The 144,179-nt window shown below is 38.9% G+C and overlaps 1 protein-coding gene across 2 annotated transcripts; it reads right to left on the reverse strand.

Annotated features, from left to right (window-relative positions):
* Window positions 1-368: 368 nt before the first annotated feature.
* On the reverse strand, window positions 369-57,246 carry UNC13B (unc-13 homolog B). 2 transcript variants are annotated; one of them, XM_051965361.1, is made up of 32 exons: window positions 54,604-57,246; window positions 48,713-48,735; window positions 44,600-44,646; window positions 40,572-40,650; window positions 37,964-38,038; window positions 37,494-37,713; window positions 32,957-33,184; window positions 31,997-32,138; window positions 30,686-30,855; window positions 29,600-29,715; window positions 27,793-27,956; window positions 26,936-27,086; window positions 25,448-25,516; window positions 23,875-23,964; window positions 23,342-23,473; window positions 19,591-19,718; window positions 18,842-18,927; window positions 13,364-13,490; window positions 13,091-13,187; window positions 12,703-12,846; window positions 12,189-12,266; window positions 11,583-11,660; window positions 11,199-11,287; window positions 10,843-10,995; window positions 10,590-10,713; window positions 10,328-10,384; window positions 9,919-9,999; window positions 8,051-8,198; window positions 6,108-6,164; window positions 2,541-2,633; window positions 2,018-2,177; window positions 369-1,877 (listed from the first exon to the last, which is right to left on the reverse strand). In XM_051965361.1, the coding sequence occupies exons 1-32, from the start codon at window positions 57,044-57,046 to the stop codon at window positions 1,592-1,594; spliced, it is 6,135 nt and encodes a 2,044-aa protein (XP_051821321.1). In that variant the 5' UTR covers window positions 57,047-57,246; the 3' UTR covers window positions 369-1,591. The 2 variants fall into 2 exon arrangements, with proteins under 2 accessions (XP_051821321.1, XP_051821328.1); XM_051965368.1 differs by lacking the exon at window positions 6,108-6,164.
* Window positions 57,247-144,179: the final 86,933 nt, after the last annotated feature.

Here is a 144,179-nt window from a genome sequence, read left to right on the forward strand (position 1 = left end):
CCTTGGCGTTCCTCTCAAACTGAGTAGAGGTGTAACAACAAATGTCTGTGAGGAGGTTATATGTTGTAGTCAGCATTGGACTTGGAGGCAGAAAGTTCTCAATTTAAAAGATGCTTCTGATGCTATTTTGACCCTGAGTAAGTCATTTAATTTCTCAGTGTCTCAGTTTAATAATCTGTAAAATAAGGATGATAATAATGGCATCCATTTAACAGGGTTGTTGTAATAATAATCAAATAAAACTTATAAAAATACTTTGTAAACTTTAAATCATTACATTGAGCTATTAATGGTAATTTTAAAATGAATAGTCCACTGGATTTCTGATTTTTTACACATTTTATAAAAAAGAAAAACACAACACAAAATGCTGCTAAAAGATAATTTATTAAAGACTATCCTATAATCTTCTGCAACAATGGCACGTACAATGATTAACAACAGCAAAAATGCCTTGATTTCTTTTTTAGTGTTTTGGACAGTATCTGTGGACATCAAGTTCCCAAGAATCCTAGAAGCATGCCAGGTAAATCCAAATCCCACTTCAAATAGCTGTACAAGTCTTTAAAGAAAGTCCATACCAAAAAAAATAATAATAATAATAAAATAATCCAGAGAGTCCTACCTGTTGACCAAGAGGGATAACAGGGACTGATTAGTCCTACTTTTCAGTGGGACATCACCCTCTACAGAAGGTGATTGGGGCAGGAAAATTCTTCCCAAATCCAACTCCTGTAGTCACGGATTTATCTCAGGATCTAACCCAGAAAGAAAAAGAACCTTCCCCTTCTGCTTATGTTTGTTCACATTCATAGCAGCAACCCAGGCTGGGCCAACCCAAAGACACTGTCCCAGACTCCTAAGCACCATGTGAATCTGTTCTGATTGTGAGACTTTTAGAAGCTTCTGGAAACTCTTTCTTCAGGGCCAGGAATAAGGGACTTGCTCTTAGGCCAAGGCCCAGAAATGGGGAATAATTTATCCCTGGCAAATCCTAGTTCTACTTTTTGTCCTTGGGGCTTGAAGCAGCAAGATGAAAGCAGCCTCTGCTCAGGCACTTCAGCTCTTGGTGATACTCTCAGGATTACCAATGAGGTTTCCCTGGACTAAAGGTTATCAGGCACATCTGTGGGTTAGCCAACTCTGCTGTTCATCAGACATTCACTACCAACCATTCTAGATCCCCCTACTTCTTCATATGAGGAACGTGGATACATTTAAATTGGGGGGGGGGGATTTTTAGGAGTGGGGAGAGAAGAGATGAGAAAGAGGGTAAGTGTAGAGAAGTTGAAATATTAATAGAGGGAATCCTTCAGGAAAGGTTCTTGAGACCAACAGTCAGAGATTTTGGTTTGGTTCTTAAGGAAAAACTCTCCTGGCTATCCTTGCAGCCTAGTGCCGTGTCTCTCCCTGTGAAATAACTTTCCCTCCCAGAATTTCTCCTAAAAATCAGACATCAACCTCTTGGCTACAGATGATCAAAGGCTACTCCATAGCTAACTTCCATGAGCCTGGCAGGGAGGAGGATGGGAATTCAATGATATGAAGGAAGGCAGGCACAGTTGCCCAGCTTGGCACATGGATGGGAGACTCAACTCCCTTCCTCTGAGGAGCGAGACTCTGATTTGAGCTTCACAAACTCTCGAGCCACTTCATCATTGCTTCTCTGGGACAGAATCCGAAGAATAGTGAGGCCTGTTTCATCCATGTGGACCTTACGGCCTAGGGGGCACCAGCAGGCACAGCTACCTTTGGCTGCCATCTCCCTCAATGGCATCACTGCTAGCCCCAGCACCCGGTCCTCACGTGCAAAACAGTAGTCCTTCACACACACCTGAAGTTCGTAGGCATCGGGCCCTTCCTCATTCCCCAAAAGGCTGTGAACACAAGAGAGTGGGGCTGTGTTAGTTGGGACTGCTGAACTTCCCCACACAAACAACATTTCCCCTAATATCCTCATTACCATTCTTCCCCTCACCCCTAAGATCTTCCCCCATGAAAAATGCTCCCCACTCACAAGTGAAATGTCTCATTGTACTTGGGAGCCCAGTTGTTGCTCTTGGACTTGGTTGTAAATTTCCTTTTTCGGTCGCTCTGGTGTGGGCCAACCATGGTCACCTCCACAAAAGGCCTGAACATGCCTGCTGTCTGCCATTTGAGATCATTGGCAGCCACCACTATCCAAACCAAGAGGGCCCAGTTAGAATCTTAGGAGGGCCTCCCCATGTCCATGTAACCACTTTCCTCCCCCTTTCCCACCCTTGCTAGGCCCCACATAGCATTGCTCCTAGAGAAACTAGGGAAGACGCTCCAGGCATTGTGGATGCTTTCTACTTGGCCTGTGTCTGGGAATCAGGAAAGGAAAGTTTAGTCTGAAAGAAACACAGGAAATTTAGCAGTTCATTGAAAACTCAATGGGTGAGAAAGAGGAGGGATGCCCTTCACCATACCCTCCTTCTTTCCTCACCCTTCCTGGACAGAATTCCTAGCCTTTGCCATTCCCCTTCCCTCCCCATGCATATACCATCTGCTTTTCTCACCTTTCACTGTGACCTTGTGTTCCCCAGTGCCAGGATGTGTAAACAGATCCACTTGGATGGAGACTTCTCCCACAGGATCATCCACACCTGACCCTGTAAAGCAGGCACATAAAGCCATCAACTAGGAGCCCTGGGGCTGGGGGAGCTCCGAACAAGACCATGAAGCTGGGGTCCACCCAGCCCCAAAGCCAAGCAGCAATCATCCTGCAGCAGCCACTAGGGAGTATGGAATGCAGGAAAGGAAGGGAAAGGTGGAGGTAAGGCTGATAATGCCAGTTCCTGGGTCCTCCTCCTTCCCCTCTAAGAGGATCATTTCATGTGAATATGGCTGGGTTGCCAGGTCAGCTCTCTCAGATCACCAGGGGTTCCCTAGAATCTCAACTATTCTTGGCTCCTGGCCACAGTATTCTCCTGAAGACACCAAAAGAACCTGTAGATTACTACCTACTTCTGACAGCAACGCAGGTTTGCAAGACGCTGGCTAGACTGCAGGGACAGCTAGATGGGGATTTTCCATGGGACTGAAACAAGATATTTAGAAAGCATCACTCAGAAATACTGAGCAAGACACTAAGAACCTTGGAAGGACTGAGAGGATTTTTATCACAACTGACAACTAAAGGCAAAGGTAAATTTGGAAAAGATTTTAAGAAGGTGATATTTAAGAACCAAATTTGGATTTCTAAATCCTAGCTTAAAACACAGGAAGAACAGGTCAGAGAAATCAGTCTTTAAGAACTATTTAAAAACACATTTGCCTGAAGTATTGGCAAATCTAACCAAAAGGACCTTCAGTTAGAAAGGTGAGGAATAGAAGTCTATATTCATCTACCAAGTTTCATGGACAGTAGTTAGGCTGTGGAAATATGACCATTAATAGAGATGACTAGAGGAGGGAAAGCAGAAATTCATAGTAGTCAGCAAAAAATTGCATAGTTTCAGATGTTTTTATATAAAAACATAAAGTGTGGGAATAAGTAAGATAAACTACATACTTAACACAAAAAAGCAAATCTTCAAGACAAAGCTTCAGTCAGACTTGGTGGGATAGGAACCTTGAATAGGATTTGGTCTTGGAAGGGTCTATTTTATTCAAAAAGAGTATGGTAGAGCTAAGGCCGAGATGGAGTAGCACTATATATTAAGAAGAGAAGCCCATGTAAAGAAATTCAAGAACCAGAAAGGGGAAACAAGGTGAGAAGCATTTGAATGACGATCAATAAAGACAAAAATCGAATTAATAGTCATAAAAATATATACTACATATGAACTGGGTGGAAAGAAAAAATAAATGAAAAGTTTGGGAAAGAGAGTATAAATTTTACATGAAAAGATGATAAAAACTTCAAATATCTGCTGGATCTCTCTTCCAAAAATATGTAAATTTGCCCTAATAGTAATTTCAAGCTCTCAAAAGATGGAGAAATACATTTTGAGAACAGTTAATCTAGTGTCAGGAAATAGTTGCTTAAATAAAAATGATGGGAGCCTTATGGACAAGTGACCAATAGTTTCTTGGAGTTACTTGGGCATAATTTGACATGTACCCTCAATTTTTAGAGAACAAATTTTGAAGCTTTCAAAGAAAAGGTGGGTAAAGTAGCTTAAAATTCTCCAGAGGCAACCATCCCCAAAAGGACAGGAAACTTCAAGAATGAAATTCTGAAGACACAAAGAGAAACCATTCTGAAGACATAAAGAAAAACAATTCCCAGAGGGAAATTATCTAGAGACAGTGATACAAATTCATAAAGAATTCATTAAGAATTCCATCTTAGATGGAAGCAAAAGCATGTAGTAAAGGATGAATACAAAAGTAAATACAGTTCTGTATAAATAGCACTAGAAGTACTAAATCTCAGAATGATTAATAACCACCAAAGAAGCTAAGAAGAAAAAAAAAAGAGTTTTAAATTATATCTTAGGGGAAGGGTTGAGCTAGAGAAGGAAAAGGAGTATCAAATGCTCAGAACTGTTGCTGTTTATGATGGATAGAATGGTAACTAATAGTGGAAAGAAAGCAGAGCCATTTACTTCTTATTGTACTATTGTCTTTTCTATAAGGAGGGTGAATGCTCTTTTGAGTGACAAAGTAAAATCTACTAGGGAACTGGAACCCAAAAGAAACAGGGAAATAGTAAGATATGACTTAGCTGTCCTAAATGAGGGCTAATTGTGAGGTCCAAACGAACTATATGTCAGGATTCTGAAAGACCTGATGATTGTACATAAGGAACATGGCTTCTGAAAGATGCTGAAGAATAGGAGAGGTCCCACAAGAATGTAAAAGAAACACATCATCCAGTTTCAAAGATAAAACTATCAGAGTGGAAGTCAGCACTTGATAGGCCACAGAACTTGAATTAGATTCCTACCCGCCCTCCCCATTTTTTTTTTTTTTAAGGAAGGTATTACCAAAAAGTGAACATTGAGAAAAAAGAATTAGTAATCATCAAGATCCAGCAGGGAATCATCAAGAACAGGTTAGTTCCATTAAACTTATTTCCTCTGTAGATCAAGTTGATAGGTGAAAGAAAGGCTACAGACACAGTTTATCTAGAATTTAGTAAAGCTTTAGCATCTTTGTAGAAAGAACAGCAATAAACATTAGAGAACAGTATGATTGGTTGGATTCAGAAATAACTGAATGACCAAAGTTAGTTATTAATGGGTTCAGTTTCAAGTTGTAAGGAATTCTAAAACACAGAGTGTAAGAAAATATACTTAGCACTATGCTATTTAATAACTTCTATCAGTGACTAGAAGACAAAGAAGGAATACTTATCTCACATTTTTAGATGGCATTTGTGATTTGTTAATACAAAAAACCAAAGCTCTCATTCTGCTTGGACATGGTGGGGCTGGGCTAGGAGTAACCGGTAGAAACTGCAGAGAGGTATCTTTAGGCTTGATATAATGAAGAAATTCCTAACAAAGCTATCCCAAAGAGAGACAGTTAACCTTTAGAGGTAACAGGTTACCCCTTCTGGGAATTCAAGAAAAGACCTGCCAGGTATATTTCAGAAGGGATGACTTAGGTAATGGCTGGAGAAGTTTTCTGTCTTTTAAAGTGGAAATTCCAAAATGTTTTAATTTAGTCCGTGTGCCACCATGTGGCCAGACCTAAGAACTGTAGCCACCCTGGGATCTATGAGTACAGTGGGTATATTTGGCCCCATCTCCAACACAGGCAGAAATCCTGCTTTCCTCAACAGCTTGCTTCACAACTCCTGCTCCTAAAGACCCAGAAGGCCAAAAAGGAAACATTAAAAAGCTTGCTCTAGGCTTTCTTCTCCAATTCGGAGCACAAACAGGCCAGGTTCCCTCATAGAGCGCAGCCACCGTCCTTCCTTACTCTGTCTAAAACTCCAAGGCAGAGCCACCATTAGGCCGATCCCCGGCTGTCAGAGCATGTTACTGTATTGCCACAGTTCTGAATCACTGCCCCTCCCCGACACTAGGGCCCATCCCCGGCATAAGCAGCACATACCAGACCACTGGGGAGAGGGAGAGGGGAAAGGAGAGGCCTGCACGGCGTTCTTGGCTCCATGTCAGAGAATAACATACCCTTCTCCGGCTGAATGTCCTCATTTGCAGTAAACCTAATACCCTTCCCATCATGCACTGGGTTAGCAAAGAAAAATCAAGCGGTGGCGGCAGCAGCGGCAGAACAGAGAGAGAAGAGAAATTAGAAAGCAGTCAGGTACACCAGTCAGAGTAACTGTTCACAGGGAAAAACAGTCCTGGAAGTTGCGGGGTCAGACTGGATATCACACAACAGAGCTCAGATGAGGGGCCACATTGCAAGCAGCAGAGGATACAGAATAAAGGGGTAACATGTTTTAAAATGTAAGTTTAGTTTCTTCAAATTTAAGATGCGGGGTGGCAGCCTGAACTGGCTAACCTCTAAGAACCCCTAGAAACCTTCTTAAGGGTTGGAGGTAGAGACAGAAGCCACCATTCCCCAATGGTCTTTGGGCAGGGCAGACATCAGAAGGATCTCTAACCCACCCAGGGAAGAGGAGCTAATTCAGGGATCCACCTGGGAGGAGAGCCTCACAGCTTAAAGGTGGACAAGGCAACAGACCTGGCACTGTGGGACCCTTCTCTTTCCCCTGCCAAGTTCTATAAAGGGGACAGTGGAACAAGAGAAAACTTTAAAACAGGGCAAAGAGGAAGAGGTATTGTTGCCTTCACTTAGTCAAGCAGCAGAGGGTCATAGAATACAAAGGTGACTTCTTGGGGAATTGAGAGAAGGGAACATGTGCTCTCTTGCCTCCTCAGTCAGTTCCTCCAAGCTTCTCGTACCAATCCCCAACTCTTTCCATTCTAGCTATCCCCAGATGGCCCTGGCTAGTCACCAAAGTTACTGTGCCGATCATTCCACATCCCCCCTTGCCATGGTTAGAATAATACAGGCTTCTCTCCATCATTGTTTTGTTTTATTCAGACCATCTTCCAGTTCAAAAACCTATCTTCCATCCCATCAAATCTCAACTCTTTGGCCAGACTTTCAAAGCTCTCCAAAATTCAAAGTTTTATTCTATACGTACACATACAAAAGTATCAACACTCAATACAAGCCCTCTGGCTCTATATAACTCCATTAGTTTATTATCTCTCTCTCTTCAATTTATTCAATTATACTTTTGGGCATCTTTAGTCTTAAAATGTCTTTCTCCTTATTGCTCCATTTATGACTCTTCCACCCTCTAAAACCAGCTAAAAATCTTCTCCTTCCTTTCCCCCACTTCCCATGCTTTTCTAGATTCATAAAAGTCCATTTCTTACCTTTCTTTACCCACTGAGGGCTCTGAGTACATTTGTTTTTACTATTTTACAGAAGTTTTCCTCCATTCCCTACTCTCCCCAGCCAGGCTTTAAATACCGCAAGGGCTTCTTTCCCTTCAGTGTCCCCCTGAGGCTTTTGGGGAAGAGGAAAACTGGACACTGAAGTGAAAACGTTCAAAACAACTTGAAAGTACTAAAAGATTCTGGTGACATTATTGCAAAGTCTGCATCTTGGCTGAGGAATGGATAGGAGATGGGAAAAGACTTATGAAGTGAATGAAAAATGTAATGAGAAGCCCTAAGTATTAAAGGCCTTAAGCAAAGGATAAAAAAAAAAATACAGCTGAAATTATGGAGAGTATGGATTGAGCTTTGAGTCCATGATTCTATAGGCTGGCTGTAAAGAAAGGACTAATTCCTTAGGGAATGAGGGATTCTGGAGAGACTGTGCCCTTCAAGGCAGAGGGGATACTGAACCTTCGGAGCAAAAGATAAGTATCAATGGGCTTGAGGTTAGGAATAAGAACCTTGGAAATCAAGAAAAAAGGTATGGAACCGTAAGCCTCCGGAAGGATAGGGAGTGGGATGAGTCCCTAGGTACCACTGATATCTGGTGAGAGTAAGTAGAAATACTAAATCCTTGGGCAAATAGATGTGTTGACGGAGGCTGAGGTGACACATAAAACAGATGAGAGGGACACTTCTCTCAGAGGCCTCACCCTGGGCAGTCTGTGACCGCACAAAGGTCTTGATAAGTGTGTCTGTGGTCTGTGTGTAGAGGGACAGGGCGTAGCGAAGGGATTGCAGATCTGGGCTCTTCTCAAGAAACGTTTTCTTCAGTCCATTGCCACCGGCATGAAAGTATTGCTGGAAGGGAACCAGTTATTATTATAGCTTCAGAAACACTAGATGTAGGATTGATAGAAAAGAGCTAAAAATGAAATTAAAACTAGGGAGAGGAGAAACACAAGACAAAGGCAGCACTTATTCCAGTAAGCACACATCCAGGATAAGGCCAGATAGTAATACCAGGATGATCTCAGAATCTTAAGGGGTGGAAGAGAACTTAGAGTACACTCTGTGCAATGGGGATCCTCTCTGCTTTATCTGATCTAAACCACTTATTTAGATGTCTTATTAAGCCCTTATTATGAACACTTTCATATATATATCTATGCACATATATGTTTACCTATAAGCATAAAAAATGTGAGGGACAGAATATTAACAACCAGAAGAATCAGAAACATTTCATCCCACAGCACCTAGGCTCAGCCTTAAGGGGAAGTAGAAAGCAGAGATGAAGGAGTACATTCCAATCATTAGAACAAACAAAAAAAGCCTGGATATAGAAAGCTATAGAGTACAGTACGGTCAGTTTGATTGGTGTGTGAAGTAATGTGAAATAAGTTTAGAAAGTTCAGATGAAGGTAGAAATGAAAGCCTTTAAATTCAAAGACAGAAATACATGTTTTATAATAGAAGCAACAGGGAGCCACTGAAGCTTCTTGACCAGCATAATGGCATGACTTAAAATTATAAACCCATACACAGAAAGAGATTGAGGCAATCAGGAGGCAGTTGGTAGCACAGTGGATTGAGCAGTGGGCCTAGAGTCAGGAAGGCCATCTTTGTGATCCTGAGCAAGTCACTTGCTTTGCCTCAGTTTCCTCATCTAGCACTTAATTCTGGGTTGTTGTGAAGGTGAAATATGATAATACTTGTAAAGGGTTTAGTAAAATGTCTAGTACATAGTAGGTACTTTATGACTATCAGCTATTGCTAACATTATTTTATATATTTATATACAAATATATTATATTTTTATAATTATTGTTGTTACAAGAGTAACTTCAGTACTCAGATAACTGGGGGTCCTGAATTAATAAGAAAAATTGTATGCTCACCTCATTTTTTTGGTTAGGGAATTCTGGATTTGGGGAGAAAAAGAACTTTACCTACTAAAGCTAGAGATAAAAACACGATAAAAATTCTGACTAAAAGCTTAAACTCACTTTATAGAGACCTGAGGCAATATAAAAGTTAGAATGGTAATGGAAGTCATCCCTTTGCCCCAAATTGTGGGGCAGGGCCGAGTTATTGCTCAAGTGTACCTTCCATGACTTGTACCATGTGTGTATAAGAAAGGAGAGGGCATTCCTGATGTTTGCTAATTCCTCACCTAATTTCTCATTCTTCTGTGGGCTCACTCAGGAAGTCTGGGCCCCCAAAAAGCAAGGAAAAAACACCAACTACCTGCCATCTCTCTCGTTGAGGCAAGATCACAGGGTACCTTGGGTCTTTTAGAAAACATTTTCTGAATGGAGCAAGTTCTAAAAGTTCCCAGATGAGCTATTCTTCATGCTACCATTAGGAGAGTGGAAGGAATAAGTTTCTCCAAAAATCAGTCACCACTATCGTAAACTTTTACTGTTTCAGTGAGATCTGGCTTAACATTCATTATTGGTGTTACTGTGAAACTAAACTGCAAAGCTGGGATAAAGGGATATGGGAAGCTCTTGACTCAGTGGAATCTAAACTGTGTGGGGCCAAGTGGAGAGAAATCAGCAAGAGTCTTTCATCCCACCTTGATGGTATCTAGTGCAAGGTCAAGGACAGCACACTGCTTTGGGGTGAGGTTCCGTGTCTCCTCCCGTACCATGTGGTCCTACAATGAGATCAGAAGTTTAAAGAAGGGCTGCTCCCCACCTTCTGCCACCAGATAACTTCATGAGAACATCTTCTTTCATCCTCTTCAGGTTAGACAGCTGAAAGTTCCCTCCCCTACCACCCTCAACTTCAGCCTGCCTGCTGGGGCAGCCTTGCACCTTGTCTCTAGAAAGGGCCAACTGCCCAGGTAATGAACCACCCCCCTGAGCACCACAATTGGTTAGAGAAGGTGCCACACTTAACACCCAGGATGCCCTTCCCCATCCTGTCCTGCTGCCCTGCCTGGAACATTCATCCTCTGCAAGCCCTGAGTGGGAGCACTATACCTTGAGTTTGGAGAGATGGCTTAGCTCTTTGGCAGCTGTAAAGATCAACTGGGGCCCCTAAGCAGGGAAGGGAGGACAACAAAGATTAGTTTAAAAACATGCAGACTCCGATCACAGAAAGTGGGGTCTCCGGGCCCTCTGAATGAATGCTACCCGACTGGTGAGCACTGCGTCTCTGGCTGGAGAGCTAGAGTGCAAGAACGAGGGGCATGCATGCCGGGGGTGCTTTCGCCTGGCGGTCTCTGAGGAGGGGCAGGCTCACCGTCTGGTCCGTAAGTGGGGGCAGCACAATCGTTTTCTCCATGGTGTTCATCACCACCCGCCACAGCTCCTTCAGCACCCGTTTCAGCACCGTCTTCTCGCACACCGTGGCAAAGAGCGTGAGGCTGGAGAGAGCCAGAGCCCCAGGGTCAGGGTGGCGAGGGCACCTCCGAGCCCCCTGGGTTTCCCACATGGCCTCATCCCTGATTTGCCCCCCCGCCCACTCTCCAGAGATGCCTCCTCTCTGCACCCACTTGCTGTCCAGGAAGTCCATGAGGGGTCGGAGCACACCGTCTGCCTCCTGAGCCACTGAGCCTCTGGTGTTGGGGGTCACATTCCCTGGGCCGCGCACCTGACTCAGGATGTCGGCCATCTGTCGAACGCACTCGTCAATCCTTGTCTGAAAACTAAACACCCGATGTATCAAGCTCAGCTTGTTGCTCTTAGCTGCCTCTTGAAGATTCTAAGAGGAAGTTCTACCCAGTTCCTATTCTTCAAACTGCCCCAGGAACTCTCCTTGCTCCCACAGTGGGGGTACAAAGTTCTTAATGCCTCCAACCACTGAGACAGGGCTAGAAAACGCCCGGGGCAGGTGGCCTGGACCACTCACCTGTTCCCAAACACTGTGCTCAGCTCATCGAGAACGGTGTTCAGTTTCACCTGAAGCTCCTTCAGGTTGTCTCCTGCTTCAGGATCCAGCTACAAACATAGGAGAGTGGCCCATTTACTTTTTTACCTCCTCCTTATGCAGGATGCTCCTCCATTTCCCCAATTCAACCTTTCCAGGTCTTCTTCTAGCTCCTCTACTGCCTCAGTCCTTCCTCCCTGTCCCCACCAACTTCCCAAATCCACCCAGCCCTTTACCTTTGTTGTGGGTCAGGCATTTCCGCCAGGTCAGGAAACACCCCTCCCCTCCGTGGCCCCTCCCCAGCAGTATCATATTTTGGCCTTTTGAGAAGAAATGGAAGGAAGTGGTCGGTCCTTCGTGCCCTACCTCCTTGGCCCCCATAGCCTCGAACATCTTCTCCAGTTGCACTCTCAACTGTTGCACGTTGTTCATTAGGATGCAAGGCTAAAGAAACAGGGCAGAGCTGCTGAGACCCTTCCCAGTCCCAGATATTGCAGGATAAATGACCAGATCTGCAGTTACTAGATTATGGGTCACTAGAAATGGGTTATTAGATCCTCTCTTCTAGCATCCCCTAAGTTCATAGGGGCTTAATGAGTGGTTAATGTAGAGTGGTCTGGGTGCTTATCTTAGTCTCAACCTTTCCAGGAGAGCCAGACCTCTCACTGCTCACCACCTTCTCTGGATGGGAAGGTAGAAGAGAAACAAAGAATTCTCTTACACTTGTTGTTTGTAAACATCAGACAGAAATTCAGGGCAGGGTGAATTTGTAATGAAAAGTAGTGAAGACTCAGCTTGACAGAGGGGCCCCAGGACTGGGATCTGGCACAAGGGAGTCAGTGGCAGGAGTCAAGAGAGTGGAGGGAGGATCCCTCCTAGAAGGTCAGTAGCTGATCTAGCAACACACTTCCTCAGGACTCTTGCTCTTCCCTTTGGGAACAGCCCTCCCCTTTGGGGGAGACCATCTCTTACCAGTTTCTCCTTGTCACAATAGGAAGGGAAATTCTTGGCTAAAATATCTGCATATTGCATCAGCACCTTTCCAATGGTCTGTGGAAAAAGAGAACACGGAGGAAGGGCAGGGAGAACAGGAGTTGTCAGCTTTGCTGTCATCCAAGTTGGGAACAAGAGCCACAGGGCACACCCACAGAACTATGGCCAAGTGCCGCTTTTACCCAAAGGGCACAACAGCCATCGAGCCCCCAACCACAAAGACCAATTGCAAGAAATGGGAGAAAAAAATCTGTCCAGCCCTTAGTTGGTAGCCCTATCACAGTGTCCCCTTATCTGAGTCTCTCAGAGCCTGTTAACCTCAGCACTGAGCATGGGCAAAAGGGCACAGCCTCGGGCTCACATCACATGATCACACCCTCGTGGGCCCCTGCCCAGCCTAGGGGACCCCAAGACAGAGCCTAGACCTAACAAACAGGAAGCAGAAGGGCCAGTGTAAGACACTGACTGGGGAAGGGTCAGGGATGACGGTCACCTTGGCAAATCTCCGCATATAGTGGGCAAGGATGCCGGGGTCTGGACATTCCAGTTTCCGAATGATTTCAAAACTCTGGTTGAGTTGTGTGAAGACATCCACCACGGAGCAGGAGAAGAGCGCGTGCTCCGATGTCTGCTGGAACTGGAGAAAGCCCCAGGCAGGGTCATCCTCTGTTGTATCTTGGCCCCTTGGCCTCCCAATCTCCCAAGGAAAAGTCATTTTTCCGGCTAACCACCCCAGAATGGGGTTTCAGGGACTTCCATTCTTGGGATGACATAGCCCCTGTGCCTACTGCCGCCACACCCAAGTAGCAGTCAGGCCCTGGACAGAGCTACCTGGCTCATCACCCCAGAAGAGAGAGGCCCCGTCCCCTACCGACACCTACCCCATCTTTCTTGTCTCTCTCGAGGGCACCATGCAGGAACTCCAGGGACACGTCCTCATTCTCATCCAGCCACTGCATCACAAATTGCTCAAACCACCTGGGGTAGGGGCATGAAGACCAATGAGAGAAGCCGCTCTTACTTCCCTGGCTCCTTTGCTGGCCCACCGCCATCCAAGCCTGCAGATGCTCTCCTCCTTCTCCCCTTGCAGGCTGGGTGCCTAAATCCTCCTCCCTGCCACCTCCCCCCCCGCCAACTCCGACAGCCCAACTCACGCTGGGTATTCAGGCACCTTCCCCTGGAGGACAGGCAGGTCACGAACATACTCGTTATGAAGCCACTTCACCTTGAAGTGCAGGTTCATGTAGTCAGCACTTTTACAGAGTCGGTTCTTCTCATGCTCTGAGGGAGAAAAAGTCGAGGTCAGTTGGTATGTCTATGGCTACCATGCTGACCCCGCTAAAGGCAATGAGTCCAGCTGGAGCTCTTCAAAGAAGGTTCCCAGGGTCAGGGGAGCCCCAGCCCTTTTCTGACAATCTGCACACGCAGACACACGCATGCACACAGACACCGAGCAGCCTCAGCAGATGCTCCCTTTCAATCACACAGCCAAGACGGGTTGGGAAGATACTTTCTTAGAGAGTCTTGATTTGGCTTTGGCATCCAAGGCAGGAGAGGGAATGGTGGTAGTGTATGGAGAAGAATCACCGGGCAACACAGTGATCACAAACCAATGCAGCTTTCCTACTTCTAGAAAGACTTGCCTGTTCTAGAATATGAGAGTTAGCAATACACCATGAATGAACTAAAAACAATTTCACAAATACACAGTTACACTGAGAACCATGTGGAAAAAGAGCTGAGAATTCAAGAGTGCCAGCATCTTAAGATAAGATGGAATGCCCAGAAAATAAACAGAACTTCAAGGTAGGTATGAGGATAAGAAAGTACAGAATGGAGAATCATTAACATCTGATCGTATGTGAACACCACAGAAAGCTATTCGACACTGTAAAAAATGGGAATTAAGTAGCTGGACGTCTGCTATCTATGTGGAGAAGGAAAGCATCTCCTGTATCATCAGAGATCTCTTCTGTGCATACCAAAACAAAGACTCACCACCTCCATATGCCCGTATCTGACAAGAGAAGCAGGGGCAGTGACCATTCACAATGCCTTCATTACTAAATCAAAAAGTATGCATGTTTTGTTTGTGTGGCTGCATATTAATATCTAATAAGTAATGTTTACATGGTGCTTTAAGATTTGCAAATGATTTATTATCTATGGAGACAGCCATTACAATTTATCTTCTGTTTTGGCAATAAGTCAAATCTCTTTACAAAACAAACATGACTTGTAAAAAGATTGCCATTTTATGTGAAGTGTAAAAAGAAAATCTGAGAATTGGAAGAAAGTATCAGTGAATAAAGTGAAAGTCAGCCAAATTACTCTCACAAATCAATATTAATTATTCAGCCTTATTTATACCTCATTTTCTACAAAATTATAGCTTACATTGTATTCTATGAATGTGCATCCTGATCAAAGTAGGCAAAGAAGGATGATTTTTCAATCCTGACAGCCCTTCCTCTGTATTATCATAAACACTGCCTTTTGTTCATTTTTTTTTTAGACCCTTGTTTATTTCTGAAGGTCTCTCAGTCTCGCTTTGAGACACTGGCCTATTTTAGAATGTCAGCATATTTCATCCTGTTTTCTTTTAAGAAAATGCTCAAAATATTTATTCTATGGCCTTCAGTACTGCTAGGAAATATGTATTTAGGGAAGAGAGGAAGAAAATGGAACCACAAGGTTTTGCAAAAGTGAATGTTGAAAACTATCTTGATGTACTTGGAAAATAAAAAGCTATTATTAAAAAAAAAGAAATGTGTATTCTATTCAGGCACTATATACCATCTCTCTCTTTCTTCTCTTCCCCCATTTCCCCTCTTACATACACACACACACACACACCCACACACACACACCCACCCCTCTACATCCCTTATCTTCTAACACCAGGCTCTGCCTAGTAAAGCAATAGCAAGCTTGGAACAGACTCTTGTAGGCACAAGAGGCACAAGACAGAAAGGCCTGAAGAACTTCAGTTCCAAGGCCCTAAAACTTCAGGAGTTTGGGACTCCAGAACTCTCAGACTTATTGCTGAGAAAAGTTCTCACTGAGATGAAATGCTTCCAGCCATTTGTAGTGCCCTCCTCTCCTTTTGGAAAACATGCCTCGTGTGCCCAGAAGGAGAGCCCCAGTAGCCACTCCCCACTCCGGCTCTCCTCACTGGGCACACGGCTGGTTAGGATAGTGGGGAAAGGGTAGCGGGGTACTGGAAACGGGATAAGGGGAACTTTGGTGCTTGTGAGGAAGCGAAGGCAACACTGGACTGAGGTAACCCTGACCCTAGTTCTAGCCCAAGGCCTGCCCTCATAGCCCAGGAGCAGCAGTCAAGGTGACCTCTGGCGGGAGGGCTACATTCTAGTACAATGCCAGGCAGTGTTACTAAGCTCCTAGAGCCAAAGTGGGAACTGTCACTAGGCAGTGGTAGGAAGGAAAGGGAAGGAGATAAAATGAAAGGCTGCAAGTCTAAAGGTAAAGGGGCAGCAACCAAAAGCTCTTACCACCCAGAAAGAGGACTTTGCGGATGCGAAAGACAGTAGTAGGTCCTTTTGGCAGAGCAGAGACAACAGTGAATAATGCAAATGGCAGACAACAGAGCAGCCTTTTCAGGGTCCAGCCACACCCACCTAAGATGTGCCCTGTTCCCCAACCCCTTCTCTTTTGCCTTTATCCAAGAGATGTAAGGACTAGGTGACCTTTGGAAGGACCTCTTCCTTGTGGGAATTGCTTCTTAGGCTAAGAGAATACAGACCATAGGGTTCTGAAACAGTGGGGTGCCAGAGTCTGTCTGAGGAACCAATCTCTGTATCCCATCTAGAACCATGTTGGGGGTAGGGAGCAGTCCTTCCCCACCATACAGAGCTCCTAAGTTTCCTATCTTTGTCTTCTCCAAGGTATCAAAGTCTTATAGTTATGCATTTATTTGTACATTTCCTGCCTTTAAAAAGTTCTTGGCTTGATCCTGTGCCTCTCATATCTAGTGGCTTCTATTGCTGAGTAGCTTTGTTTAAAAAGATTAATGAGGGGTAAGTACTAAACTTTGTTTATGCCTCTGCAAATGTTCTGACAGGCCCCAGAAGAATCGTGCTACTATTTCTAAGATTTGGGGATCATTCAGGTCTACAATAGTTAAGAACTTATTCCCATTTTTCTTCCCATACCCTTCTGATCTCTTTCTACACTATAATTAGCTACATGGCTTTGGGCAAGTAATTTCACCTCTGAGTCTGTTTTCCCACATTTTAAATGAAGTAGTTGATTAGATAATGTCCCTAAGGTCTCTTCTTCCTTTAACATTTCAGGCAAGGCAGCTTGGTATGGTAGAAAGCACATCAGAACAGGGTGTCAGAAGCCTTGAGTTTGCCTTTAATCTCTGAACATGGGGAACTCATTTGTTTGTCTGAGCCAGAGTACTATAGTTTTGTTTTGTTTTGTTTTTCAAAAATGCTAGGTAAATATAAAATATTCTTACAATGCTGATTAGGATGCTATGATCCTCTCTCCCTATTCATGGACTCCCCAACCCCTCATATCTAGGCTAGACCACATCTCCGTCCTTAATCTTGGGGTGGAGCTTAAAGCTCAGGTTCAGTTAGTTGCTGTTCATTTCTTCCTAATTAAACAAATGAGATCAACTGAAATGATTCATTTTCATTTCCAACTTTCCTTTTTGGCTACCAGGAGCACCATTACTCTTCCAATCCCCAGACTCAAATGCTCATCCTCTTGGATGCCTCCCTTTCTTCTTAGCTTCTACATCCAATTACTCACTAAGCTTATGGTCATACTTCTGGGTAAGTAGTACAGTTCATATTCAACCCCCAAGCTCCTTTCTAAGGGCTCTTTTGATCTTGCTGTGCTGTCTCTGCCCTCAAATCTTTGTCCCTATTATTTCCTGCCCAAAAATGCCCTCTCATTTCTCTAGTATCTATTCCAATCTTACAAAACTCAAAAATTCTGTCTCCAAAAAAACTTTTGTACCCACACTGATCTCCTCTTTCTTTAGATTTCAATAGTATTGCTAAGTAAGAACATGCTATGCAAACCTAAGTTCATAAAATCACAAATTTAGAACTGGAAGAAACCTCAGGATCCATTCTAATCCAATCCCCCTGGAAGAAGCTTGCCAAAGGTCATGAAGCTGGTAAAGTAGTATATCCCAGGTCCAGTGACTCCAATTCCAATGCTCCCATCACTACCTGTGAGTCTCTCTCAGCACCACCATTCATGTTGGATTTCAAGCAAATGTAGCCTCCCATTCTCTGCTTCACCTGTCTGTGTTCTGTTTGTCTGTGTAATCTAAAATCAAAATCATATATTCCCCAGAGGAACTTGTTGAAGGGAAAGATTATTTAAGTTTGGCTTTATATCCCTAAGCACACTACTTGCACACATTAGGTGTTTAATATATGTCCATTGTTTTCTGAATGTTCTTTTCTCTTTCATAACACTGAGCTTGGGATGAAGACATGTGTCTAAAGTAATGAGCCAATTTTCAGTGTGTGACTTGCACAATCAGCCTCACTACTTTATAGCTGGATCATGTACATGTTTGGAGTGAATCCTAAGAGATGGAGTAATAAAGATGCTCAACAAAGGGACAGTCAGCACCTTGTCGCTAATGGCACTGCCACTGAAGCCTCCATCAAAATGGTTTTAGGGGCCTCCTGGCCTAAAGGTGGGGGTTTCTGCCTCCAAACCTTTGCCCACACAATTCTTGCATCTCCTGTAATATTCTTCTCTTTCCACCCTATTTATCTATAAACGACCTATCCTTCAAAAATGAGGTCAAGTCCCACCTTTTCTATGAAGTCTTAGTCTTATCTGCTCATACCAGCCTCAAGTATTTTTTCTCTTATTTATCTAGACTAAAAGTACTCATTGTTCATACAATTCATTTGCACTGTCTTATGATATTTCCTCAATGTTTGTATTGAATTATAATTAACTTCTTACATTGAATTTAACTTTCCATATGCCTGTATCTTATCTCTCTCATGAAAGTGATTGCAGGCTCTTTGAAGGCAAGGATCGTGTAAGCCATGTGGCACCATGGAAAGTACTGGATTTGTAGTTCAAGAAGTTCAACTACTTATTCGACTACTTATTGGATGTGTGACTTTGGGCACTTCATCCCTTTAGGCTCAAGATTTTTCACCTGTCCAATTAGAGGGTTTGAATTAAATAACCATTGAGGTCCCTTATAGTCCTATAGCTACATTCCTGTTCACTATGGCCACGATATGATATGGAAATGATGCTACTTCCCTGCTTACAACAATATTGCCCCCTCCTAAGACTAACACTCAAACACATCCTTCCTTTAGCCCTCAACGTTGTCCAAATTCTACGTCATCCTTACTCTACCCTGAGAATTGGGAAGAAAGGTATTTTCCTCTAAGTTGTCTCCTCCCAATAAATCAGACTAGGGATACAAAGATACACAAATGTTCGACAACAAAAGGACAGGTGGAGATAGGTGAGAATAACTGGAAAAGTGTAGTGAGAGTCCTGCTCCTGGGAATGGGAGAGGGAACATCTCTGAAGGAGGACCGTCTTGGTTTAGGATTCTGCCATGCCAGGTGGAGGGTTAAAGGAAGAATTTGACTTTAACTATTTACCTTCCAAGGCATACTTCATGTCCTGGGCAAATAGGTGCCACATCACCTCTGCACTGACCTTGCCCACATTCAGCTCCTGGGGGAACCTGGAGAATGGAAGGGGTTTCAAAGTTAGGGCACAAGACAAGGCCTGCTTAGCTCTGTCACTGAGGGCCTGACCCAAGGGACTTCTGAACTAGAAAGGTCCAGGACAGGGAATATATAACTCCAGTGGGGGAAATTGGAGATAGAAACTGAGGAAGGCAGGAGGAGAGAAAGGAAAGAACCAAAGGAGGAAGGTGGCAAGGCCCAATTTGAAGAGAAGTAATCTGGGAAGAGAAGAGAAGCCTAGGCTTATGGGAAAGGAGACCAAAGGAAAAGGAGAGAGAGGGCCACAAGAAGGGGTCTGATACCCCAAGAGAAAGACAGGAAGTGAGATCCTAAAGAGAGGATGGAACATGCCATACTACTGAACACAGGGTCACTGAGCCTCCACGGAGCATATCCAGAACATATCTAACCCAAAAGGCCTCTCACCCAGGGGAGCTGGCTCAGCCAAAGGGGAAGGAGCATCCTGGACAGCTCTGCACCCACCTCAAGCCCTAGTCAAGGCAGTTAACCAGAAAGACACAAGGGATAGACGGACAGACACATGGACGGGAAGAGGAGGCAGCACTGTAAACATATAGGGACAGAAAAGAAAGAGGCCATTAGACAGACAGAGTGGGGTTGAGTGCAGCTGGGGTCTGGGGAGAGGAGTGCTTGCTCACTGGTTCAGGACAGGTGTGTAGGCATTTTTATCTTCCTCGATGATGGACACAATGAGAGTAATGAGCTTGGGCCAGAAATCCAGATTCCGGATACTGGGGCCTTGATCCTCTGGAGGCAGTTCCTGTTTCTTGTTCCAAAAATCATATCAATATTAAAACATACACAACATACACATCCCCTAGATCCTCTCTTCCTTCTAAGGGAAAGGATGTTGTTTTCTCCCGGAGACTCTATCCCCATAATCCACATCCCTCCCTCTTTTAGGCCAGCCTCCTCCCCAAGAATAGGGAATTCTCCACTCCGATTGGTCCACAACAGCTGCATCCTCAGGAGCTTCCTTCTGACTGCAGTACTGACCCACTCACTTCCATCTAAACCCTGTACAAAAGTATTGACACCAGTGTGCACAAAGAAAAATTAGAAATTCAGAGAATAAGTTGTGATTATTTAGACTGATTTAGGGGATCCTAGAATTTACAGGGTAGAAACCTCACCATTCCTACAGATAAATGAAGTGTGTAAGGGACTAAGTCCAGCCCCAGAACCATATAAGACCCAGAACAAAGGAGAGATAAATGTCCTTAAAGTAATACTGGATTTTGTGCTCCAATCCACTATAAGTAATGACTGATCTCTTCCCGCTCTCTCCTATCTGCCAATCTCTGAATCACAACTGCCCTATGGTTCATTTTGTCTCATGACATTCTGTGTATAGTTGGAGAGAAATTTTGCTGCCCATAAGACAATTAGAGGACCCTTGGATTTAAGAAGTCTGTGGGAAAGGTTATATCTGGCCAACCTCAAGGGCAGATTTATAGAAAATGAGGTCAAGTCACCAATCAGATTAGATTGGTGAAAGAAGTATGTGGACAAGTCAGTGATGACAAAAATAATATATACAAACCCATCAGAGGGAACTAGAGAATGCTGAACAATATAGTTGGACAACAATGGGGTCCATTTGGCATCTCCAGTTTTGAGGGAAAGAAACATAATAGGGTGAAAGATCTAGGATTGGAAGGGACTTAAGAAGTGATCTAGTCCAACTCTGTCATTTGATATATGAGGAAATGAAGACCCAAGAAATTTAAATGATTTGCGCAAGTTCATATACTCTTTCCATGTACCATGAGGGAAAGAAAAGGAATGAAGTCAAGGTCACCAAGAAATGCAGAAAATGTTCAGGGTGGGAAGAATTGACTATTTCCTAGAAACAGTGAAAATGTTTCCTGGAAACATTTTTTAATCCCAGTAAGAGAAGCAAAGTACAGGTTTTGGCTCTGGAGTACTGCACCTAGCTCTATAAGAGAAGAATCTTCACGGGAACCATATTTAAGTCCAAACAATCCTTTTCCAATTATAATCATTCATCTAGCAGAAGAGGGACAGTCACGAAACCTACCATGGACTTAATTCTATTTTAGGAAACATTAATTATGAAAATTAAGTAGGAAAAGGAAAAAAGGCATTACTACCCAAGTGTAAAAGGCCAAATATTTTATAAGTGATACTCTGGGAACAGAGGTTCACTATAGGCTAAGAGCTCAGAAATTAGACTCTCAAATAAATACCTTCCTGGCTGACAGGTAAAGAGTCTAACCAGAGGCAAAAACATCTCTCCAAAAGAAACTGCCCAAGGAAAGAGACGGGGGAGCCTACAAAGCACGTTGACTCAGGTATAATCAAAAAATTAATTAAGTCTTCAAAGAAATCTCTGATAAAGGCTAGCATCAGTGAAGGAATCTTCAATAACATCAAAGAGATCAATAACATTAGATTCCTTAATGATCACAATTCAAAGGGCATATTCAATGAAATGAATGAAAAGAAAGAACAGAGAATCTGGGTGAATTCCTATAAGATTTCCAAACCACAAATTTCTTTTAAAAATATATTAGCTACTATGGCAGAATCTAGGCACTGATCCACACTTAATACCATACATCAAGATAAGGTCAAAATGGGTTCATGACCTACACATAAAAAATGAGATTATAAATAAATTAGAAGAACATAGGATAGTTTACCTCTCAGACCTGTGGAGGAGGAAGGAATTTGTGACCAAAGAAGAACTAGAGATCATTATTGATCACAAAATAGAAAAATTCTAATTATATCAAATTAAAAAGTTTTTGTACAAACAAAACTAATGCAGCAAGATTAGAAGGGAAGCAATAAACTGGGAAAACATTTTTATAATCAAAGGTTCTGATAAAGGCCTCATTTCCAAAATATATAGAGAATTGAGTCTAATTTATAAGAAATCAAGCCATTCTCCAATTGATCAATGGTCAAAGGATATGAACAGACAACTTTTGGATGAAGCAATGGAAATTATTTCTAGCCATATGAAAAGATGCTCCAAATCATTATTGATCAGAGAAATGCAAATTAAGACAACTCTGAGATACCACTACATATCTCTCAGATTGGCTAGGATAACAAGAAAAGATAATGATGAATATTGGAGGGGATGTGGGAAAACTGGGACAATGATGCATTGTTGGTGGAATTGTGAACATATCCAGCCATTCTGGAGAGCATTTTGGAGTTATGCTCAAAAAGTTATCAAACTGTGCATACCCTTTGATCCAGCAGTGTTACTACTGGGCTTATATCCCAAAGAGATCTTAAAGAAGGGAAAGGGACCTGTATGTGCAAAAATGTTTGTGGCAGCCCTTTTTGTAGCGGCTAGAAACTTGAAATTAAGTGGATGCCCATCAATTGGAGAATGGCTGAATAAATTGTGGTATATGAATGTTATGGAATATTATTGTTCTGTAAGGAATGACCAGCAGGATGATTTCAAGAAAGTCCTGGAGAGACTTACATGAACTGATGCTGAGTGAGATGAGCAGGACCAGGAAATCATTATATACTTCAACAACAATACTTTTTTTCTGATGGACATGGCTCTCTTCAATAATGAGATGAACCAAATCAGTTCCATTTATTCAATAATGAAGAGAACCAGCTACACCCAGTGAAAGAACTCTGGGAAATGAGTGTGAACCACAACATAGCATTTCCACTCCTTCTGTTATTGTCCACTTGCATTTTGTTTTCCTTCTCAGATTATTTTTTACCTTATTTCTAAGTCCGATTTTTCTTGTGCAGTGAAGTAACAATATAAATATGTATACATATATTGTGTTTAACATATATTTTAATATATTTAACATGTATTGGTTTACTTGCCATCTGGGGGAGGGGATAGGGGGAAGGAGGGGAAAAGTTGGAACACAAGGTTTTGCAAGGGTCAATGCTGAAAAATTATCCATGCATGTATCTCGTAAATAAAAAGCCACAATAAAAAAAAAAGGTAAGAAAGAAAATGTATTAGCTCCGCGGCAGCTAGGTGGTACAGTGAAGAAGAATATTGAGTTCAAATTTGATCTAAGACACTTAGCACTTCCTAGCTATGTGACCCTGGGCAAGTCACTTGACCCCAATTGCCTCAGGGGGAAAACAAAGAAAAAAGAAAAGAAGAAAATGTATTAGCTCAAATGGCAGTAACTGTTCAAGATGGTCTCAATCTAACTATAAATAAACCATAGATTTTACATAGTATCTATCTGGGAGTTTGGAAGAGACTGGAGAGATTGAAATTGCAAAAATTATTAGCCCAAATGTTCAGCTTATCATTACAAATGGCCACAGCATCAAGAAAAAGACAGATGAATCACCAATAAGGACAGGGAGTAGGAATTAAAGGGGGAAGAGAAGGAGGTAGTACATAGGACATCTCACTTCAGTCTGGTACTGGTGGCTGTACAGCTCGTGACAGTTGTTGAAGATGTATTCATAAGTGGAATTCAAACAGGCCTTCACACAATCCTTCACTACCTGGCTGGCACGTGGTGGACTCTGCAGTTCTTGTACCTAAAATGAATCCAGAAGAATATGGTAGGTTCTAAATCATACCCAACCCAGTTAAACTGGGAGTGCTCCTTTCTTTCCTTCCTGGTCAGCCTTGGAGCTTTCTTTCTGCTACTCCTTGCCTGGCCACCCTTTTCCCTCACATGCTAGATTATGCCTTTGGATGGAGCTGTCAGACCAGTCTATGAAGGATTATTCAACATAAGCTCTCATCTCCTTTAGCCCACAGAGTGCAGTGTTGCCACACAACACAAGTATGGAAGGAAAAATTACTTTTCCTGAATCCGGGGCTCTCCAAATATCAGGCATGCCATTCAGTTCAGGACAGAGACTTAGAATTTCAAACTTGACCCAGAGTCCTTCCCTTCCTTGATCAATTTCCCAACCTATCCTTAAACACTCACCTTCATTCTAAAGAAGGTAATGCTGGTGAGAAGATCCACAGTGGATTTCAGATCCTGCAGCCTTTCAGGACTCCCAGCAGGGAAATTGTTCTACAAACCAAATGTAGACAAAAGTGAAAAAAAAAATTTAGCAAATAAGAAGCATCAACCCAATAACTCCTGTTAGCTTAGCTGATTGAACCTTCCCTAGATCCCATCTCATATATGTTTCTCTCTACCTGTTCCCTCCCTACTTAAGGGGTTCCTGGATCCAACACTTTGCTCAGGGAAAAGGGCTGTGACATAAACATTTAGAGCAATATAAGTGTATTTTATTTATACACACACAAATACTTCTAGCATTAGAAAAATTTTTAACAGGAGGAGTTTAACAGGAAGCTGATCCTAGTTGCTGGTAATTACGTTAGAAGACACTTCATTGAAGTTTGCTCTCATAAGGAAATTAACTTCCATTTTTGGGAAAAAATGTTTTTAACTACAAAAGACCAATCTACATGGCACAATATACTATATACTGTTAGTATACTATATACCAATTATCCATGCAAATGGAAAGGGAATGGGTGGGCAGATCATTCAAACCTTAATTCTCTTTGATTTTATAGGGAGCTTTTGCACTTACATTTAAATGTGGGTGGGAATTCACTATATTTTAAGGCAAATAGTGAAGTTCATATTGTTCAAATCAAGAGGATCTCGGGAAATTGCCTGGGTTCATCATTCTTCTTCCTACTCTAGCCCTAATTCACTATGGGGACAAACATCATGCATGCAAAGCTCTGGCCTGAGTCAAGTTTCCCCTTCCTTCTTTAAAGCTATTTCTCTAAATATAGGGATTCTGTATTTATTTTCATCTTATTTTTCAGTGGATGAGAAGGAGAAAAAAGCCAGATGCCAACTGGAAAAAAAAACCCACTATGATTTAAAAAACAAATGGACTTTCTGGCTTAGACTTTACTTAGAAAGGGATATAGAGAGGGAAAAGGGAAGGAAAAGGTGGAGTACTTTAAATTAAGGTCTCAAAATCTGATAGCCAAGCCTTAGGGATGATCTGGTCCTACAGTTAACCAAAGTATAGAGAAAGCAATGTCAGAGTCAGGGCAAGAACCTTGAGGCAGCAGAACTATAGCATGGCTTAACTAAGTCTCCATTTGACTTAGACACACTGTTGTACTCATGGCTATCAGTGGCACTGGACATGCAGCTGGATGTGGGCTCTGTAGGAAGGGTGAACAGTCAGCACATTTACAGACTTTCTAAAGTTTGCAAAATGCTTTAACATAGTTATCTTTTTTAATCTTCATAACAAATAACAATTATTGTTATCTTCATTCTGCAGATGAAAAAAATTAAGGCTTGGAAAGGATAAGCTTACTCACAATGCCTCAGATAGTAAATATATGGATGGGATTTGAACTCAGGTTTAGGGACTCCAAATCTCCTTGCACCACTGAGCAGCTCCCTGTGGAGCCCCCTCCAGGGATGGCCTATCACCATTCAGGCCCATTAGTCCTATTCCCTCTCCCCTTTCCTAAGTACTACCCCACCGGCCAGGCTGGGGTTTTCGACTCACCCGGTATGTGGAGAGGTCGATTCGCAATGAGTTATGTAGTTGGTCCAGCAGTTTCACAAATCTCTCTTTCTGTGGAAAGAGTAGAGACAGTGGCAATAGTAACTCCCTAGTCTTGAGCCTTCAGGAGCACAGTGGTACGTACAAAGAAAGAGAAGGGAGTTCGATGCCCTTTTCTGGCCCTGCCTTCTGAGAAGGGACAGGCCCTTACGATCTCTAGGTTTTCTTTTAGGCACTAAAGCAGCCTATCTGTGGTAACTCATCCTGGGGAAACAGAGGTGCAGGGAGTGAACGTGGCTTTTTGTACATGACACAGGTTTGGGAACAGCCAAGTGATGCAGACAGGCCAACACCCATGGCATCCCTACCCTTTCAGGGGCAACTCATTTCACTTCCTCAATTACTGAGAAAGGAGACTCAAAATTCTATGTTGAAGTCAATTTCTAATCAGCTGGGCCTCTGAGATCTACTAAGAGAACGACAGGTTTCTCATCCTGGCTTCTGCTGTTCCCTACCCCAAATACTCTAGCATCCAACACCAGGTGTTTCACTCACTGTCCTCCAAACTTGGAATTCTGCCCTTCCTCCCTCATCCCTTTAACTTTCCTTGGCTCCCTTCAAAATCAGCCCAGAAACAACCTCCTGCAAGAGTCTTCTTCTTCCCCCTTAATGCAGTGCCTTCTCTCTGTGATGATCACCAGCTTGTCCCATCTACATCTTATCTGTAAATGTTTGCTTGCATGTGGCCTCTATCATTATACTGGGAATTCTTTGAAAGCAAGGCCTGGTTTTTGCCTTAGCTCATAGTGCTTACTTAGCAAAGTGGCTAACAAACAGGAAAGATATTTAGCAAATGTGTGTTGACTTGACTTAGAGCTAGACAGCACTACAAGGGTTACTATGATACTGCTACAATGAGTTTCACGGGGGGACTCATGCAACCAAGAGGCTATTGCTTGATGAGTAATGAGTTGGTGACGGAGCTGCAGCTCTGAAACCATGTCTGGAAGAAATCAAAAAATCCTTGCATTAGCAGCCATCAATACCTGACCAAAAGTCTACTCTACAACATTCTCAACAAGTGGTCATCTAGCCTTTCTTTAAAGACTTTGCATGAGGACACTATTATTGATGATGTTTTAAGAAGATAAGCTGATACATTTAACTTATTTATGTTTTTTGCCTTGCTTACTATGTATGCTTATTTTAAAAGTTTTTTTGATGAAAAAAGTAAGCCAAAAGTAGAAGCATTCCTTTTTCTTCTTTTTTTTTTTTTTTGTTGCAAATACCTACATCTAAGATGAGCCCTAATTTACATGATTTTTAGAGTTAGAAGCAGACAGTGCCACTCAAAAGGTGAAAGTGAGCTGAATTCCAGATATAGCACTTTAAGAGAAAATAAATTAACTTCTAATGGAATTGTCTTTGCAAAGACAAACTTAATAAATGATGAGAATCATTACATCTGTGCTTGTGTATACATACACTCACCCCAAAGTTAGAGGCTGCAAAACGGTCACAGGCAGAGACGTTGGTGGAGGCTGTGGTATGGGCATAGTAGGCATTAATGTTGGCAAGCAGAGTGCTCATCACTGCTGGTACACCAGGACACATGTACTTGGAGGACAGGCATGCAAAGTGCCTGAGGAAAAACAGCCCTCCTAGTTATATCAGTACCATGATTCTTGCAGCAAATTACAGGATATTCTAACAAGGTCCCCCACAATCAAGTCAAGGTTACCTCCCTCACTTAGGCCAATGGCTTCCCATGATATTGTCTGTTGGCTCCTCTCAGCAAAAGTGAATCAGCTGCTTGACAAGACTTCTATTACTATTACAAGAAGTAATCCTCTCAATCAGTAGATGCTTTCTCCTTTTCTACAGATCAATTCCCTAACCATTTATTTAGGGGCAAGAAGGTGGGGTGTGTACACTCACACACCCTTTCCTAGATTCCCAGAACTTCACATATACACACATCCTTCCTTTTTCTCTTTGGGTCCTGGAGCAGCAGCATACACATATACCCATTTTTTACCCTCCTTGAATCATGAGGACAGTGACATGTACCACATTCTCCATCTCTCCTCTCCCAGGAGAGCAGTGATATGTCTGTACCATATATTCAGGTCCTGGGAATAGCCACAAATATGCCCTCTTTTCTTTCCCCCTAAGTAAAATGGACAATATGACAGTGAGAGGAAGACTGTACCAGAAGTTGGTAGTACTGGATGGTTTCAGCTTTGATTTGCTCCCACTTACTAAGGGCCAATCTATTTTTTCAATATGATTTCAATAGCATTTAAGTGATCAGCACCCCTTCCCCTAGAATTCCTACTGAACCTCACGTCATGGCCTGGTATATTGACTCAATGCCATAGCGCATGGCAAATTCATCCACAATTTCTTGGGCTGTCTCATCAAAATAAACCTTCCATGCATCATCCCCTTTGGCCTCAGGGATTCGGACTCCTCCACTGCCCTGGATGTCTGTAAGATGATGGAACAGATTCTGCAAGAGACAAAAGGAAGTTAAGAATCCCATATTCTTGACCTCCCTGTTTCTTGTGACACTGTTGACCAGTCTTTCTTCCTGAACATCCTCAACACCATACCACTTTTAGTTCTTCTCTTACCTGTATAACTGATTCTTCTTGGTTTTCTTTGTTGGATCATTACCCTCCTCCTACCTACAAAATATGGGTACTCTCCAGGCTCCTGTTTTGGCCAAACGGGTCTTCTCTCTCTCTATAATCTCTCTCTCGGGGATTTCACTAGCTCCCATGAGTCCAATCATATTCTCTCTGCAGATGACTTCATCATCATATCTAGCCCTCTTCTCTCTTTTGAATGCCAATTCTGAATTACCAACTGCCTGCTAGATATCACCATTTATATGCTCTGTACACATCTCAAACTTAATTTGTCCCAAATAAAACTTCTTATTCCCCTTCAAAACTTAATCCATACTCCAAACCTCTCTAATTCTGTCAAAGGTAGCACCATCCTTCTAACTACCCAGGTTTCCCCAAAGTCATGCCTGATTCTTCCCTTCTCTTTCCATTTCCTGTAATTTGCAAAGTCTTGTTGATTCTCTTTCCACACAATATCTCACATTCATCCCTTCTATCCACTTAGAAAACTTCTAGTTTATATTCTTACTATCTCTTCATTTATACCATTGCAATAGCATCTTAAATTATATTGCTGCCTCCAATCTCTCTTTTTTCCAATCCATCTAGCTGCTAAACTGATAGCTCTAAACTACAAATCTGAGCACACACTATGCTCTCTCAGTGGTTTTGTCAACTGCCATGGATTCAATAAGTATTTCTAAATAAATGATTCCCTTGTGTCATCTCTACACCATACGGTGGTGTACTGCATTAATACCACTAAAAAGTTTACTGCCCTCTTTCCTTAATTCCAGACAACCACACAAAATCCAAACTACTTCAGAGGTTCAGCACTTGGAGGAGGGATGAAGGGAGTGGGGGAGAAATTGCCCTGCAAAGAGCCTAACACATTCTAACACTATCCAAGCAATAGTGCTGTCCTTGTAAGTGGAGTCAGTGTCTTGCAGATCTAGCTCTGGATCTAGTTCAAGGCCTTTGATAGATGAGAACATGGCTTTGTTGAAGCCAGGAGCTCTGGTGGCCACTGATGTGGATGAAGATGAAAGTAATGAAGGCCCTGATGTTGTCCCAAGGCACAGGAGCTACAGCATCCTTGATACCAGAAAAGAAAACATCTGGGCATGGTTGGACTGCTTTTCTTATGAGCTGATGCAGTTAGGTAAAAGTGATTTGACAAACATGAATGTGGGAGAACAGAGAAGAAAACTATCTTGCCAGTAGGGAGTATGAAAGATGTAGATGGCCCAGGATGTGAGAATTAAAGGATCAGAAACTTCATAAAAATTTTCTCATTCTTACCCAATTTTACCATAGAGGGCTCAGGAGGCAAGGTTTAACATAAGGTTACTTAATGTGTCTAAGGCTATATAATAAGCCACCAACACAACAAAGAACATCATTCAGGTCTAGCTGTCTGGTTCCTAATCTTCCAAGGATATCATGCTATTCACTTTTGGGGATTTCTTTCTAGGGAGGTGTAGGTGGACAAGAAAGGTACTCCTGCTTAGAGCTGACTTACCTCATGGAGACAGGTATATTGCACATGATATGGTGCTACCTTCTCTTCCCCCTTTATTTCCACGCTGATATGCAGCCGGATTGCCCCTGAGACAGCAGACTTATCTGTCCTCTTTTCTAGAAGGGAAAGGAAATAGGAAATTTATATCCAAACCAAGCAAGATATGCCCGTTTAGGTGTAGAGGAGCTCTTCTTGGAGGAGGGCCAGGGTTACAATCTAAAGGGGGCAATTATCCTTACAAAGACATGTATCCCAATAAGTATAACTGACTGGGTTGATGCAGGGAGGGCTGGAAATTTCTAGTTTAGATGTCAAGAGTCCATGGGAGAGTCTAGAACTTAGGATAGACCTAATCAGAGCTGGCCCAACCCTTTCCCCACTTAGGTTATGATCATCATGATTCAGTGAAGCTGGGTGTGGATGCACAGGACATGTGGAAAGATGGTCAATAGCATTCTACTGACTTCAGGATTCTCAGTGTTGGCACCCAAAGCATAACAGGGGGAAGGAGAGTATGAAATGGTAACAGGGAAAATGAGGTGGCAACGGATGATAAGAACAGTTGCTAGTTACCTACAAAAATTAATTCTCTCAGTCAGAGATGGCTTGCATATAGAAGAAAGTTCTTTACACCCATCATTTCAGAACCCTAGAGTCCCTTTTTAAGAAGTTCTGTGCCAGTGAAGAGATATTCCCAAATTTCCCTTCTTTCCTCAGCTCAATAACAATGAGTTGCTTAGGAGACTGAGGATAATAATGATGAACACAGATCTCTGGTCACTAGAAAGATAATGGTTCCAGAGCAGGACAAGTCAGGAAGAGAGTAGGCACAGTCCTGGAAACATGAGGCCCAATTTAGCTAGCTTAGATGGTGATGACGGATAAACTAGAGTCAGTATTCACAGCAAAAGTGGTCTATGATGAGAACAATTTTCCTGCCAAGTTCACCAACATCTGCTTCAATGATAGTAGAAGGGTCCCAATTAGTTTTCTGTTAAGTCCCTCCCTTTGTGTCCATGTCCTTTAGGTTTATTACCAAACAATTTCCCAAGGAAATATCCATGTCTTCTGTTCCCAGCTCCTCACCCAAGTTGTACCAGACATCCATCTCGCCACTCAGGGTTCGTACTTCAATGATCGTCTGGCCAAGAAAGTCATCTGACTCCCGCTTCAGCCGCTGCTTCACTCTTGATTTGATGTCATCATCTTCATCCCATACTCGTACTTTGATTCGATCTGAAGAGTTATGGCACTCACTGTAGAAGTATAGTAAGAAAGTCACAAAGGAAAATTACCTAACATTCAGGTGCCTCTGAACTGAAATATGGCCATTAGCTTCTCTATTCTGCTACCCAACCACCAAGTTACACAGAGGATTCTGGATGAAGCACACAAGAGGAAAAGTCAGAGAACAATCTATATTTCCTGATGAATACATCATATTTATATGTCAATCTGTTTTTCTTTACTTCTGTTAGAAAAATGAATCTTTCCAATACAGTAGAACAATCCAATTTTACTTTAAGAGGACATATTTCCTAACTACAAGGAATGCAGAAGACAAGTGTGTTTTCTGTGGCTTGGGCAGGGATCTCAATAAGCTACTTACTAGCCTAATCCTTTCATTGCCTTGTAAGGGAAGGTAGAAGATAGGCCCTGGGGAGATCCAGAAAAAAAAGTTGTCCAGGGTCAAGAAAATCACTTAGTCAGTGGCTTTGGACTGTAGTTAAGTGTTCTAGGAACAAACAAGAGTGATCAAGTACCCAGGGCTTATTGACTACCAACATAATTTGCAATGATGAGAAAATAAATTGGAAGGAAGAAATAAAAGCGGAGCAACTGAAAAGATATGAACCTCCATCTGTGCTTCTATATACAAACCAGAAGTAATATGATTCAGAAGGAGAGGTTTTTCAGTTTTCTTTTCTTTGAAATACTCCCCAAATCATTCTCAGACTTGAAAGGGACTGTCAGAGGCCATTTAATCTAAACAATACTTGAACAGGAGTCCCCTTAATAGCAAATCCAACAAATGGTCATTCCTATCTGGATTACTATTGCTGCAGCCCCATGCCTGTCAACAAGCAACACAATAAAAGCTTTCTTGGCCATACTAAAGTGAAGACACAGTAGTTATTAGAAGCTGGAGGTGATACATCTAGGGGAAGGAACTAAGAAAGAATATAATAGCAGCAGCCACAGCAATAATTAAGTATGAAACAATCAACTTAATTTCCTTGCATTTTCCTTTTTCTCCTCAATCCTGTTCAAGTTCTAGGGAACAGAAAGAGCTCTTGACTTTATAGCAAAATAGAGCTTTCCCCATTCTTAGGAGCCCTGCACACCAAAGCTCTCAGCCCCACCAGCCAATCTAAGCCTTCTCCCTTAGCCACTTACAAATGGAACTTCTCCTCCCAAACAGGATTCAGGTTGCCAAAGATAGTCTTTGTTCGTTTCTTCGTTTTTCCAACTTGCACAGTAACATAGGGGTCACTGGAGCCAGTCTTATCCTTGGCCTGCAGACCCTGAGCACACACCACTACAAGGCATGCATGGAACAAAAGTGAATCATGATCCCCATTCTAACATCAAGCTAGTTTTGACATGAAGAGCAGTGTCTGCTGAGAAGTTCAGTCACAATAGACAGTCCAAGGCAAGGAGCTAGAGACATTCTCACTCAATATACTGTGTCTTCTTGTCTAGTTATCTCCTTTCCTAGGATATGGCCCTTCAATAAGGGGAGGCTGATTCTATGTATTTTTCTTACTTTTCTAGGAGGATGAGGGATTGTTCCCTCCCTATAAGACAACCATTTACTATAGTCTCATTCAGCAAACATGAGACCAATTCGAGACCCAGCTCAGGTCACATTCCTCTTCTGCAGGGTTTTTCTTGAATAATAAAGCCCACACATTATCTTATTTCCTGAACTCAACAGACTCCACTTTTGTGCCATTTACTTAATAATTAATCACATTCTGTCTCATGACATCTTTTGCACTGTAATTTAATTTTGGCAGTGTCATTTAATTTTTCACCCATAGGAGTTTCCCTCAGGAAGGGGTGACCTCCTTGAGAGCAATAACTTTGCCAGCCATGTCTCCTAGTCTAGCGCTGGGCTAAACACACAGCACATAATCTGTGAAATTGATATTTTTCTTGTCATCACTCCCTGTACCTACTTTCTCCCCAGTCTCCATAATCGCCTCTCATCTGCCAACCCTCCCACTCCTGCGTACCCTTTCTTTCCCTATTTTTGTCAGCTTTGTGCAACTTACCCACCCCAGCTCCGTCCCTTCCCTCCCCTCAAGGCCCTCTCACTGGTTCCTTCTCCACCCTGACTGCCTCCGCCCTCACCAGTGATGGTGATCTTGGCTGACCACTTGGAGGTACCATCTAGCACACTCTGTTTCACTGTCTTCATCTGCTGGGCATGGACGACTTTGCTCACAGTAAAGACATCTCGAATAACATCAAAAATCTCTGGCTTATTCCGCTCACGTATTTTCATGCGATCCTTCATAGCCATGATGATATTTTGAGTCCTATCCTCGGCGCCATGTTTGCAGCTTTTTTCTGCTGCCCCTGTGTGAGAGCCAGAAACAGTCACGTATCACAATCAAGCTTCTGGCACAAAGAATGGATGGGCCTGGGATTACCTGAGGAATAAGAGTGGGGATCTAGACTGGAAGAAACTGTTCTTCTTCAGTTGAGACCATAACGCTACTCCAAGGTGGGTTTATGACACAAAAGAAAATTTGTCTCAAAGTTAAAGGTTAATGCCTCTACAACTCTATAGATATTCCCCAGGCCACTCAGCCAAGGAAATCAGAGAATAGGAGCCTCACTCTACTAGCTTTACTCAATATAGAAAGTAACAGAAGCAGCAGCCACTCTTTAGCGCCAGTAGCTACTGAGTCTCCAGTGAGTGACTCCCATACAGGTGAGTTAAAGAGAAGGAATCCAACTGTTTGGTGGGCAGATCTTAGGAATAAAGTTTGGGGGTGGGCTTGAGGTATCACAACAGTGAATAATAAGATTAATATAAATAAATACAGTCATTCTAAGTAGCCCTTCTGAACTAGGAAAGGGAAGGTAAAGGGAAGTGATGGAATTGTTTCATGCATGTGAGCTTTTTGTCTCCAACTAAACCATGAACTTTATAAAGGTGAGATTAATATATTTTTCTTCTTTTATCTCCTTCATACCATAGATCAAAACAGCTCGGCTCCTAGCAGGCAGAGAGTACAAATTTGTACATTCTCAGTTCCTGTTCTAATGACCAAACCAACAAGAAGAATTAGCTTTGAGATAAGTATGACCTCCCACCCAAATTGAATAAGCTTTTCTTTGTAATGAAGAAAATTAAGTAAAACCATCTGACACATCAATAATGGGTGGTACTGTGTGAAACATTCCACATTCATAGTGCCCTATATCTTCAACAAAATCTGGGAAGTAAATTTCCAAGACTTAGTCTGTTTGTAGCTTCATATGTGCCTTGTCTTACCAGTAGACTATAAGCCTCTTAAAGGGATGTTTATTTCCCATATTTCTTATATATCCCCTACAGTGCCTAGCAGGGCTAACATGGACCAATTGCTCTATAAATACTTATTGGTTGATTCAGACATCTTATCTGCCTTAAAAAATAGTGTCTCACTTTGGTCATACTTTATGGTCCTTTAAAGCAAGTGCTCTAATTTTGTTTTTTCCTCTTTCCTATAAATACCAGCTCTATAAGTGGCCAACTTGGTATCTGATTCAGAGCCAGGTAAATGAAGGCATGGTGACAGATGGCTACTATGCATGCACACAGCCTCCTCAGAATTTTCTAGAACTTGGCACTATAAGACCAATTCTTTATGAGTCAAACTCCTCTCTCTCCTTGTGATTAGGATTCTGGCGATTCCAAAGTAAGCTTTCTAGAAATCAAAGCTTCTTCCTGTCATCACTCTGGTTTTCAGGAGCTCAGTTGCCCAATACTACTGGGCAGAACAGTCTATAGCCACTGTCTGGACATCCTCCTGCAGCAAGCACCAGGGTACCTATGATTGGATTCCCTGCTCTTCCACATCCTCAGCCCAACCTTGTTTGTGGGTTAGGCTTTCACCTGAAGGCTTCCTTTAGCTGTAAAGACACAGTATAAACAAAGAATGGGAGACAGCTTGGGGTCATCTTCCGTAGAAATAGTCCCAGCTGTGGTATCTCACATGTATTTGATTTCAAACATTCTCTGGTCAAAGAGAGGCTGCCAAGGTTTCCCCAAGATGCTCTGAGAACTAAAATGGAGCCACGGTTCTTCCACGATATGAAACTGGGATTAGGTTTCCCATAGGAGGGACTAACATGCCTGCCTTCTTCCAACAGCTCTACCTAGTTCTCTTCCAGATGAGATATTGTGATCTCTTATCCTAATAGCCCACAGCAACTCAGAACTCCTTCTACATCTAATCTCTCAGGAGGCCAGCTGTCCCCCAGGGCTGTTTCACTGGAAACCAGGAGGTCAGGTTCCTCCAAGGAGGAATGCAAAAGAAGCCAGGGTCCCATCTAAGATTTTGCTTCCTCAGACTGAAGCTGAGGAAAAGATGTCAAGTGGAAAGAAAAACATCAATTGCCCTATCGGTGGAGAATAATTGCCCTGAGGCTAGAAGAATAGGGATGGTGTCAGGTAGTTAGCTAGATAGTAAATGGTATCCTCAGACAAATGGTCTAATTTTGCAAAGGTGTCTGGCCTGAGGTTTAGCTCATGTTTGTCCTTCTGGACAAGTCATCTTGCCCTCACCCCGACACAATGGGTTCACTCTATCAATCTGTTCTTCAATACATTCCCCCAAAGAATCTTCCATCCTGTCCTGGGGTTTTCCCTACTTTTGGACTCTAACTTCAGGAGCATGTTCATTCCTTAAACAACAATGGCAACAAACTACATAAGTTTATAACATGCCTTAAAGTTTTCAAAATATATTTCCAATAACAATCCAGCCAAGCAAGTTGCATATGCATTATTATTCTCATTTACAGATAGGGATCTACAAAAGTAAGAAGCAAACCATACAACTAATAAGGAAAGGTGCTGGGACTGGATCCCAGGTGTTCTGACTTTAGGCCCAGCATTGGCCCCTTTCAATGGTCCTCCACGATACCTATTATTCTTCTATGTGCTGAAGGAGATGATTCTTCACCTAAAGAAACATACTATCAAGCACCTACATATTTCTTTGTTTCTAGAGAGACTGCATAGGAAAGAAAAATGGAGAGTCTATGACAGAAACTTCCTTACTTGATGGGAAAGGGGCTTAGGATTTGGTTTTAAAAATAAAAAATAGAGGGGTGGGTGAGACTTGCTTGCTCTTAAGACAAGAATAAGGAAGGTGGGCTAGTGACAAGGCTAAAAGAGGAGTTAAGATCAGTCCTATCTTTACTTACATTCCAGTGAATACTAATGATAAATTTTGCTGTGAGACACTGAAGAGTTCTTATAATTTCCACACTTGCTATTCTTATCACCTACCTGTTTTAAGTGTTACTAGCAATAAAAAACCTTAGAAATTCACAAAGGACTTGATGTTTGCAGAAGAGACAAGAAAGCAAGCAAGAAGCTGAAAAAAAGATGCCATTCTGCCATGGGCCATGGAGGAAAGAAATAGGATTAGAGCTGTAATGGAACTCAATTTATTCCAGATACCTCATACCTCTTTTCAGAAAGAGAGGCAAACAGATGGACAGAGAGGTCCCACAGATACTTAAGTGATTTATCCAGAGTCACATTAGAGAGTAGAGCTGAGCTAGGTGGCACAGTGGACGGAGCACCAACTCTGAAGTCAGGAGGACCCAAGTTCAAATATGACCTCAGACACTTAACAATTCCTAGCTGTGTGACCCTGGCCGAGTCACTTAACCCCAATTGCCTCAGCAAAAAAAAAAAAACAAAACAAAACAAAAAGACCTCCAAGAGGCACCATGCCCAGTCTTTCAGAGATTATCTCAACCTAACCCCATTACATTTATCTGTTCCAGTACTATAGAATATGCCTGGTGCTTTACAGTGTCAAAAGAACTCTCTGTACCTTATTTATCATTGTCAGGCATCTTCATTATGAAAAAGGAAAATGACCTCATGTTGGCCCTGAAAGTGAGAAGGGAAGCATCCCAAACTACCCAGACCTTGTTCTTGCTCATACCCAGTAAGTATGGAATAAAAAAGGAAACACCAACACCTTCAACATTTCTTTCTACATGAATTCTCTGCTTTTCCTTTTTTCAGCTCTAGCACTTTTCTAGAATACACATCTAACAAAACTACATTTCCAGTCATTGATTTACAAAGTCTAGAGCACAAAAGAACACATTTTCTCCTGACCTTGGTCTTTTCAAAATTTCTACTCCTGTCTTTCCTGTCTGGAAGATCCCACTGAGGAATTAGAGTAACTACCACTTTTCCTGGCTCCTTGGTGATAGTCATTCTTCTTCCTCCTTGGTGATTATGCTAGGTTGGGCTTAGAGAAGCAATTTGGGAAGTGATGGCAGTTAAGTATGAACATGTCTCACAGGTCCGTATTCCTCTGCTCATCCTCTCCCCACCACAAATGGCACCCCCAAAATCCAAGCAAGCCAAGGTAAATGTTTCCAAGGGTCTCCTAGGAGAGCATTTAAAGCAGCCATTAGATAACACTGCCTCAAATTTGCCTACAGAGCTCCTGATGCAAGGACTTCAGAGCGAATGGGCCTAGAAAAACCATCCCAGAGTACCCTCTTGGCCATAGTACCAAAAGAAATCACATTGCTAAAAGAGCAGCTATGGAGGATGCTGATCGCCCAGACCTGTCAGTCCTTTTTCTCCATCACCTTCAGCCCGCCCCCCATCCGAGTGGGCCCAGGCAGCAGCACTCACTTTGCAGGCAGTCAGCATTGAGCAGATCCTGGCACTTTTCATGGCACTTCACACCACACTCAGTGCAGCGCATGCCCTGCCGCGCAATGCCCCACAGAAGACCTTCACATTCATAGCAGTAGGTGGGTGTAGTGGCTGTCCACACTTCAAAGTTGTGAGGAGTGGTGCAGGAGATAGGGTAGATCAAGGCTTGCAAAGTTTTCTTGTACACGTGAGATTTCTGAAAAACACATATCAGACCATACCCCATCACAGTTGACTTTAAGTCTAGGTAGGGAAATCCTATAGCAAAGATTTTTTTTTAATTTTTGTAACTAACCAAATCTCAGGAGAAATTGTCCTTCCCTTCAAACTCAGCAAAGGAGTTACTAGTGATTATGTCATTGGTCTAAGCTTGGCCTGGCTAGTCTAGTACAGACCCAGAACCCAGAACAGAAATGTAGTTCAACATGAAGTCATCTAATACTTACCAGTTCTTCATCTTTGAGGGAGGTCCGCGTAGCTAATGCAGATGTGATTCCTGCCTTCCTGGACTGGACCAGTGACTGTAAAGAGAAGACCATCGACCTTGCCAAAGGCTGACAAAGTTGGAGTGGATATAGGGAACCACACTACCAGCTTGGACCCTTCAAACTGTTCCCAACACAGGCTTTCCCTGTCACTCACTACATCTACATCCCAGTGAATAGGGCCCCAAACCAAGGCTCCTGCTAACTGCCCCTTGTCTCAGCTTCTTAGGGAGACTATACCCTAACAAATCACAAGCGACTGAGAAGCACATCGTCCAAAGGGCTTCATTTCCCCTCTCAGCTCTAATATGTTTCCCCCTTCGTGGCTACCAAGAGTTAAAGCTGCACATGGAAAGTCTGAGGAGGAGGGGAAAGGGAGGGCATAGCAGCAGTAGTAAGTACTTCAGAACAGAGATAAGGTTCAGAGAGGTGGGGCAGAAGCTTGCATCTAAGAAACACACAGTGACCATAACTGAAAACAGTGACATCCATATCCCCTCAGAAGCTTTACTTACTCTTCTCAGCTTTGGTGCCAATCCCTAGGACCTCAAATCCCCCAAAACATGACAAGGTTTATAAGTTCAATGGGTGAAAAAAAGGTGGATGACACCTGCCCTGCAAAGGGCTGGCTTATATCAATGAAATGGCGGCTACAGGCACACTTAACAATATCAAACCAAAACAAGAGGAAAGGTTGGGAAAGGATACACAATGGTATAGTCTATGGAGTCTAAGGAAGAAAAGAACTCTGAATACACTCACCATGGCCTGTTGAGAGGAGAGCAGAGAAAGAAATAATAGGATATTAATTCCCCAGCTGTGATGAATGTATTTAAAGGGATAACCCAAGTGGGGTTTGCCATTGACCTGCTGTCCAAAAATCCCTTCTGCCTTTAGACAAGCCTGTCTCAAACCTAGACTTGTATCATCTGTGCTAAGACAGACTCCTGCAGAATAAAGAACTTGAGGTACTGATCTCACAGTGTCTAAGGTTCTTGGCTAAGAAAGGAAAAGGACCCAATTCTGTACCCAGAAAACCAGGGTCAGAAGGGAGGAAAGGAAAGCCCATGTATGTAGAATAAGGGACAGAAGAACCAAGGACAATTGTGCAGGCTAAAAGTAGTGGCCAGAGCACTTCCTGCAGGTCTCGTAGAAGCTTTCCACTCAATCCCTGGGACAGACACAATAGGGGCAAAGACTCTTAATCCCTGAGAAGGGCAAAAAGTACCCTTCATGGAGGGAAGGGTAAACCCTATCCAGAGATAGCTGGTGACTGAGCAGTAGGAGAACCAGGCTTGTAGGCATAACTGAAAGAAAGAAGAAAGGAAGTCATCTGGACAAGGAGCTTAGTGGTTTCACAATAGACACATGGTTGGTTCTGTTTACCATCTTATAAAAGCAGACAAGGTCTCAACCCCCTCAGTCCAATAGGAAATACACTGCTGGTCTGGGCAGTCATAGGGACCAGAGATCGCCACCCCACGTCACCTAGGATTAACACCCAAGAAGAAAGTACAGGGAGAGGAAAAGAAAAAAAAATTAAAGAGGAGTTAATTGATTATTAGCAGAAGGCAGGAAAGAACCTGCTGTGAGATGTTGGGAGAGTAGTAACAGGGTCTTTATGGCATATCTCTCTAGAGGAAGCAGAGTGTAGTGGAAGGAAATCTGGATGTGTCCTTACTGTGTGATCTTAAAAGCAAGGTACCCAATCATCAAAGCCTAGATGGCAAGGGAATTCTAGACCCAGAAGCTCGCCTGAAAGGCATGTCAGAGATATATGGTAGGAAGTGGGGAAGAAAAAAGGGGTCATAGCGGGAAGGATCTAATCATCCTGAAGACCGTGGGAAGAGGGTTGACCTTGGGAGAGACTGGCAGGGATCTCTGAACTTTCAGTTTCAGGATCAATTCCCTCAAAAACCTATGTTTTAGAGGAAATCTAATAGTGTGAGAGATTTTACTACTCCAAGAAAGAAACTAACCCATCAACTGCACAAATCTTCAAGATCTGTGTCTAGGTAGACAGTTGAGAGATAAACGTCATTCGGTAGAATCAAGGAGTCTTAACAGAAGGCCTAGAAAGCACAGAGGCTAATCCCTTAGTATCCAGCCCAAATGTATTCCAAAGGTAGATCCTGAGCAAGGAAGACAGTTGAGAATATAACTCCTGAGAATGCACAGAGGCCACAGGCTCCTTTGAGGTCAGCTACTGGTCCCTTCTTAGATGTGCTTCCAGAAAAAAATAGGGGTGTCACTGAGACCACACTGAGGATCCAACCTTGATGGATCCCATTTTACATGTGTCCCAGAAAGACATGGAAGCCATGTACTGAGGTTCCTTCTCAAAATATCTTTTTGGGAAAGGTCAAGGTCCAATTAGGCCAGTATTTTCCAGAAAGACTATTTACCATCTGCTCAAGAAAGAATCATTAGAAAATTGTCAACAAATCATTGCTGCGAAGTCAGTCATCATAAAAAGTGAGTCCAAGTGACCAGCACATGTCAGATTCTGCAACAAGATATCCCTTATACCATGGTCATCTTTCTGAGAGCAGGCCTAAACAACTCTTACCAAGTCACTGACAAGGGGAAGTGGTTTCTTTTTGCGTAGGTCTGGCATGCTGTCAATGCCATAGAGTCCACCAGCTGACCTAGGAGAAGAAAGAGAGAAATTCAGAACCAACATTCCCCTGACACAAGGAAGTTCCACTCTATTTACTTTCTATTTCTTCCCCTATTGCCCAATGGCCTTCAGTAGAGCTGGTAAATGAGATAAAAGCACAGATCCTCAGAGGTAGAAGGAGCATAGAGGTCCTCCAGCTCAACTTCCCAGCTCATGGAGGAGGAGGTATACTTGACAGCGGTCATTCAGCTTCAAGCTCTACATCCACAATAGGAAGATCATTATCTCCCAAGGCAGACCATCCTAGATGTGCAATGGAAAGGACAGATGACATTAGAAATTTGATTCTAAATATTGTGCTGAATAGTTTCCTCTCTTGTAGACCACATTTACTATGTGTCTCTTTCAACTTGACCGTGAGAGCCATACAGCAAAGACTGTACTTTTCTCCTTTTTTTTGAAATTCTCCATCAAGCCTAATGGGATTAGACACATGAGTCCACTCAGTAGTGGGACTCAGTGTATATTTGTTAACTTATTCATCAAGAGAGTAGTTCTTGGATCTATAGCTTCTGGCTAGTGATAGACTCACAACAGAAAAGCTCCTGTGTGGCCATCTCCAGCAATGAGATGAACCAAATCAGTTCCAATAGAGCAGTAATGAATTGAACCAGCTACACCCAGTGAAAGAACTCTGGGAGATGATTATGAACTATTCATTACATAGAATTCTCAATCCCTCTATTTTTGTCCACCTGCATTTTTGATTTCCTTCACAGGCAATTGTATACTATTTCAAAGTCCGACTCTTTTTGTGCAGCAAAATAACTGTTAGGACATGTATACTTATTTTGTATTTAATTTATACTTTAACATATTTAACATGTATTGGTCAACCTGCTATGAGGAAGAAGGGATGAGGAGGAGGGGAAAAATTGGAACAAAAGGTTTGGCAATTGTCAATGCTGTGAAATTACCCATGCATATAACTTGTAAATAAAAAGCTATAATTAAAAAAAAAAGAAAAAGAAAAAAGAAATAAGTTCCTGACAGCCACAATTTCAAACCATGAGACTCCATAGTCCATTCTTAGGGATGGATCATAGGCACTGACCTCTAACTCAACACCTGCTTAAGAAAAGATATGGTTTGGACCTTTTTAGGAAATGAGTCTTCAGAAATTTTATAATATGATTTAACTCTCTTTATTTACAAAAATGTATAAAATGATTTAATATTCCTGACATTCCTGGAAGAAAAAAAGCAATCCAGTCATGTCTGTCTTTCTGAGAAACACTTCCAAATCAAGACAGCCACAGGACAAGGCAGCCACTATGGTAGGAGCCAGAACCTAAGTATGTGCAGTCTAAACATTGCTGATCAGCACTTCTAATACCCTCACTCCTTGCATATAGCCTTTCATGGTACTCGTGATGCAGTTTTACTTCAGCTTTGGAGGTTCATGATTCCCGAAGTGTCACCACTCACATAAGGCTCATAGGCACTGGGAACCGTCCTAGGGAGTAGATTGGCAACAAGCCTTGGGAACAGAGAGACAACTGAAAAACAAGTTCTTCAAGGAGCAATACAAGATAATTCATCTAGGACATAGATCTACTCATAAAGGACAATCCACAGTAGTGTTTCAATATTTCAAGGAATTGTAATTCTGATGAAGTAGGAACATGATATATGACTTGGCAGACAGTCTTTTTGAATTGCCATTGCCAAAAATTCACTATCAGGTAGCTAAGCTAAAGTTTAGAGTGTTAAGACACCTTAAACTTAGCAAGGCTGATCCTAAGATAACAGACACAGGCCAACAATCAAAGCATTTCCAGATTAATGAGATGTACCAAAGTTTGTGGTTCCACTGGCACAGACAATTTTATTAAAAGGCTCACCTTTATTCCCCCTGTTAGACTATGAGGCAGCATCAAAGTCAGATTTTAGTGGAGGGAAACTGTGAGGAGGGGGAAAAGAAAAGGAGAGAAGGAAGGTAGAGAAGGAAGGACAAGAAGGAAGAGAGAAGGAAGAAATGAAGAAAGGAAGGTAGAAGGAATAAGAGAAGGAAGGAGAGTTTTTGAAAAGGAAGGAGGAAGGGAACTAAAAGGCCATCAATTCCAACTTTTTCATTTTATAGATAATGGTTAAATGACTTGCCCAAGGACATCAAGATAGTGATTAGGTGAGGCAGATTTTGGTCTTCTTTATTCCAAGTCCAAAGTTCTACCCACTAAACCATGCTGCCTCTGAATTATGTTGCTATTTGTTCTTGGTAGTTAAAACCTACAATAATCACTATTACCATATATACTCGAGTATAAGCCGAGTTTTTTTGGGCAGGAAATCCCCTCCTCGGCTTATACTCGAGTCACTAGATAAAACATGTGTAAATATCCCTTAGAATGCCCCCCTGCTGTGTAGTATGCAGCTCGAGTGCTGACTGGGATACTACGGGCGGGCTGTTACTACGGTGATGCGGCTCTTCCTGTAGTATCACAGTCAGTAACCAGACTGTATACTAATGCTGGCAACTGCTCTACATACGTATATAGGCACCCGCTCTCCTCCTCTGCGGGCACCGGTGCGCTACCTAAACCTACTGATATAAGCTTTCCCAGATTTTTGGGTTAAAATTAGGGGCCTCGGCTTATATTCGGGTCGGCTTATACTCGAGTATATACGGTAAATCAGGACTAGTCCCTTGACATCAAGATGCTGGGACCCTGGGAGGAGAAGTACTATATAGATCAAAGTCAGAAGGAATTTTAAAGTGCCATCCTGCCCAACTTCCTCTTTTTCACAGTTGAAAATCCTGAGTTCAGGGAGGCTGTGATATAGGTAGTAAGGATCAAAGATAGGGAAAAGATGGGGAATATAATATTAAAGTAAGGAATTTTAGAGTGTCTAATTTAGAGAAGAGGAATTTAGTATCCTTTTTTTTTTAGGGATATTGAGAGTTTGGATAAGAGGAAACTTAATCACTTACTTGGTTGTAAGTAAGAGAAAATTGTATGAAAGGAAAAAAAGAAAGATTCTTTGGGAAATAAGGAAAAACTTACTACAATGCAGAGACATTACAGAAATAGGATACAAAATGAGACATGTTTGTCTGTATACACAAATAAAGCTATTGATTGATCTGTTATGCTTGATTATGCATATTTGTTACAAGAAATTTTTCTTTTTTTTTCTAATGAGGTGAGGATGAAGAGAAAAATAGATTGTTATTTAATTTTTAAAAGCCAGAGGAGGGGATACTCTAGATATGCGATGCTGCCTGTAGTTTCATATGAGGTCACCATATTATTAATTTTATTTGTTTTATCTTGTTACAAGAGATTTCTCCTGAAGTAAAAGCAATCCATAAATGTTTATAATAAAGCAAAACAAAATAAGTATCAATAAGAGCTTTTATTAAAAAAAAAATTATCAAAAGCTATAAGGAAAGTAAAATACAAGCAGATGGACAGCCACTAAAGGGAATCTGCCTAGTGATGTTCCAGAAAAGAGGAGATGATCCTAGTGGTGATCCAAGTGGCTTAATCATCTAATTGTTTCAAAGATCAAGGTATGATCAGATTTTCCATGAGTTCTTTCAGTTTAAGGATCTAATGACTGTTTTTAGCAAAGAATACACCACATGAAGCTAAGGTCTTTTTTCTCCCTGGGATTCCCATGGCCTTGGCCCCAAGACTGAAATATCTTGACTTTGTGGTAAGTAACACTGATTTGGAAGCTATCTTTTTGGTTGACAGTAATCAAAAAGAAAGAGCTTCTAAATGAAACTTTTTTCTGACTCCATTCTTCTACCTTCTGTATTACTTACTGCTATGATATCAGGGGTCAGAAATAAAGAAAAGTCATGGGAATCAATCTATGAGGCTCTCTTTTCTGCATCCTAAAAAAATAGACCAAAAAAAAAAAATCTTAGGAAAGGACTGTAGGAAAATGCTGTCCCAGGAAGCACTTACCCACTGGGGAGCCACAGCTGCCTAGAGGGGTCATCATCATCAGGAGCCTTCAGAAAAGAAAAGGAAAATTAAGTTAGATTCTAAGGAAAGTCAAAGCCTTAGTTATAACTTAGGCTGGGAGTATGACAGGTGGAGGGAGACTCGGGAATCTGTTCTTATGGAATATAGTTCATGCAACTTGCAATGCACAAACATATGGACAACAGAGACACATAGGCATAGCCACTGGCAATTGTGTGCCTGGTTTTAACAACTCTATCCCAAAAATATCTCTCTCTGATGCCAGAAAAGACAGGTTGTAATAACATGGACCATGGATAGCTACCCATTGGATTCCTCAGCAGAGATTTTTAAGAGTCTGCTCAGTGCATCTGTTCTTTAGGGAAAAAAATGTTTTCACTCTTCCCTCCTATACCCCACATTTGCAAAAGATTCTTGCTTTATTTAGGATAAGAACATCCCTAAATGGTTCTCATGCAAAGACAGGGAAGACGTTTACAGATGAAGGCTCATCTCAGCCTGAAGACAAAGACCCACCATAATTTTGAGGCCTAAGATAAGTAAAGTGATTCTAGTTTCAATTAATAACTACCTAAGGCTCCTCCCTTTGAGCAAAGGTTGGTCAGGAGCTGTCCTGATATACCTCCCAGGGAAAGCCCAAGTGGCTCTGCTGAATACCAATCATAGTGGTGATGCTGGCAAGGGGAATGCGGGAGAATCAGGTCTTGAACACAGACACAAACAGCCACTCAGCCACAGATATTCAAGTCATCAAATCTGCTCTCAGCAGAATAAAAGCATGTGCATAGTTGGCTTTCCGAGGAAGATAAATGCCTATGAACCTTCCCAGGAACAAGACAGGAAACAGGAGAGCCAAACAATTTTATAAACAGTTTTATAGCTTGAGACTTAAAATCATTCAAATTTAGTAGAAAAGAGAATATAGTTAAGGGAGCCCACCAGGAACAAATAAGGGATCGGGAGGGTATCAAATCCAGGATTACCTCTTGAAGACATGTTAAAACAATGATGTTTGGGAGAGAGGGGATTGTTGGCTCCAACAAAGCTATAGTAAGAGCCTAGAATGAAGACTGGAATCAGGGTCAGCAGTACCACTGGCATCAGCAGAGGGGAACAAGCAGAAGCAGCCCTCTCTCTGCTATGTGCAAAGTGAAACCAAAAGCTGAGAGCCTCAATGTATCTCCTCAGAAACCTTCCCTCACAATTCTGGAGGGAGGGTCTCATGTATGCTTCTACAACTGGGAAGTTTTGTATCTCTCCCTTATCCCCTGAAAAGAAGTTACCATAAATAGGCCACCCCTAAAGCAATGACTGATGGGAATATCCAGGCATCCCAGAGCTCAGAAACATTCTCTGTCCTTTCTCAAGGGAAATGAGGACTTTCTCCTTATCTCCTCCCTCAGTCCTGGTCTTGCTCAGCAAACACAGCTACCTTTCTCCACTCCTAGAGGTGGACAGGATCACCACTTGGGGAGGATTGGTCATTCTGCTAGCCAGCTTGTTTCTAATCTATCTGCTTCCCTGGGCTAAGCTGGGGCTCAGAGGCATGAGTACATCATATACACACATGTATACACCTCCCACCATGCCAGATGACTTTATTCTTCACTAAAGGGATCTGTTACCAGAGATTCCCAAATAGACATGAAATCTCTTTGGGAAAGTCAAGTCCTAGAGAAAAACAGGTTGGTGGGGACAAAAGGCAAGCATTTATTTGTCAATGCCAGATTGATGTCTTCTCTACCCACCCAATAATTCTATCTTTTATCAGGAACTGGGGTTACTGAGGAAGTCAATGGGGGAAAATGACCTGAAAAACCAAACTTCCTGACTCACAAACAGAATTTATATATATATATATAGCTGAAGTGGATGGGGTTGACCCTGGGACTACTTAGGGATGGGAGGGACATATAGCTAAAAGCTCAGCAGGGGTCTAGGACCACCTCACATATGGGATGGGGATGAAGAAGATGAAAATGGAGGATGCAACATAACTGAAGAGTTCAGCAGAGGGTCCTATGTCCACCTCTCCAAGATCCAAGATTTGCGAACTGTACTGTACCAAAGAATCTGAATTTAATTCAGGTAAAAGGCTTCCATCTCCCTTAAGAGTGGATCCTAGAAATCAAGATCGGGATCAGCTACTTCTAAAGCAAAAGGGTCTCAAAGAATGTGACTAACCAATGTCAAAATGCTACAACTCCTTTTCTTCCCTAGATTGGAGTGAGCAGCTGCCTTCCTTGCATCCTACTCCCAGCCTTCCAAAGGATGAATCCCTTTGAGGCCACAAGAAAATCTATCAATAATTTCAGAACAGAACAGGGAAGCTAGAGCCCCAAAGGCAGGGCAATCAGGGAGAATTAATTAAAGCATCAGTTCCAATCAGGGGGCTAAAATTTAAGGCCCAAATATTCATTGAACTGATTTAGGTTCCCCTTAAGCTCCTACCAAGGAATAGCTTGTCTTAACTTAAATGTATTCCACCTTCAGCACACAAGCACATTTATTGCCTTCTCAAAGCCACTGATTAGCACCCAGCCTTGGGCAATAAACTCTGAAAACCAACCTCCCCTTCAAGGTTTCTAAGCCCAGGCCAAGACTCAGACTAGGACTTAAGAACAACCTGATACTATCATACACATTTCAAGTTTTGCATTAAAGCTTCTAAGGAGAATCAGCAGCAGTTGATCAGCACCAGTCTCTAAACCAGAATTGTTTTCCTTGATGATTCTACTAAATCTTGCAATGAGATGCTGAGAGTAGAAGCTTCAAAGAAAACAAGAAAGGAACAGCTAAAAAAGCACTTGGAAAAAGTTAACACGTGAAGAATCAAAACAAACACTTCAAACTGTTAAGAGTCTGCTAGTCTGGGTGAAAAATATGTTCCAGAATCTCCAAGTCTCTTGAGCAAATCAAAGGCAAACACTACTATGGGAGCCAATATCAGAACTAAGTACCAGGACCTACAGTTCCTACCCTTTCTCTCATAGCCACAGCCTGCCCCAAAGGAGTCTAGTTTCAAAATCAACGCAGGCTTTTGGATTCCCCCAGGCTCAAATTCTGGCAATTAAAATATATGTGAAATAGCACTCCAATGGACAAGATGAGCAGAGAACAGAGGCAGAGCTGCATAGCTTTGATTATGAGTACACTCAAAGTGAGTGAAGGATTCGAGGCTTTTTTCAAAAGTCAGGAAAGGCAGAATGATGGGCAAAGTGTGAAAATGGGTGCTTTGTTTTTGATAATTATGTCCCATTTATGTTATGGTCCACCTAATTCTTTGAGAAATAATTAAAGCATATTGACTTTTGACAAAATAAATCACACTAAGAGTAGAATTTTCTGGCATTGCAAATCTGTGCATTTATAAAAATAAATATTCAAAATCAAGAATCTTTGTAGTATACCCAAGAAAGTTGTTCACCTTATCTACCTTTAATCCTGGTTCTGGTTAGGATACACACCCTAGATAAAAACTTTCCAAAAAAAGTAATAGAAAACTTGTGTTTCTTTGGAAGGAGGAGAAATTTAAACTAAGTTTAAAAAAAGATATCAATTTTTTTTTATTAAAAGAAGCAATAGAAGAAGTAGTTCCAGCAATTCCTAAAGGTTCTCAAGCCTGTATTACTGGTAGACTGATCTTAAATTCAAATCCATCTTCAGACATTTACTAGATGTACTCTGAGCAAGTCACTTAACCTCTACCTCAGTTTCCTCAAATGCAAAATAGGGATAATAACAGTACCTACCTCAAAATGTTGCGAGGATCAAATGAGATATTTGTAAATACCTATCACACATAAATAGGCACTATGGAAATGTGTATTCCCTTCCTTTACCCCAGATAAGATAGACAGCTCAAAGGAAACTTAAGCCCCTGCACTAAATAGATTTTTATTTTCTACCCAGATCCCTCACCTCCCCCATCCCAGAAACTAAACATGCTGAATGCAAGAAGGACACACGGCATCTGAAGGCACAGAACATGCACACACACCACTTTTGGGGAGAGGACACAAAGTGTCTACAGGCATAAGCATGCACAGAGCATGCACACCCCACTTGGGGCAAAGAACCACGAGACATGACCTGAAGGGCTTGTTGCCTTCCTTCTGTAAGGGGAAAAGAAAGAAGATAAAAAGAGGAAAGAAGAGATTAAATTTCTGTACATCAGTGGGACATTAAACTGGCTGCCAATTCTCCAAGAAGCTCAGCAATGGGATAGTTGGGCCCTGGGGAGCTGGAAGGGAAAGGAAAGGAGAATAGTTTGAAAATCTGGACTGATGTACTCCCATCCTGATCTCCTGAGTTCATCACATGCCTTTGTTGGCTGGGAATCTCCCCAGGGACAAAGACAAAGAAAGGCCTTCTCTTGAAAGACTAGAAATCTTGTGTTCATTTCCCTTCTCCACGTGTTCATTCCACCAGACCCACTGTTGTCCCAGTTAGGTCCTTGACAATTCAACTGAGAAGCAGGGGTCCTCAAACTTTTTAAATAGGGGGTCAGATCACTGTCCCTCAGACTGTTGGAGGGCCGGACTATAATAAAAACAAAAGCTTTGTTTTATGGGCCTTTAAATAAAGAAACTTCATGGCCCTGGGTGAGGGGGATAAATGTCCTCAGCTGCCACATCTGGCCCGTGGGCTGTAGTTTGAGGACCCCTGCTCTCGGGTTGAGTTTGCTAAAAAATAACTAGCCCAGTTCTTATTAAAAAGTGTCTTCTACCTATTTAAAGAACAAATAATAACCTCATCATATAATCATGCAGAATGTCCCTTCCCACTCCTCCCTCCCCCAACTTATGCAAATTCTACCCACCCTTCAGGGCCCAGCCCAGATCCCATCTCTTCTATGAAGCTTTCTCCAACTATTCAGGCTCACACAGATCTCGTTTTCTCTGAACTCCTATTACATTCAGTCAGTTCTCACAGTTCGACACATAATTGTCCTCCATTTGTTTCCTAGGTGTGAGTGTGGTCACCTCAGCTAAATTTTCTCCTGTGAAGCCTCCCTGGAAAAATAGCTACTTCCCAGCTGGTGGGAAAGCATGAGTTTTAGAAGCCACATTCATGGTAGAGCTGCTGTGTCACTTTGGGAAGCAGGGCCTATTTGTTTCATGTTCTTCCTCCCTTGCTCCTGGTCCCGTGAGGCAAATGAAGATAGGGCCTGTTCTGCTCCCTTCTCAAGGGAAGCTCAAACTTTCTGCCTCAGAGCTCCGAAACAAGACAAACTCTTCAGCAGTATCCAGGCCAACTCCACCCCAAGGACAAGTTAGCTTCACTCAAGGCTTGGGCCCTCCTACTTTCTAATTTGTTTCTTCAAGAAACATCACTACAATTGTTATCCTGGGACAACAGAGGCATTCAACGTCAGGAGGCCAGACCAGAGGCCACCTGAAGACATCAGAATCAGTGACTACAGTTTCCCCAATTCCCCTCACTCCACTATCAGTAAAAGTGTATGATCAAATATGTCTTGGTACAATACCAGCTTTCCAGCTTTAGAGAGTACAGGAAGGAGTATGGTAAGGGGATCCTGAAGCAACAACTCAGAGGGTAAAAACCTAGTTAGTCCGACTACTATCAGGCACAGATACCTTTCTCTATACCAAATTCTTGGTCAAAAAGAGGTTCTTTCCGGGTTCTTCCCCTAGGGCCTAATGAGAATTGCCTTCTTTTTCCCTTCAGGAAGTCCATCCAAGTTTCTCTCCTCTCTCCTGTCCACATCTCTCCCTCCTCTATCCCTTCTCTTTCCCTCTCTCTCCCTCTCTTTCCTCTCTTCCTTCTCTCTCTCCATTCTCCCCTTCTTCTCCCCTAACCCCCTCTCTTGTCTTCCCCTTTCTCCTCCCCTCTCCCCACCAGCTCTCCCTTCCCTCTCCCATTACTCTCTCCTTTTTAATCCCCTCTTTCCCCACTCCTCTCCTCCATTTCTCCCCTTTCTCCTCCCTCTCCCCCTTCCTTTCTTTCCCTTCTCCCTCTCTCCTCCTTCTCTTCTCCCCCTCTCCTTCTTCTCTCTTTCCCCCTCTCCCTCTCCTTTTTCCCTCCCTTCCCATTCTCTCCTCTCCTCTCTCCCCCCCCCCCCCCCGCCCCATGTACAGATACAGTCAACTGGAATATCTAGTGAATATTCACATCTATGGTACCTGCCTCCCTCTTTCTTGTGCCCTACTGTAACATTAATGCATTTAGACAATCTATTGGAATACTTTGGTCTAACACTCTAGAGTTGCCTCACAATAGTATGCCATCCAGAACCAGCTGGCTGTTTAGATGGAGCTGGAATTCAGACAGCTAAAAAAAAAGGTGCCTCCAGGTCAAAATATAAACCTGGCAACAGCAGCTGGGATTTATCAAGAAAGACTTTATGTAAGAGATGACATATGATTGGATTTTGAAGAATGGCTAAGATTTTGATATCATCCTTCCCACTCTGCTGCAGGCCCTGTGAAAGGTTTTAAAGGTCAAACCAAGTAGTTTGGACTCATTAAATGGACAGTAAGGAAGCACTGAAGGCAATTAAGCAATAGGGGAATAATATGATCAAAGTAATACATTAGAAACACTAGTGTAGCACTGGTATGTTTAATTGTCTCACTTAAAGCTGATAGCAAAGGAATGAAGCATATGTTATTCCCAGGAATTCAATTTTGAAGAAATTATGTTTGTCACGAATTTCTATCCTGCTTGAAGCCCCCTCATTTCATGAGATATAAACTACTCCCTTCTCTAGGCCAGCTGCTTCGCCATGGGCAAATCTATAGATACTAATGGGACAAAGGAGCAGGTCAGAATCTGGGCAGAGTTAGCTTTGCAGATGAGACAAGTGTCTGTTGACAAGCCTCTGTTCTATAGAAGGGGTAGTCTGATAGGAAGGGAAAATTCATCCTTGGAGTCTACCATTGAAATTAAAGTCAAACTCTTTGAAAAGTCTAATCATCAGCCAAAGAAAGTGCTTTTGGGATTTTTGACTAACTTTATTTTATAAAAGTCAACATTGTGCAACCCAGCTCAATCATAATTGGGAAGAAACATAGTATGTGATTCTCCCTGTCTCACTCTCCAATAGGACTGCAGTGCCATCTTTCTCAGGGCAGGAGGTGGGGGGAGAGGATAATAGATACCAACTCTCTCTTTTGTTTTTCAAGTAATTAGAGGTGAGAAAGAAGCAGCACATTACCTCTTCTTTTTGCTATTAACCTCTACATAATCTCCTGTACTCCAAACCCATTACACAGGAACAGTTTTTTCCAGGACCAGCTAAACCTTTGTGATGAACCTATTTAAACAACTTTATAAAGCAGTCAAATTGCTCTTCTATTTACTTATGCCTTTCTTTATCTCCACTGTCACTAACACTTGCCCAAATCTGGGTCCTCATTATCTCACACCCTACCTACTTCCAATTCAGTTTCTTCTCTCTTCTAATTCATGATGCAGATCACTAGATTAATTACCATATTAATCTGTTTACAATACAATTTTCTTCAGATAACTGGCCAAAGACCTCAAAGGCTCCCAGCTACCTGTAGAAACTAGTTCAAATTCTTCAGTCTAAGACCAATGGTCTTTCATAATCTGACCTCATAATCAATTAACATTAAGTTTCAGGCAGCAAGCTAAATTCTGGGCATGCAGAGACAAAAATAAATAGTTTTCCTATCCCTGGGAAGCTAAAATTGAGATCCATCAGCTGGGAGGACTAGGAAAGACTTCAGGTATTAGACGATGTTTGAATTAAGTCCAAAAGTAAAACTGTGATAAACAACAGTGCAAAAGTATGATGACAAAGGGAGCTACAATGTTCTGTGTATGGAATAGTGGGGGCACCAGAAGGGATAGTTGAACTGTAGAATAGAAGAAGACTCTTAGAAGAAGACTGGAAAAGTAGAAAGGATAAAGTGAAGGTGGGACAAGGAAGGACAAGATGTGAAGAGATTTAAATGTCAAACTGAGGTCTTCATCTAGTACTACAGGCATCAGGGAGCCACTGGAGTTTATTAAGCAGGCCTGCCTATTCCCTCAAAACACTCTCCTTCTGTTCTATTAAGATCATTTTTTTTTTAAAAACTCATGCTGTTCCACTTACTTCAAATTTTTGCTTCTCCTATATAAATTCTGCTTTTTCTTCTTTCTGAGAAGTCTTTTTTTCACTATTCTAAGCTTCACTGATCTCTCATTTTTATGAACTCCTACCACATTTATAGTCACAAAATCAAGGAACTTTAAAATTGGAAGAGACTTTAAGGATACATTTATATCGACTCCAATCCCTCAATCTCCAATCTTATTTGGCAAATAAGGACTCTCAGACCCAGAGAAGTTAATTAATTTAACCTGAATGATAGACTAGATGTGTATCAAATAATTTAGCACAAAGGTATAATCATCTTAACATAATCTGTACCCTCCATGTAGGCTGGACTTCTGTGGTATACCTATTTATTTATATGTTACAATCCCCATTAAAAAGGTCCTTGAGAATAAGAACTGTTTTTGACCTTTTTTTGTATCATCAGATCTTAGTAAATTTTCTGGCATCCAGGAAACACTCAGTAAATCTTGATAGATTAAGTGATATTGTTCACTGTTGTTTCATGTGGGAGTCCTGTCTCCCCAGTAAGACTCTTAAGTGCTTTGAGGAGAAGATCTATATCATCTTTCTCCTTCACAGCTCTTTACAACAGCCCACTATAATCTTAAAAACACTGTCACATTTGAAAACTAGTTCCTACCTCCTCAGGAAAGACTTGGGACCCCATACCATACCCTCCCCATCAACAAACAAAAACCAGCCAATTCTATTCATTTTAACATTATCTCAGCAAAATTCTATAGTTATATCTGTATCTATATAGCTATATGCAATATCCCCAAGCAGGTTGAGCCTAATGTGGTAGCTATCTTCACAAAGCTACTTCTGTATTCTAACTGATGGCCCAGAAGAATGGTGCTTTGTCAATCTGGCTATGATTCCCTAAAAGGAATAAATGTCTAACAGGTACTTATTCTGATCTGTATAGCAGTCACTAAACAAAAATGGAAAATTGACCTTTTGTCTTGTCATTGCTGGACAAAATACTTTTTCTGAATTACTGTTCTTGAAGTCTTTTCTCTATGTCACTCATCCTCATTTTCCTAGCCAGAAAATCTCATATAATCCTTAAACCATTTAGTAAACCAAACCACATCATGTCAAGAACTAGAAGAATAGGAAGGAAATGGAAAAGAAGGAATTATGAATGACATTCCACTTTCTGTGTTACTACTTTAAGACTGTACTTCAGATCTATTTCATGGCCAACTTTTCTAGACAGGAAACAATTTGTAGCCACATCTTCATTTTAGCTTAATTATATTACAACCACACAATGTGATGTCCTATTGTAACAAGAGTTCTAAACAACTCTGTATTTGATAACTAAAGAACAAATACAAACAAGAGCAAACAGTGGCTACAGAAACTGCCTCCAAGTCAGAAGGATTTAGGTCTGTTTAGAACATATATTGGCTTGTATGGGCTTGGGCAAGTCACTAAGAAGTCTCAGTGCTTTATACTCCAGCTTCTTAAACTGTGATTCCTGACCCTATAAGAGACCTCATAACTGAATGTGGGGGATGCAAAATTATGATTTATTACTAGTAACTGTTTAATTTGCATGACTATTTTATATACCTATATACCTGGGTTCATGTAAAAATTTCTTGGGCAAAAAGAAAACATTTAATAAGCCCTATTCTAGATGATACTAACTGAAAAGAAGATCTCTACTTGAGTTCCCAAACTTAGGAGCCCCCTATACCTACAAAATCACAGGTGTACTATGATGTACTATCCCTGACCCATTTGATTTTTGCATGTATATTTACAACAGAGCTGAGACAAGTCCACCCACCCCTGTGCTCTTTCAAATGTCCAGTACTGGCCAAAGGAAAATCCTGGACAATCAGCAAAGGACTTATCCATCATAGACTTAATGTACCTGAACATATTTCTTCAGCTGAAAGACAATTTGCCTCCTGAACTAATTCCTGTAAAAGTTTCTTCTGCGTTAGTCTCTTTTCTCTCAGTACATTTTTGAAGTTGTTGATGCACTTGTTGAGGTATATAGTCTCTGCACACACTTGCTCTAGGCTCAATTTCCCATCCTTGGGTTCCTGAGGCCTTGAATAAGTCTCATCTCCAAGGCTGCTCATGGGCTTCAGCTGTCCTAGAGAGACATCCAAATCTGAACATGGCAATGAACAAGAGAGCAGAGAATCATTGGAAGCAGGAGAAAGGCTTCTGTGGTCCAAATGGGCTTGTTCTTTATGTCTGGAAACAACCAGTTCACTGGTGGTAGCCTCACTAGCCAAGCTCTCACTTCCCCTACTTGAGGGGCTTTCTACTAAGTAGTCTCTGTCTCCTGGGCTCAACATCTGCAGTGGCCCATCACTGTCATCAGTTTGGGAGCCACTCTCATTGCTCTCCAGGCCTTCGGGACTGAAGGAATCACTGCTCTCCAGCTTCTGAAATACTCCCTGAAGGGCTGATTTGAATTGATGAATTGCTTTTCCTAATTTATTTGTGTAAAACTTCACGTCCGTGCCATCGTCATCTTCCTGTGAGGCATCCAAAACATATGAGGAGCTATCCAAAACATCCCTAAGGACCTGCACGGCAGTCTCCTCTTCCTCATTTAAGTTAATATGAACCATGTCTTTGAAAGCCTCAGGTCCAATGGTCACTTCATCCATTGTGCCTTCATGGTTTAGAGTCATCAGCCTTCTGGACTCATCTGTTAAAAGTGAATTTAATTGCTCTCGGCTCAGAATCTCAAGTCCGGTTCCACAATCCAGCAGTTGGCCCTTCTCTGCTCTGGTACCCTCAAAAGATGGGCAGTAGTTGGCTTCCTCGTTAATGCTATGGACAACTTGTTTTGTTCCTGTGCACAAAACTCCTTCACAAGACTGCTGTGGAAACTCCTGTGCCTTCCCAGAATCTTCCTCCATGGGAATGGACTCTAAGACAGAGCCCTTTTTCTCCTGCAAAATAGATGAAAGGGCCTCCCTCTGTGGTCTAGTCTGTTTTCCATAGTTGCAAAAGACCATTTGGGCTGCTTTCCCAACTTCTTCCAAAGGCTCGGCCACCACACTGTTTTTTTTTGCTGGGGTAACCTTGGATGGAAAACAAAGCTTTTGGCCCTGGGAATTCCCACTTTGATTCTGAGCTCTGACCCAGTCAGCATCTGTTTTTTGTGCCTTGTCCCTTTTATTGGCATGTAGAACCCCTTCATCAAGGCTCAAAGAGCGCCAGGGATGATCCTGCAGCCCTCGCTGAAACAATGAAATGGAGTCCATCTGAGGGCTCCAACCTTTCGACCAGCTGGGCTCTTCCTGTGCTGCAATCTGGACCCCTACGCTTTGTAAGAGAATTGATTTTTGCAAAATGAAGTCTCTCTGCTCTGGATGTACAAGCCTGACAATCATGGGCCGGGGATCATGGGCCTTGCCCACAGCCACATTGGCTCGGTGAGCATCCCTGATGTACTTGCTGCACTGAATGCCATTAACACAAAGGTGCTTGGCCAGAAAGCTATTTACAAGCTCTGTTGTGTTCTCCCCATCTTGCTCAGGAAGGCCATAAAAATACAAGATAGGCTCTTCCCTGAGCCTTTCCAGATGGCACTCCTTGGATTTCCCCATCATACATGCTTTGGCTGTAGAAGGATTGCCACCCACCTGTAATCCCTCAATCTCACTCAGCACTGAATCCACACAACTGGATACCTCATCCACAGAGCCTTTGACCAAGCTCAGGTGTTGCTGAAGCTCAGCAATCTCCATTTGGAGGCGGCTGATCCCTTGTAGTTCTTTCACAATGTAGTCTACCACATCTCCAGAAGGTTCTGGCTGCTTCTTGGAGCCATCACCTCTGGATGGAGAGGGCTTGTTTCTTTCTTTTTCAGGGAGTTCCTGCTGACTAGTGGCAGGACTCCCAGAGATGTCCCGAAAGTCAGGCTTTGAAGTGCTGAGCTGCCTCTTACCCAACTGGGCTCCATCTAAACCAGGGCCACTGGGTTGCCCTGAGCAATCACTGCAAGTCATGTCTGCCTTCTCACTCTTAACTGTGACCACTTGGTCACAGCAAGTAGGCAGCAAAGTCCTATCCTGAGGAGAGGTCTCAATAGGGTTTGAGGGCTTATTCCTGGTATCACAATCGATCAGAGCTGACCCTGAATCAGCTGAGGAAAGCCTTGAGAAAGTATTTGGGTCTACAGAGCTTTTCTCTTGAGGTTCCTGCAACAACCTCTTCATTTTTTCCCTCAGGACCTGAGGGTTTTTTTGCTTCTTCCCCTTCTTTCTGGCCAGGATGCTTCCTAGAGAGTTTCTTGGAAAGGCAATGCCACGTCCTGATCTTTTCAATCTATTCCTAGCAAACATCATTGGCTGCTGCAGTGGGCCTGGAGCATCATGCCGCCCAAGAAAGACATGTGTCTAACTCTCAAGTCCAACATATGCCTTTGGATCCCAACTTGATTTCCTTATCAGGTAACTATTAAGAGAGGAAAAACAGTGTGCTAAGGTAAAAAAATGAAGAAAAAACAAGAGTAAAATAAAACATAATAGTAAAAACCCAAATAAAGTCTATAAAATTGGCTTTTGTCTCTTTGGGTTCCTGCTGCAGTTCTGGCCTGTCAGTAGATTCTAGCTAAGAATGTTGGGCCTATAACTCTCAATCCTTGGTCTTCACTGTAGTTTTTAATGTCAAACAAAAAGCAAATTCTGTGATACAGGTAAGTCTTCTAGGACCCCTCTCCTTTTGGGGAGCAAAATTTCCTACAACCTGCAAAAACAGAGTAATTCTAAGAGATGGGGGAAGGAAACCACATAGTAAAAAGTGAAATCACATAAAATTAGAGAACTAAAGAATGAATAAATGAATGGATTGAATGAATGAATATGCAATACATCAACACCAAGAACCTCAAATTACAGTTATCAAAAAATATTTTAATGATATTGTTCAAATATATAAACAAAAAAAGACACAAAATGAGACAACACACTTGAATCCAAACAGGGTGACTATTCTAGGTTGTATGTGCTGGAAAACTGAAGTGAATCTTTGAATCCCTAAGTCCTCATCAGAATTCCCAGTTGAAAAAACAAAACAAAGAATGTCAGTAGTTCTGGCATCATCAACCAACACATAGCCCATCTTTATAATATAGGCTGAAAAAAGATTTCAGGTTAGGTAAAAAGGAACTTTTTGCACTTTGTTACACACTGATGATTCAGCCAAGTCATAGCTCTAGCTATTGCAAGGAAACTTCCTCCATTCTAGATAACTATGTGACCTATGTCAAGTGTCTTGAAAACCTTGAAGACCAATATAACTATTAACTGTTATTAGGTTGATGAGGTTGACTACTAAAGCATCCCTGGAATCTACCCTACAGATAGGAATAGTTTAGAGTGAGATGACTTTTTTCAGAAGCTCAAACTCCTCAGCCGGTTCTCTCTAGGGACTGCTTTGTTGCATGGTGGACTTTAACAAGGATTCCACTTTAAAGGAATTATTTCCAAACAGAAAGAGAAAGTTATAAAAACCCCAGATAGAAAACAAGATGAAGGAAAGGATAATTGACAATCTAGGAGATGACCCAGAGCTTCCATCAATATATGCTCCCTCAGTGATACAGAAATGGATAGATGGACATCAGTCTTGCCAGGGAAAGGGAGGACAAAGTGTACTCAGAACTTGTTCTGGCATGGTAGCAAGTGCTCCTCAATCTTTTCCTCCAGCCAAGGATAGCACTGATCCTACCAAGAGTCTAGTTCTTTCCTTGTTTCTGGCAGGGAGGAGCCTAATCTAATGCTGCTGCAAATGTGACAGATGCAGCCTCCCAGGATGTGGCTGGCCACTCCAGCTAGCCAGGCACTTAATTCCAGGAATTAAAATATAACTAGGATTCTATCTCCTTTGTGCAGCTTAACAGTTCCTGAGACACTGAATCTGTGTCCTGTTTTCTTCACTGTGGCACGATGGAAAGAAAGATCTGGCGGCCTTGGAACTAAGAAGACCCTTAAGGTCTTATAGAAGAACCTTTTCTTGAGTAGGGGGGAATTAACATGATCTAGTTTCATATATCTAGAATTACAGTCTATAGATTAAATGTAGGTTAGCCACAAGCACCTGAAGAGAATATCAGCCCAAAGCTGGGCCTTTACACTAAAAAATAACTTTGTCACGTCTAGAACAGACCCATCATTTAACATAAGTGGGAACTAATGCCCCCAAAAGGACAGGTTGACTTGCTCAATGTCACATGGCTAACATGTAACAGAGAAAGGAGTAGAACCTAGGTTTCCCTATGCCTAACTTGTTATCAATCTTTCCCATACCACTGCTTTTAGCCATCGAGTCATTCTTAGACATTTCTGACTTTTCATGAGCCCTTGTGGTGTTTTCTTGGCAGTATCTCTGCAGCGGTTTGCCATTGCCCTCTCCAGCTCATTTTAACAGATGAGAAAACTGGGATAAACAGGGTTAAATGACGTGCTCAGGGTCATACTGCTAGCTAGCTACTCCATGTCTGGGCCACATTTGAACTCAGAAAGATGGACCTTCCTGCCTGCAAGCCGGTATTCTGTGCACTGTAGCGCCACCTACCAGCCATTATATCCCATGTGATAGAGAAGCCAATCAATTCCCAGCTCCCTTTAACACAGAAGTAATCTTAATCCAGGGTCCATTAATTTTTTTGACTGCCAAAAGGGTCCACGACACAGAAAAGGTGAAGAGCCCCTGCTCTCTTAACTCCCAGCTAATGTTATATTTCCATTCAAAGAACAAGCCACAAATGACTTCAGAGCAGCAGGTTCTGCTATTTCATTGTTGCTGGATCCAAATGCCATCAAGTGTATCCCAACAAAACAGCTTTCTCTGGTGCTGGTTGAGGGTTGTTTCCCCCATCATTGAAACTACAGATCCCTAGGGCTTAGAGCTTAGGGTAGGGCTGAAGTTTGGAACACCCAGTGACTCAATAACTACCTCCACCCCCCGCCCCTTTTACTGTCTCGTCAGCCACTGTCACCCTTGTATCTGCACCCTTTTTGAGACCTGGCTCTGGGTTTCTCCATGAGTACCGTGGACGAGTCCTTTCCCGGAAGAAACCCTCAGGGTCTGGAGAGTGCTGGTAGGCTCGGTCAGCAGCATCTCTTTGGGCAGCTAAGAGACACCAGTGGCTAGAGCACTGGATCCAGAGTCAGGAAGATGGCAAAACGTGCCTCGGATACTTAACTAGCTCTGTGATTCTAGGCAAGTCACAGAACCTCTTTGCATCCTAATTTCCTTATCTGAAAAGAAGGATAATAATACCACTTACCTAACAAGGTTGTTGTGAGAATCCACTGAGGTGTTATATGAAAAGATCTTTGGAAACCTCGAAGTACACTATGATTATGGAAAAGGGGGAGAGAAAGAGGGGAGAAAGAGAGGAAGAGGAGGAGAGGAGAGAGAGGAGTGAGGGGGGGGAGGAAAGGAGGGAATAATGAAGGGAGGGAGAGGGAGAGAAAGGAAAGGAGAGGGAGGGAATGATGGAGAGAGAAAAAGAGAGAGGAGAGGGAGAAACAGAGTCAAAGCAGAGGGGAGAGAAAGGAGGGATAGAGGAAGGAAGGAAGAGATAAGGAAGAAGAGAAGGACAATCCTATTCAAAATTAAGGAGGTACAAAGAGCTTCTAGTATTCATTTTGTAAATCCTCCTTAGATTAGAAAACATTTGCTAGCTATTTTATAGTTATCTATTTATTCTCCCTGAACTTCTTCTGATAAGGTATTTGACAAGAATAGTTGGTGAGAAAACCCCAATCAAAAGTACATAAATCAGGGGCTAACTGTTGGTGTAGTGGATAGAGTACCCTCCCTGAAATCAGGAGGACCTGAGTTCAAATCCAGCCTCAGACACTTAACACTTCCTACTTCTGTGACCCTGGGCAAGCTACTTAATCCCAATTGCATCAGCAAAAAAAAAAAAGAAAAAAAAATTCGTTCACAGACCAAAAATGAAGATCAAGATGGTTCCAAATAGCTAAGACCCAGACACTGATGGACAACATGAAATCCCTGATGGTCCTTACTGATTCTAACCTTTATAAGCAGGTTGATCAGAACTTCAGTGGGGATTCATGTAACTCTATGCTATTCTTTGCTGTAATCGATAATCAGGTTTATTAAATCTCTCACCAAATCATCCCATTGTGTAAATAGCTATTTTAATTCTGGAAGTTAAAATCTACCCAAACAAACTGAGTATCTGTACAATGCAAGTATCAGAAGGGTTGCAGCAGGCCAGGAAAGCTTTCCCCCAACTGCTGGTACCCCTTGTGAAAATGCAGGAGCAGAGCCATTCAAAGGTGCTGCAGGTATTTTTCTTATCACCCCTTACATCAATACAGAATAGTTGCCTGGTTTCTCATACTGGAGAGAAGCAGAAAATTTCCAGCCAGGGCTGCCATAGCAACCTGTTCCCTGCCCCCTCCTAGGACAATCACCCATTTCCAGGGAATCTTTCAAAAAGTTCCCCAAGAAAGCTACTAACATGGCCTGAGCAGAACCAACTATGAATCAGAGGTTCACAGATCACATAATCAGAGCCATAGAGCTAGAAGAGATTTCAGGGGCCACCTAGTCCAGTCTTTTAATTTTTCAGAGGAGGAAACTAAGGCCAGAACTCTTTCCACTGTTCCATAATGCTAGTCAAATCCAGAAAAATCTCCCTTTAGAGAATTAGCTCTGCATGGCAAAGCCAGCATAGTTAATGATTTGTTAATTCCTCATTCTAAAGGTATTCTTAGAACAATACCCCCTCACCTCTTTAATCCCCCAACTGCTTGACAGACTTTATATATCTACCAAAATACTGAAATGCATTGGGCATCTTTGAATAAGAACATTATAGTCACTCAAAAAGAGAAAAGTGATCAACTTTAAACAAAAAGGATTAATCTACCCCATTTTCCTATATTTTGGAACCAACCTAGGATAGAGAAGGGAACAGTTAAAACTGACAGGTTCTAGTAAAGGGAGGCCAATTCCCTTCCTATCTCTGCCAATATACCTTCCATAATCTGTAAGAATGGACTGTCTGAAGACCACAGTATTGACAAAGAGATCCCAAAACTCTCTGAAAACTCTTGAATCCTCCTTTGTGAGACCCACCCCAAGGAACCAAGATAAGTGGTTTTGAGCAAACAATAGGGGTAGAAAATCTTGGAACTGAATACTTCAACTAGTCCCACCAAAATAAACTATTATGAAGGAGATCAAGTGAATCCTTAGTTCCTTCCCACTTTGGGCCTATTTTCTCCTCATTTGGGCAACCAATGTTTTCATGCTGTCTCTCCACCCTCCCAACAGTTCTCATCCTAATTTTCTTCCTGCCCTCCTCCCATCAATTTATATAGTCAACTTCTTTAAGGGGCCCAAGATTTGTATCCCATTTTCTCCTCGATACTTGAGGCACAGAAAGGGACAGAAACATAATTAATTCTATAGCATTAGAATTTGAAGGAATCTTGGCGACCATTTAGTTCAAGCCCCTCATTTTATAGAATAAGAAATTGATATATACATAGGGAAAGAGAGAGAGGGAGTAATTTCTCAACAATCACAATGAGTCACTGGCGGCAAAAATATTCAAACCCAAGTTAATTCCATTATACCATGATGCCTTCCAAACTGAATGTTTACTTCTAGACAAAAAGCTTCTTCCTTCCCTCTTTCAATTTTCTTTCCTTCCTCTTCTTTCGTTCTTTCCTAAGATCATAACTAGACACTAATTAGACTGAGGCCCCAAAGCATTCTAGGATATTTGCTTTTCTTTCCTCTCTGTCTTCTCTCCTCTCCAGCCTTCCCTAGGAAGGAAGTGAAGATGGCAGAGAATTAGGGAATGTCTTGGATGTATCTTTGGCATGCTCATGTTGGTATGACAACATTGTCATTTTTTTTGCTGTAGTGGTAAAGTGACTTCTCCCATTTTCTCTACCTGGTCCACTCTTTATTTGGCTAGGAGAGTGAATAATATAACTTTAAGGAATCTTCATTAGTCTTCATATTCCTCCAGCTATTCTCATTTGTCTTGTGGCCTGAGGCTTGGGTAAATCCCTTTAGTTTAATAATTCTTGCCCTCAGAAGGTTATGTTTGATTTTCACTAATACAAAAAGATAACTGTGAAGTCTGCCTGAAGTCATTTCATGCTTTAGGAATCCCAAACAACCCTATCCTAATAATATTCTGGGACAGATTTCCAAAACAGAAATGAGTTGCCCACAGACTCAATTTATTGATATGACCAGGACATGACTTCCAGAAAGGGTTCAGATGACCTCTGATCCTAGAATTTCATTCCATTCCACCGTCTAAAATCCTGAAGGAGTAGGAAGCATGTACCTTTAGAAATTCTGGACTCAAACACATGGCAAAAAAGGAGCTACTAAAGCAGAAAATTTCAGTCATGGATTTACATAAATGGTTTGGTCACATACCCAACAGTGTGGCAACTGGCCAAAGAAAGCCTCTTGCTTCAAACAGGGTAGACCCAGCACTGTTAAACAGTTGATCATTGGGCTAGTTATACGATTCTGAGAACCTAGAAACCCTACAGCCCCAGCTTTCTTCCCAGGAAAACTTTTCTATGTTACAAAGCAGAGGGAAATTTCTTATCAAATGACCTGGAAAAAAACAATGATGGAGCACAGTGGCAAAAGCACTGGTTGGAGAAACAGAAATCCTGGCTCTGCCACTAAACAGGAACAAGCAAGCTTTCTCATGTGCACAAAAGAATAGTACCTATCTTGTATTCTTCCTAGGATTGTTGTGAAGATCAAGTAAGATCATGTAAGTATACTCTGAAAATTGTAAAGCATGAGTCCAGGGATTCTTAATCCAAGGTCCTGTGAATTTGGGTTTTAAAAAAATACTTTTTATATTTTTACAAATCAGAATTGGTTTTCTTTGTAATCAAATGCGTTTAATTTTGTGCATTTAAAAATATGGTTCTGACAAGAGGTCCAGAAATTTCATCAGCCTGCCAAAAGGGGTCCAAAATACACACATACCCCATTTTCTTTCTCTCTCTCTCTCTTTCTCTCTCTCTCTCTCTCTCTCTCACACACACACACACACACACACACACACACACACACACACACACACGAGACTAAGAAAGAACCCTTACACTAACCAATTATACAGGATTATTACCTTATTAGTAATAATAGTTCTGCTAATAAACCCAAACCATTTGCTTATATGGACTAATGCATGGTGTATAACAACAGACCTGAAACAGGGTGCCAAAGCTCAAAGCGATTTGATGGGGAATAGACTTCATTCCCTTTGACCATGAGTCAAGTCTGCCAGACCTCAATTCTGTAGCTATATTAAATTAGACTTTTAAAAGGGCTTGTCCACATTAGATCCCAAATTCTACCTTCTGATCTCAGATGAAACTTCTCTGTATTAATTTCTTCTAATAGCCTATAAAGTCTCAATTTCTCTTAGGACTTTTCATTTAAATTTTAGATTTAAAGCTGGAAGAAATCTCAGTGGTCATCTAATCCAACCATCTCATTTTCAAATATGGAAACCGAGGCCCAGAGAGGTTAAGTGACTTTATGTTTTTCTGGAGGGGTACAAGATTCAAGTATAACATCCAGTTTCATGCCAGTCCTGTGGAAAATGCCCATCCCCCTTCACTCCCGCCTCACCAATTTTTCCGGAGGTAATCCTCCCTCGTTAAATCACTTACACCCTATACCTGGCCATAGGGAGGATGCTTCCAAGTAGATATCCCATGCCCTACATGAATCTTAAGCTCAGTAGTAAAAGCCTGCCTCCTGGTGCCTAAACATGAATCCCCATCCTATTCACTTGACTCCCAGCTGGAAATTCAACACAGCAGCTCCAGTTATTGCATCTTACCCATCTAGCTTCAGGTTATCATAAAAACCCAAAGTAGCAAAGCTTTAAGGACTTTGCCTTCTTCAGTCCTGCTACAAATCTCTAGATTTCTTGAGGAAATATCTGCTCTAAGAATGAATCTCACTTCGATGTCTAGTCACAAGGAAAAACCAATTGTTATAGAATATACCCAACTACTCCTTCACCGTCTTAGATTTTTTTTTTTTACAGACAGCAGTACAATCTCAGCTCAACAGCTGTGCATGTGAGATGATAGATCTGCCCCATGTATATACATACAAGATATTATCTTTATAAGCTCACATATGAAATGGTTAGATTACTTGTACAATCCACATATGTATTATGGAGGCAGTTTATACAAACACAAAGATGAATAGTTTATTTATACAAATGAACACACTTGAGAAAGATAATCTATAGCCACATACTTATGCACACACATAATTAATAATTTATCTTGTATACATATGTAGCATAATGGATGAGTTAGCCATTGACACCCTTCCTCCCATGGTGGGATTATTTGTATACACATACACGTGTACACACAGGATGGATGGTTATCACTATATACTCAAGAGACATGGGTAACCTATACATGTATTCATATGCATATGAAATACAGACACAAGACATTCATATATACACACATGTATACATATACACATGTACACACATGAAAATGGCTATCCAGATAAACATGTGGATACATAGGAAATGGACAGGTTACCTATCAATATGCATGTGGATGAACACAGAGTGAAGTCACATCTGTATCCAGGCTCGCATAATTAATTCCATATGTACATAAAAGGTACACCAAATATCTGCACACATGGTCCCATACTTAAAATTGCTGTTCTTAGTGCACACATTTGACACATTTGTCTTGCTAGAATGACACCCATCAGCAGCAGAGCCTCACGCTGGTTATATAATTAACACGATTATTCTCTATCAATAATATTATGTTCCTGTCCCAGTTTCCTGTGTATACCAATAGCACTCTACAACACTTACCTTGCTACTATAACCAAAATGAGGATTAAGGAAAATGGGGGGAAATTAATGCTCAACTATAGAACCCAAATGATTTTCCTTAAAAGAAAACCATGCTGGAGAATTTGTCAACGGCACACCGAAGCTACATAATGAACTTTCTAACAAAGACAAAGCCCATTCCTGATCGCCCGCCTGGCAAGAAGCACGAAGAAGCTCCTGTTAGCTGCACCAAACTGATGGGCTCGAGTGCCAAGCAGCTTCCCTGTCAAGGAGTGGTGCAAACTTGCTGTGAGGAAGCAAGGCACAGCCCAGAAATCCAGCGGATGAAAGGCAGGGCAGGGGATTCCTTGGCTGCAAAGCTAGAGATGCCGTCTTAGAAAGGATCTCCGGGGAGGCTTTCCGGTCACTAGCTGGAACCGCCGCACTCTCCCCCGCTGCAGACAGGCAGGCAAGCCAAACTTCGGCTGAATCTGTAATTCTAACTCAATGGATTCGGGAGCTCAGAGACGAGAGAAAGCAGGATAGCTCCGGCTCCTGCTGCTGCTCCTCCTCCTCTCCAGCTGCTCCCTGCCTGCAACCTCCCATACAGCCCCAGCCCTTCTCACACATTCCCAGGGCGCAGGCAGCACACACATCCCGCCCGCCCCCTTCCACCCCGCCCCGACATGCTCCCTCTCACACACCCTTCTCTGTGTGTCTCGCTATATATATCTTACTCTTTACCCCCACCTTCCTCTCCTCATTCCCATCTTTTTGGGGAAAAGATAATTTATGCACATACACAGATAGGGGAGAGGGAGAAAGCTGCACAGAAAGATGCCCTCCTCCCTTTCTCCTTTATTTACCCCATCTATTTATCTTTGAGAATTGATACGTTTATAGGGCAAAATAATCACTACTACATTTATTTTATACACGCCAAGAAGGGTTTCATTCAAAGACAGTTAAAGATTAGAGGATAATCTACTTGATTCTTCAATGAATTACATAGGAGCTTGGAAGCAACTAGACACACAATCATTGCACTAGGACTAGAAGGAATCACAAAAATCCTCTGGGCTAATGTCAAAGCCCCCATTTTTTGGATGAGAAAACTAAACTGAGGTTCAGATAATTTAAGGGACTTGCTCAAGATCACACAAACATAAGTCATCACCTTAAGATTTGACTTCAACTCTCCAACTCCAAATCCAACCTTGTCTATTCTTCCTCAGGTTTGCTCACAATTTGCTTCTAAAATTCCTGACACAAGATGAGGGGATCAGAAGTGGATATACTATTTCATTGCATCCTCACAATGACCTTGTGAAATAAGTGTTATTATGCTCATTTTATAGTTGAGAAAACTAAGGTTATTTGAGGAAGAATTTGAACTCAAGTTTTCCTGATTTCAGTTCCAGTACTCAATCCACTTGATCATCTTGCTTCCTCGAGGAACAAAAACTGGAAATGAGACATGATGAGCAGGACTGACTGAAGCAAAAGAGTATGAAGGAATCATGTGGCTAGAAAGGCAGAGATGAAAGAAAGACCCACATGAAGAACAATGGGTCTGCTTTAATGCTAACTGGAAAATCACTGAAATTCCAATCTCACCACAATGTAAATACTAACTCAAGTTACCAAGAGGAAATCTTGTTGGGAAGGGAGGAAGAAGGAATAAAGGAAAGAAGGATAGATACAGGTAAACCAGATTTATATGATTATTATGTCCTAGGCTGAGTATGAACTCAAATCTTCCCAATTCCAGGCCCAGCCTCTACCCACTGTACCACCCACAAAATAGTCATTCCAGGTTCACCTGATATAAGGCATCCAAAGGAACGTGTGGTTGACTGCCAAAACTCAGGAGAATAGAGCTTTAAAAAATCCCATATTCACCTATGGAGCCCTAAAAAGGAGAGCGTAGACTACGGCCCACTAATACTAGGAATGTTAAACTTACTTTCTTCTTATCAAAAATTGGGCCTCTGTTTTCAACAGAAAGACTTTTTAAAGACATTTATTCCAATGAGCAAAACCAAAAGGATATTGTATACAGTAAAAGCAGTATAGTTTTAAGAACAAAGTTTTGAACAAACAAGTCATTCTATCTTTTAAAATACCCAAATTAACCTCAAAAATGCTATGAAGAAAGCTGCTGTTTGAATCCATTACTGTGATATAGGAAACAAATGAGAAAAAAATGGAAAGATTTGAACTTGTGAGAGAAGATGCTATCCCCTTACAGAAAGAGATTATGGAAGAAAGTAAGCACTGTGCAGTCTTACATATGTGTTTATATATGTATGTCTCTGATTACACATCTAGGTATATGTGTGTGTGCATCTATCTATACCTCTACACTTAACTGGAGTCATCATTGGGGCAGAGGGAAAGTATGAGAAAAAAAAAAAGTGCACAGCAGAGAACCAAAGAAGCAAAGAAAAATTGGGCAGCTTTGAAAATAATACGTAGTTTTTATTATACAGGTGTTCTTGAAATGAAAATATATTGTGTTATATTCAATCTTCTCTTATGGGTCTGCTATGTACATGGCAATATTTTTTTTTCTTTTCTCATTTCGTATTTAAGTGTAAATTTTTTTTAAAAATCTTACAAAAAACAAGAGATCTCTATTCCAAGTTTTGAATTGCTTCCTTTTCTACAAACCTTCTGACTGTTTACTGTGACAAGATAATCATTGTTCATTCATTTATCCACCAACCTATTAAGCTCACTTTCCTACTGGAGAAATTGAGAGACCTGAGTATTCTGAGCAATCATAATTGGGAATTCTGCCACCTGGAGCAAATAAAGCTGAGTAAGGCAGTGTTAGCTCTAAGACTAAGCCACTTCTGTGAGTGGTTGAGGTTGACAAGAGACAAAGGTTGTGATCACTTAAGTTGGAGAACTCTAGAATGATGGATAGTTTGTTAAACAATAGGACCAGAGGGCATTATAGAAAGGGAGGAACCAGGGAGAGCAGGAACTGAGGTTATAAAAGGATTAGGGAGTTGGGAGAAAGTTTAGGAAGCTGAAAAAAAAAATTAAATGTTTTACCCAAATTTACAAAGCTATTTAGTGTCTGAAATATTCCAAGTCTCCATATACTCCCCATCTAGATGCTTTATGGTTTGGATGGAGGTGGGGGAGGGAAGGCAGTACCTAGATATGATAGAGCTTTGCTGCAGTATTTCCTTACCCCCTACCATTAAACTATAAACCATGTGTTAAACACTGTGACCTAGGATCAAAGGTTTTGGAGTAGGAAGAAACTTAATTAAGATCAAAAACAAAACAGAAGAAAGTATAATTGAAAAAAGCTTCATAAAGGATAAGGTTTAGGCTGAGTCTTGAAAGAAGATAGAGATTAAGAGAGGTAAAGTGGAGAAGGGAGTATATCCTAGGCATTGAGAAAACTATAGGAAAATACAAAGAAATAGAGGACCATCGAGTAAAATCATTTGTCTGGAACACAGAATACATAAAAAGGAAATAAATATGAAATCAGGTTAGAAAGTGGGGTTGGAGCCAGATTTCATAGCAACTTGAAACACTTGGAGTTTAGGTTTTGTTCTAGACAATAAGACAATTGAAGATTTTTGAACAGGTGAAGGGCCTTGCTAGACATACACCTTAGGAAGATTATTTTGGTAATATTATGGAAGATGGATCAGAGGGGGAGGGATTAAAGGCAGGGAACAAACAAGTACCACTGAAATAGTCCAAGCAAGAGGAGCTGAAGGTCTACATCTGGTTGTCAGCCATGTGAGTAAAGTAGCTTTAATAGATAATCAATGAATGGACAGGACTTAGCAATTAGATTTGGGAAGAAGAGAGAGGGAAGAATTATGGGTGACTACAAAATGACAAAGTTGGGTGATAGAGAAGATGGTGATAGCTTCAACAGAAATAAAAATTTTGGTTTCATTGAAGATGAATTCTTTTTGACATGTTGGGTTAGAATGAGCTGGGTTTATAATTCTGGTGAGAATTGTAGATTTGATTTATAACTTTAGAATTATGATTTCTAAATTTATTTAATGGAACTCATGGAAGTTGCTGAGGGGAGGGGGAAAGGGAGAGTGACAGAGGAAGAGAGGGAAGGCTAGAGGGAAGGAAGGGAAAAGGGAGAGAAGAAGGGAGGGAGAGAGAATGTAAGAAAAAAGGGACCAGGAAAGAGATATATAAAGGACATCCACATTGAACATTCTACGAAGAAGGAATGAATGATGTCCAGAAAAGAAGACCAGAAGGAATGATTTGACAAGTAAGAGAATCAGAAGAGAACAGTGTCATGGAAAACAAGGGAGCAGAGTATATTTAGGAGGTGGAGATAGTCAATAGTATTGAAAGTTCAAAGTGTGTAGACAGTGAGGAAAAAGCTAGCAGATATAGGAAGAGATTTAAAATCAGAAAAAAATATTATTAAAGGGAAAATTTCTCAAAGATGGGAGGAATGGAATCAAAAGTATAAATAGAAGGATTAGATTTGGCAAGGAAAAGGATTACTTCTTTTTCAAGCAATGAAGTAAAAGAAAATTGAGAATAGGTGAAGATTCAGAGGAGTAAAGTAGAAAAGATGAGAAAGGTCAAAATGGATAGCCTCAATTTTCTCAGTAGAGTGAGAAGTAAAGTCCTTTGCAAATAGAGTGATGATGGTAACAGGGTTTCAAAAGTGAGGCAAACACTTATAAGAATGAGTTTATTGAGTATGGTAGAGTCAATCTGGAAAGCATAAAAGGATTATTGCTTCATAGCAGTGAGGGCCTACTTGATAGTAAATGGATTTGATTCTTAAAATTTCTTCTTTTTTAGAATTTTGAAGCAAGTCTATTTGATAAGGCCTTATTTTTCAAACATAGAGGGAACTGAATCAAATTTATAAAAATAAAAAAAAAAATAAGAGCCATGCCCCAATTGATAAATGATCAAAAGATGTGATCTATGCTACTATAAATTTATGTATATCCTTTGATCTAATAACACCACTATTAGATATGAATACCAGAAGATATTTCATAAGAGGGGCGGGGAGAGAGGAAGGACCTATATATACAAAAATACTTGTAGCAATTCGCTTCTCAGAGCAACAAATTGGAAATTGAGGGAATGCTCAAAATTGAGGGAATGCTCATCAATTGAGGAATGGATGAATAAATTATGTTATATGAGTGTTATGGAATATTGTTGTTCTACGGGAAATGATAAGCAGAATGCTCTTGGAAAAAAATCCTGGAAAGTCCTTCATGACCTCAAGCAAAGTAAAATATACTATATATAAAGTAATAGCAATGTTCTGGGATGGCTTTGCTATTCTCAGCAGTACAACTAGTCACAACTACTATGAAGGACTTAAGATGAAAAATCCTATCCATACTCAGAGAAGAAACTATGTCTGAAAACAGAATGAATTATGTTATCTCTCTCTTTTTTAATTTTAATTTTCTTGCGGGTTTTTTTTTAATATGGCTGGGAGATGTTTTTTCCTTCATAACATGACTTTTATGGAAATATTTTGCATACCTTCACATGTGGTTTTTTAATAGGAGCTAGGGGTGGAAAGAGAATCTGGAACCCAAAAGTTTAAAAAAAATATATTAAAAAAATTATCTTTAAATGTAAGTGGTGGAAAACATTAAGTAAAATAAAATAAACAAAAAATGTAATTGGAAAAATATGGAATAAATATGATTTAAATGCCTTCTTTTTCTTAAAAATGAACAAAAATCTTTTCTCTCTTCTTTCATGCTCCCTGTCACCATTGGAAAAAGAAAAGAAAAATAATGCCTTGAAACAGATAGTTATATTTATTACAAGCAGATTTGTTATCTCACACTGTCCATGTTCAAAAATATGTCTCATTCTGTACCCTAAGTACATCACCTCTGTTAGGAAGTAAGGAAAATGATTCATCATTAGTCCTCTGAATTTGTGGATGGTAATTCAGAATTCTTAAGTCTTTCAAAGTTTTTGGTCTTTATGAAAATAATTGAATTTGTAATTGACCTAGTTATCATGACTGATTTTCTCTAGCTACATCCAGCAGTCTGAGAGTAGGAGCAAAAGGGGCATTAATGAGGAAGTGATCTAGGATTGACATTAGGAAGGTACAAAATGACAGAAAAATTAGTAGATTTTAAAAAATATAATTGACCTAGTTAGCTAGAGTTAAGACTCTGAAAGGAGGAAAGAGAGACTAGTAGTATTGGTAGAAGAAAGAAAGGTAGAGGGATTGTGTTAATCTGTATAATTTTACAAACTGATGAATTGGCATCATACAGTCCCAGAACTCCCACAACCTCTTCTTGTTTCCAGGTTCTTTGAGGGACAGGAGTTAGTTAGATCAAAGTTAGAGGCCAAACAGTGACCTATATGCAATGCTTTTTTAAAAAATTGTTTCAAAAAGTTAGTAATTCCAGTAGACATACTGGCAAATTTATTGAAAGGCCTATATTATAAACTGGTATACTGTATATTTCAATCTCAAGGATAGAGCTCCGTGAAGGCAATAAACACTGCTCAAGTTTGAATGCATATTCTCCTTTCAACTTGGTTACAAAATGTGACTTGTACTATCCACCCACTACCAAGTCTTTTAGCAGTACACAGATACAAATCAGTAGTCTACTTGTGTTCACTGTCACAATAATGTATTTTATATTTTACATTTGGTTTAATTCAGTTTCAAGTTTTATCAAGCATTTTTAAAAAATTTATTTTATTTAAAAAAAGAATTTTAAACCTCAGGGATGATTCAAAATATGTAACAGTAAATTACCAGTTCAAGAAAGGATATATAATAGTAGAAGAAATTATATTCATGAGAGCCCATCTTTTTCTTTATTTCCTTATAGGCTTTTTTTGTTCTCTGCTGCACACTCTTTTTAAACTATATTTCCCCTTTCATCCCCGACACCTCCCCTAAGCAGGCTATAGTTAAGCAAAAAAAAAAAAAAAAAAAAAAAAAAAAAAAACACACACACACACACATATATAGATATATACATACATACAACCCCCCTCACACACACACACACACACACATATATATTTCCTATCTCTGATAACTCTTTGTTTTAATTCTGCTTTTAATTTACCTTGACATACCCCCACTCATGGATCCCTCCCTTTTCTTCTCCCATTTTTGTTTCTCCCTTTGCCTATCTTTCCGCCCCGCCCCCCTTATTTCTTTATAGATTTTGGAAGCTGCTATACCCTTCATAGTATATTTGTAGTGTTGTCTATTTAACCTATTCATGATGTGAGTAGGTTTTCAGAACTATGAGCCCTCTTCCTCCCTCTAATACCTATGTGTCTAATCTTCCTCTGTACTTCATTTATATAACAATTACTATTTTTTAAAAATCTTAATTGCTCCAATCTGTCTTTGGAGCTACCCTATTGCTGATGTTAATCTTAAACATATAGTATACATTTCAATGTAAGAAACATAAATAATTTGTTCATGCCAAATTCCTTGAAAATGATCTTCGAGTGGATCTCTTCGATAAAGAGAACTAATTCAGTTTCAATTGATCAAAGATGGACAGAAGCAGCTACACCCAAAGAAAGAACACTGGGAAATGAATATAAACTGCTTGCATTTTTGTTTTTCTTCCCGGGTTATTTCAACCTTCTGAATCCAATTCTCCCTGTGCAACAAGAGAACTGTTCGGTTCTACACACATATATTGTATCTAGGATATACTGTAACCTATTTAACATGTAAAGAACTGCTTGCTATCTGGGGGAGGGGGTGGAGGGAGTGAGGGGAAAAATCGGAACAGAAGAGTGCAAGGGATAATGCTGTAAAAAATTACCCTGGCATGGGTTCTGTCAATAAAAAGTTATTAAAAAAAAAAAAGAAAATGATCTTCCATATTGGCTCTTATATGTTAAATTTTCTATTGAGTTTGGGTTTCACTGATAGAAAATCCTGAAAATCTGCAAGTTCATTGAAGATCCATTTTTTTCATGAAATAATATGGATAATTTTACTGGATATAATATTTTTGGGAGCAAGCCAATTCTTTTGATTGCCGGGATTCCAGGATCTATGGTCTTTTATTGTGGCTGCTAATAAATCCTGTACAATTCTAGCTCCAGCATATTTAAATTTTTTTCCTTGTTTCTCTCAAAATTTTTCTCTTTGATCTAGGGATTTCAAAACTTGGCAATAATATTCTTAAGTGTTTTCCACAAAGGATCTCTTTGGGCTGGTAATCAGTAGATTTTTTTTTTTTTCTATTTCTACCTTCCCCTCCTGTTCTATCACTATTCCAGGACAATTTTCTTGGGCTATTTCTTGCATTATAGTGTCAGGGTTCTTTTTTTTTAGTTAGAACTTTCAGATAGCCCAATTATTCTTATATTTTCTCTTCTTGATCTGTTCTCCAGATCTATTGTTTTTCTTATAAGTTGTTTTGCATTCTGTTCTATTTTTTCATTCTTTACATTTTGTTTTGTTATTTCTTGTAGCTTCACTGGCTTCTCTCTGCCCAACTCTAATTTTCAAAAGAGTTATTTTCATCTTTAAGACTTATCTCCTTTTCAAGTTGGTTAATTTTTTTCCAATAATATTTTTCTTGGAAGGTTTTTTTTTTTTTTTTAGTTTTTCCTCAATATCTCTCATTTGATCTTTAAATTCTTTTTAGAGTTCTTTTATAAATTCTCTCTGAGCAGGGAGCCATTTAACATTACTCTTTGGGATAGAAGAAGCTTTTTTTTTTTTTTTACTTCAGTGTCCTTTCCTGATGATAAATCCTGGTCTTCCCTGTTCCCCCCAGTAAGTTGCTATGGGTGGTTCTTTCTTTTTTGCCAGTTATTTTTTTTTTTTTAATGAAAAGTATTAGCGTAAGTACCTCTAATCATGAAGTGGAGAGACGGTGCCTCTAACTTCACTTTAGCTCTCTCCTCTGACCTGAAATTCCAAACCAAGAACTCCATTTTCCTGTAAGTGCCAGCATCAACCCTACGCTACAGTTTCTACACTCATCATGTGTATACTACACTCACTAAGAGTCAATTGTCTGCAGCACAGCTGGGCCTGGCATTCCTAATCATCCTAGGTTCCCTCAGTCTGCCAGGACGCAGACCCTAAAACTCCACAGGGTCTGAGAGGAGAAAGTTTCTATAATTCCCTTGAGGCTCCAGCCAAACCCAGCTAACCTCAGAGTTTCCCACTAGGCGTTTCTGCAGAGCTAGCCTGGAGCTGTTTATACTTCATACTGGTTAATCCCCAGCCTGAGGTCATTCTTTGGATCTTCTCAGGTTGCACTGAGAGGGATACCTTTACTGCCCTAGGTCTTCTCGGTTTTTTACCAATCTAAATTTGCCCTGAGGCATAAATTTGTTCTGTTTGTGGGGGAAATCTGGAGAGCTTGAAACTTACTGCTATTCTGTCATCTTCCCAGAATCTTAGTTATATCCAGTATTGAAGCTTTACTTGCTATAAAATACCCATTTTATCTTCCTAAGTTTCAAAAGTAATTTAAAATATCAAATTTAAAAAAAAAAAATTTTTTTAACTCTCCCAAGCCACTAACAGAATACTGGGAAAAAAATGTTTTTAGAGAAAAAATATTGATTGTCTGACATGAAAATGAATCCTTATAGCACCTATAGGAAATGTTCCTATTAACTCTGGGACTTGATATTTAGAATGCAGAGACTTTAAGCCTTCTGAGTGAAGACTTTAGCACCTAATTCAATAGGTAAAATCAACTTTTTAAATGAATACTAATTCACTTATTTAAACCTACAAGTAAAAAAGCATTAATTACACAGATAGCATCCACTTTCCTGCTTTCTTCTTCCAATTACATTTCTCCCCCTCATGTGATGTAAGAAATTTATATTCCAAGAGAACCCTACAGCTCATTTCTGAACCCTCCACCTAATTATGCAGCCAACTCCTTACAGCAAAGCAAATACCTCCTAAACCCAGCTGGGAGCTGGCAGGATGACAAGGAAAATGAGAATTGATAGAAAAACCTGAACTATTTCCAGATTCAGAGTAACAAAAATTTAAATACTGTCAGATTTCAGTGGAATTCACAGTCAATAGGCTATGGAGTTCCCTGGACTTCACCCAAGGAAAAAAAATGCATGGCCAAGAGTCAGAAGCACAAAAAAGAAGAAAAGGCTCATTAAATTTGAATTCTCTCTCCACACCCACTCTTACCACCAACCACAGAGAAACTAGATCAAATGAGTTTCTCTTGTCTGAGCCAGAATCTAGATTCCCTGGGCCTGGGAGACCTAGGAACTTATTGTATGCATGAAGAAGAAACTCAGAATAATACAAAGAGTTCTGGACATGGATTCAACCGACCTGAGGTACCACTATCGATTCCACTCTTCACAAATAATGTGAATATGAGAATTAATGTGAACATAAGAATCAGTTATAAGAATTAAATTTTTCCATCCATTTCCTCATATACAAAATGAGAATGATAATGCTTGTATTAACTCTCCAACACAGTTGTGAAAATTTATATCTATACCTGTCTACACACACACATACAGAGAGAGAAAGAGAGAAAGAAACAGAGAGGAAGAGAGAGAGAAATAAGATAGTTCTGTGTGGATATGAATTATTACTATTGTCCCTATAATTCTGATTCATGAGTCATAGAAAGAGTGTCCATTCTCCTCCCCCACCCCATATGGAGGTATTTTCAAGGGTGTATATGCATTATTTCTCATTGGAAAACATTAGACTTCCTTCTCTAGTTAAGCAGAATCTGCAAAAAGCTTTCTGTATAAAGGTAAAAGGCAGGCTTGAGTTTCACTATTTTAAGAAAGCAACTGAATGAATTTCCCAAGACAAGTGGTTAGGATATATTTGAAATTCAAGTGAAATATATCATAACTAGTTTTAGTGAACTTCAGGTGAGGGTGGAGATGTTGGGAATAAACTATGCACTCATCTTGATGCCTAAAAAGAAATTTCTTTCTATCTATAAAGGAAATCATTTGCTAGAAGATCAGAATCAAGATGGCCAGGCTCTTCATGTAATTCCCTGGAGTGCTTCATGAATGACTGACAGTTGATAGCCTCATCTAAAGCAAAACTTCAACCAAAGCTTCTCTGAGTACCCACAAAGAATAAAGGGTTATTCTTTGTTCTGAAGCTAATCTCCTTGAGCAGCTTTAACTATGTATTCATTCAGGTAAGAGTTAGCTAATTGAGTATCAAGCACATCCCATTATTTTTTTTTTAATCCCTTCTTCATAATTTCAAATAAATTAGAAATAGGTTGGACTTCTGTCCCAACAGATTCACCAGCTCTATATATGAAAGTATTCATTTCTCATAGAGAGATTTCAACTTGACTTCTCTGGATCTCAGTTTCCACAAAAAAGGGGCTAGACTAGGGACTTATCCTAGATCTGTGATCCTCTTAATATTCTGATTTTTACAAATCCATGTATGAAGATCTAACAGATAACTTTCTTTGAAGAAAACTTGTTTTCCATAGGACAGTGGAACTCTAACCTTGATCAACACTTTGAGTGAGTAATGATTAGACTAAGGCAGTATGGGACAATTGAAAGAGACTGTGTTTGAATACTGGTTCTACAATGTTACCTGGATAAAATGTATAATTTCTTTGGCCTCAGAACTGGTACTTGAGAAACAGGATTTAGATAACCATTAACATGCCCTTCAGCTCCACCCTTCATCTCTAATCCTCCATAAAGCTATGGTTTTTGACCCTATTTCTTTATGTACATCATTGGACACAATGATCATTCTTATCCTGTTTCTCTTGTTGGACTATTGTGACAGATTGGGTTAAGGAAAAGAAAAAAGGCATTCACCTGGAATTACTGAGATAGTTTGAACAGACATACTAAAGGTCTAGTTCACAATTTAAATTATTTGTAGGGCTTTCTGCCTAGAGACAGATGAGTCAAGATGGAAATTCATTCTGTGACACTGACACTGGTGCAAAGTTGTGGGAAAATAAACTAAAGGAAGGTTCAAAACTGCAGGCAGACTGAAGATCTAAGAGTCTCACAAAAATCAATCTGTTGTCTAAGACCAAAACCAGATTGAGTTAAAAGGGAAGGATCTGCCTTCACCACACAAGAAGACTTAATCGATCTAAGTGACTCAAAAACATATTTCTTTTCTATACAATTGCCCCTTTAATGAAACTTCTTAAGAAACTGTGTAAAGCCCATAGTTTTAGAGAAGTAACAATATAGTATCAACTTCTTTATTTCCAAGTTGGTAGCGTCAATTGTCATTCTGAACATCCACACTTTTCAATTGGCTCCTACACTAACCTTTAAGAGTCAAGCATTCATTCATTCATCAAGGTAACATTAAGCAACTGCCATATGTTAAATTATGGGAATTCAGATCTTTTCTCTCTCTCTCTCTCTCTCTTTCTCTCTTTCTCTCTTTCTTTCTTTCTTTCTTTCTTCTTCTTCTTCTTTTTTTTTTTTTTTTTTGCTGAGGCAATTGGGGTTAAGTGACTTGCCCAGGGTCACATAGCCAGGAAATGTTAAGTGTCTGAGACCAAATTTGAATTCAGGTCTCCTGACTTTCAGGGCTGATGCTCTATCCACGGCACCACCTAGTTCTCCCTTGATTTTGGGAATACAAAGACAAAATTAAGAACAGTCCCTGTCCTCAAGAAAGTTATATTCTGGTGGTGAAGGGAGCTGAGGAACAACATGTACACAGACAAGTAAATACAAAATATTTTCAATCTAGCCTACATTTCAAATATAAACTCAATCAAGTACGTGTTTTCTGGTATTCTTTAGGTCTTGGGTATGGTGTTTCCTCTATCTACTAAAGAGACCAAAATTTAAGTAGATAGAAAACTTAATATATAATAACTGGTACATGTGACTGTGACCAACTTGGAGTCCAATAGTCTTCACAAGAAGACTTAATCGATTTAAGTGATTCAAAAACATATTTCTTTTTTATACAATTGTCCCCTTTATGAAACTTAAGAAACTGTGTAAGATAAAACACAACAGGTGAAAAAAATCTAATGCCAACAAAGACTACCTTATTCCTCACTACTCTCTTCTTGATCTGGGTGCATATAGTAACCAGGAAAAAAAAAAAAAAAACCTTAGGGGTATGACAGAGGCAGCTATGCAGTGAAATAGATAAGAATCCTGGAGTCAGGAAAATATCTTCTTGAGTTCAAATCTAGCCTCAGACACTTACTAGCTGTATGACCCTGAGCAAATTATGTAATGTTGTTTACTTAAGTTTCCTCATCTGTAAAATGAGCTGGAAAAGGAAATGGCAAACCACTCCATTATCTTTGCAAAGAAAAGCCCAAATGGGGTCACAAAGGGTCAGACAGCTGAAAAGACTGAACAACAACAGCAGAGTGATATTCATCTAATCCAAATACTTTGCAAAACGTTACAGCATTCCTAATGAACCATTACATGGCTGCCAAATAGCCAGAAATCTAATCCTTCAAGCCATATTGAAAAATCCAAGGATCATGAATTGCTGGCAAATTTCAATTTTACAATCTAGTCAGACACCATCCTAGACATAAAGACTCGGATATAAAATTCAAAACTGGGTCATCGGATTCTTATGGACAAGCTTTACTAGCTAACAAGTTCTTCATTTTCCATTCCATAAAAAATGAAATTCTTGGTCTCAACCATAGAGAGATTATGATTATCAAAAGTCCAAATCTGAGAGCATCCCATCATCCCCCCAACTCCTGACTATGAACACAACCACTCTTTTGGTGGAAAAGTTAAAGGGAGTTTGTTTTACATAATGTATTGGAAATACTATTTTGATAGGGAGACTTAGGTTTCAACCTTAGTTCCACTATTAATTCACTAATTTTGCTAGGTAGTTAGTTTTACTCTTTTGATTCTTAGTTTCCTTATTTATGAAATAAAGAAATTGAATTAAGTGATTTCTGTGCTAGTACAGGTGACCTCATTAGCATGGAAATCTATGTAAGGCTGAGGTGGTATTTCATGCCCATAACATGGGATCTTCAACAAAGGTGAGCTGAGATAAATGGGGATGTTCCATATGGCTAGAAGCACTAACTCTGGGAAAAGCAGAAGGTATTTCAGAACTAGGGAAACAAAGAGAAGATTGATAATGGTAATAGCAAGACTGGTAATGGCAACATTACCCCCTCATAGCTCACAGCTGCTAGAACAAGCATAAAGATAGCAGAAACAAGCATCATTTTTCTAACCCCTAACATCTCAATTTGCTTACAAAATTCAACAAAAACATAACTTCTCACAGGAGCAACTGTCAAGAAGTGAGCCCACTTTTGAGGTTTTATTTCTTCTCTTTATTGATTTGTATTATTAAAGTTTTATATATCTGTTATCTCATATGAGTTTCATTTATTGTTGATAAAAACTAAGGCTCAGAGAATTTAAGAGGTTTGTCCATTGTCACACAGCTGATGGAAGATGAAAAGTGGAATTTGAATTTAGATATTTCTGACTACAAAACTATACTCCTCCATCCCTACACCATATTGATACTTGAATGCCTGCTGTTTGAAGAATAACTGAACTAATATATATAAATGAAATGCATTATAAGAAATGATAAACATAAGGAATTAAGAGAAACGAAGGAAGATTTGCATGAACTGATGCATGATGAAGATAGGAAAATAATATACAATAGTAACAAGAATATGAAGAAAGATATTACTGAAAGACATCAGAATTCAGATTAAGGTATGGAAAGATTTTTATTTCAGAGGTCTGATATTTACATGCTCCTCTTAGTAAAGAGGCAGTGGACTACACATGTAAAATACGACATAATTGTCAAATGTGGCTGATGACACCATTTATTTGTATTACCTGTTTTTCTTTGATACAAGGGAACGTACTTTGAGACTGGTGATTATTGGGAAATGATGGTAATGTAAAAACAATATCAAAAAACTTTTTAATGAAGAATAAAAAGTTGGTATTGCTACTTCCACATCTATTGCCAACAACTATTATACTAAATATATAAAATCATATTTATATAGCACTGACAGTCTATAAAAAGTTTTCTATACATACTTGCCTCTGCCTTGAATGTGATACCCAATATGGTCCAGAACTCCCCCTATTCCTAGTCAGCATTAATCACTGGTTTTACAGCCTGGCATAAGTCCCATCACTGAGAACATTCCTCCTAAAGCCAATATCCAACTAGTAGCAGAACAACACTGTCATCCATATACCAAGTAAGCTGGACAGTGCTGTCATTTTAAACACCTTGGTTCCTCTAAATACCTTATTAATGTCAGTCTCTAGACTTTCAGGCTATCACATCATCAGTACTTGTAAAAATTCCTTCTAAAAAAGTGAAATGTTGAAGAACACTTCCGGATGGTTGAGTCAGGACAAAGTTCTATAACCAGATGTGAACCTAAAAGACATAAAAGTCCTTTCTAAAACTACTTTGAAAATAGTTTATCAGAAGTAATTTGATGGAGAAGGGAGCCAAGATGGCAAACTATAGACAACTCAGCTAGTTTTCCCAACATTCCCCTCCAAACAACTGTAAAATAATTTCTCAAATCAAGTTTTGGAGTAGTAAAGCCAACAAAAGATCAAGGTAAGACATTTTTCCAGATTAGGACAATTTAGGAGATTTGTAGGAGAGCTCTGTGTCATGAGGTTTGGGACTAGCCCAGAGCACAAATAGCAGCAGCAGTAACAGCAGGCCTTGAAAGCGCCTGAGACAGCCACACCAGCATCTTTGGGAACCCTCAGCCCAGGGAATTGGGAATTAGAAAAGGAAATTATCCAACAGGTCAGAAAAAAATTATGTGGGACCCCGCACTGAATGTAGCTGGCCTGATTAGCAACTCTATTGCCTATACACAGTACCAGAATGAAGAGGAGCACTGATGGTCATTTACAAGGAAGCAGAGGCCCTGCTCATACTTATAGAACAGAGAGGAGCATCAGCACTTGTGGCCATAGGGAAACAGGAACACTCTCTGGGTAAAGACCAGGACACAGACCAAGGGAATAGTGACCATACCTTTCTCCATTTCACAGAACTTTGGAAGCAACAAAACTTTGCAAATCCCTAAAACTAGTTCTGAAAACAGTAGTAAAAAGAGGCTTGAATTTTGGGACAATGCCTTCCCACCCTAAGGTGGAAAGAACTCAAGTTTGTTCAAAGTCAAGGAACAGACTGAAAAAATGAGCAAACAAGAAAAAAAGAACTTGACAATAAAAAGCTACTCTAGTGACAGAGAAGACCAAAACACTTTCTCAGAAGATAACAATGTGAGAAAAACTATAACCAAAGCTTCAAAGAAAAATGGTAATTGGACACAAGCCCAACAAGGATTCCTAGAGGAGTTAAAGAAAGAGAGGTGAGAATGATGCAAGAAAATTATGAAAAAAGAATTGGCAATTGGTAAAAAGAGGCACAAAACAACTGAAGAAAATAGGATAGGCCAAAAGGTTAAGAGGCACAAAATTCATCAAAGAAAATAACTCCTCAAAAAGAAGAAAAGGCCACAAGGAAAAGGAGGTACAAAATAATTCTTTAAAAATTAGAATTTATTAAGTGCAAGCTAATAATGTCAAGCTAATAAAAAACAATCAAAGTTAAAGAAGAAAATTTGAAATATCTCATTGGAAAAACAACTAACCTGGAAAACAGACTGAGGAGAGACAATTTAAAAATTACTGAACAACCTGAAAAACATGATTTTTTAAAAAAAAAAGATGATTTCAAAAAATTAAGGAAAACTGCTCTGATATCTTAAATCTGGAGAGTAATATAGAAATTGAAAGAATCGAAGATTACCTTTGGAAAGAGATACCAAAATTAAAACTCCCAACAAAATTACAGCCAAATCTCAGAGCTGCCAGGTCAAGGAGAAAATATTGCAAGCAGCTAGGAAAAAAAATTCAAATATTGTGGAGCTACAATCAGGATCACACAAGATTTGGCAGCTTTCACATTAAAGGAGAATAGGCTTTGGAATATGGTATTCCAAAAGGCAAAAAAGCTAGTATTACAACCAAACAAACCCTACTCAGCAAAACTAGCTATAATCTTTCAGGGGAAAAATGGATATTTCATGTAATAGAGAGCTTTCAAGCATTTCTGATAAAAAATCAGAGCTAAATAGAAAATTTGACATTAAACATAAGATTCATAAGAAAAAAAGTAAATATGAAACAGTAATTAGAAGGGACTCAATAAAGTTAAACTGTTTACTTTCCTATATGGGCTGATAATACTCTTACCTCTTAAAGAATTTTATCATTATTAGGACAGTTAGAAAGAATCTATTACAGAGATAATAGTCCATGTTGAAATAATTTTCAAAAAAAAAAAAGGATAAGAAAGTGGAATACACTGAGAGAAGGAGAAATAGAGAGGTAGAATGGGGAAAATCATCTCACATAAAAGAGGCACACAAGGAAGAAATTTTATAGTGGAAAGGAAAATAGGGATGGGGAAAAGTGGCAGACAATGCTTGAAGTTTGTTGAGAATAAATATATACTCGGGGTATAGAAATCTACTTTATTCAATAGGAAGATAGAAGGGGAAGAAGATAAGAAATATGGGGGTCTAGGTGATCAAAATAAGAGTGGATTAAGAGAAGTAGGAGTCAAGAAGTAAAACAGACTTTTGAGAAAGGAAAAAATAAAAAGAGATAAAGAAGTATAAACAGAAAAAAAAATAGGAAATAAACTAGTAGGAACCATAATTGTGAATGAGATGAACTTACCTGGAAAACAGAAACAAATAGATGTATGGATTATAAACAAGAATCCAACAATATGCTGTTTATGAGAGAGAGACTTAAAATATATGTAAAGACATACATAGATTAAAAAAAAAAAAAAAAGAACTGGAGCAGAATGTATTAAATTTTAGCTGAAGTTAAAAAAAAAAAAAAAAAAAAAAGGAGTTTCAATCATGATCTCAAAGCAAAAACAAAACTAGACCTAATTTTTTATTTTTTATTAAAGCTTTTTATTTTCAAAACTTAAGTGTTATGATTCTTACAAGGTGCTAAGTCACTGGAATTGATAGGCACTCCGGGAGATTCACAAATCAGGATTCACTCCGGGAGATTCAGAGCCAGGATTCAGTTGGTAGATTCACAAGTCCAGGAGATTCACAAGTCAGAAGGACAAGCCCACTAAAGGGCAAGCCCACTAAGGGAGGCAAGACAGAATCATTCCAACTTCTACTTTTGTGCTGGCTGGAGGCTTTGGATTCAGAGAGAGTGAGAGGCTGAAGCTGGCAGAGGCAAAAGATTAGCAGCAAGAGCTCTTGGAACCAAGGAGAGAGATAGGCCTCTAAGAAAACTAATCGGGCTATTTTGAAGGACACAGGCAAAGGATTTGGATCTTAACCCTTGGTTGCATTTGGGGTGATTACACGGAACTGAAACATAGGCTGCCTCCAGAAACCACCCAAGAAATCTGCTCCCAGAGAATTTTATATTTTAGAGAAGAGAACATTACACATAAGCAAAGATAATTTTTCAACACTGACCCTTACAAAACCTTGTGTTCCAAATTTTTCCCTCTTCTCTCCCCCTCCCCAGATGGCAAATAACCCAATATATGTTAAATATTAGACCTAATTTTTAAAAACTACATTTTGCTAAAAGGTATCATATACAAATGAAGTACTATCAAAATTTTCATAGCAAGTTTAAGAAAAGCCTTATCTCTTAAATATATAGGGAATTGAATCAAATTTATAAAAAAAGGAACCATTCCCCAAATGATTAAGTGATCAAAAGACATAAACAGGCAATTTTCGAAAAAAATCAAAACTATTTTATAGTCATATGAAAAAATGCTCTAATAACTATTGGTTAAAAAACAAAAATTAAAACAACTCTGAGGTATCACTTCAGGGTATCAAGAAAAATAAACTGCTGGTGGAGTAGTGAATTGTCCAAACACTGTGGAGAACAATTTGCAATTCTGCTCAAAGGGCTATTAAAACTGCAATACCTTTGACCCAACAATACCACTACTAGATCTGTGTCCCAAAGATATCAACAAGAAAGGAAAATATATTCGTACAAATACATTTATAGAAGCTTTTGTGATGGTAAGGAATTGGAAACTGAGGAGATGCCCATCAATTAGGGAATGGCTGAACAAGTTGTGGCATATAATTGTGTTCATGTAATATATATTGGAGTACTACTATGTGACAGGAAATGAGAAGGATGGTTTCAGAAATAAAACAAGGCAAAACCAATATGAAGTGATTCAAAGTGAAATTAGAAGAACCATGGGATCATTGTGCATAGTAATAGCAATGTTGCAGAATTGTGAAAGAGTTGACTGCTCTGATCAATACAATGATCTAAGACAATTCCAAAGCACTCATGATGAAAAAAATGCTATTTACCTCCAGAGAGAAGTGTTGAACTTTGAATGCAAATTGAAGGATAGCTTTCTCATTCTATTTGTGTGTGATATAGCTAATATGGAAATATATTTTGCACAATTTCATATGTAGAATTGATATCACTTTATTTGCCTTCTCATTAGCTAGAAGAAGTGTGGAAGTGAGGAAAAGAATTTGGAATTCAAAATTAAGGAAAAAGTTTAAAATAAAAAAACTTTAAAAGAAGAATTTGGTAACAAATTAACTGTTTGCACTCAGCTTCAAAAGCATCAACTATCAATTGAGATAACCTTGGCTCCAATCTGTTTTCAATCAGAGTCTTTGAGGGGTGAGAATGAGGGCTAAATTAGAAGGGGAATGAGAACAAGTTCCTTGAAGCTGAAATTTAAAATGAACTATTAAAATTGTCAGATGTCATAAAGACAGCAAACAACAATAGTGGTAAATGCAAGCAATACTTGAAGGAGTTAAAATTAAGCTAAAGCAAATTTTCCTTGGCCAAAATCTAGGTGGTCTCCATTTTCAATTAATCTAAATTAAAAGAAACAGGTATAAGAGAGCCAAAGAGCAGATTTGCTCAGGAATTACTTCTCTCTTTCTTCTCCCCACTTAATCCTTCACTGTTCCCCTAATTCTAATGCTTGGCCAAGTACCACTCCCGAACGGCCTCAGGGAGCTGGCTTAGCACTTTGAAAGTTGACCTTTCTCATGCTCCTGCCTTAAGTGTACCCTCTTCACTTCAAAACGTTTTTTTGTCAAAAAGCAGAGTAATTGATTCCTTTCCCCAAAGCAAAATGTTCAGCTATTCAAAAATCAGTTTTCCCCAAACTGCTCCAATTACTATTTGAAGAACAAAAGGGAAGTGCTACTTGCACTATCCAAAATCCAGGGATGTTTTTTAAAGGTGAGCAAATAAAAAGTCTGAGAATAATGATGGCTACGTTCGCAAAGAGAAGACACATAACCCATGTATCTGGACTAGTTGTACTGAGGTGAGAGACTAGCCAAGAGAATTTGGAAAATCACTATCAGTGAAGACATTTGACATATTAGAACCTGTAAATCTTTTACTTTCTGACTATATTACATCTAGTAATGGGGTACCATGCTCTATCTCAAGGATTTTTTTTTTACTTGATTTCTCATTTTCCCTATTTCTTATATGTGATAACTTACCAATTCTTCCATGCTGTCATCAATAATCCTTCCTTACCTGACATCACAGGCTATCAGCTCTCACTTACTTACTATACAGTTAGTTTCATCTCTTTCCCACTTCACCTGGAATACATTTGTTCATATACTGTTTCCTTCACATAGAACAATCCCTCTGCAATACTTTCCCTCTTTTAGGGCTAAGTCAAAGTCTTACCTCTTCCAAAACACTTTCCTTGACTATCTATCCATAAACCCTCATTCCTAGGCCTTTTGAGGCTGCAATCTATCTATTTCATAAAATATTCTTTGGTACATTTCATATGGACATCTAAGTTTTGTGCTTTTTTTCTCTTTATTTTTCCTAACATGGGAGAAAAATAAAGGGTTTTTTTAACCACCAATTTTACAACTAATTTACCACTAATCACTCATTTAAAGATGTACTTGCCACCAAGTGCAGGATTTAAAATGAGCCTGTGATATAAAAACCAAAATGTCAATAAAAAAATTTTTTTAAATAAAAGAGTAGGTACTACACACCTCTCAGATTGACTAAGATGACAGGAAAAGATAATAAATGTTGGAGTCCGGGATATGGGAAAAATGGGACACTAATACATTGCTGGTGGAGTTGTAAACTGATCCAACCATTCTGGAGAGCAATTTAGAACTATGCTCAAAGGACTATCAAACTATAGCTTTTGATCCAGCAGTGTCTCTACTGGGCCTATATCCCAGAGATCATAAAAAAGGGAAAAGGACCCAAATGTGCAAAAATGTTTGTAGAAACTGAGTGAATGCCCATCAGTTGGAGAATGGCTGAGTAAGTTATGGTATATGAATGTTATGGAATATTATTGTTCTTTAAGAAATAACCAGCAGGATGATTTCAGAAAAGCCTGGATAGACTTACATGAGCTGATACTAAGTGATGTGAGTAGAACCAAGAGAACGTGGTGTATAGCAACAGCAAGATTATATGATGATCAACTGTGATAGATTTGGTTCTTTTCAACAATGAGATGTTTCAGGCGAATTCCAATAGACTTACAATGAAGAGAGCCATCTGCATCCAGAAAGAGGACTATTGGGATTAAATGTGGATCACAACATAGTATTTTTACCTTTTCTGTTGTCGTTGTTTGCTTGCCTTTTTTTCTCTCATTTTTCCCCTTTTTGAACTTATTTTTCTTGTGCACTTATGATAAATTCTGAAATATGTATAGAAGAGTTGCACATATTTAACATATATTGGGTTATTTTGCAGTCTAAAGAACGGTGTAGGGGGAAGAGAAAGAATAATTTGGAATATAAGGTTTTCAATGTTGAAAATTATCTTTGCATATATTTTTAAAACAAAATAAATATTTTTATTATATAAATTATATAAATAAAATATTTTTTAAAAAATAAGTAGGAAAACTTGATTGATTCTTTTCATCTCAAGAAAACCTCTTGAACACAAAAAGCATTAATTCATATTTGTCACTCCTTTGCTGAGGCTATTTAGATTAAAGATAATGGATCATAGATTCAGAGCCTAGAGGTACATTATGAGTCTTCTAGTCCAATTATTTAATTTTCAGGAGCTTTTTCAAGTAATAAAGAAACACACTGTAAAGGAATTCTCTCCCCTACTAGTTGTATTGCTGAAGTGTTTTCTTAGTCCAAATATTGGCTTGTCTCTTTTCATGGATGTGAAGAAACTTGATTTGTTCCCCACTGACAGAACCAGGTTTATGCTTACACAGGCATTACTTAATCTTAGCATGATTGGCTAGGGCCAAACCTCCCCATTTCTCCTCCTGCTTCCTGAGAGTCAGAGACTTCCTAAATAATTTTGTTATTAGCTGCAGGGTAAGAGGTATTGGAAGAGAAGAGATATAAAGCTTTTGAAAAAAAATTCTCAATTTCATAATCACTACAAAAATGAGCCTTTTGATACATAAAGAATAGGAAGGAAGGTTATATATGAAACTGTGGTCTCTTTTATATACTTTTAAAATCTTCTAAAAATAAAGTTTCCTACTAGTTACACTAAAATTCAGTTTCTTTTCCTTTTTTCCTCTCTTCTTTTTTTTCTTTCTTCCTCTCTTTTTCTTTTTTCTTTCTTTTTTTGTTTTCATCACAGAATTTATTTTGAGAGAATTGGTCATTGAGGACCAAGTTCCAGGAGAGCTGTACAGATGGAGAGTTTGGTTTCCTGATCTGTATCTGATCATTGGAACCAGAGGGCTCTGGAAGGGAAAGTGAGGCAGGAGACCTTGCCAGCCCTTTCTCACTCAAACCCAATTTACTTCCCTGATGTCATGGTCCTCTTTGAGGATGAAGGACAAATAACAACAGCTCATGTGGAGGGTTCAGCAGATCTGTTTAAAAGGGAAGCATATGATGAAAGACTGGGGTTTGAATACAAACTCTGACATTTATCTACTTGTGAAACCATTGTTAAATTACTTAGCCTCTTTGAGGTTCAGTTTCTCTCTGAAATGAGGATAATAATATTTATACCATCTAGCTCACAGGGCAGTTGTGAAGAAAATAATTTGTAATTCTTAATGTGCTATACAAATGTGAGTTTTTACTACTAAGGAAAAAAATTAAACATAAAAGAAGTGTAAGATATCAGGTAGGGGAGAAGCCCTGTTCCCCAGGATCCTATGACCTCTTTGCTGATAACAAGGTGAAAAAGTCTTTGGATCAACTGCAGAGTCAGAATTGAGCGTGCATACAAAAGGTACTAAACTAACTAATCAAGTAAAGATCTCTTTCCTAATGGTAATAAAGGAAATCTTTGGCCTTTGGCTCTAATTCCCCACTCAGGCTACAGTGTGGCCCATAACCACATGGCACTTCTATTTCTTTACCGTTTTATTTGTTTTTTCAACTGGTAGGAGAATGAGTGTTGGAGTTGGAAAGAATTAGGCCACAATCTTGTGACCACTGAAAGGTTAAGAAAGTCACTAAAGGTCTAGAAACTGGAGTCTAGATCAAAATTTGCCAACTCTCGAGAGGAGCATTGCACTGAGAAGCATAAAGTAGAATCCAATCCAGCAGTGAATCAATCAGACAGGGGAGATGCTGTACCTTTCAAACAGGGGAGCAACATGTCTAGCAGCTGTGCAATAACTTAAATGATTCTCATAGGATGAATGTTTGTAGAACACACTTTAAATCTAAGCCAAGATTTGCTCAAGGAATAGAGTAGTAGTGGGGGGGGGGAAGGTGGGGGTGAGTCTGCCCTAGTATGGAGGGTGAGAAATGGAAAGGATGATTGGGGTGGGAAGTTAATATAGACCTTGTATTTTGATTCTTGCTGCATTTCTCCCCCCACCTCCTCGAATGACATTTCCTTAGGAAAAACTAATTAAAGTGAACTGGTTAGATGATACTGGTGTGATAATTACCGATAGTAACTGGTAGTGAGGAGAAGATACAGAAATGAGGGCTTGAGCTGATAGCATTAGAAAGCTACCTCCAGCCTCTCAAGGGTAACCATACAACACTGAGGAGGAGATATAGCCCACCTAACTCTGGGGACCTGACTTGGTAGTATGTATTTAAGTTGGGAAAGAAAGACCAAAATTTCATTATACATTTTTTTCATTCATATATGCAACAAAGCATTTACCATGAGTGATATTAATACACTAAGCACCGATGGAAATATCAAGATAAATAAGATATGAACAATATGCTCAAAGAACTTACACTCTAGTGTGGATAAGGTAAACAGACCAATAAACTATAAACTAGAATGAGATGAAAGCAAGAAAACAGAACATAACCTAGTATTTTCTGATATATTTTAATCGGTAGAACTTCTCGAATTTCTATAATTGTTAGAAGCACAAATAAATGAGTCTACTACTTTTTGACATATCATCCCCAGTCCCTGCTCAAAATGAAGAGACCTTCATCTCTGTGGCCCTTTTCTTACATTAGGTCCTGACCAGAACTGCCATTTGAGGAAAGGCCCAGGCTGACCATATTCACTTCTATCCTATTTTTGCTCCTGATGTTCTGAGATTTTGCCTGTGGGAGTACTTCTCCTCTTACTTTCCCTCTTCAACTCCTTTTTTGTGTTGTCTTCCCCATTAAAAATAAGATTTTTAAAGATAGAGGTTATCTTTTGTATTTATAAATATTACCAGGATTTAGCATAATGTCTATCACATACTAAATTCTTAATATTTAACAAATTTAATCTGCAAAGTGCCAGGCATTGTAAGTCTTTTCAGCTGAAAAAGTTAAGGATCATCTAGTCTAACTTCTTATTCAAAAAAAGAATCTTATCCATAGTATCCTTAAGAAGTGGTCATCCACTTGTCAGGCTAGTATTTGAGTATTTCTACCAATAGAGTGCTCACTACTTCTCAAGGCAGTCTCTTCCATTTTTCAGTTCTTGCTTAGTTAGAAGAATTTTCCTTTTGTTTGCAAAAAAAAAAAAAAATTGTTTCTACCAATTTCTACCATTATAAAATAAATGTGTTTACTCTCTTAAATAACAGCTCTCCAAATACTTGAAAAGATTTATTCTGTTGCCACTAAATTTTTTTTCTTTCCCAGGTGTTATCCCAACATGAAACCTTTAACCCTTCCTTCCATTAAATTGTTTCCATTTCTTTCATCATAAAGTATCTTTTTTTTTCCTTTTTAAAAATTATTATTTAACATTTTATTTTTCTCTGGTTACATGTAAAATCAATTTTTAACATTCACTTTTAACACTTAAAAAAAAAAGTTCCAAAGTCTCTCCTTTCCCCCCTCCCCACTCTACCCTGCATTGAAAAAGCAAACAATTCCATGTAGATTATACATGTGTAGTTATGCAAAACATTTCCATTATAGTCATGATATTTTTAAAAACAGCCCCAAAAAAGGCCCTCAAGAAAAATAAAGTTAAAAAAAAGTATGCTTCAATCTGTATTCATACACCAGCACTTCTTTCTCTGGGGATGGATAGCATTTTTCTAAGAAGTCCTTCATTGTCTTCCTAGATCACTGCATTACTGAGAATAGCTAAGTCACTCATAGTTGATCATACAATATTGCTTTTATTCTGTACACAATATATTTTATTTTGCATCAGCTCATGTAAATTTTTCCAGGTTTTTCTGAGAATATCTTGCTCATTATTTCTTATAGCACAATAGTGTTCCAACAGCTATTCCTCAATTGGTGAGTATCCCTGCAAGGTCCAGTTCTTTACCCCCTAAAAAGAGCTGCCATAAATATCTTTGTATATTCCTTTTCTTTCTTTCTTTCTTTCTTTTTTTTTTTTTTTGCTGAGGCAATTGGGGTTAAGTGACTTGCCCAGGGTCACACAGCCAGGAAGTGTTAAATTTGAACTCAGGTCCTCCTGACTTCAGGGCTGGTGCTCTGTCCATTATACGTGCTCCCCTTTTCCTTTTTGTAATGGTATTGATAGGTCAAAAGGTATACATGGTTTTACAATCCTCACAAAGGCTTAATTTTTAATGTCCCTCTTAAAATATGATATCCAGATAGGAACTCCTGAATATGCAGTTTCACAAAATCAGAATCTCAGTTTGAAATGAAGTCAGAGGCAACCTATTTGATTCAGTAACTGTCTAAGAACATACCTAACAAGTTGTTTGTCAGCCCTTGTTTGAGGATTTCTATGAAACAGAATACTAGGTTCAGGGGCAGCCCATTCAATCTTTAAAAACAATTTTAACATTTCTTTCTTAAAATTTTGAGTTCCAAATTCTCTTCCTTCCTCCCAATTCTGTCTATTGAATGAGGCAAGCAATATGATATTGATCATATATGTGAAGTGATGCAAAACATATTTCCGTATTAGCCATGGTGGGGAAAAAACAAGAAAATAAAATGAAAAAAATATGCTTCAATCAACACGCAGAGTCCATCAGTTCTCTCTCTGGAAATGGATAGCATTTTTCATCATGGGTCTTTTGAAAATGTCTTGGATTGTTGTTTTAATTAGAGTAGTTAAGTCTTTCATAGTTGATATCATTACAATATTGTTGTTACTAGGTACAATGTTCTCCTGATTCTGCTCACTTCACCTCTTCCTAAGTTTTTCTGAAATCATCCAACTCATTTCTTATAGCCCAAGAGTATTCCATTACAATCATATGGCATAATTTGTTCAATTCACCAACTGACAGGCATGCCCTCAGTTTCCAATTCTTTGCCACAACAAAAAGATCTACTATTTTTAATAAACAGGTCTTTTCCTTTTTCTTTAATCTCTTTGGGATACAAACATCATGGTGGTATTGCTAAGTCAAGGAGAATTCAGTTTTATTGCTCTTTGAACATTTGTTCCAATTTGTTCTCCAGAGTGTTTGGATCAGTTCACAATTTACCAATAATAGTACCTATCCCAGTCAATCGTAATATAGTTAGGAAATTGGGATTATCACCGGATCATAGAACTACTTAGATTTAGAAGGGATCTTAAAAGTTAATAAGTCCAAGGGGCAACTAGATGGTGCAGTAGATAGAGCACCAGCCCTGAAGTCAGGAGGACCTGAGTTCAAATCTAACCTCAGACACTTAACACTTCCTAGCTGTGTGACCCTGGGCAAGTCACTTAACCCCAATTGCCTCAGCAAAAAACAAACAAAAAAAGTTAATGCGTCCAAATTTCTCATTTGACAAATAAGGAAACTGAGATCCAAGGAAAATAAGAAACTTGCCCAGAATCAGATATTTAATAAGCATCTGAGGCAGGATTCAAAACTGGATCTTCTCTATTTCCAAATCCAGCACTAGATTATAGAGACCATAGTGGATAAGTTCATGCATTGATTATTCTCCAATAAATGGCAGTAAAATAATTAACACATCATTGTCACAATCTTCTGCATATGATCAGACTAATCATCCCCTCAGGTTTTGGAATTAGGAAACAAAAGGCAGCAGGTCCAATAAGCTGCTTGTCTGGGGATATTACAGTACAGTTACTGAAGAGCAGCCTCCCTTAAAATTGTAAATTCAACTGGGAGCTACTATCCATCAGTTCTTAGAACTTTCTCAACTGGTAGGAATTCTGATTGTTCTCCCCCTTTTTAAGTCACAGGATGTTTGTTCTGAAAGTGGCATCCTTGAGGTAAATTCCTGGTCCTAGGAAACCATAGAGAACCAGTCCTACCTGACAATGCTAAAACCTAACTCACCCAGGAGCTCCTTAAAAGCGAGGAGAGTACATAGGATCATAGATTCAGAAGTGGAAGTGACTTAGGGACCATTTAGTACAAATCACTCATTTTATGATGAGAGAGCTGAAATTTAAGTGACTTGCCAAGTTCTTACACAGAGATTTGAGTCCAAATGCAAATTCAGTGACTCATTCTATTGTACCATTTTTTCTAACTCTGACTTAGTGCAGTCTTTGGTACATAGTAGGAGCTTAACAAATGCTTGTTAGATGAATCAGGCCCAAGAATAAAGGAAACAGCTCTGGTCACTTTCCATCTGGCCATCTTAGCTTTCTTGCCTACCCCTTCCCCAGATAGGATTAGTCACCTTCTTAGCTCAAAGTCACCATCTAGTTCTCAGAAACTATGTCAACACACAGAACACACCCACCCTGGACACCTTTCTGAATCATCAGCCTCCAGGACACTAGCTTTCATCTAAAACATTCTTTTGCCGTCATCTCTGCCTATGTTCAAAGGACTATTTCTGAATGCTCTCTGGGGGCGTGCTGAACAGGCACATCTGCTCGATATCCTGGAATGTGACCAGTAATGGGAAATAAGAAGTCTCTAGATTCTAGGTAGAGTATCCCTGTAATTTCACTCACTCAAAACCTCATGTTGCCTACTTTCCAAAGTTTGGGAACACTACTGATAAACCGAAACTGAGTAGAAATCCACTGTGGTCAAGCAGATTAGAATGTAATTGGGAAATAATTAATGAGATAAATAAAACACAATAGAACATAATAATGTTAATATGTTTTTATGAAATTGAAACAGTTAATGATTTTTACTGGCCACCTTGATATGTTCAAGCTCCCCTACTATGCAGAGGCAGCCAGACTGACCTGGTTACTAGAATCTATTAAGCAGAAGACAAGCTTAACCTGGGCACATCATTCCTCATGGTGTTCGCCCGCTAAACCCAGAACTCCCTGACTATGCTACAGAACCAGCTTAGACTGGCTCATGCCAACCCCCAGCCTAGTGGCTAAGCCTGACAGGACTTGATAACCTTCTGAAAAACAAGCCAGCCCAGGGACAACCTGTAAAGGCCATGTGATTATTCCCCCTCCTTGTGATTCTTGTCTTTATGACCCCTGCTGCTTATACCCATCCCAAGTTCAGGTCTGACTGCGCGCTCCCATGTATACAAGTCTGCTTTCTTAGGAGGAATAAACCCACAGATGCAATCTAACTTGTTGTCTTTCTTGGACTGGACTCTGAATAAGGCTGGCATTTTCTAATGTAGCTTTCAGGGATCCTTACATTTCATTTAGGGTCCCATTCCTCACATTCCTGTTTGACATCACTGCTCTCTATAGCATTATAGGAAATCTTAGTGACATTTAATTGCCTTATAATCATAGACTTCGAGCTCAAAGGAATCCTAAAGATCATGGATTCTAATCTAATTTTATACATGAGGAAATTCAGTCACAAGGGGTTAAGTGACTTCCTTGGAGACAAACAGTAAGTATTTGATGCAGGATTTTAAAAGAGATATTCCTGGATCAAGTATTCATTATGCCATGCCCAGTTTATTAATGTAAAAAAAGTTTAAATAAATTCTCCTGTTTTGCCAATACCAAGTTTCTGGATCCCAGAAATAAGTTCTCAGAACTTTCTGGCACCATACAATCTTCCCAATTTAGAATATCATGGGAATTTTTCCATAATCCTTTTCCTGATTACAGCAGACTCAGATCACTTTTTTCTATGGATTCCATTAATAATTACTGGTATTTAATCATATAACCTTGTGACATCTCTTCTATTGTCATCAATTGTTATTTACATATTTTATTACATAAGCGAGATGAATAAAAAACCCAGAGACAAAGTTTCTGAGTAATTAATAATGAGATTATTAATTAGATTAGCTGATACTAAGCTGATGACGAGTGGTCTCTCTAGGTAACCAAAGATAAAACTATAGAGATCATCAAATGCTTAAATTCCTTTGAAAAGGGGGATATTCCTGACAAGTGAAAATCAATCTTGATTAGTGAACAGTTAATGAAAGAGTTAGATCTTCAAATGAGGAGATTGGCTAAAAGTCTTCAGCTCTTTCTGCTGAGAAAATGGCTGGATCATGAGACTCAACCACTTCTAGCATGCTGGACAAAGGAATCTATCTCCATCCAGACCACTTTGGTTGATTTCCTTCTTCATGAACTGGGTTACCCTAAACTCCAAAGGAGAGGCACAAAGACAAGGACTTAATGCTTTAGAGCTGGAATACACATAGATTAGATTCTGTTAACACTTTTAACAGAACTAAAATCCCCTATTTATGTGGGGTCCTGCCCAAGATGAAGGAACATGTTGCCTGAGAATTTAAAAATTTCATCTATCAGCCTTGTCTTTCAAACACTGGTTGAATGACCTTGAGGGGTCTAGTCCTTAAATGAGGAAACAGGTAAAATTTTAATCCTTATTTAACAAGTGATTATTAATATGATAGAAAATAATAATTTCTTTTATAACTTTTAATGTGTTTATGGCATGTTCTGCCTTGATCCATCTTCACTCTTTCCTTTTCCTTATCTTTATACAACCAGTGGCCAGATTTTGGCCTCTAATAATATTTTTCTCACCTATTTCCTTCGCTCCAATTACACAAATACCACTCCAAGCTTCCATCTTCTCTTACTTGGACTATTGTAATGTGGATTCCTAATTGGACTTCCTGCATTCATTTAATTTCTCACTTCTCAAATCCAGACTCCACAGAGTTGTAAAATTAATATGACTAAAATACAGGTATACAACCATATCATTCTCAGATCAAAAATCTCCAGGCTCCCTATTGTTTCTGGGATAAAAAACAAATTTGTCATTTAAAGACTTTCACAATCTGACTACCATACTTTTCTGGACTTAATAAACATTACTCCCCTATCCCTTCATGCATTCTATAATCCAACTAAACTGGCCTCCTGGATATTTTTCTCACATACTATACCTTATCTCCTGCCTACATTTCTACATCTTTTACACAAGAGTGGCATGGGATACTTTATTAATCAATTTGCTAAAACCTAGGAGAATTATCATAAATAGTTTTTCCCTAATATCCTAGTTATACTGTCATACTGTTAAAAAAGCAAGAGTAGACTGGCATGATTTTGTATGGGACAACAACCACTAACCCAAAATAATTCAAATAGACACTTTTCAGAGCCAGAGCAGAAAGCAGTTTATTCAATTCTTCTAGGAAAGGGGCATCACCTTCACCAGGATATTCTAGTAAAAGTAGGCAAAGGCCAGGCAACAGAGCAGTTTTTTTTATAGCCTCAAATAATTTTTATCCTATCTTGAGCCCTAGCTGCTCCTGCCTTAATATCAGGGCTCACAGTTTGTCTCTGGAACCCATTCCACTTTCAGAGTACAAGAATAGGAGGACCATATGGATTACAAAATGGTTTGTGCAAGATTAAGCAAGGGTACAAGCAAAGGGGGGAACCTTGAAAAAAGATAAGTATTCTGAATAAATGAAATATTTATTAGGTATATATTAAATGCAAAGCCATGTACAAAGTTCTGGAAAAACAAATTAAAAAAAGACAATTTTTGCTCTTAAAGAATTTGTGGTCTAATGCTGGCAACAATACATATGTAATATGCAAACTTTCTAAATCTGCTGGTACTCACATCTTATCAGTACCCTCTGCTCTTTTGATTATATCTTTTGAGTAGAGGGCAGAGCCATGGGTTTTAGGGCCTCTACTTAAGTAGTAAAAAAAAAAAAAAACTCAGCACAGTTTTTCTCTCCATTTCTCACCAACTACAATGCTTGTAGATTTTTCTGGAACTCTCTCTACTTATTGGGTACCTCCTTGCCTCAACACCAGTCCCATTTTTAGCTTCTGTGGTGTCTTTGTCCCACTGAATCATAAACTCCTTGGAAGGAATTTGTGATCAAAGAAGAACTCCTCCTCTCTTCTCCCTCTCCTCTCCCATTTCCTCTCTCTCCTTTTCTCTCTCTGTCTCTTCTGGTTTGATTTGATTTTTCTTGTGTGGCACAATAATTGTATAAGCACGTATGCATATATTAGATTTTATATATATATATATATATATTTCTACCATGTTTAATATGCATTAGACTACTTACCATCTAAGGGAGGGCATGGGGAAAGGGAGGGAAAATTGGAACACAAGATTTTGCAAGAGCTAATGTTAAGGAAATGTCCACGCATATGTTTTGAAAAACAAAAAACTTTAATAAAGAAAAAAAAAAGATTGTAAACGCCTTGAGGGCCAGAACTGTATTTGTTTTCACTTGAATTTGTATTTCCAATGCTTAGCAGTGTCTGGCACATAATAGATGTTTAATAAACAGTTACAACCTGACCAGGAGTTCTAAATTTAGAGTTAGATTAAACAAATCTCATGGTCCTTAGGTGATAGTACCAAAGCAGATATTAAAGCCTCTTCTACTAATATCATTTCCACTGATAAAATATAAATTTCTGATGCTAAAAAGGATTCTGAGAAATAGAGAAAGAGAGAGTGCATTCCAGATGTTGGATGACTTGTGAGAATTCAGAGGCAAAAAACAGTGACAAATTTGTGGATTGCTATCAGAGTTTTGGTTGAAAGAGAAATCTTGAAGTGAATAAGATTGGGAATGTGGAAGGCAGTAAGTGTTACACCAGCGAGTACTGTATATATTTTATCTTGTAAATAAGAGGAAGTTATTGATTGCTTTTAAGCAGATCATTGATGGAGTGAAACCCCAGTTTGGGGGAGATTTTTTTTTCAGTTGTGTGAGGGATTAGACTGGAGAGATTTGATGCAGAGAGAGCCTGTAGAAAGTTCCTTGCCTCTGCCAAGTTTAGAATTCACTCCCTCCTCATCTTGATTCAGAATTCTAGTGTTCAAGTTTTAAGTTCAGGTACTACTTTCCTCCATGAAGTCTTCCCTTATCTCTTCTCCCTCCTCAAATATATAAGAGTATATTCTGTGTTTGTGATTATGTGCGCTGAAGGTGAAGATGAATTAAAAAAGAAGCCTTTTGATGAGGGCAGAAAAGTATAAAAGTTAGTTTGAAGCTTTAGCAATGAACACTTTTAAAAAATTAAGATCCATACCAACTGGTCCCATTACTTTCTGGCAAAAAGAGGGAAGAAAAAATGGAAATAGTGTCAGATTTCATACTCTTAGACTCAAAGATCACTGCAGATGGTGACTTCACCCTAAATGAAAAGATGTTTGCTCCTTCTATGGAAAACTGTGGAAAAACTGGACAGCATACTAAAAAGAAGAGATATTACTACCTTGTTAACAGAGATCTATATAATTAAGGAATGTTATTCCAGAGTAGGGTATGGTTTTGAATGTTGGACTATACGTAAAGTTGAGCACTGCAGAATCAACACTTTTGAATTATGGTGCTGGAGAAGACTTTTGAGAGTCTGTTGGACAGGACATCAAACCAGTCAATACTCAAAGAAATTAATTAAGACTATTATTGGAAGAACAAATACTGAAGCTGAAGCTTAAACAATGTAATGAGAAGACAGGACTAAGAAGGAAAAGATCCTGATATTGGGAATGATTGGAGGCAAAAAGAGAAGACAATGGCAATGGATGAGGTAGATAGTGTCATAGAAGCAATGAGAATGAACTTGGACAGATTTTGAGAGATAGTGGAAGAAAGAAGGACCTGATAGTTATATGGTTCATGGGGTCACAAAGGTTTAGACACAACTGAACAAATGAACAATACCATATACCCAGACATTTTTGTCTTTATATCCCCTAGTGCTTAGTATAGTCCTTGTACATAAAAAGTACTTGTTGATTGACTGAATTGTATCCAAAGTTACAGAGAGGTCAAGAAAAAAATGGGAACTGAGAAAAGGCTATTGGATTTAGAAATTAAGAAATCATTTGTAACCATGGAGAGAGCATTTTCTGTTGTACAGTGAAGTCAGAAGCCATATTTGAGAAGTGAGTGGGTGGTGAAGTTCAGGCAACAGGAGTAAAAGATTTTTAAGAGTTTGGCACTAAAAGGGGGAAGAAATATTGGATAATGGATTAAGGGAACAGCAAGGTCAAAATGAAGAATTTTTAAAGGAATAACCTAAGTATATCTGTAGGCAGCAAAGAAGAAGTAACTTGAGCAATCTGTAATTGACAAGGAAAAAGTCAATAATCAGTTACCAATGATCCCTTAATTTCTAAAGTCAAGAAGCTTTCTCTCAGTTGTTAATTTTTTTTTAAATCTCTCTACCCCTTTAGATACTACTCAATCAACCACTATATTTTTACCAAGTACCTACTAGGTATGGGCCAGGCTCTCTGTACTAGGCATGAGGAAAAGGAAAAATTGAAGATAAGAGGAAGGGTTAGGGGAAGAAAAAAGGGGAGGAAAATAAATCAAAGGACAAGTTCCCTAACGAGATAGAAGAATAAAAGCAGTAATAGAAGGCCTGAAGAGAGAAGTTTTGCAGCAGTTGTAAGAAATGTAAGCGTCAATCAGGATAAATGACAGATTAGATATCATAAATTTGTAGCTGTTTCAATTGCATAACTTTTTAATTGTGTTCAGCAGAATTCAAATGGGAGAAGAGAAAGCAGATTGTAGAGGTAAAGCCAGGTTTCAATTTCATAGGCCAAGAGTAGAGGGACAGTGTATAAGTGAACCGGTTAACTTGAATTAAAATTGCAAAAAGAAGAAAACGAAGTGATAAAGGAGAGGGGCTGGAAAGCAGGAAAGGGTGTAACGAACAGAGATGCTGGTGAGGACATCAATTAGATTTAATGTAAGGCAAGGATTCATAGTGAAGAATGGAAGTCTGGACTCATTATCCAAAAGGACCTTATATAAGATGGCCTCAGCTGAAGTTGTGAGAGGGAGGCTGCAGGGTAAAGGCAGATATCTCTTAAGCTTGACACATAAGACATAACCCTCTCCAGAGGGAGCCTCACAACTCAAAGCAAAATGGACAAAAATGGAAAGACATTTCAGATGTACATCTTGGCCCTCAGGCCCTTTCACACCAAATATACCATAGTAGCTTGTCACACAGAATTAGGGGACAAATTAAAAAGCAAATGAGGGGAAATATTTGTTTTAAGAAAGTACTGGCTTTTAGGCCTGAGGCAGGACCCAAGACCCAGAAAAGCAAATCCAGGGGAGCCTTCAAGGAACAGACTAATAATGCAAATGTGGCAAAGGACTCTGGCCTCCAACCCCAACGGCCATTAAGGTTGCATAACCCACCCATCACAGAAAAGTGTAGCCTAGACTCAGCACTTTTCCAGGAAGAAGTAATAGGATCAAGCAGGTTCTTTTTCCTACATGCTGCATGTAATTTTGGAAGGAAGAAACACGTTAAGAAAAAAGTGAGGGCAGTCTCTCCTAAAAGCCCAACTTTATTTGACACCTACTATTCCATAGTAGTGCAAAAAAAAAAAAAAAAAAGTAAGCCTCATGAGACCAGAAAGACCTTGGTTCAAGTCCTACCTGACACATATTAGAAGAATGACCACGGACAAGCCACTTACCTTCTCAGTGCCCTCAGGGAACTCACCAAGAAAATAAAAATTGCCAGGTGGGTATAGATGTGTACCAGTACAAAGAGTTTTCTCAGTGAGAGATCTGTAGAGCAATGGAATGGTTCAGTTCCTTCTCTCTCCACCCAATTTTTTCTAATATAAAAAAAGTCATTTTTGTATGCTTCAAGACACTCACATGGCTTAGAACCTATGAACTAGCCAAAAATGTCTGTTTTGAATCACGAAACAGTTCAGACTGTTCCTCAGATGTTCCCTTCAATAGGTAGTATTTTCTACCTGGCTTCTTGTCAGGTCTATCCAAAATCCAGGTACAAAGCTAAAGACTTTCCTAGGAGAGGCAGTTGTACACTGGGTTAGGGGATACTTTTATGATCTCAGATGATGAGTTCTTTTCCCCACATTATCACCATCGATACAAATTTCCTTATCTTAGGGAACACAGCCTTCTAAAGTTATGGAGACTTTCAAGCTGCACATAAACAATTCCTAAGATTCAGGAAATAGGACAGGCTCAGGAAAGCTTGTTATGGGTTAAGAGGGTGGATGACAGTACAATATCTCTTACATAGTAGATTCTTAACAATATCTGTTGGATCAAATATATTGCATCAACCAGTATGGAATCAATATATCTACATATCATAAAAAATTCAGATAGGACTAGGTCAGCATTAAGCTTTGAAAGCAAATTCCCTCCTCAATTTATTTCTATGAACAAGCAGTGAGGTGTTACCATGTCAACAGCTCTAAGGTGTGAGACTATGATAGTAAGAAGAATCTTGGGCAATATAAGTTGGGGAATGGCTAAATAATGGATTATTGTTCTATAAGAAATGATCAGCAGGATGATTTCAGAAAGGCCTGGGGAGACTTACATGAACTGATGTTAAATGAAGTGAGTAGAACCAAGAGAACACTGTACATAGCAAAAACAAGATTATGTGATGATCAATTCTTATGGACTTGGTTCTTTTCAACAATGAGGTGATACAAGCCAATTCCAGTGGGCTAGTGATGGAGAGAGCCATCTGCATATCCAGAAAGAAGACTGTTGGGACTGAATGTGGATCACAACATAGTTTTCTCACCTTTTTTGTTGTTGTTTGCTTGCCTTTTATTTTCTCTTTTTTTTCCTTTTTTATCTGATTTTTTTGTGCAGCATGTTAAAAGTGGAAATATACATAGAAAAATCATACATGTTTAACCTATATTGGATTATTTACTGTCTAGGGAAGGCAAGTGAATGAAGGGAGGGAGAAAAATTTGGAATGCAAGACTGCAAAGATTAATGTTGAAAACTACATTTGCAAGTATTTTGGAAAAAAAAAAAAGCTACTATTAAAAAAAAAGAACCATGGGCAAAACCAAAGGAAGTATGGGAGAAAAGTATTAGACTGCCTTACTAAAATGAAAGTTTACAAAGCTGTTATGCCGACTTCATTGGTGTATGCTGTGAGACCTGGACAGTCTTTTAGCACTACACCAGGAAACTGAATCATTTCCATTTGAACTGTCTTAAGAAAAGATTCTGAAGATCACCTAGCAGGATAAGATACTAGACACTGAGGTTATTTGTCAAGCTGAACTGCCAGGCATTCAAACTCCACTGCAGAGCACAACAACATTGACCATGTTGTTTGAATGCCAAACTTATGTTTGCCTAAAAGACTGTTTATGGAGAACTCACATAGGGCAGGTGCTCATGTGGAAATTAGAAGAGGAGATTTAAGGACACACTCAAGTTCTCTCTGAAAAACTATGAGTTGCATCTTTGAGATCTAGTCCCTTTTCCTAGGTCAGGTTACTTCTTTATTCTTTCTTACTCCCTTGATTCTGCCACTAATTTGCTATCTTACCTTTCCAGTCTTTTTACACCTTACATCCCCTGCTTCTGTACCAACCACATACCCTGTAATTCAGTGACACTGGCCTAACATTCCATTTCCTAACTAATACTAATGAGTATTTCCATTGGTTGTCCTCCATTTCTGGAAAATTTTTATCTCCTTTCCCTCACATTTCTTGGTATCTTTAAAAGTCTTGGCTAAGTCCAACCTTTTGCCTTTCTCAGTCTTCCTTAATGTTAGTGCCTTCTTCATGATGATTATCTCTAATTTATCCTTAGCTATTTTGCTTGCATATAATTGCTTACATATCTCCTTATAAGACTGTAACTTTCTTGAGAGTAGGAGTGCTAAGCATACAGAAAAAGACAAAAGACTACTATGTTTGAAATCTTAAATAGTGTTTTGTATAGAAAGAAACTAAAGAATTGATCCCTGAAGCAAGCAGGGAGAAGGTAACAATAGAGATCAATGTAGTTCCTGGTCCCACCCTCTGGTGTCCAATCTGAAATCCAAGTTATGCCAAACCCCTGATACTTGTGCTCTTTAGGGGTCTCCAGAAGCCTCATCTTGCATGCCCTGTCAGAAGTCCTAATCATGTCCCTGAGCTTCCCTATAAAATCAATTACGGGCCATCCCATAGAGGCCCTCTGCCTCTTTCTTCTTTTTCTCTCTCCTAACTGCACTATGCTTCCCAACCCTAATTCTACTACTCATAGCTAGCTAGCTCTTTTGGGGTGCTATGTCTCTTTCAGGAATTTGTTTTCCTATGCTCTCCCAACTCATACTTCATATTTACCATTTTTACTGCATCTATTGTATCCCTTCATTTTGTCTGTAACCTATTCCTCGGAAGAAATCTACCTTTTGCCAAAAAGAATGTCCATTGTGAATTCTTCACATGACCAAACCCCAATTTTTAGTGCCTACCAATATAATATTTGAGGTTCCCTGATTTGGGGGTGGGTGGGAGGGGCTTCTGTCTGAACAATGTCAGGAATCCTAGATCTTCTGGCTTTGAAGTCTGCCTCAGGAAACTCCCACACTCAAATTTGTCTGATTCTGAATAGACCACTTCTCTTTTTTTTTTTTTTTTTTTTTATTTTTTTTTTAAATTTTTTATTTAATAATTACATTATATTGACACTCATTTCTGTTCCGATTTTTTTTTCCCCTCCCTCCCTCCACCCCCTCCCCTAGATGGCAAGCAGTCCTTTATATGTTGGATATGTTGCAGTATATCCTAGATACAATATATGTTTGCAGAACCGAACAGTTCTCTTGTTGCGTAGGGAGAATTGGATTCAGAAGGTATAAATAATCCGGGAAGAAAAACAAAAATGCAGATAGTTCACATTCGTTTCCCAGTGTTCTTTCTTTGGGTGTAGCTGCTTTTGTCCATCATTTATCAATTGAAACTCAGGTCTCTTTGTCAAAGAAATCCACTTCCATCAAAATATGTCCTCATACAATATCGTTGTCGAAGTGTATAATGATCTCCTGGTTCTGCTCATTTCACTTAGCATCAGTTCATGTAGGTCTCTCCAAGCCTCTCTGTATTCATCCTGCTGGTCATTTCTTACAGAACAATAATATTCCATAACATTCATATACCACAATTTACCCAGCCATTCTCCAATTGATGGGCATCCTGAATAGACCACTTCTCAATCAGGACAGCTTCTGGCCTCAGGATAGTCCCACAGAGCAAACTCTTAAGACAAGAGTGAATAGACCACTCCTCAGTTCATTGCTAACTGTCAGAGAAATAATCGGTTGGTCAGTGATAACTAAATTCTGGAGAACACTCCTCTGGGCCATAGAATTAGCATGTCAATGATAAAAAGCTGGATAAAGGGGTCTCCTCTCTCTTAGGACTTTGCTAATTTCTTTTGGAATTCAGCCACTTGTAATGTAATTACAATTACAATAAACTTTGCCCCTTGTCTAGGAAATAAGTCCAAGCCTGGAAATACATTTGCGACATCTTCCAACACTGGTCTATGACTCCAAACTTTTGGGGAGCCCCTTCCCAATCTCAACACCATCATCTGGAATCTACATTACCTACATCATGTTAGTTCTCAAATCACCATCATTTGGTGCCAAACCCAACATCATAGATCACATGCCAAATATATTTAAAGTGTTTAAAAAAAAAAAAAAAGCTAGTTGACTGACTGATTAATCTTGGAAGTCACTTCCTCTTTTTTGGACCTGATTCCTCATCTAGAAAATGAAGGGACTGTATGAGACTATCTCTGATATCCCTTCTATCTGTAAACTTCCTGGAGCATAAGAACTGTCTTACATGTCTTTAAATACTCCATTGTTTATACCACAAACACCCAATAAATGGTTTCCAACTACATTTATAAAATTATTTCTATGTGAAAATACATTCATAGTTCTAAGCAACTCATTTAAAAATAAACTTTTGAGAAAAACATATTCGCAAATCAAGGACTGTGTGTAATTGAAAGTAAAAAAAATTAGCAAAAACTAATCAATACATTGAAAATTTTGAAAATATATACAGTGTCCCGCACTTATAATAAAACAAATTTCTAATTATTTCTGTTTCTAGTCCTTCCTCACTGAAATTCGTTCTGGACTATTATCACCTTAATTTTCCTAAACATGTCACTCTCCTACCCTAGAATCTCCAGTGGCTCCTTATTATCTACAGAATAAAATCCAAACTCCTTAACTAGGCCCTAAAAGTCCTCCAAAATCTGGCTATAATTTAATTTACTTCTCTATTATCTTTTTCTTCAATAGGTTCCTATGTGAATCCATTACTGTACAAAGCAACCAACTTGGAGTCAGGAAGATCTACCTAGGAGACTAATTCTATGATTCTAGACAAGTTACTTAGCCATTTTTGGACTCAATTTCCCCATCTGTAAAATGGAAATAGTAATGCCACATGTTTCACAGTATTGTTTCGAGAAACAAATGAGATAATATGTGTAAAAAACTCTGCAAACCTTAAAGTACTTAAAGTATAAATATGAGCTAGTTAGGGCCAGGGAAACAATGTACACAATTATTTAACAATGTAAAGGAGAAAAGAAGTACCATAAAACGATCAAAAATGAATGCTGCAAAAAACACATAGAAAGAAAGAAAGCCTGGCTACAACAAAGAGAAATGAGAAAATACTTCCATCACTCCTTTGCAGAAGTAAGTGTGAGTGTGTGTGTGTGTGTGTGTGTGTGTGTGTGTGTGTGTGTGTGTGTAGGAGGGGAATATCCATGAGTATGGATCAATACATATAGTGTTAATTTTTTTTTGAATGTATGGATTAAGCTTACTGATTTTTTCCCCCTCACCTTTCTCTTTTTAAATTTTTCTACTTAAAAAAAACAAAAAAAAAACTATTACAAAAGCTAGCTCTCAAAAGGGAAAAGGAGGAGGAGGGGGAAATCCAAGAGATGAAAAACAAAAGACATTAATAAAATTTAATAACAAAAATGTTTGCTAATTATTATTTAGTACTTTAAAATTTACAAAGCACTTTCCTTACAACCCCATGACATATACACCTCATTTTCCAAACAAGGGAAACTGGTTCTTAGAGATGTAATCTACCCAGTCACTTAACTAGTGTCAGAGCCTGTATTCAAATCCAGGTTTCTCTTGAATACAGTCAGAGATCTTTCCATTATTATATGCTACAAATTGCTATGTCTTTCTAGGTGTCAGTTTCTTTATTTATAACATGAACAGTTTGCACTATATTATCATAAAGTCCCTTCCAACCTGAAACAGTACAAATCTCATGGTCCTTCAGGCCCTTCTAGATTTTCTCCCAATCATCTCTACCACAATCTCTTTCTTCTATCTATTGAATATATTGATTGGATCATCTTATGAGGCATTTATTATATTCTTTCATGTAATATTAATCAATTTTCTAAATATATGTCCTATCTTCCTGTTTCAAGTAAACTACTTGGGGCAGGAATCATGCTTTCTACTTCAGTAATCCTTAGCATAGAGCAGGTGCTCGTTAAATGTTGGGTGGTGGTGGTGATGACTAGAAAGTCATATTGGTAGAGTGGGTGAGGATGGACATGAGTATAAATCTAACTTGAGAAAAATCTCCTGGAGGAAAAAGCAAGATTTGAACACTGGGAGGTGATAATTGGGTGTCTGTGAAGTAGGCGGCAATCAGGTGGAAAGGACAGAGTGGGAGAAGGCACAAAGGTGGGATGTGTAGAAGGATTGACAGGAGCTCCAAGGCTGACTTCATTTAGACCTGGGGGAAGCTGAATGGTGTAATTTAAGCAGAGGACAGATCAGGGGGAAAGATTATAAAGCAGACATTCAGGGGAAGCACACAGAAGAGTCAGACCTGTCTTTATGGTGCAGAACAGCCTTTTGGCTATCAGAGATGATTTGCATAGCCAAATATCCAGGCTTTAGAACCAAAAGCATAGCAAATGGCTTAAGTAGCAGAAAAAATACAGATCGAGAGGGCTTGTCATGAAATAAGCTCTACGGCCCTCTTTCTAATGTGAAGATTCTCAGGAATACCTCTCTTCTCACCACCTGCCTCCAGTCAGGACTTTGTCTGCTTACCACAACAGAGCAGTACCTCTAGGCATGTTGAAACAAACAAACTTATATAACGTCCTAGAAAGAGCATTATGTTAAGCGTTTTTGTATATTCCCCACTCCCCATTTTGCCATGAACATCATTCCTACAAGCTCCTCTTCTAAGCAACTGGCTGATAACATAAGCTCACTTAAGACTCATTGCATTATTTCCATACATAGTATATGGCTCACCGAGTCTCTCATGATCTTGTGGTTATCCTTGATGCTACTATCAGTAGAGTTACTTACAGGGTAGTAGTATAGACTTTTATGAATGTCTACCTGGATTACTACAATCAGCTGCCTTTTAAGAGTGAAGTTACTAAGTCCAACTTGGGACATCCCCCAAGTCTGAAGGGTCAGGGCTTCTTATGGGAATAGAAATTTTTATGCCCTGAGATGACCAAGAAGCTATGTCAACATGGGCTGAGGCCACCAGACAGGTCCCTTTGGGCCGATCACATTTTGGGGATAGCTTCCTTATGTTTTAGGGAAAAAATTGGTACAGTCTATAGGGGAAAACAATCTTAGTAGACATCAATATCAATTGGGTCTATTCACTTTGCCTGGTATTCAAGTTTCTTTCTTAAACTTTGTACCTTGTTCTACCTATCTGATTTTATTTCATATCACTCTTGTCATATTCTATATTCATATCAAGCTTTTGCCACTCTAGAAAAGTCTGACCTGGGACTCTTCTCTTATTATTGGTTCTTTCTTGACTAATAAATTATTTTGGGAAAAACTACAACCATTTTGCCTTGCTCTCAATTTCTCTGGACAACTTCTCCTTTTCCTCACCTGCTTCATTGCCATCCTGACAAACCTCCAAACTGAAGCTTTTTTCTTTTTTTTTTTTTTTCCTTTGTTAGGTATCAAGTGTTTGAGCCAGATTTGAGTTCAGGTTCTCCTGACTCAAGGACCAGTGCTCTATCCACTGTGCCACCCAGCAGCCCCTCTTTTCTCTTTGTTCTTGATTCCTTCTTTGGGGGAGTCCATTTGGGGAAGGATCCTACTCCTGATTATCTCTGGATTTCACCCCCTTGTAATTGTATCCTCAGTGCTTAGCACAATATCTAGCATATAGAAAGTGCTTAAAAATGTTTTATCAAATGACACTGTGTTCCCACACCTTCATACCTTTGCTTAGTTAAATTCATATATTTAGAGTGAACCTCCCTCTTTCTTTGCCTGTTGAATCCCTAATCATCCTTTATAATTAATTTAAATGCTCCTTCTTCCAATGCTACTTCATCTTTGAAATCACAATCAAGCAATATTTATTAAGCATTTAAATGTTTAGCATTGAGCTAAATCCTAAGGACACTAAGAAACAATGCCTGCTCTCAAAGATGTTATATTCTTAAGGATGAGGTAAAATGTACATTAATTATATAGAATATGTGTGTATAATATCTCTACTACTTTTGAGTGTATGTGACAAATGTATAATATACAAATAGATTTAATATGTAGATATTAGATGGGAGACAATATAAGAGGGAAAGGCATTAGCAGAATGGGGATAAGGGGTAGGATGGATTAGAAAAGGCCTCCAGCAAAAGGTGAAAATTGACAGGAAGTTAAAAATACTAAAAGGCAGAGAAATGAGATAGACAAGAGTACTTCAGACATAGAGGACAGTTAGATGCAAAGGCAGAGTGGTGAAATGTTATACTTGCTGAGCATTCTCTGAGCTCACTGTCCTAGAGCCAAGTGCTGTATCTCCTCAGTTTTACAAGCAATTCTGAGGGGTTGAAATGTCTCTTTTCTAATGCTATTCTCCAGGCAAACTCTTAACATTGCAAACAGTATACTCTGGGCCCATTCTCTTCCAAGAGACCAAAGTTGTAAGAGAAGAGTGTGTCCCTAAGGTGTTTGGAGAAAATGTTTTGTACTTCTAGTCATATCTTTGAAAAATCCTTTTGGAAATATCCTTTTGTAAAAGTTAATTGATGTTAAATAGTTTATATAGAATTGGAACTATAGTCACTGGTGGCTAACAGTGAAGGGACCATAGATAGAACAGGGGGACAGGGGGAGGTTGAGAGTCAGTGACATTACAGAAAAGACACTCCTACTCCTCAGGGTGGATATTGCCTGAATAAAGTATACCAGTATGCTTAGCTGATTCAATTTTCCACATAGAAGAGGCTAGAAAGTGTATTGTACTAGCTAAATATGTATGCATTCTATGCAGGTTTATAAGAGTGGGACTTATTGATCAGTTTCTCTATTATATGTTTAATGAATTGCAAGAAGGCCATTGTTATAAAGTATATGGTGAGGATTAAAGCATAAGAAAACTGTAAAAATAGGGAAGAACCAAATTATGAAGTTCTCAAAGTGTGGTTTATAGACCTTTGGAGGCTTCTAAGACCCTTTCACAGAATCTGCAAGGTCAAACTACTTTCACAAAAATAGTAAGATGTTATTTGCCTATTAAAATATTCTCTTTTACAACTATGTATCTGTGAGGCTGGATTTTCATTGTATACTTTAAACAAAACAACTAACAACACAGATATAGATATCAGAATGCAGCTATTTTCTTTAAGCCAGATGTTAAAAAGATATACAAAAATGTGCAAAACCATGTTATTCTTCTGACTTTTTTTTTGTTTAGGATAATATGTTTTTTCACTAAAATAATATTATGTTAACATGCATTATTATTTTAAATGAATTTATAAATAAATATATTTTTAAAACTTAAGTTTTAATTTCTAATATAGTAAATATCAATAGTTATAACAATACACTTTAACAAAAACTTTTTGGGCTCAGTCCTCAATAATTTTTAGGAATATGAAGGAGTCTTGAGACCAAAAAGTTTAAAAATCAGTGATTTAGACAAATTACTTGGGCAGTCAAGGGGAAGAAGTGGAATTCTGAGAACTTTGAGGCAGGGAAGCAAGGCAAGAAATAATAAGGGCCTGATGCAGAGCTATATTTGTGTGAGTGGAGATCAAGTGCTGGGCTCAAATTCAAATTCAAATCTAATCTCAGACACTTACTAGCTATGTGATCCTAGGGCAAGTCACTGAAATCTTTTTGCCTTGGTTTCCTCATAAAGTGAGGCAGGTGACCTTGTCCAGCCTCCCTCACTTAAATCCAATTCACTTGCCTGTCATGGCGTCTCCTCCTTGATGTCATGGTCTTCTTTGTAATTAAAAGTTAACTCTTTGAGTTGTTAGCTACCAAACATTGGAGGAGAGATAGGATATTCCCCAGGTCTATATCTCTCCCAATTATATGAGCAGCAGAAAAACACAAAAAGCCAGTAGAAAAGTGGATGAGAAAGGAAGGCAGCTTACCAAATAACTAGTAGGGGGCTACAACCAGTTGTTTAGTTGTTCAGCACAAAAGTCAGGAGACCCAAATCTGCTAATTGCCGATTGAGTAGCAAAATCCTGCAGCACTAAAGATAGGCAAATAGCACTGGAGATGGAAAATTATACCACAGATGGCTAGCAGGGGTGAGAAGGACAACACATAGGTGTTGGTACCAATTTGACTCACTATTTTCCCTTTAAAATTTTATTTTGAGGTTTTTTTCTAACTTTTTTTGGGGGGAAGCCAGGTTTTTGGGGTTAATCGACTTGCCCAGGGTCACAAAGCCAGAAATGTTAAGCATCTAAGGCTGGATTTGAACTTAAGTACTCCTACCTCTTAAGGCTAGTGTTCTATCCACTACACCATCTAACTTGTCCCTTAATTTTTTTTTAAGTGCTATTTTCTGCAGATTAGTAAAATGTTTCAATTTTTTTTATTTCCTAGCATACTGGAGTAATAATTAAACACGATGGCCAGTGAAGCAAAGGCTTTTTGCCTTTTAAAATCTCCACTTAGGATGTAATAATCTTATCTATAGAAACTGAGGTGATTTGAAAACTTTTGGGCTGAGAAGAGTATTATTCGAATTTTTAACAGAGATCTTCTCTGCAGTTTAGGCAAAACAGTGAAATTGCTATGAATTGCATAGCTAAGCAAAAGTACTCAAAATATCCTTAGGAATTTTTTTTTATCTTTTTAATAGCTTTTCCCATCGCCAAAGAAAATGGCCTTAGGACTTCCTGGTGAAGAATTTGGGAATGGGAAGTGGAGAGGGAATGGGGAAAGACAATAGTCTGTTCAACAGAATCTGTAACTTTCTCTTAAAATTCTGTATAGGAATGTTCAACAAGATGAGAAGAGATGAGATTGTACTGGGATTCTAATCTTATTGTGCAAAACCTCAGTTTATTAATATAGTGTGTGTGTGTATATTATATATATATATATATATATATATATAGAGAGAGAGAGAGAGAGAGAGAGAGAGAGAGAGAGAGAGAAAGAAAAGAAAGGGGGGTATACGTATAAGATCTCTTTCAAATATTATACATTTGTTTATGTTCCCAGAGGCAGATGGGCATTTGTAGCTACAAAAATCCTAAAACAACAAACATATCCGTATATATCTCCACATTTATTTCTATATCAGTTAACATCTCTCTATATAGACTAGACATGGAATCCACTGCAGCAAACTTTTGTTGGCTCCAGTGCAACAACATGAAAGGAGCCCTCAAGGGAGAGAAGATTAATGAGGATAAAAGACAAAAAAAGAACCCCAAATCTGTGATGAGGTCTTGAATAACTATGTGAAGTTGATGGAGAAAGCCTGAAGCATTGATAAAATTACTCCCTGAGGCTAGCAGGGAAGAGCATTGAAAGGAATCAGTTTAACCTTATAGTCTCCCCCTCGCCCCTCACCCCCCAAGTAGGTAGCTCCCCCTTGCTATGTTTAGTCAGAAATCCTAGTTATGTCAAACCCCTGATATTAAATTCCCCCTATAAATCTGTCTATGGCCCATGCTGCCTTTGCTGAATCCCTTTTGGGTTATAACTGATAAGATTTAGATTTAGGGAACCAAAATGAGATTAGGGTTTCTGGTGATCAGGGAGTTAAATGATAAAGTAGTGGCAGGTTCGGGGTTCAGAGAACCAAATGGAGAGGTTTGGCTCCCCTACAATCCCTTGGGATTTGGCGCAAGGGTAGGGAGTTTTGGGGACTCCCTTCTGGCAGTGCAGAGGTTCTCTGTAAAAGAATTTACAGACTGGAAAATCTAGATTGATAAAAGAGGTTTATTATTGGGATTGGAAGTAAGGTTAGAAATCCTGACAGAGAAGCATAAAGTCTGGTTAGGGAAATAGGTGAGGGTAAAGAGAGGGTGGCACTGAAAGAATATTCCAGTGGACAGAGGCCCTTGGCATCCCAAGCATGGAGCTGGAATGTTTGTAACCTCTGCAAAGAGAGGGTTTTAGTTTGGCTCTTTTTATAATAGGGGTCTTTGGCTACCAGTTGAAGGGGCTTGTGGGTAGAGTCCCAAATTGTCTCCTTGCTGGGTTTCAGCTTGAGCTAGAATTTGAATTGAATTCAATGAGTTTCAGGACTGAGCCAACCCCACCCAGATAACAAGAATGAAACTGTTTGTCCCTTGGGACAGGGTCCCTTATTGAAGCAGATTTTCTGCTTCAAGGATTTTCAGAGTTTCGGGGTCCCCTCTTCATAACCTACTCTGACCCTCTGCCTCATGTTTCTTTTCCTTCCTTCTCCCCATCTCAGAGTCTCTCTTCTTCTCCCTCCCACCATGCCTCATGGCATCTTTCTTCTTTTAATAGCTAAATGGATTTTTTAGGATGCTAAATCCCTCTTTGGATTTAACCCGCCAGCCAAGGGCATACTCCAACCTCATGGGATGTTTCCTTTCTCCTAGTTGTGAGTTTCACTAAAGAACCTGTCTTTTCCATCATTAATAGTTAAAACCCCTCTCCTTGCTCTCCCAATTCTATTTCATATTTACTCTTCCTGGTGTCCATTCTTTATTTTGTCTGTAACCTTTTCTCCTAAATAAATCTACTTTTTGACAAAGAGAATTCTTCACATGACCAAACTCCAACATTGGGGCTAAATCTGAAACACATTATTTGGCTAGGAATTGCTCTCCCTAAATTACATTATTTGGTGCCAAAATTGTTGTCCTAAGACCCATCATTGATGCCTTAATCATCTTATCTCAGTACAAGTCAGACTGGTTTTCTATGAAGACCAGACTCGGTTGAATCTTTGTGCCCTTGCTCACATACCACTGAATGGCACTGGCTGGGTAAAGTTTTCTCAAACTATGAGACTAGGCCTAAGTCGCATGATCCCTATTCCCAGAGCCACAAGATCAGGCCTTGGACCTCAGGTTGCAGGAAGTCACGTGATCTCTGGGCCTAGAGGGCTCTTAAAGGTTAAGATCTTAGATCAGCAACAAGAAGGGCCAAGAAGTGATATGACCCACAGGAAGCAGACAACATTGGTGACCAATGGTCAAGGATGGTTACTTCCTTTAGTCTATCCAATGCAAAGGCTTGGGTCTTTTGTTACTTCCAAACAAACTTCAGCTTGTCCTGACAAGTCCACTAGTACATAGCAGGACCTGGGATGGCTCCCAGGCCTCTCCCTGCAGGGGCTAAATAAATGTTTTCTCTTTGTACCTGAAAAATGAATCTGATTAATTAATTTGGTGAAGGGGGGCCTAGCACCCATCCCCACACACCACCACATGCCCTGGCCCCATCTTCTCTCTTGCTATTCAAATACTAGCTTTCATTTCAGGTACAACCAAAGTTCATCCTCCCATTAAATAGTCCAATAAATCCAACTCATAGGGATTTCTTTCTTCTTGTCATTACCTGAGGAAGGGTATGTGTGTTGGTGGGAGTTAGGAGGCAGAGTATATGAGCAAAGGCATAAAGAAAACTTCAAATAAATCTGGTATTTATAGAAATATCAGATATAATAGATCTTTGATATGAACTGAGGCTCTTTAATTCAAAGACTGGAGTTTTTCTACAACACAATGTTGCCACTAGCTTCCTCAGTTTTCTCAGAGAAGACATGCTAAATAAAATAATTTCTTTTTATGTAATATATAAAAAATAAGCCATAAAAACATAAGGTCATAAACCTCTGCTAAGACAAAGAAAAATTTTTCTCCAAAGTACCTAAAAACTATCCAAGACTGCTAAGAGGTTTGGGAAATGAACTAAGTGGTTTCTTCTAATAATAAGGGGGATAGAAGTCTTTGTTCGAAGAACAGAGACTCATTTCTCTTTTCCTTTAAAAAAAAAAAAGAAGAAGAAGAAGAAGAAAAACAAAATTTTATCATACAGATAGTTTTCCCAGTCATGGGAAGGAAAGAAATACAGAGGGAAATATAGGCAAAGTAAAAACAAAAGATAAAAACAAAAAAAAAAATTATTTTAAAAAATGTGAATTAGCAGCAGCCTGCTCCTCTGGTTCTGGTCTCACTGGCTTCAAGCATTCCTCCCTCAATTGCCCATAACTAAAGGTCAGATCATTCCACAGACATTAAGCTGTATTGGGGAAAACTGGAAACTTGGAGGAAAAAATGTCAAAAATAAGTTGACATGTTGATATCACAAGTTTTTCTTCAATGAATTTAACCTTTAAATCCTTCTTTTTACCATGAAAATAACAGGGATATCCAGAAAGGGCACATAGACATAATTCTCTTCTCCATAGCTATAAGGCTACTATAGAGCAATGATGACAACTGAAAACCTGACAGTTTTCTTTTTTTAGCACCCACCAGCCAAGCAGTTACTCACATACAGCCCAGTGGACCCCTTTAAAAAGAAAATGAAGAGAAAAGAATATATTGTCTGTCATAAACTGGTTCATACATGCTGCATGTGAGAATTGTTGTTTGTTTCTTGGTGCTGGCCACTCGGTTAAGCCCCTGGTGCTACAAATACTCCTTACTCATAAGCTAAATCAAAAAAAAAGGGAGAGGATGCAGAAACAATAGCATGACTCATTGGCTAATCACGTGGTCAGCAAATGTGGGACACAATCCAATTTTCAAAGTATATTTTTCATGTTGAGTCAATTTACAAAATCAAATACAATTTCATCCATCTATTTTCATAGAAATTTGACCAATAATGTTTTGAGATCTAATTGATAGCAAATGAGTCACAACCACTCTACAATGAATGCCAGTATTCTTCTGTCTGACCATTTAAAGCCTAAATAGGTATAAGCAGGGATACATGCTGAAGGTCAGAGAGAGAAACACAAACAGAAAGAATGACAAACACAAAACTTCATAATGAAAGTTTAGGCAACAGTTTTACTTGTTCCTTTAATTGCCCACATTAAAACAAAGCTCCCTTCCTTTATTTAGAGTCCCAACTGGGTTAATGCATCAACCTGAGATAGTTAATTGAGTAGTAATTATGACAAATCTTCTAGCTTATCTCCAACCAAAACCCAAGAAAGGGTCTTAGTGATTATTAATTATGAAGTGGCAGTACCCCACTCCAGTGAGAGAAAATGATTTAAAACTAATGTAAAATTAAATAAGTGACTTGGAAGTGTTGCCCTAATAGTTGCAAGAAGAGAACACTTTTTGGCACACCTCAATGAGAAAGTACAGGGGGCAAACAGGGGAAACTATGTTTCTCACCTTATTCTGATTAATAAGGATGAAGAGAAATGACAGGAACCAAGGAGTGATCACATCATCCTCAAGTTTCATGAGATAGATAATGTGATGTATATTCTAGACTTTGGAAGAAAGAATTTTTTTTAAAAAAATGTGGTACTCAATGTCTCTAGTGACTCATACATGCTTTGGTCCTGTCCCATACTTACATACATACATTACATTTTGGATCTTCTGTTCTATCATGAACAATTTTCTCTTTATGGCAGACTTGTATCCATTCCCAAAAAAATTATTTTGTATATATTTTATATTTAACTTTCTACATATATGCTATTTTCTTTTAACAGAAGGTAAGCTATTTGAGGGCAGGGGCATTTCATGTTTACTTTTGGATCCCCAGCACCTAACACAGAACATGGTACATGGTGCTTACTGAATCTGAATAAGAATTGGTATGATACTATAATCTAATTCTCTTCATAGAAAGTCTGCATAAGAGAAATACTAAACTCTCAAAAAGAAAATTTTAATGATACAAATGAATGATAAGGAAAAGGAGTCTAAAGAGACTGATATGGTCACGAAAGGAATTCTTTAACCAACTTCAATTTTTAAAAATGTTGGAAATAGATTTGTGCGTGCTGAACATGGAGCCAGAAGAATGAATCTTAGTTCTCCCAATTCTAATCTGTGCTATAGTGGGCAGGTCATTTAAACTTTCTGAACATCAGTTTCCTTATTTGTAAAGTAAGCTCTAAAAATCCATGATCCTATAGGATAATGTCATTTTTTGGCATTCATTTCCCTATCTTTAGTTTCACTTTTTATTCCTGATATTGTTTCCCAAACTACAATTTCTTTTTATCTCTTCGAATCCCTGGCTTTCTTGAAGACTAAGCTCAGATGATACTTCCTGAAGTCTCCACTTAGGAAACAAGAGAAAGCCAAAACAGTACTTGTTCACCAGGTCACCAAGTTAGAAATCTTGGGCACCAGATATAGATACATATGCCCACAGTCAATATCAAGAGATAAAGAGTTCTTGGATGGGAGATGCCCCTGGAAGAGGCCCTGGACTCGAGCAGAAATCCTTTCCACTTCAGTTGATGGTAAGGGGACAGCTCAGCATCTCAGTATCTCTAGGGCTGGGAGGAAGGCCAAAAAAGCTTTTTGAAAAAATGCACTTAGACAACAAGCAACTACTCATGCACTTTGCATTCACAAAACAAGAGAAAGTGGGAGTTTGCAATGAATATTAAGGACAAAATAAAGTGCTACTTTAGCTATCTTGATAACCTGCTTTGCAGGTGGATGGGCATGAGGATGGGATGAAATGAAAACGATAGAGATGATTTCTATTTTTCTGTGCTTTTCTCTGATAAAGGAAATAATCCTCAGAGTGAAAAGTGCTGATTAAATATGCTTAAAAAGGAAATGAAATTCATAGGCCATCATTACTTTTTGCTTGGATTATTCCACTAGTCAGTCACCTAGCTGGTCTTCTTGCTTCAAGGTTCTCCTTATTCAATCCATCCTCCACATAGTAGCCATAGTGATATGGCATAAATCTAAACATTACATAGCTTGAGTTTTTCTTGAATCTTGCATTCATGAGATAAATAAAATGATGGGGAAAAAACATCAAGTTAGCTTCACTAATTTTGTCAACTAGCCCAGGATACTAAACAAACTTGCAAGTCACTATTTATAGCCTCTTTGAAAAGTTGTGAAAAAAAGATGAGAAGTCATAGAACAAGAGGTTAGCAAATAGCCTAATCTTCAAAAAAAGAAGATAGATTCTATAATCTATAGGACAATAAACATTACTTCATGGAGAAATTCTAAGATTCATCATTATATTAATAACTTTCATGGATTCAAGTACAATTCATTCCAGACTAACCTGTGGCAGTTTAAGTGGCCAGTAAACAGTAGTTAGTAGATCAGAAAAATAATTTAAAAGGAAGTAATTGGTGTGAAGGATTGAATATTGTGTATGGAATCAGAAAGACATCTTAATGAGTTCAAATCTGGTCTCAAACACTTACTACCTATGTGATCTTGAGATAAACTAGAAAAGGATATGGCAAACTACTACAGTATCTCTGCTAAGAAAATTCCAAATGGAATTGGATAGGATTGAAGAACAACAAATGGGACTAATGCCTGAATTTTCACAAGATATTTAATGTCTCTCATAATGTCCTTGTGGTCAAAGTGAACAATACAATTAGGAGGATTCAGAATTCACTGGATGATCATCAAAGCTGGAGGAAGTTCTTCACCTGCATTACTCTCATATGAAAAAGGTATCTAATCTTACCTGGGCCCTCCCTGCTGCAAAACAACTTTTTTTTCATATCACCTGGCTATTTACACTGTTCCCTGCAATTATTCGAAACCTTCGCTTAGCTTCTTAAGAACTCCCTTCTTAAGGGAGGCCTTGCTCTGACTAGGGAAATCAAACCCATCTGCTGTGATTGCTTCATTATTGCTACACCTCAAGACCTCTGCATACCATTCCTCATTCTCTCCTCCTTTCCTCCAAGCTCTGAGGATAGCGACTTTTCTCTTTGCCAAGGCCAATCCTTCTCTCCACTTGGGTTCTTGATCTTTTCTGCTACTGGGAATTTGTCTCTTTTTTCATTTCCCCTTTTATGGCTAGGTGGTGCAGTAGGTAGAGCAGAGGACCTAGTGGCAAGCCACTAGGATTCAAATATGACCTCTAACACTTACTACCTGGGCAAGTCATTTAACTTGTTTATCTCGGTTTCCTCAATTATAAAATGGGGGTAACAATAGCATCTACTTCCCAAGGTTGTGATGTTGGAATCTTTACAAACTGTTAAGTCATTAAAGTTGATAGAGACAATAATTATCTAATTTTGCATGGTTCAGTATCATCGATCTGATCTTACAAGAAGATGTTTGGGGCCAGAACCTGAACCAAGGTACTAAGTAGAACTAACTGACACAATGCTTGTGTTCACACCTTTACTCATTGGAGTTTACACGTTTGGGAGATTTCAGGGTTTAGTATGAGATATCCGAATTCACACCTCCCTTGAAGGTCTCAGGGCCAGAGAGCACTCTGGGAGAAATTCATAATCCCACTCTCAGATCACATATAAGAAACAGACAGAGGCTCTCTCAGAGAGTTCAGCTGAATTAGATTGGAGAGGAGCACTTTGGGACAGACACAGAGCACTCTGGGAGATTGAGAACCAGAAGCCCTCTCTCGGAGGCAAGACAGATTCAACTTGATGCTGGTTGGAGGCTGAAGAAAGCAGAGGCAGAAGCAAAGGACAAAGCTCCAAGAACTTTTGGAACCAAGCAGAAAGATAGGCCACTAAGAAAAAGTAACAGGGCTATTTTGGAAGGAGAAAATAAACATTTGCATTTTATCACCTGGCTGTGTTTTGAGGTGATTATTACTTTTAACTGCAACTAAGGCTGCCTCCAGAAAACCTCCCTGAGAAACCTTCTCCCAGAGAGAACCTTTATATTATTTTAAAAGAAGAAAATCACCACATTGTGATTAAATGAAATCATATGTGTAAAGTATTTAACATATTAGCATATTGCCTGGCACCTAATAGGTGCTTAATAAATGTGTTTCCTTTCTTATCCACTAACTCGTTTGTCTTTAAACATCTTCGGGCTTCTCTGATCCTTAAAAACCTTTGGCTTAAGGTGAATGTTGAAAACCATTTTTACATGTATTTGGAAAAATAAAATGCCATTTAAAAAATAAAATGATCTGGAGGAGGAAAAAAAAGCCCTTTTGCTTGACCCTCTCACTCCCAAAAACTATCATTCTATATTTCTTCTTCCTTTCACAACCAAACTCCTAGAAGAAATATTCTACATTCATTAATTCCATTTTCTCACCTACTCACTTCCCAGCCCTTAGTAATCCAGCTTTCAAATTGCTATTCAACTGAAACGATTTCTTAATTTCCAGATTCAATGACCTTCTCTCAATCCTCATCCTGCTTGACATACTTCTGATACTGTCAATTAATCTCTTCTTCTGTCTCACCTTCCTTGGTTCCTATGACTGTCTGACTTATTCTTTGCAATCTCCTGGATTAAATCATCATGTATCTCCTGCCCTTTTACATGGGAGTTGCTTAGGGTAACATAAATAGTAAGTTGCAAAGATGAGATTTGAAGTCAGGTTTTTTGGCTTGAAATTCAGAACTTTTCCCAATATGACATGAAGGGACCTAATGTGCTCTCATCATTCGAAATTCAAAACTTTCAAAATGGAACTCATATACCACTAGCCCCTCCACCAAAACAAAACAAAACAAAACATTCTTTTTCTGGTAAACCTTAGAGCTACTCAATTTCACAACTTAAGTCATCACTGACTCTTTTCTCCCTCATTCCCAATATCCAATAAATTGCTAAGTTCTATCAATTCTACCTCCACAACATCATTTAGAGCTACTCTTTTGTTTTTATTATAGCTTTTTATTTACAAGATATATGCAAGGGTAATTTTTCCGCATTGACAATTGCAAAACCTTTTGTTCCAATCTTTCCCCTCCTTCCTCCCACCCCTTCCCTTAGCTGGCAGGTAGATGAATAGATGTTAAATATGTTAAAGTATATGTTAAATACAATATATGTAAACATATTTTAGATTTACTCTTATAAGTTAAGGATCAGGTCCTTATTACTTCTTGCCTAATGTACTATAAAACCCTCCTACTAATTGGTTTGCTGCTCTACAACTGTCAAAGCAATGTTCCTAAAAACTATAATTTAAGCTTGTCACTTTCCTACTCAAAACTTTTCAGGGGTTCCCTATTGATTCTAGGATAAAAAAGCTGTTATTTAATACTTTCCATAATCTGGCCCTCACCTAGGTTCCTTTCCTAGTACTTTCTCTCATAACATTGCATATTTTAGTTAAAGTGGCCAACTCCCCAAACTAAACATGCCATTTCCTATCTCTCTGCCTTTTCACAAACTATCCCTGATTTAATCCACAAACTACAGTTTCTCCTTACCTCTTAGAATTCTTGGTTTTCTTAAAGACTAAGCTCAGATACTACTTTCTGAAGCCTCCACTCAGGCAACAGAAAAAGCCAAAATACTTCTTGTTCATATAGTCACCAAGGAACAGATTTTGAAGGTTGAGCCTGGATGGATATGTCAAGCATCAACATCAGGAGATAAAGAGTTCTTAGACGGGAGATGTCATTAGAATGGCATGGGGCTCCATCAGAAGTCTCTTCAACCAGCCCAGCATCTCCAAAAGCTACCTATCATTTGATCAGGCAGGAAAGCAAACCAGAATAATTACTTGCAAAAATAAACTTTTGACACTTAAAGTAAGCTATTTACTGCCCTTGTACTTTGCATACACAAAGCAAATTGATCTCTATAACTCATTTTCCTCAGGATAAATTATATAGCCATACTTTGTCTTCCATTGATTGGTTCTCCAAAAATACAGTTTGACTGAAATCAATAGAAAGAGAAGTGGTTGAGACCATAGGAAAACAGTAATATATATGTTCCTGAAAGGGTGATGGTGGTCACTTGCAGATATCTGGTTAATATGTCTGGGGTGGTCCTAGGGAAAGGGGTGGCAAAGATAGTATGGCACATAATGGGTACAAAAGCAAAGAATGCTAGGTACTCTAGCATGAAGCAGTGCTAAGTTAGCACCAGGTTTGGGGAAATCCTGGGAAATGGTTTAGGGATAAAGTGAATAGAACTAAGGAAGAAGAACTTGATAATTAAAGGCATGGAATGTTTAGGGTATAGGGTCCAGTCAATAACTAGACTGCCCAAGGTGAGTGAAGATTATAGAGCTCTCAAAGTATTGAACTGATGTGAAGGTAGGCTAAGAGTTATAGGTATAGATGTCAGGGATATAAGTTTTAAGCAGAGCAGCTACTAGGTACAAAATATGAGGGGAAGGAGGGAACAAGATGAGCATAGGATGAAGCTGAATGAAATTAACACTGATCCAAGAGGATCTGATACAAGACAGAGCATATAAAGCAGTAATAGGATCCCACAAGGCCACAAAAGAATACAAGCCATTTAGGTTTAACCACCTCCGAGAGTGGGCTTGTGTATTAGTGAGCTTGTCCTTTAGTGGACTCCTTCTTATACATGCTCTCTTAAAGGTGTGAACCTTGTGGAACTCTAATAAGTACTAAGTACATTAGTGAACTAAAGAACTGTTAAGTGCCATACTAAATTAGATAATTATTGTCTCTATCAATTCCACTGTCTTAGTACCTTATAAGAATCTTAACAGAAAGTCTAGGGACTGATCAAAGTAAAGCGGAAGATGAAGAGTGCTAGATTGTTGTCTGATGATTAGACTTACTGCAACATTACAATAACAATTTCATCATAACAAATTAACAATTTGACTGTAAAACTGCAGGAAATTTAAAAAGGGTACAGCTAGAGTACTGTCTCTTGAATCATCCAATCAATCAATAAGCAGTTATTAAGCACCACCATGTGTCAGGAGCTGGACTAACAGAGTAAAAAGCTAAATAGTCCCTACCTTCAAGAAATGTACATTCTAGTACTGTGTACAAAGTAATAGAGAAGTTGTGGGATGATCAGCAGTGAATGATGTTCTCAGAAATATAATGATCCAAGAGTTCTCTGAAAGACTTATGATGAGAAATGCCATTTAGACTCAAAGAAAGAACTGATTGTGTCTGTTCAGATTTAAGCACACTTTTTAAAATTTACATTTTTTTTCTTCAAGGTTTTTTTTTTGGGGGGGCGGAAATCTATGTTTTCTTTTGTGACATGACATTTATGAAAATGTTTTGTGTAACTTCGCTTATTCCTTCCCAATGCAGGGAAAGGGAAAGGAGAAAAGAAGAGAGAATCTGAAACTCAAAGTTTCAAAAACAAATGGAAAAAAAATTGTTTTATATGTAACTGGGGAAAATAAAAATATTAAAACAAAAAATAAATCAAGTCAGATAATAATAATAATAATGATAAAAGAAATTTACATTCTAATGGAGAAAACACATACATAAGTATGTACATACAAGATACATACTACATAGCTACAAAATAATCTTAGAAGAGAAGAAACTAGCAGCTAGAGGGAGTTTAAGGGGAAAAGGGCTTCCAAGAAAAGCTTCCTGCAGAAGGTAGTACTTGAATTAAGTCTTGGAACAAAGCACAAATTTCAAGAAGTAAAAAGTGAGTAAAGGGAGCACAGTCTAACCATGGGGGACAGCCAATGCAAAGGAATAGTAACAGAAGATGGATCATCATGTGAGGAACATCCAAATCAGTTATTCAATAAACTCCTATTAAGTACCAGACATTATGCTAAACACTAGAGATACAAAAGACAGTCCCTGCCCTCAAGGAACTTACAATCTAATGAGGGAGACAACATGCAAATAAATGTATACAAAGCAAACTATATAAAGGATGAATAGGAAATCATGAGTAGAGTGAGGGCATTAGAACTAAGGGATTGGAAAAGGCTTCCTATAGGAGGGATTTTAGTTGGGACTTAAAGGAAGCAAGGAAGGTAAGAAGGGAGAGTGCACCAGGCACAGGGTATAATTAGAGAAAATCCCCAGAACTGAGAGATGGAGAATCTTGTTGATGAAACAGTCAGGAGACCAGTGTTACTGGGCTGAAGTATATGTGTCTAGGAGTCAGATGTCAGAAAGGTAGAAAGAAGTAGGCTAAGAAGGGTTTTGAATGTCAAATTGAGCATTTTGACGACAGGACTCTCAAGGCAATAGGAAGCTACTGGAGTTAATCGAGATGATCAGCCTTGCATTTTAGGAAAATCATTTTAGTGGCTGAATGATGGATGGATTGGGGTGAGGAGAGTCTTAAGGCAGGAAAGGTACATTTGAGAATTATTAGCACCAAGATGGTAATTAAATTCATGGAAGCTGATGAGATTACCAAATGAAATAGTTTAAAGGGAAAAGAGAAGGGGGTCCAGAACAGAAAACCCTGAAAGACAGCTATGGTTAGAGCACATGATCTAAAAGGAGATCCAGCAAAGAAAACAAAGAAGAACGGGTGGTCAGACAGATTGGAGGAGAATTGGGAGTAAGTGGTTGTGATGATTTTCTTCTTTTTAAAATATATAAAATAAGATGGTTCTCTCTAGGGGAGAGGGTAGGTTTCTCGAGAAGGTTTTCTTGGAGGCAGTCTTAGTAACAGTTCAGATCAATAATTACCCCAAATGCAGCCAGCTGGTAAAAATACAAACGTTTATTTTCTCCTTCCAAAGTAGCCTGGTTAGTTGAGGCCTCTCTCTCTTCTTGGTTCCAAGAACTCCCTCCGAATGTCTTCAAATCCAAAGGTTTTGTCCTTCAGCCTCTGCCTCTGCTTTCTTCAGCCTCCAGAGCCAGCACCAAGTTGAATCTGTCTTACCTCTGAGAGAGCCTTCTCAATCTTCACTGAACTCTCAACTGGTAGCTTCTTCCTTTGAAAACTCTTCTTCTGCCACTAGCCAGCCAAGTGGAAAATATTCTCGAACAAATCACTCTTCACTGGCTTATATATGACTCTTCTGAGAGAATGGGATTATGGGTTTTCTCCCATAGTGCTCTCTGGCCCTAAGAGCTTCAAGGGAGGTGTGAATTCAGGTATCTCATACTAAACCCTGAAATTTCCTAAACGTGTGAACTCCAATGAGTAAAGGTGCAAACACAAGCATTGTATCAATTAGTTCTATTTAGTACCTTGTTTCAGGTTCTGGCCCAAAACATCTTGTAAGAGCAGATCAATAATCTATCAACTCTAATGAGTTAGTAGTTTGTAAAGATTCCAACAAGTGGTGTCTCAAAACCAATTATCCGGAGCAGCTAGATGATACAGTGGATAGAGTACAAGCCCTGAAGTCAGGAGGACCTGAGTTCAAATCTGGTCTCAGGCACTTAACACTTCCTAGCTGTGTGACCCTGAGCCACTTAACCCCAATTGCCTCAGCCCCCCCCCCCAAAAAAAAAGAAAAAAAAAGAGAAGAGAGTATCTAGAAGGACAGATCAATAATGTCAAAGGCCACAGGATAAATAGAAAGAAGCAACTTGTGAGAAGATGGGAAAAGTAGGGAGGAATCAGGTTGTTTAGAACTTCTTTTGTGTATGTGTATGTATATGTGTTGCTCTCTGTGTGTGTATATTTAGAACTTTCAAAGCAAAAAGAGTTTATATTCGATCCCAGAGTTAACAGGGACAGACTGGGGTCTGCTGAGTAGGGTGAAGGTCCTATGGCAGACTTATGATTTAGGACTTTGGCAACTGTGTGAAGGAAGGATTGAAATGGAGAGCAATACTAAGGCAGAGAAGCCAAAGAGAAGGCTTTTGAAACAGTGCAAGAGACCAAGACTGAGGACCTGAAGAGATCTCTGAAGGCCCTCTAATCTAATCTACTCATTTGAACAATGAGAAAACTGAGACCATGATAGCACCCAAAGTCACACTGCCAGTCAGTGGCAGAGCAGTGTCAGAACCTACATCTAAAGGCTCCCAAGTCATTCCATTTGCCACCATGCAACATTAAATTCCAAATTTTGGAACAAAGCTTTGACAGCTTCTTTAAAAACAGAAAAAAAAAAAACCCTCAGTCCTGCTACAGGCCTCATAAAAGCCTGTAAATCAGGAGGTTTGGGAACTACTTTATCAGCAGCAGTGGTGGCAACTTCCAGAGTTCTCAGCGCACATATGGTAAAGGGAGTGAACAAATGGTCAGAAGGAGATTATAGAAGTCTCTTTGTTAGCACTGAATCCAGATCACAGTCCAAGGTGACAGTCCCAGGACAAGGAGGAACACAAGCATACTAGAGCTTGTGGCCACATGGGCAGGAACCTTCTTCATAGTTCCAGGACAGAAATGAGTATTCACAGATCGGCACATGTCATGAGAGGAATAAACACCTCTCTTGAGATCATAGCACCTCGGAAGAACTGAAAATTATTTATGATAAATAGAGAAGATAAGCATATTATAAAATGAAAGAAAAGGATTGCAAATGAATAGCCCCTCTGCCTCTCTGAGATTCTTATGATGTCAGAAGAGAACAAGGAAAATCTCTCACCCATTGAGTAGAGGACATCCTTTTGCTGACTATATAGAACATAAATAAGAAACACACATGATCATCAGGAAAGGACAGGTTGCAATCTGTAACATTAGAGGGATCTTCTGAATTGATAATATCATGGCTACATTTGACTAGCAACTATGACACTCGAAGTGAGCATTTAACTTCTCCTCCATACTCTAGATCACGTTCATTTGATTTTCCTCTTTCAATAATGAAAAAGAAGAAAACATTTTTAACCCTGTTACCCCAAAACACTGAGGGAAGTGTTAAAAACTGGTTCAAATAGATCTCATTATTTCTTCCTTCTTATTAATTCTCAGTTTTTTGGCCAAGTCTTCCTGGAAGCACTATCTGATTTAAAAAAAAAAAAAAAAAAACTAACAATTTTTTTAGTTTCCAACATCCTCACCAAGAACTGCTCATCAATGAGTGCCATAAGTTTTTCATTCACAAAGGATAAGTAGCTTTAATGCATACCACACCAGTAGATTCCCTACCTCTTGTAGCTGGAGTCGGACTTTGGTAACTGCTCGAATCCAATGTGCTCTAGCTTGTGTGAATGGCGAAGAATGATTCTCTTCAGAATAACTTGGAACAGAGGCAAAACAGCTCTTTTAGAAACAGATCATCCCACAAAACAAAAAATATTCAGCAAGAGCTACTACAACTAAGGAACATCCAAAATCAAACAGCAACATTCATCTAATCCTTCCCATAGTTTGCTATTCATCAACTGTTTTTGCCCTAGTGCTGTCTTATTCACTATTTGTAGACTAAACACTAGACTGAGATTTAGCAATTTATGCGATGTGCAATGAGATGGCATCCAGTGACTGGAGCTGTTTACATGGATTACAAGAACCTGTCACTGATCTACTTATATCCCCCTCTCTTCCTCAATAAGAAAAATTTTGCCGAAGAATAATCAATTGCAGACATTGTAGAAAGATTGCTGACACTCACCCTAAAAACAAAGCCCCAGTGCTAAGGATTTTAGTCCCATTATTGCAATTAACTTTCCCTAAATCGGAAAAAGAACTTCTCAGGCCTCAAGAACTTATTTTGTGAAGCAAACAATGGTGATGACCAAACATCTTATAGGGAAAGATGATTATATTACATCAGACCAGATCATGTTGTCATATTTCATTAGTGATAACACATAATGTTTAGTTAGTAATAATTTACCTCCTTCCTCCCAGCCTTGAGATAAACAGAGAAGTGTCCAATAACCAGTCAAACAAATACCTTTCCTACCAGAATTCCTACCACTGTTCAAACCAAGGCTAGATTATTTGGTCTAATCCAAATGTTGTACTGGCCAAAAGTAGAACACCAAAGCTTAGCTTCTTTAGCTTCTTCTCTACCCCAATGTGGGGAATATTCACAAAGAGTGGATACTTACTACCCAGAGGAAAGGAGAAAAGAAAAGGCAGTTTTGTCTTTCTGGATAAGTGCCCAAAACTAGAGTTAGCTCTGGGACATGATAGACATGCCATTCTCTTTTACCCATTTACTTGCCAAGTGTCCAATCTATGTTGCTCCAGGACTCAAGGTGAGGGATGGGCAGAGTTTGTTATTCTGCTTCAAAATACCAAGTATTTTAGTCACCCTCAACCATCCTCCCTCTACCACCTGTCAGCTACTCCTGGCTACCCGACTGACTAACACTGCCTGGCAGTGATAATACACTATTTATGGGCTTAGCTCCTATATGGATTTTAAAAGGTCAAGTTTTCTATTTTCTTTCTTATAAGTCCAATTTGCTTTATAAAAAATTATGCTTTTCTAGATGAGGATTCAGAAAGACTTTCTGAATGACTTTTAATGGCTCTCTTCTGAGTCATATGGCCTCAGTTACACTCAGGATTAAAGAAATATCAAAACAGTCAATTTGGTCTCAAGTACTCTTTAAAATTTAAGAAATATCAGAATTTGAATCCACAAAAATAATCCATAAGATAACCAATAGAGGCCAAGTTCTTCTTTCTGGGGCAATTCCCTGAGTGTTTTTTTTCTCTTCTGAATGGCTGTAGGGTCTGTTTTAGAGCTAGAGAAGTTAAGTTGAGGTAAAGCAGAAGGTCAGGACCTACCAGCACAAGACTCTATACAGTAACCACCTATGGAACTACAGTCTCCCAACAGACTACAAAAGTCCAAGGGACTCATGTTTGACAGGACAATAGCTGATCTATTTGGTTGTTTTTTTGTGACTTGTGGGGGAGGGAATGGAAAAGAAACATTTTGTCACAATGAACTCAGATCTGCAAGCTAGGAAAATTCTCCTTAAAGTAATAATCACCTACCTCTCCGGGGGACTTTTATGTGGCTCCAATTCTAGAGGAAGATGAGATGTTTTATCTTCTTTAACCATTTCCTTTAGCTCACAAGCTTTTCCCTTCTCAGCTTCACTGGTCACCTCCAGCAATTTCTCCTGTTCCCCAAAGCCTGCTTGGCCATCCTTTGTGTAGCTTCCAGCACTGTGGCAAGAATGAATTGAGTCCCTTTCTCGATGGTCATCATCTTGCTCTGAGTTATGAACATGTTCATGATACTGGTCCAGTTCACTCAGCTGTGAGCTTCCTTGACTAACATTACAAGAGGAACCATACCTACTACTGCCAGTGGGGCTGTGAGAAGTAGAAAACAAAGACAAGTCAGAAATTAAAGAGGAAAAAGGAAATGAATATAAAGTAGTGTCCAAGCAAGCTTAAGAATCAGCAGGGAAAATGTTGCAGCATTAGGGATTTCACATTAGGTTCTCAGTGGAAAGACCTTCACAGTTTAGTTACAGGGGTCCTCAAACTACAGCCCGCGGGCCAGATGCGGCAGCTGAGGACGTTTATCCCCCTCACCCAAGATTATGAAGTTTCTTTATTTAAAGGCCCATAAAACAAAGTTTTTGTTTTTACTATAGACCGGCTCTCCAACAGTCTGAGGGTCAGTGAACTGGCCCCCTATTTAAAAAGTTTGAGGACCCCTGGACTTTAGTAGAACTACTTCCTAATTAACAAAAATTATAGCAGAGGAAAAATATAAAATGGAGTTGACTCCTGGGTTTGCCAAAAGCTTTAACATCAGTCTTGTATCTAGTTTCAAAGACTTCTTACTTGCACATTATATTTCTATTGACAAGATCTGGAATTTTTAAAAATAGTGTGGTACTTTTTACCTAAAAATTTCTTTCTACCTTACAACGTTCTCAGGAAATTTTTACCCAGTGGCTGTCATGAATATAATGTTGTATTCATTTCCTATAGAATATGTTAGAACATTGGAAATGAAATGATTTAATATTGCATTAATTTTTACTATTTCTCTGAATAAAACTTGGTTGGTCATGATTCTTTGAAAAAAACTTTTGTTTCATTAACGTGAAGCCTGCCTTTTCTCTTTCCATACCATTACAAATATAAATGATTAATTCTTATATTAACTATAGGAAAATGGTGCTGCTCATTCTGCTGTCAGTCACACATGAGATAAACCATGGAAAGAACAAATCAGGACCACAGAAATTCTACTAGTGGATGATCTTATTTTATTGACTAAAACAACTATATTGTTGACCATAGAGGAAGAATCACAAACATATACCTGTGACAGGTAGGATTCCCAGAGTAATTCAGCCAATCATTTGGACATAATCTATCTTTGGATAAATTGGATATAATCCATTTTTAAGGTTGGAACCATGCCAGATGTTCTTATTCAGATCCACAGATTTCACCCTACCCCTATTCTTACTCCCTATATAGTCTTCTATATATTTTTCCTATACATTCTTCTCTACACTTTATTACTATATTCCTCCATAAGTGAACCAGGAACTAATTAAGGCGACTGAAGGAAGCCAAGGGAGGGGTTGGCAGCATACAAATGGCAAAGCAGGCTGCATGGAAAAGGAAATAAAAACAGCAGGAAAGTTCTACCTTAGGCCAACCACCTAGGTTTACTATTAACTAACCAAATCCACAGCACCAGCCTGTCTTTGGAATGCGATACCAAACTATGCAGAGATTTAAAAGGAAAAAAAAAAAGGCATTTCTTCTCAAAGGATGACTGAAGACTAATCCACTGTAAGTAGCCAATAAAGCTATCCTTTTATTATTTCTGTCTTCCAGTTGGGAAGCCCAGGGATGCTTCACAAATTCAACAGGGCCTGAAAATCTAGACTTGGGATATAAAAATGACCAACTACCTCATGGGTCTGTTTATTTCTCCCCAGCTCCAAACACTTTTTTTTCTCCTTGCTAAAATATTATAAAGCTAAGCAGTTGAATTTCCCAAGGAGGAAAGCAGGCAAGATACTTTCCTGCCATAGACAGCCAAGTCTTCATCTACCCTGAGAATAAATCTAATGGGAAAGAAAGAAATTAGAGTCGTTTTTCAAAAACAAAAGTTATTGGGCCACTCCCAATAACCCTTACTAATGTTCCGGAACTGTGTCATGGTTTGCTCTGAGCATTTTCCTGAGCATAAATTGAGCCAGTGATTACTGGCTCTACTTGGGAAAAGGCTATGACCATTTCAGTTCAGTTGGCCCAGATATAAAAGGCAAGGCAGCATTCTTCATTTATACCTGATTGTGCCTCTCTTCCAAAGAAAATACTGTCCCTTCTATCTATGTCATGAACATTGTCTTGGGATAATCTGTGACAGGTATATCAAAGAACAGGTCTATCTCTTATATCACATCTAGAGGATCAGTATTCTAGTCCTATGAGTAGAGGTGATGCAGCTTACTTTGAAATTCTCTTGGGCTTTACAACTCCCTTTTAGTCCAAGGGCAGTGACAAAGAGATAAAGAACATCAAAGACCTACTCTCCTAATCAAAGACTAACGGAAGGGAAAGAAAAGCATAGTTGAGTGTAGATTAAGATTTACATGGAAAATTTACAAGTGCTATATAAATGTGAATTATTATTTTTATTCTTTGTCCATCATATCTAGCTATATCTATATTTTCACTGCCATTGAAGGAAGTACCACAGAAGACTGAAAAATGAGAAGAGTTTAAAAAATTGTCCCCTAAATACAAAAGAACAAGAGAGGTTTTGACTAAGTAATTTAGACACAAAGAAATAATTAGGCCCACTTTCACTGAATACTTAGAACACTGGATTTTTTCCTGGTTAATATTCTTCCTTGCAATCCATTCTGACCCTAATATTCACTCATTATGCAATACAAATTCTCCCCCACCCCAAGCATCAGAATAATGCTCTTTAAAAGCAGGCTCTTAAACAAGTAAATGAGGCAAATGAGTAAATGACTAAGCTCTTCAAGGCAGTATACCCAGGAGCACAGCCCCAGAGGGAATGGGATAGATAAGCTAACACAAAAACATCACAAGTAAAAAGGGAACAGGCTGTAGAAACTGACACATTAATTGTCTATTCTACCTATCTCTAACATTAAACACAGATACTAGAAAAAAACAGGATTATAATAAGGCTGTGAATGACAACACAAGGTCTTAGATCTACTTTTATATCACTTGCATTATAAATGGTCAATTACTTAAAACCATTTATTATGCTCTGTTGAAAACAGGCCTTTTCTCAGTCACTGATTCCATGATTCCTTTCAATGTCAGCTGGGGCTTGCATGAGGAGTCATCATTAGTAAGAAGTCCTCTGTCAGGCACAATTTCTTGCTCTTGCTTTTCCTTCTGCTGAGGCAGCTGCTCAAACTTGGGACAAAGTTTGCCTTCCTGTTCTATGAGATCCATGGAGGAAGATAAGATATTCCCAGTCTGATGATGCTCTTCAAATATCAGCATTTTTTGTTTGCTATTAATCACTTCAGGCCCTGCAAAGTCTTTGATGAATGCATTCTGCATGATCTGATTGCTAGAGGATACAACTGGTTCAACATTAGCTCCAGGTACATCAAGAGACACTGTAGCCATATTTTCTCTACTTTGGCTATGACCCTGGTCACTGCCTATTACTGAAACTGGAGGAAGGGTCTCTGGAGTCCCCTGACTTTCATCACTGCCTATTACTGAAACTGGAAGAAGGGTCTCTGGAGTCTCCTGACCTTCATCACTGCCTATTACTGAAACTGGAAGAAGGGTCTCTGGAGTCCCCTGACCTTGATCACTGCCTATTACTGAAACTGGAGGAAGAGTCTCTGGAGGCCCCTGAGCTGCACTTTCCTTGTTTTCTTTTTGCCACAGAAATGGAATGTCCAGCTTCTTTCCAAATCCTAGCTTTAAGCTGCTATCTACTGCATTTCCTTTTTCCTCATTACTTCCTTCAAATAAAACTGAAAATTTCTTAAAACCTGACATGAAACCAGATTCTGTTGAAGCTCTATTCCCAAAAGAGGATACAGGAGAAAAGAAAGAGCCAAGTGATTTCCCACGATCAGCAGCAGAGGACATGAAATCAAACTTTGGTAAATTAGGCATATTTGGAATGTCAAATCTAGATTTTTGATGACTTGTTTCTGGGGGAACAGCGGGTAGGTTCTTCAGGGCATGGCACTGGCCAGTTTCTTCCTTTGCTTCTGGAACAGTACACTTCTCCAATTGCTCCTCCACTTGTCCTTTGGTCTCTGTTGTGCTGTCTAGGCTGAGTAGACAGCAATTGACTTTTGCCTGATCATCCTGAGTATTTTCAGTCTTTAACTCATTATTTAAACATGATTCCAATAAGTCTTGACTTGTCTGAGCAATTGGCAGGTCTGATATTGGCTCCAGAGTATGATTTAGACAAGGTTCAGAAACTCCATTGAGAGCCTGTATTGGGAGAGGAATCTGGTTGGTTATATCGGTAGAGTCTGTTTCCACTTCTGAGGTAACTGAAATATTCTCTGTCTGGAATGTGTGCTCCATGTCAGTGCTTTGCAATGCCCCATTCTCCCTTGCATTATTCAGAGGCAATGTTCTCATTACATCATTATGCCCTGAAATGGAAGAATCAGAAGCATTTAACTCAAGTTCTTTGGGTTCAATGAGAAGAGTTTTATTGTCCTCTATTTCAGTTCTCAATCTAGAGCCATCTGTCAAAGCTTCTGACTTTTCAATTCCTTCTGCCCTTTCAGAGTCATTTATAGCTGATTCCAAAGGAAGAGCTTCTGAGCTTTCTTCTTTTTTGGCTTCATTTTGGGATACTGATTCCACAGTCTCTCTGCCACAATTGTTTGGAAGTCGGGAACTCACCTGGAAATGTGAATCTTGTTTATGAGTCTCTGGCTTGGGAGTTTTAAATATGCTAAACAAGTCTCCTGTGAGAGTCTGAGACGATGTGCTAGATGAAAGACCAAAAAAAGAACTTTTCTTTGGAGATTGAGAAGTTCCTCCTGCCATTTGAGATGGAGAGAAAAGTCCAGAGAATGTTTTGGGAGATTCACTCATTCTCCCAGAGAAAGATTTCATTTTAGTTATGAAGCCTGAAAATATTTCTGATGAGGAATCCAAAACTGAATTTCCTTCTGGGGCTTCTATAGGTTTGCTCTGTGAATTCAATGTATTCAAAGGCTGGTTAGAGAAAGGGGCTAACTCAAGGTCTTGCTGTAAGTTATCCTTATTAGTTGATTGCTTGACTAAATTTTTTGGCAAATTTAATTGGTCCCCTATTAAACTCTCATTTTTTTGAATGTTAGTAGAATCGCTAAGATCATTTAGGTTTTCAGACATATGGATATCATATGAAAAGGAATTACATAGGGAATTACTAGTAGAGCTTTTCTGACCCAAATCTTCTTTTTCATAAGGTGTTTCCATATGGGGTTTTGCGGTTTCTGTGTCCACAAGTAAAGTATTCTCTGGTGCTTGACGTTCTAGAGAATAAGAACTGTCTTTTTGTAACTGAACTACCTGAACTAAAGACAGAGAATCTGGTGAATGGGTCTTTGTTTCTCCATTATACTTGACCACATCAGGTATGACATCGATAGTGTCATTGAGAAGAGTGCCAGTAGCCACTTTCTGCTCATGCAATGCCTCCATAGGCGAGATAACTATTTTTCCATCTAAACCTTCTTGTCTGTCCTTTCTGTCATTGGTGGCTACAAAAGCACACAGTAGCTTAGAGGGCTGAGAAGTCACAGGAGATACATTGCCAAAGTTTTGTTTCTCAACGGTATTTTGCTGCTTTTCATCCCAAAAAGACAAGTCAAAGAAACCAAAACTAGAGCTACTCTGAGACACACTTTTCTTACTGCTAAAGCCTCTAGAGGAAAAGAAGGAAGGTAGTTTAAATAATCCTTCTCCTTCTTGAAATTCAGCATGTGGGCTAGTGTCAGGAGCTTTCTTTTTAGGTTTTTCTGATTCAGTCAAAAAAGAAAATATACTTTTGCTAATTGGAAGCTTTGAATTTGATGGAGAGTTTGCAGTGGTTGAAAAACTCCCTTTTTTGCCAAAAAACACATCTTGTTTGTTTGAATTAATTCCATCCAATGCATCAGAAGACTTTTGGTTATCTCCAGAGTCCTCCATAGTCACTAAAGACAAACTTACACTATGTTCCAATGGAAAGTCTTTGGATAATTTTTCAAGATGGTTAACATAGGGAGTTGAACTCAGTGACTGATCTCCTAAGACGCCTTTTCCTAAACTATTCTTTCTTTGGGTCTCTCCAGTTGAAGATTCCTTTGGCTCATTGTCATGAATAGTAGCCTGTTTGTTCAGAACTCTAGTTTTAGGTTTTCTTGATAGAGAAATTGGTGTAGTAGAAGGAAGTACACTGTCATCCTGGCTGGCTGGCTGCATGACATCAGTGCTTGTCATGATGAGTTCTTGGCTGTCAATACCTGAAGGAGTGGAGACTTTCTCAGTTGATTGTAAAGGGGTCACATTTACTTTAAAGAGATCTCCAAGGGAACCAAAGAGAGATGAAATACCTGTAGATTCTCTCTTTTCCTGGGATTGTGCCTTTTCTTCGTTACCACTATTACTTGCCAGGTTTGATGAACTATCCTTATTACTCTGGATCTTAAAGAAGTCAAAAAATCCAGATGTCTGGGTTTTATCTGTTGTTGTAGTTACAGAAGAATCTTCTCCCCGACCAAAAAGTTTAAATGCACTTTTAAATAGTGTTTCCTCTGATTCTATGGAAGATTGTCTCTTAGGAAGTTTAAATTCTTTTGGTTCATTTTTATCGGACTGAGATTCAAAAAGGGTTAGAATAGGATCAGCTGTAATAAGTTTATGCCCTTTTCCATCTGGTTTAACATCAGCAGTTATTTGGCTTAATTGTGAAGCTGATCTTAAACTTTCCTTTTTCACATGAGTGTTTTGATTTTTAGTAATTTCTGAACTCTGAATATTAGAAATGGCTTGCCTCTTTGTATCCTTCTTAGGAGGAGTTTCTTCCACAGTTTCTGAGCTCACTGCAAATAACCCACCTGAAAAGTCATCACTTGGTAACTCAGTTGATTGTAACTGTATGTCCATTTTTTTCAAGGCAGAAGTTTCAAAGGACCCATTTTTATCATAATTCAAAGTCTTCTCCACCAAATCACCCAAAGTAGAAAAAAAAGAAGTCATTTTATTTGTAGGCAATCTCTTTGGTAGATCTTTAGGGCTTGTGCTTGTGTTTTCAGGAAAAACCAAAGGTACAGATAGTTTAGAAGAGGCCTGTTGCATATGGAAATCAGAATTTTCACCTGATGAATCTTTACCTATAAATTGTCTTTTATTTTTCTCTTTAATCTGAGTCTGTCCACTTAAATCCCAACTATCAAGTCTTTTGGGTTGACTTCGCAAATCAAGGATATCCTCAAGATCTTCAGCTCTTTCTTTTTCATGTCCTAAAATTACTTTGAACTTTTTAAATTTATGTCCTGAAAAATCTAGTGGCTGATCATTCTGACAATATATAGATTCCTCAACCATTTCTGAAAAGGGTTCAAAATTCATATTCATTAATTTGTCACTTTGGGGCAATGCCATAGACAAATCAAGAGGCTTATTAATAGAGTCATTTAATTGCTTCTCTTTACCACACCAAAATAATTCATCTTCACTACCAAGAAGGACTTTAAAGTCACACATAGCTATCATGTTATCATCTAACATAGCATTTGATAGAGAATCCATCTGGAAATCATAGTTCAAATACTCTTGAAAATAAGAATCAGGTCCATATACATATACATATTGCCCAGTAGAATCAGTAAGCAGAGAATAGATATATTGGCCATCACTGTACACATAATGTCCATATTCCCCATTCTCTGATGGCCACCACATTCCATTTTCAAGCCATGACAACCATTCATGATACTCATAATCAAAATTTAAAAATGCAAAAGTTTCGTCCATTCCCAAGGACTCTTGATCAACTAGAGTCCACAATGTTTGGTTATAACCTGAAGAATAACTTAAGTCAATGGGCAATTCTTCAAATAAATACTTATTAGCTTCAAAAAGTGGAAAATTATTATTACAGTTTCCATCCAATGAGTTAGCTGCCCACATACTCCCTTTTACTGAGTAGTCTTCGTGAAATGCTAATTGGTCAAGTGATTCATATGGCAACTCATTGCAGTCAACACCATCCGGATTTGTTCTCCATTCTAATATATTTGTGTTTTGATCTTTTTGGCAAAGATTAACTACTGAACCATCTGACTGAGGGCAGGAGAAAAGCTCAGCTAGTGGAAGGGTATTTTGCTTTAAAACATAATAAACTGGTTGCATGATTTCATTGAAATCTCTAGAGAAATCTTTTAAATCAGAATTCCATTCAAAATCCAAAGGACAATTTGTTTCCTCAAAAGTCTGGTAATAGTTTGATGTGCAGATAATTTTATTCCTCAGTAAATTTGAATTCAATTCACTTGAATTTTGTTGTTGTTTTGGTTCAAGAATTTGCTGAGGAAACTGTTCCCTAGATAAAGATTTCTTCACAACTTCCTGTTGAGCACTAGGACTACTATGAGAAAGAGCATACTCAGAATAACTGCAGTTCTTTTTATCTGGTATATTTGTTCTTGTAGAGTTTTCATCTACCCAAGACTCACTTACTTGTATGCTTTTATCTTTCTTTTCAGGCAAAGATAAGAAGTCAGTCAAATTGCTAGAAGTCTTTTGCTCTTCAATATGATTCTCTTGATTGGTAGTCTCATCTGAGTTCATAGGCATTTCATCAAAGCTAGAATATCTACTTACATCTAACCATTTTCTGAAATCTAAAGACTTGAACTTAATCTTATTTGGTTTACCATCTGCCACATTTTCATTTGATGCCAATTTAAATATTCCAGAAAGCAAACCTGAGGTACTATTTCTCTGATAATGACTTTCACTTTTCATGTTTAATTTTTGTGGACTGAGTAAACTTTCAGAAGAAAATCTTAGCTGTCCATAAAGTAGGTCCTGGCTAGTATTTTTCTCAGGAGCATCATCTTTACTTTCACAAACTGATGTTGATTTTGAGAAGTCAGCATTTAAAACTAATGAAGAATCTGATACTATTGAAGTTTTTACTTTTTGATTTAAATTTTTACTTCCTCCTGAAAAATTAGAAATATTGTGTTCTTTGGGTATAGCTATAGGGATGCCCAAGGTATCTTTATCATATTGATTTCCATTTTCTAGATTGTGCTTACTTTGGTGGATTTTTTGTGTATCCTTAAACTCACCTGGAAGAGTAGAAATAGTTTCAATGGAATTGGACTTTGTTGAACTATTTTTTGAAACTTCTTGGCAATTGCTTTTAGGTTCTTTAGAAGCAGCTAATGGTGGACCATGACAATATTGATTTGAAGAGGTCGTAATGTTGTCAGTGGAAGCAAATTTAAATATAGAAGGAAAGATGCTTCCATTTTCCTTTAAATCCTGCTGCTTCTCAGAACTACCAAGAGACCCTAAAAATGGAACATGTAGCTTCCCACTTAAGGAAAATGAACGTCTATTTTTCTTTGGACTGCTTTCTGAAACATAAGACTGGTGAGCTTCCATAGATACAAATGAAGCTTCTTTTAAAGATGATTCAGGGGAAGTAAGAAAAAATTGACTAAAGGATTTTTTTAAGGGGCTAAGAAAAAAACTGTCATCAGATACTTTATCTGGCTTTAAAGGTGGTAAAGAAATCTCTTCATTTACACTTTGATTTTCATTTTTACAACCTGATCCACAAGGAACTCCTGATATATCTTTGGCACATACTTCTTGCTGACTTGATAGGTGAGGCACATGTGTACATGTCTGTTCTTCTGAAACGCTCCCCACGTTATTTTTCACACAGGAAGAACTAACTGGGTCTAGAAGTTCATTGGTTACTGAAGATGGCAAATCCTCACATGGATGAACTTGAGTCTGGCTAATAGTCTCTTTATAATTCACATCTAGCACTACACTGCAACTACTGTCATTTATTAAGGTAGCTTCCTTTTTTATTGATTCATGGTCAACCGTTAAGTGGCTTTCTTTTGTTGTTAGAATACTCTGGTCAACTTTTTTTGTTTCTTCCTTTTCTGAAAAAATCTTTAATGGATTTATCATATTAAAAATAGAACTCATGACTGAACTCTGAGTCTCTGGGAAAGGTGAGTCCTTTATAGTACTTTCTGATGGATTGGGTTGGATTCTGATAGGTTCTGATGAATCCTGAAGACTTGGAGCCACAGTCTTAGTGTTTTTACAATCATTTTCAGAGGTTATGTCCCTTCTGGCAGCATTTGCATCCTCACTTGTTTGAGAGGGTAATGGAGAATGCATGGAAAGATCTCTTTCGATTTGGCCACCTATTTTTAGGCTCGATGATACTGAACTGGCTCCAGTCCTAGAATCTGAACTATTTTCCTTTTGGGGAGAGATTTCTGTTTTCTCAGGAACTAAGTTAACAAGCTTCTCCACAGAAGCAGAGAGATGCTTTGTGCCTGAGCCTACCTTTTCAGTGAATGAAGTAAACAAAGAGCTGACTGTGTTTTTCACTCCAGTCAACTCAGGGAGGGGAAGAGTCTTGACTCTGCCATTTTTGCCAGTCTCCTGTGAAGATAAAGGTGGTATTTGATCCACTGATGGCTTCTGATCAACAGTATCAAAAGTACTATTCTGTTTATATTTTGTTTTAGAGTTTGAAAGAGAACTAAATTTGTTGATTTCTTCTTCCTTCTCAGCTAAATATTCAGACACTGTTTCCACTAAATACTGTAACTCATCCATGGTATCAACATATTCCTCCTGAGGTTCCTCCATAGGAGACTGCACTAACACTTTCATGTGACCTCCCTTGTTTTCTTCACGCATGTTGGCGTCACAATTCAGCCTTTGTGGAGAGAAAGCTGGATTTTTTGCATAAGAGTTTTCAAGATACTCTTCATAATGGCAGGTATTTGATGGACAAAATGAAAGTAAAGACAGCTTATCCACCTCATCTGGTGAAACAAGGGAATAATGCAGTTCATCAGAAACGCTGCTATCAGATTCTTCAAGAATATCTACTGGAGTAAAATTAGTTTTGGATTCTTCTAAACTAATTATCTTCTTGCAATCTTCAAGACAATTTGAATCATCATATTCAACACTTTCCAACTTGGTGGCACACTTGCCACTTTTAACTAAAAGCCCATTTTTATATGGGCGCAAAATAGGATAAATTTGGGGTTTTTTTTCAGTGTGGCAAAAGTTATATTTTTCAGCACTAGCATATTCTGAGAATTTATTTTTAGTGTCAGGTTTACTTACTACTTTAGCACCTGAGATAGAATCATGAGATCTCAAGTTTCTATGATCATAATGGCTTCTTTCACTGTCTTCAAAACTATTGCATATAACTTTCTTTTTCCTTCTCCTATCTATGGTATTATATTCTTTAGGGTATCTGGAAACAGGAAGTATTTCTGATTCAGTATCAAAATTTGATACGGCAGTAAATTTTTTATATTGCTCTTGGAGTTCCATCTGTTGCCAGTTCTTAGATTTTACTTTTTCTTGCTTGTGATAATTTTCATTAGTTTTGTAAAAGCTTTGGATTCCTTTTAGCTTTGTTTCTTGCCAGTTCTGATGATTGCTTTCTAAAAACTCTTCTATGAGTTGCCCTCCTAAATCCTCATATATGTCCTCTTGTTCTTCATCTCCAGATCTGGAGATAGCTGGAATGATCCTAATTTTTTCATTTCTAACTAGTGAACCTTGTCTGGCATGCAAGAAGAAGAATAAAGGAAGGCAAAGAAGAAAAAGAAAAGAAGGAAAGGGAGGAAAAAAGTTTAATAAATATTTTATTAAAAAACATAAAAATTATGTTGTCAATTTGATTTGTACAATACATATGAAACAGAATAAATACAAAATAAATAACAAAATAAAACTTTAAATACTGTTCAAAGAAAGCATATTAGAATTCTTAAAGCAATGCCATTCCTATGAAGTAAAACAGACTAATTCAAGTGAGAAAAAAATTAGTTATAACTAAAAGGAAAAATTAATTCTTATATGCATATGCTACGTTTTATTTCTGTAAAGTTTCTATTTTCATGGAAACAATAAAATGAATTTATGTTATCAGTGTTTGAAATAAATTTGCAAGCTTAAAATCTTAGAGCTAATTATTTCAAACAGATCTATGATACATCTTTGCTCTTAAGAAAACTCCATTAACCCAATAGTTATATGACTATAGGTTTGGGTTTAAAGAAACACCAGCATGACTGCCCACTTGCCTAAGTAAGTCTTCAGAGTCCATATAGGCAGGGACGTGATCTAAAGCATAGCTTTAAAAAAAAGGAGAGAGAAAGAAATTTAAAACAATGAAAAAAATCCTTGCTTGTCAACATACACCAGACTTTAGCAAACATATATTGTACCATCAAAAAAACCAAAAAACTATTGTCAAAATATCACATTCTAAGAAACTAATATTAATACATCCCTATTCTTTATGAAATCTAAATAGAAGCACAGAAGGTTGCATGTCAATAGCTAGTCATATTAGAAATGTGATATCATTATATTGCTCTACAACAGCAAAATAAATTGCAAGTATAAATGGCTTTTAAGTTGTCAACTGAGGTCTAAACCACTTCTCAGATTTAGAAATTGTTTGCTTCCCAGGAAGCTACTCTTTATACTCAACAAAAGACTTAATAATACCTACAGGCAATACATTATACAATCTATTTTCTCTAAAGTAAATATAAATAAGAATAAAGAGTAAGGCTATTAGTCACTAGGCTTTTAAAGTGTTTGTACTGGAAATCCAAATAAAAGGAAGAAAAGTTGGCTAAGGAGACAAGTTAATCCAAGAAATCCAAAAGAGGCATCCTTCACATTATCACCATATGGAATTGACACATGACAAAGGGTGGAAAATGTTAAATCTTCTATTCATGTTCCTACTGGCCTTTCAGATCATGGCTCAGTGAATGAAGCAGTTTAACTATTTAACAATAATAGCCAAGTCTAATTATATCATCAAGCCTTTTAGTAAAAATGTATTAATCAGGAATCACAGATTCCCCAGATGATTTACCACAAAGTCTAACCTAGAGAATATCTGTAAAGAAATATCATTTAGTATCTTCAAGTTACTAAACCAATCTAACGGAGGCACAATAATGCTTACAAGTCAATTGTGCTATATGTAGTGCACCCATATAAACATTTTGTGATTTGAATTCTTATTAATCAAGAGATAATCATGCCTTTAATCCTGCAAAAAGAATCAGTATTTTCCAAAGTAGTTGGATATACTCAAAAAAGAACTTCATTCTGGAAAGTATTTTAAAGATTTTAAAGGTTTCCCCTGTGCTAACTATTTATTCTTAGCAATGTATGAAAAAATGGATTGGCATAATTCCATCTCCCCCCCCAAAAAAAATAATAATTCCATCCCCCAACATAAAAAAAAATGACAATTAGTAGGACCCAAATAAACAAGTCTTTAATGAAAAAAAAAAATCACATTTGGAAATAATGTCCATCATATCTGGAAGAGACGTATATTTAATTCCTGGTTCTGCCAAGTACTACCTCTGGAATCTGGAGTCAGTAAAAAAGACTTTTTTAGGCCTTAAAATATATTCATCTATAAAAATGAGGAAATGACATAATTAATGGCTAAATAACTTATGATATGTGAATGTGAGATAGTATGCAGTTTAAAAAAAAAAAGGAAATCGATTGAAAAAGCCAAAAAAATTCACGAAGGGAAAAAACTGTATATGAACAGATGCAAAGTAAAATAAGCATAACAAAAAGAATGGTTTATGTTAGAAAATCAATATTATAAAAATGAACAATTTTGAAGACTTTTTATAAACTGATGAAGAATGAAATGAGAAGCAGACCGGTTTATATAATAATTGCAATATTGTAAAGGCAAACATCTTGGAAAGACATAATAACTATATATACAACCCTATTGATAATTCCAGAGTAATCATCAGTCTCTTGAAGCTCTTAATCAGAGACTAATTGGGAATAAAAGACTAAGACACATTAAACAATTAGAGAGCAAGGAAATCTTAAATTCTATGTTATTTCCTATAAGAACTATAGGAGTTCAGAAAAGAAAAGGGTCTTTATGAAATGGAATCTAGAGAAAAGTCCTCCTTCTTTTGCTATAAAAGTTTCCCTAATATGAAGGATTATTAAAATTAAATATATTTTTTAATTTCATCAAAAATTTCCTTTATAGTTTTAGAGTGAATGATGCAATCAATCACAAACAATTTAAAGTGTCTATTATGAACCACATACTGGGCTAAACTCTGAGGACATAAAGAAAGATAAAAACAATCTCTATTCTATTTTTTATTTTTTTAAAATAATAACTTTTATCAAAATATATGCAAAGATAGTTTTTAACATTCACCCCTGCCAAACCTTGTGTTCCAAATTTTTCTCCTTCCTTTCCTCTCTTTCCTTCCCTAGATAACAAGCAATCCACTATTTATTAACCAAGTACAATTCTATTCATATATTTCATTGAATATTCATATATTCAATACAATCTCTATTTTAAAGGTGTTCACAGTTCAATAAGTGAGATAGACATGCAAAAAAACTACATACACACAGAAATACACTCAGATACACAAGCATGCACACAAGATATATTCAATGTGGAAAGACACTAGTAGTTGAGAGTGTGGGTGGGTGTTTAGGAATGGGAGGACATAGAAATGACTCTTGAAGAAGATGGAATTTGACCTGGATTTTAAAAGGAGCCAGGGAAGACGGGTTACTAAGATAATGAGGGAGAATATTTCAGATATTGGAAACAGCTAGTGAAAGCAACAGAATCATAACAGGTTATCATGTTGGCTGGAGTAGAGAGTTGAAGAACAGGATTTGGGATTTGCAACCTCATTTTTTTTTTTTTTTTACATTACTCTTTATCAGTTTTGTCAGGTAATTTGCATGAACCTGCAATTGTTATTGCTTTCTTTTTTTGAATTCTAAAATAAATTTAAGAAATATGGAAAATAGGGGCAGCTAGGTAGCATAGTGGATAGAGTACCAGTCTTGAAGTCAGGAGAACTTGAGTTCAAATCCAGCCTCACACACTTAACACTTCCTAAACTATGTAACCCTGGGCAAGTCACTTAAGCCCAATTGCCACAGGGCGAAAAAAAGGATGGAAATTAGCAATATTCTGTGATGTAAAATACATCTAAAAAGACCCTTCTCTTTTCTGAACTCCTATAGTCTTTATAAGAAATAACATAGAATTTAAAATTTCCTTGCTCTCTAATTAATGTGTCTTAGTCTTTTATCCCCAATTAGTCTCTGATTAGGAGCTTCAAGAGAGGGCTGTCTCACACTTTTATTGACTTCAACCCTGCACCTAGTGTGGACATACAAAAGTTCAATAGATTCTTGTTCATTGAATGATTTCGCTTATTTGGGAAAAAGTTGAAAGTAGAAACTGAATATTATAGAAATGAATTTCAAAATGTCTCTGCCTCCCAAGTAAGAGATGTTCAACAAATGAAAGGGCATTATGACTCAAGCTAAAAGAACTGTCATCCTTCCAACATCCCTCACAACGAACTTAGAAGCATTTATAAGCTTAATGATAGTCTCACTGGAAGAAACACCAGTGAATGTGTGTCTTATTATCACTGAAAGGAGGAAAGACTGAAACTAAAATGAATTACTAAGAACAATTAAAACGATAGAAATCAAATGACCAACTAATTAAAACAAATGCCAATTGATTTAGTCAATTAATCATTCAATAATCATTTTTTCAAGGAGCTTATACTATAATGGGAAAACTACATGTATATATTTGTGTGTATATATAAAATATAATTTAAAAGGAGGGTTAACTCCAAGGAGATGCCTTATGACTATATTAGAAAGAAA

The sequence above is a fragment of the Antechinus flavipes genome, chromosome 1 (genome assembly GCF_016432865.1).
Source record: "Antechinus flavipes isolate AdamAnt ecotype Samford, QLD, Australia chromosome 1, AdamAnt_v2, whole genome shotgun sequence".
Lineage (NCBI taxonomy): Eukaryota > Metazoa > Chordata > Mammalia > Dasyuromorphia > Dasyuridae > Antechinus > Antechinus flavipes.

Bases quoted from the DNA above. Each gene is read 5' to 3' on its own strand.
- UNC13B (XM_051965361.1), bottom strand. From the start codon at position 57,046: ATGATGTTTGCTAGGAATAGATTGAAAAGATCAGGACGTGGCATTGCC. The intron at 44,647-48,712 runs GTCATGTCTCGT...TCTTTTCTGAAG, and splicing joins GAAGGCAACAAGCCCTTCAG to GCTCCTGATGATGATGACCC. The intron at 10,996-11,198 runs GTGAGTGGTCCA...TCGGGTGTTTAG, and splicing joins AGCACAGTGTTTGGGAACAG to TTTTCAGACAAGGATTGACG.